At 50.3% G+C, this 130,294-nt stretch overlaps 8 protein-coding genes and 1 non-coding gene across 14 annotated transcripts; 5 read left to right on the plus strand and 4 right to left on the minus strand.

Annotated features, from left to right (window-relative positions):
- Nucleotides 1-569: 569 nt before the first annotated feature.
- On the minus strand, nt 570-26,198 carry Mau2 (MAU2 sister chromatid cohesion factor). Of its 3 annotated transcripts, none has more exons than XM_032919332.1 (19): nt 25,872-26,198; nt 15,827-15,844; nt 15,390-15,455; nt 13,896-13,991; nt 12,869-12,963; nt 11,465-11,492; nt 10,863-11,018; nt 9,878-10,024; nt 9,674-9,764; nt 8,892-8,995; nt 8,274-8,351; nt 7,932-7,997; nt 5,943-6,029; nt 4,913-4,962; nt 4,648-4,725; nt 4,427-4,538; nt 2,569-2,659; nt 2,061-2,188; nt 570-1,967 (listed from the first exon to the last, which is right to left on the minus strand). In XM_032919332.1, the coding sequence occupies exons 1-19, from the start codon at nt 26,163-26,165 to the stop codon at nt 1,734-1,736; spliced, it is 2,019 nt and encodes a 672-aa protein (XP_032775223.1). In that variant the 5' UTR covers nt 26,166-26,198; the 3' UTR covers nt 570-1,733. The 3 variants fall into 3 exon arrangements, with proteins under 3 accessions (XP_032775223.1, XP_032775222.1, XP_032775221.1); XM_032919331.1 differs by having other exon boundaries at nt 615-1,974; nt 5,946-6,029; nt 25,872-26,196; XM_032919330.1 differs by having other exon boundaries at nt 615-1,974; nt 25,872-26,196.
- A 57-nt stretch (nt 26,199-26,255) lies between these two features.
- Nucleotides 26,256-54,584, plus strand: Sugp1 (SURP and G-patch domain containing 1). 2 transcript variants are annotated; one of them, XM_032919327.1, is made up of 14 exons: nt 26,256-26,560; nt 31,671-31,842; nt 35,670-35,770; nt 38,930-39,151; nt 42,089-42,212; nt 42,568-42,668; nt 43,365-43,488; nt 47,929-48,290; nt 52,094-52,200; nt 52,677-52,854; nt 53,063-53,169; nt 53,836-53,981; nt 54,142-54,271; nt 54,426-54,584. In XM_032919327.1, the coding sequence occupies exons 1-14, from the start codon at nt 26,527-26,529 to the stop codon at nt 54,450-54,452; spliced, it is 1,935 nt and encodes a 644-aa protein (XP_032775218.1). In that variant the 5' UTR covers nt 26,256-26,526; the 3' UTR covers nt 54,453-54,584. The 2 variants fall into 2 exon arrangements, with proteins under 2 accessions (XP_032775218.1, XP_032775220.1); XM_032919329.1 differs by lacking the exon at nt 26,256-26,560 and adding an exon at nt 26,597-26,676.
- A 957-nt stretch (nt 54,585-55,541) lies between these two features.
- On the plus strand, nt 55,542-63,270 carry Tm6sf2 (transmembrane 6 superfamily member 2). The gene is made up of 10 exons (XM_032919303.1): nt 55,542-55,726; nt 56,928-57,031; nt 57,671-57,768; nt 57,839-57,942; nt 59,177-59,259; nt 60,481-60,605; nt 60,893-60,994; nt 61,446-61,538; nt 62,047-62,166; nt 62,818-63,270. Exons 1-10 carry the CDS (start codon nt 55,632-55,634, stop codon nt 63,028-63,030), a joined length of 1,137 nt encoding a protein of 378 aa, XP_032775194.1. The 5' UTR covers nt 55,542-55,631; the 3' UTR covers nt 63,031-63,270.
- A 3,048-nt stretch (nt 63,271-66,318) lies between these two features.
- On the plus strand, nt 66,319-71,904 carry Hapln4 (hyaluronan and proteoglycan link protein 4). The gene is made up of 5 exons (XM_032919151.1): nt 66,319-66,411; nt 67,256-67,376; nt 67,666-68,028; nt 70,032-70,355; nt 71,419-71,904. The coding sequence occupies exons 1-5, from the start codon at nt 66,409-66,411 to the stop codon at nt 71,808-71,810; spliced, it is 1,203 nt and encodes a 400-aa protein (XP_032775042.1). The 5' UTR covers nt 66,319-66,408; the 3' UTR covers nt 71,811-71,904.
- Nucleotides 71,905-80,061: 8,157 nt separating this feature from the next.
- On the minus strand, nt 80,062-104,421 carry Ncan (neurocan). Its single transcript, XM_032918625.1, is given in 16 exon segments — nt 80,062-80,481; nt 81,557-81,739; nt 82,153-82,297; nt 84,396-84,478; nt 85,572-85,730; nt 86,149-86,262; nt 87,745-87,861; nt 91,094-92,287; nt 93,420-93,864; nt 93,866-94,014; nt 95,431-95,724; nt 96,027-96,154; nt 96,251-96,425; nt 98,794-99,192; nt 100,114-100,193; nt 104,303-104,421. Coding segments are annotated over 15 exon segments (3,789 nt in total). The 5' UTR covers nt 100,187-100,193; nt 104,303-104,421; the 3' UTR covers nt 80,062-80,350.
- A 2,385-nt stretch (nt 104,422-106,806) lies between these two features.
- Nucleotides 106,807-106,940, minus strand: LOC116915145. The gene has a single exon (XR_004389815.1). It is a non-coding gene; the product is annotated as a small nucleolar RNA SNORA17 (small nucleolar RNA).
- A 7,123-nt stretch (nt 106,941-114,063) lies between these two features.
- Nucleotides 114,064-116,175, plus strand: Nr2c2ap (nuclear receptor 2C2 associated protein). 2 transcript variants are annotated; one of them, XM_032918744.1, is made up of 5 exons: nt 114,066-114,329; nt 114,747-114,837; nt 115,048-115,153; nt 115,226-115,293; nt 115,737-116,175. In XM_032918744.1, the coding sequence occupies exons 1-5, from the start codon at nt 114,292-114,294 to the stop codon at nt 115,854-115,856; spliced, it is 423 nt and encodes a 140-aa protein (XP_032774635.1). In that variant the 5' UTR covers nt 114,066-114,291; the 3' UTR covers nt 115,857-116,175. The 2 variants fall into 2 exon arrangements, with proteins under 2 accessions (XP_032774634.1, XP_032774635.1); XM_032918743.1 differs by lacking the exon at nt 115,737-116,175 and having other exon boundaries at nt 114,064-114,329; nt 115,226-115,492.
- Rfxank (regulatory factor X associated ankyrin containing protein) lies at nt 115,913-121,924 on the minus strand. Its single transcript, XM_032918742.1, has 8 exons — nt 121,732-121,924; nt 118,722-118,802; nt 118,082-118,147; nt 117,804-117,904; nt 117,550-117,675; nt 117,112-117,178; nt 116,728-116,808; nt 115,913-116,115 (listed from the first exon to the last, which is right to left on the minus strand). Exons 1-8 carry the CDS (start codon nt 121,916-121,918, stop codon nt 116,045-116,047), a joined length of 780 nt encoding a protein of 259 aa, XP_032774633.1. The 5' UTR covers nt 121,919-121,924; the 3' UTR covers nt 115,913-116,044.
- Nucleotides 121,925-123,402: 1,478 nt separating this feature from the next.
- Nucleotides 123,403-130,010, plus strand: Borcs8 (BLOC-1 related complex subunit 8). Of its 2 annotated transcripts, none has more exons than XM_032918745.1 (6): nt 123,403-123,578; nt 125,432-125,544; nt 126,025-126,089; nt 127,708-127,818; nt 128,520-128,599; nt 129,855-130,010. In XM_032918745.1, the coding sequence occupies exons 1-5, from the start codon at nt 123,542-123,544 to the stop codon at nt 128,554-128,556; spliced, it is 363 nt and encodes a 120-aa protein (XP_032774636.1). In that variant the 5' UTR covers nt 123,403-123,541; the 3' UTR covers nt 128,557-128,599; nt 129,855-130,010. The 2 variants fall into 2 exon arrangements, with proteins under 2 accessions (XP_032774636.1, XP_032774637.1); XM_032918746.1 differs by having other exon boundaries at nt 129,870-130,010.
- The last annotated feature ends 284 nt before the right edge of the window (nt 130,011-130,294 follow it).

Consider the following 130,294-nt stretch of genomic DNA (forward strand, 5'->3'; position numbering starts at 1 on the left):
CACAGGAGCAAGCCTGTCTGGGGGCTGGTGTGCTGAAACTGCAGGGCACAACACCCTTCACAGAGGGTCCAAACCAACTACTGTGTCAAGATAGGACCACAGGATAAAGCTATGGCTCAGTTGGCAGAATGCTAGCCTAGCAGCACCATGTAAAGCTGGCACAATGGCACATGCCAGTCATCCCAGTACTAGGGTAGTGGAGGCAGGAGAATAGAGTTGAAGGTCATCCATGAACAAGAGATACTGTCTCAAAAAACAAAAGCTCTAACTAAACACTACTCCCTCCAATCAAAACCCCAAAGCCAAACTTTAAGAGCCAGGCGCTTGGAGGCTGAGGTGCGGCACCGCTGCAGAACCTCAAGAGCCGCCAACCCAACAAAAGCGGTCAATATGCAGCCAGAACAAACAGAGCGAGGGCTGTGGACTACTTCCTACCAGGCGGGGTTGAAAAGGGGCTATACCCCTGCCTCTGGGCTGCAGTCCACAGTAGAGGAGCTGCTGGCAGGGCTGGAGAGTGGGAAATGGAAAGACTGGGGAGAGGTGGTCCCAAAGGAAGAGACCGACAGACTTCTCAGCTCACAGTTCCCAACTGAAAGGCTGCTAAAACCAGGCAAGCCACCATGTTTATAAAAACAAACAACATCTCACATATGACATGCCTTCTTTCACTCAGAGTGTCACCTGTGGCTTAAGGGGCAACAGCGTTGTATAGGCTAGTTAGCCTGGCTTGTGGATGGCTCTTAGTGACTCCTGGGTTATAATACCTTTGAGTGCCAGCCTCTCTGGGATTCCCCTCTCAATCTTTAACTACTGGGTTACTGGACACTGTGGTGACTGTCCTGAGGCCAGGGAGGTGGAACCTCAACACTGACTATGGAGTTTGTCATGACCTTGTCCTTAGCTTTCACATGCCTGAGATGTGGACACTAAAAGCACTCTAATATCAGCACAGATGGCAAGTCGAGAGGTCCTTGTTTGAATTGATCTATGTACAAAATGCCCTAAAAGCAAAAAAAAAAAAAGGCTTAAATAAATAGGCAGGGTTGTGGCTGTGATGCAAGTATTGAGGGTAGGTCCGTGGGACCCAAAGGGCTAGAGGAAGACAGAAGGGTTGAGAGCACCTGGCCATGGGCAGCAGCTGCCACATGGCTCAGTGAGAATGTCCACGAAGGCCTTGGAGCTTTGTCCCTTCAGTCATGGAGTCCAAAGCTCTGAGAATTGGCCTTCACACTGCCTGGTGACAGCGTCCGAGCACCTGCCTAGATACCACGAGCTGGCAGGAACCACTGTTTCCCCATCCCCATCATTGTCAACCTCAGGGCTGCTGTCAAGCCAAGAAGAGCCGAGCTGGTCCCATAACTGTCCTCCGTGGGGAAGCCAAATAGCTGCCAGGAAGGGAACCTCCTCTCCAGGTCCAACGGGGCTCATGCCGACTGTGAGCAAGGAGCTTCTGACAGGCACACCAACGCTCAGCCTCATCAACTGCACACGAACACCTCTTTCTTGCCAAGTTCCTCCCCTGCACTGGGTCACCTCAGAAGTCCCTAAGTGCAGGGACACTGGGAGAACAGCAGGCTGAGGAAACTGAGAGCCACCACTTTCCCTCAGCTTGCCCTGGGCTGAAGGCCCCTTTGTGCAGCTGCACTTAGGTTTGGTTGAGCACTCAGAAGATGCCCCCCCTACGCATACACACACTGTCACCCTGTTCTTTTCAGGTGACATCCAGACACAGATTAGGCCATCAGTCCCTTCAGCAGATGGCACTGAGCCCTGGAACAGGTGCAACTGGCTGTCGCCCTCAGAGGCAGATGACGGGACAATGGTGAGGGGCTGGTGGGCACCCTGGTGGTTTTGTTCCCAGAGAGATCCAGTGTTGGGTCCAAGTTGGGGACGCAGGCCTCACAGAAGGCTGGCCAAGCTGGTGTTGGGTCCATTCTGAGCTTGAAACTGCACAGGGGGTGGGCCATCTGTCCACTGTGAGGAGAACACATGAGTAAACCCCTCCACACATAAGGAGTCAGAGCCCCTCATCCCTATGTCTGCTTCCCCACCCTTTATACCGTAATGAGGTTGTGCTCTGGGAGGCTGCAGGCCTCGATGTGGTCCTGCAGCAGCTGCTGTGAGAAGTTCTGGTGCATCTGTGCGGCCTCATGGGCATCCATGGCATTCCCACATGCCTTGTTTAGGTCTGCAGATGGGGCAGGTGTCACTGTTTAGTTCATCCCCTGTGGCCAAACTCATACCAACCCAGGGGAGTCAGAAGTTACCCTCAGAGATCCAAACCCATTTTGAGACTCAGGAGGATCATCCACAAAGCCCTGTAGCAGGAACCCAGGTCCCACTTGTCACAATTCTTAAAAATCCCTGGAAAGTTAGGCATGGTGACTTGGCAGACAAAGGAATGTAAATTTGTGATTTCAAGATCAACTTTGTCTACCCAGAATTCCAGGCCAGCTAGACCCTGTTTCCAATAAATAAACAAACAAGAATAAAAATCCCCTGGAGACACACCCCTGCTCAGATGATGTCAGTCCTATGAGCATGCCTGGAAGCCTTGTTCACTCTCACCTCTCAGGAGGGCAGATGACCACAGCTGCACAGACATGTCTGGGATCTTGCTGGCCAGCTGCATGGCAGGTACCACCATGTTGTTACTCTCCTGCCAATCAAAAGCTAAGAATTAACAGTGAGGTCACGGAAGAGTATCTTTGACTCCATCTGCCCATTTTATGTTCTGTTGCTCCTGGACAAACACGAACTGCACCCTCAGAGCCTACCCAAAACGGCCCTCTAAGGTACTCTTGTTCACCTTGGAAAAAACAAACTGAGCATTCTTGCTCCCCTTTGCACATGAGGCAATGAATGGGCCATACATGTCTTGCCAGCTAGAGAAAAAGAGGGCTGTGGCCCCACAATTAGAAATGATTAATAAACTATACATTCATGCGGGTGTCCCAACCTAGGCTTCAGGAGAAGGAAGCTAAAGGACTGAGTGCAGAAGAGTTGCTCCTTTGGGCTGGCTTTTGTAGGCTACTGTGGGGATATGGGGTCTCTAGGCCTGTGACTCCCTCTGTGTGTGCAGAGCTGCTGATCTAGAAGCCCAGTGTTCTCATGACGAGGCTAGGGGAGACCTGGAGTGCAGTGTTCTGTTTCTGACCTCACACTGAGGAACCCTAGGTAGTTCTGAGTCCAAACCAGGCCCCGCTGAACTGTTCTACCTTCCCAGACTGCAGGCCCAGGTTGGGGTCCTTTCTGTGACAGAGGTGGAGAGCACTCGCTGCTCTTGCAGAGTACTCAGGTGCAGCTTTTAGTACCCACATGGCAGCTCACAATTGTCTAATTCCTGTACCAGAGAATCTGATCTGACCCCCGTCTCTGACCTCTGTGGACACCAGGCACACACATGGTGCTTATCAAACACACAAGCCAAACATTCACACACATAAAATAAGCAAATGGAGAAATGAACAAAAACAAAAATTTAAAAGCCTCAAACCAGATTCCAATTCTAGGCACAGGTTAATGAAAAAACAACCTGACCAAATGCAGCTTAGCTGGGTTACTCAGACCTTAACCTCCACCAGCTACAACCAAACCGAGTAGAGTCCCTCTCAGACTTCAGACACGGTGGGCAAGAAGAGCTGCCCCCTCCTCCAGACCCAAGGAGGGGCTAGAAGTATGGGCTGGCTCTATAGCTGCCTGGACAGGGTCTGATCCTCACGAGTCAGATCTCTGCTGGCCACCTGGCTCTGGCTGCTGCAATAATTGTCACCCACGAGGGCCTGGCTCAGCAAACTGTCCCTGCTGCTCAACCACCAGGCTCGCTTTGGCTGCCCTGACCTCACAGGTCCTGCTATCTCCCCAGCCAGGCTCATACAGGCAAAGGGAGTGTTTTACAGAAAGCCGTGGAGTGGGAAACACTGCTAGACAGACTTCTGGCCCACACGGCTACTCTAAGTGCTCTGAAGTACACCACACCAGAGGCCCCCAGGGTAAACAGGCTTGTCCAATGCCCAAGCAGATGCCCCAGCAGCAGGCCACAGCAGTGGGGACACTAAAGGTCACTCCCTGCTCTCCACAGCCAAGCTACCCTCAATACATTTGATAATAATTTGAAGTAAAGAAGTCTTGTGAAGCCACATGGTTGATGGTGCCACAGACACAGGAAGGTTTGACATTGTTAGTCTAAGGTTCTGAGACAGTCTCACGGGGCCATGGATTCCCAAGGGATGGTATGTTGAGAAGCCTACAGGAACATGGCAGCTGTCTCTTAGTTCTGAGGCTTGTGAGGCTGACATCTATGTCCAGGAGGGGAACCCCAGGACCCCATGCCTTTAACACCCTGGATTCCAGGACAGGAAATGCCACCTTCTGTGGTGGTGTTCCTTAGGTCTCCAGCCTGTGCACCGGCTAGGTAGGGACTCACCCTGTGATTTCCCAGCACATAGAAGATGTGACCCAGCAGCACAAGGGAGCAGGCAGTAAGGCGGTTCAGGTCCTCTGCATTCGACATCTTTAGAGTTTCTCGAAGAAACCTCCTGTAAGAGGAGACAGACGCTGATACCCGCAGACATATTAGTCCTAGAGAAGCAGAGGTAGACTTAGGAAAGAGAGGCCATCAAACATGGTGCCCTGATCAAAACTTACTTGGCTTCGTTGTAGCGGCCCTGGAAGAAGGAGAAGAGTCCTCGTACATAGAAGGCTGCTGCTCGGAGGCAGTGTGAGCTGCGAGGAAGCAGAGTCTCAGTTGGGTATGGGAGAACAGTTTCCCAAAGGCAGCCCCTGAAGACTGTCTAAAGGCTAGGATGCAAGCAGTGTTGAGTATGTGTGAGGTCTGGGGCCCACAGGCACATACACCACCCCAAGAGCAATGAGGGAGTAGAATGTGTGTGCTGAACACAGGCAGGCTCACCTGACCGGGAAGCTGTGGTCTGGGTTTATCCTCTCAAGCAAACTGTACAGCTGGTGGAGAAACATCAGTCAGGACTCTACCTAGAGGAGGCCAGGCCCTGAACATGCTACAGGGGACAGGGCTTCTTCCACTCCACGGGAAGACTGTCATAACGTGCAGCATGCCTGCCCTGAACAGCTTCAAGATGGAGTGTCTGAGGGAACTATGTAGGAGACAGGGGCAGAGTGGGGACACTGGGACACACACTATCCTTATGGACCAAGAATCCTGCCTCAGCTCCCTAACAGCCAGGTTGACAGAGGTTGGGCTTCCTGCTTCTCTCAGCCCAGATGTGGAAAGTTGGCCATGGTTTGTGCAGACAAGAGATGACATTGGCCATGGTTAGAATGAAGGCTGCAGAGGTCAGAGAATATGGGCCACTCTGGAGGGACTCAAGGGTGGGATATCCTAGGTCAGAGAAGAACCTAATTCTTGTGGCTTTGGCTAGAAAGTCCAGGTAGAAGCACTTGGCTTATGTGGTCAGCCCTGTGAGGATGACCAACCTACCCACACAAGACTTTCTTCTATCTGATTTGGAGCTGAGGTGTGGCTCTGTGGCAGACCGCTTGGCAGCAAGCAAGAGCCCCAGGTTGGATGCAAACTCCCCAATTTTTTTTGTCCTTTTGTTTTGTTTTTTTTTTGAGACAGAGTTTCTGTATAGCCCTCACCATTCTGGAACTTGCTCTGTGGACCAGGCTGGTCTTGAACCCAGAGATCCACCTGCCTCTGCCTCCTGAGTGCTTGGATTAAAGACATGCACATGACCACCCTACGACATTTTTTGTTTGTTTTAGGTACAATGTGGGGTCAATAAAGGTTGAGTGGCTTAGGATGGGACAAAAGCCACATGGCTGCAGGAGTGCTGTCCCAGTCCTAACCCTCATAGAACACTAAACATCTGGGCTTTTCTAAGGTCTGTGGGTGCCTAGGACACCCACAGCCCCCGCACAGGAGATGGAGGAGGATACCGAACATGAAGCATGTCACCTACTACCTCTTGGTGTCTATTTCCTTCCCGTATATACACACTCGCAAGGTTAGTCACGATGAAGGCCCACAACTCCTGATGGTTGGTGAGCTGGAATGAAAGATGGGGCATTTAGGAGTCCAGCCTGGCCACGGTTACACCGTCGAGGCCTGACTGGACCCAGAATTGCGCAAGGGCTCCTTTCAGACTCAGTCAGCTTGTTCCAAACCCAAGCACGAAGTGGAGTTAGCTCCTCCCCCTCCTCCACTGCAGTGGCAATGCCAGTGACCACCAGTGGACAATGAGCAGCCTTGGTCTACACAGTCCAGACTGGGTCTACACAGTCCAGACTGGGTCTACACAGTCCAGACTGGGTCTACACAGTCCAGACTGGGTCTACACAGTCCAGACTGGCTCCACTCTTCTGGCTCAGAGTCCTAGCAGCTGGGACGACAGGCCTGTAACCGCCCTGGCTTATTTTTGTTTGTAGTCCAACAGTGAGACCCTGAAGCACGCTGGGCATGGTCTCTCCACTGAACCATTGATTATGGAAAGTGAACTGGTCAAGAGAAGGAGTAAACCTCAGGTGTGGTAGTGGAGGCTGGTCATCCCAGCACTTGGGAAGGAAGCTGAGGCAAGATTAAAAAACCTTTTGAAATCTTTCAAGACAGTGTTTGTCTCTAAACTCCATATGTAGATCAGGCTAGCTTCAAACTTACAGAGATCCACATGCCTCTCCCTCCCAAGTGCTGGAATTTGTTATACCACCACACCTTGCCAGGCAAGATCAGAATTTAAGGCCTGCCTGTGCAACTGAGATATCCTGTCTTAAAAGCATAGGCAGGGGCTGCAGTTCAGCAATACAGTACTTGCCTGGCATGTGTGAAATGTTGGGTTCAATCTCCTTAGCTAAGCCCAGATGTTTGAGAGAGGAGAAGGAACGGATATAAGAGTCTAAGCAGCCTGGGCCCTCTGATTCCAATTCCCCACAGTAGTGGGCCTAGCACACAAAAGCCCAGAGCTCCCTTCCTTGACCTGAGCTGCAGGAGCATTGGGGTGTGGGCTGTGAACAACAGGAGGAGTCTATGTTTGAGGACAAGGTGTCTGTCTGTCTTAGCTTTTCCCCTTCCATGTATTGCCCCAGAAGGCTCCTTTCAGCACATGACTTAAGCATTGCTGCTGAAGCAAAGCCACATATGGACAACCACTAAGAACATGAGGTTCCTGGCACTGCAGCAGGGCTCTGGCACTGCAGCAGGAGGGCCTGGGGTCTAGGGAGCCAGGGGTGGATCCATGCCAGAGAAGTGGGCAGCCAGTTGACTCTTCACATAGCATTCACAGACATCTAGCAACCAAGGAGGGAGCCCCATCCTACAGAGGGATGCTCCAGCCTCAGAACATAACATACCATAAAAATCTCTACTGTGGGCTCCCTAGAGAATAGGTCAGTAGCCTCCCTTTCCTGCAAGGACAGCTATCCCTAGAAGTATCTGTGTCACTCTAGAAGAAATGGACCAGCTTCTTAGGGACTAGTAGGTCAGTTGTCTAAGACTGTGGGTACCTTGCTGGGGACCGCCTCCCTGAAGTAAAACTTGTCTTCTGTTCCTGAGCACCTATCAGAGAACTTAGGTAGGATAAGGGCACATCCCAGTCACTGTACGTCCACATAATGTGACTCTACCAAACTCCAGAACCCAGCATGACTTCAAGAGCACCACAAAGTGACCCAGTCTGAGAATTTCCTAGGTGTTAAAATGGCTACCCAGTGTACCTGTACTCCTGACACATATGTCCTTTCCTCATATCTTTCCAGGGTAGCCACGAACTGTTCATCCTAGCAACCTCCCACCCCAACAGGAACTGTGTTAAGGTTGTGGCCACTGCCAGGCTAACTGCAGTAAATGTGGGCTCAAAGTCTATATATAGCTCCTGCAGTAAACCTAAGCTGGTCTCCATCCTTTGTGCAGCAGCAAATCTTATACCATGTTCCATTACTCAGGAAGTCAGTCTTACCCGAAGGGCTGTGGTAAACTGGGCTTCAGCATTGTCCATGCAGTTCACGGAGACACAATACAGGCCCTGCAAGGACAAGGATGCATGTGCAGCTCAGGTTAGAACCAGGGCAGCTGACACGGTGACCATGGGCAAACATAATTTGTACTGGGCCTGGGATGGGCTTCAAGCTATTGTAAAGGACCCCTTCCCATAGCAGAACAGAGCTCATGTTTGGATGTGGGTTGGGTAGTGTCATGGGTTATTTACTGGGACACCCAGATCCTCAGGATGGGTCATATCCTTTGCTAGCTATGTGCTGGATTCTGGCAAGAGTGGGGCCCAATCCTGGGACATACTCACCAGCAGTGTGTGCAACTGGGCGGCATGGTTGGAGAAGAGCCTAGGGGACTGCTGGCACAGCTGACAGACCTGAGAGATCTGAGGAGAGAACCAAGGTAACTCTCTATCCTGGGACCTGGCACTGGGGTGCAGCCCCAAGGCTGGAAGACATGCTCCCATCTACTTGCCAAACTGGAGTCAAAGTCCTGGCAGGAGGAGCCACCACATGGAAGAAGATGACCCTGACCTCCTTTCTCCTGACTTCCATCCCAGCTTCAGGTTATAAAACACCTCCCCAGTGTTCTCAGGAAGCTGTGCATTTTGGTGATATGGATCCCAGTCATATCCCATTGTTCCCTGAGCCTACAAGTTTTAGGGAACCAGACTATTGGCTTTACATCGAATTCTATAGCCTAGACTAGAGCAGTGACAGTGAGGCCACTGTACCTCCCCTTTTTTTTTTTTTTTTTTTTTTTTTCTTCTTCTTTTTTTCGGAGCTGGGGACCGAACCCAGGGCCTTGCGCTTGCTAGGCAAGCACTCTACCACTGAGCTAAATCCCCAACCCCTGTACCCTCCCCTCTTGACACCTATGCCCACACCCAGACCAGCTCCCACATCCCACTCTCTGTGCTTCCTACCTCCTGTAGTGCAGTGGCCTTGTGGCCAGTGACAAGCCGGCACATGATGATGTGCTCCAGCAGGATCACTTGGAAGGATGACAGGATGGGGCTGCAGTCTAGCACTGGGGACAGGAGGCAGGGGTGAGCATGCAGACATGGACCACCAGGCCCTGCCCACATCATTCCTGCTGCAGCCTCTCCCCATCTAGATAAGGACATAAGCTCAAGCCAGGCCACTGTGAAGCGAGCATCCCAGAGCTGAGAAGTCTCTAGTGGATGGTGCTCAGGTAAAGCAGGAGCTTAGCAAGCACAGGTCAGGTGCTAGCTTGAATGCCATGCACCAAAGTCACAGGAAACTCCAGGCTGAGCACTGTGCAACACACAGGTCATCTCTACAGAGCCTGCCTGCCACCCCTGCTAAGAGTTCAGGAACCTGCTGGGTGGGTTCTCCAAGAAATCTTCAACTATGCATGCCTGAGTGAGACAGAGCCCAAGCCATGGCAGTTAGTTCCTGGCAGCCCTGCACAGATATCCTTGGGTGAGGAAAAAGTTGTTGCCCAACCCAGCTTGAGGAAAAGAAAAGCACAGTTCCACAAGATCAAAGAGATTTAGAGGAATGCTAAGGCCACATGAATCCTCAGGACGCATGAAACAGTCAAGTGTGGCTAGAACCCTAGAACCTGGAGGAGTCAGAGCAGGCAGGTGAGGGCTAAGATCTGGCCCTGGCCTCCCGGAACATGACGATGTCCTAATGTCAAGGGAACTTGGGATAGCTGGGGCCCTGCCCAGGCAGCACTTACTCTTAAGCTTTTCCAACTGCATGAGCGCCTTGTCTGTGTACTTCTGTGCCTTCTCCAGGTAACCAGCCTGCATGGAATGCATCACTGTGACCTGCAAGGAGAGCAGGTGGTGGTCACAAGGCCCTCTCCCAGCGCAGGCCCAGGCCCAGGCCCATTCCAGGCCCATTCCAGGCCCAGACCCAGGCGCAGGGTGGCAGGACTCACCAGGTAGACGAGCACACACATGTGCTCCTTGGGCAGCCAGTGGAAGAGGTCGGCGGGGTTGCTGGGCAGGATTTCATCATCGTGCAGCGTGGAGATGGTCTGGATGCACTGCTGCAGCTGCTTCAGGCATGGCTTGACGCTCTTCACCTGCGGCATGTATGCCTCAGCACCGCACCCCAGGAGGCCTGGCAACCTTGCCAAGCTCCTGTACGGGACTCTCTCCTACTGCAGGAGCTCTTCTCCTCAGGTCTTAGCCTCCTAGAAGCCAGGCTTCAAGGAGGCAAGAGGCCTGGTAGTTGCCTCCCACAAATAGAAACTGTTAGCACTGTAGCTTCTGTTAACCCTTATTTCTGTCTGCCATTCTAAGTCTCTCAGGGACAGCTATGGTTCTCAGCACTAAAAGCTGCTATGTTCTTATATGCTGGGCCCAGTGGGAACACAAGGAAGGCCCTTACTAACACTGAGCATTTCTTGGGTCCCCACAACACTGGCCCAGTACCTCACAGGGGTGCACATCCAGTGGGTCCACAGGAACAAGAAAGGGCAAAGGCAAGCAAGGTAGCTCCCATTCATTCCTCATAGGCTGAGGCCATCATGTGAACACAGTCTCCAGTCTTCAACATAGTCACATAGCCATACCTGGGTCCCTACTGAGCTTCACGAAGCTGCTGTGAGCTGGGAAAGGGGTCTGGAGCACATTACCCTGTTTTGCTTTCATGGCTTCCATGAACTTCCTCCAGAGGCCTCCAGCAATGTGTGCCCTCAATGGATGTGAGGCCACAAATTTTTACTCAAATGAGAATAGGCCCACAGGACAAAACTGCTTTGTGAGCACCCTCTACCCTCGGGGCTTTGTCATACAGTATGATGGGGCCGCCAACTGTGCTAGAGCAGGACACCTGCATGTATGTTTGTGTACTTACAAACATGCAACAAGATCATATCATGAGTAAACCCTCCCCACAGACCCCGAGTGACAACATACCTGCCCGGCATCCAGGTAGTGAGTCACCTGCAGCACCAGGAAGAAGACACGTAGTGACTCCTTCTGGATGGGGTTGCCCTGCCAGTTCTCCACAATCTGCCCACACAGTGTGAGCAGTGGGTGCACCTCTTGCAGTTTGCGTTCCATCAGCAGCAGCTAGAGGGGTGAGAGAGGTAGTGCACCACTGTTACCAGTCCAACGGCTGAGGACACCCCACTCCCACAGCCCTCAGAGAGCAGAGCTGGGTGCAATGAGGTCAGGTGTGGCAGGCAGCACTTGCCTTTAGTCCCACCACTTGGGAGGCCGAGACAGGCAGATCTCTGTGAGTTTGAGGCCAGCCTGGTCTACATAGAGAGTTCCAGAACAGCCAGGGAGACCTTACCTACATTGAGACCTTACCTCAAACAATCAAAGCTGGATACAACAAAGAAACTAAGGTACGGGCATCTCCGCAGCAGGCTCTCTCAATAGCACATCCACTACCTGAAACCTCAGAGCCCCAAGTGAAGCCCTCCTGCTCTTGAGAATACACTGTGTAGAAAAGCCCCTGCCGGTAGCCTCCTGGCCGGCAACAGGGCTGCACACACCCAGCCTTGACTTACCATCCCCTTGCTGAGCAGGAATAATGCCCTGGAAAAAACACAAGACATCAGGTTTTAAGGCATCAGGATCAATACGGCTGCTACTCAGGGAGATGTGCTTTATTTATAGGACATTTTAGAATGCTACATTTTGTTCTGATCTATCCATGTTTACATTTGGAGGTGGGCAGATGCTGGAATTGATCTTAGGATCTTATACAGGCTAGACAGCACTCTGGACTGCATTATACTCCCAACTTAACTTTGAACTTTAGCCTGGTCTATATTTGGAGTTCTAGGACAGCCGGGGCTACATAATAGAGAGCCCTAAAACAAACAAACAAACAAACAAAGACAAAAAACCTTTTGTTTATTTCTATATGCGTGTGTCTACATGCACAAGTGCACTACTACATCCAAGTGCCACCCAAGGAGACTACAGGGGGGGCATCAGACGTTGAGGAACTGGAGTTACAGGAAATTGTGAGACTCCTGAGGTAGGTGTTGAGAAATGAATCTGAGTTTGAATGTCTGAGAGAGGTAAGTACTCTTAACCACTGACCACCCTCTTAACCTTGAACTTGGGATCTTCCATCCTCTACCAGGTGTGCCCATGCACTCTGGCTTCGGTAGCTCCTATTTTACATGATGCAGACACACTTGTGAGCATCACAAAAGAGTAGAAGATAGTACCCTGAAGTCACCTTCATGTTCCAATGCAGCAGAGGTGGGTCTAGCAAAGGGTAGAGCGAACATGGACTGGCCTGGGCTATCTCCACCTCACCTGCGCACTCGGCTGTGCCCAGCTCATGTTCCCCTCAAGATAAAGGAGATGAACTTATAAATGGCAGTCAGTGCCTCCCTTCTCTGTCACCAGGGTTTCTGTGGCCTCTCTCAAATCCCACTCCATGGACTTTCTCAAGTAGATCTATGTACATGCTGAAACTGAGGACAGAACTCCCACAGCAGGGGAGGGTGGCCTCTACCAATGCTAGCCCACTGCATGCAGGTGAATGGACACTGAGTCACAGTTGTCGAGGAGGTACCGGTGCAATAAAGCCTGTGGCTGAACAATCCTACCAATGCTTTCTATTTCAAGAGATTTGGAAGTGTGTGGAAGAGCAAACCTGTCACTCCAGCTCTTAGGAGGCTGAGGCAAGAGGGTTAAAGCAAACAGCTGGGGTCATCCTGGCTACAGTGGTGACAGCCTGTCTAAAAATACCAGAGAGAGAACCTGCCAGTACCAGCTCTACCAATGAGACACTGCCTTTGCCTTCCCAGCCAGCATTCACATGGCAGGAACTGATGGTCACTTGCTAGGATTGACTCTGCATGGTTCACTACACCAGAGGCCACCGTCACACACTAAGGTTTAGGGTCAGTAGCAGGACAGCCAAGTTCTTTCCAAGCTAGAGAGCAGCCTACCTTGTATATTCAGATCCCACCACTCGGGCATACTCGGCCCCCACACCCAGGAGGTCACAGGCGGATACCAGATCCTTCTCCAGTGTGTGCAGTTGCTGAAGAGGAGAAAAAGCGATGACCTTGGCTACCAATGTCAGTCCTTAGAACTTGCCGCCTCAGTGTGCCTATGCCTCCTGTATCTGCATAATTACTGCAGTGCTGGCTTAGAGTTCAAGCACCAAGGCAGCCAACAGCACTAAATGCTCTGGGTATAAACTAAGCCATGCCTTGTACTCTGTCATTTCCCCTTACTGGTGTACAGAGCCAGCAGTCTGAGCTCTGGGGCAGACCCAGTGAACACCAGGTAGGCTACCAGAAAGGGCTCCCTCAGAGCAGTAGTCTAAGGATGCCTCAAACCTAGAAACCTGGAAACCTGAGAGACCACATCTGATTTGGTCCCTGGAAGGGAGGCTTCCATGCAGACACTTGGTCTAGGGCTCAGCTCCCTTGCACACAGAGTGCCATCAGCTCTGAAAGCTGGGAAGGGCAAGGAGTTGCAGAGTCCACTTCCTCAGCTGCACATGGGAGGCTGCAAGGAGACAGTGTGAGCACAAGAACACAAGGGATGGAGGCGCCTGGGGGAAAGACCCTAAAGTTCAGCACCTCATATGGCTATGTGAGTGCTAGGGCTGCCACTATGTGGAGACAGCGGACATGACAGATAGCCAGGTCAAGGACAAGTAAATGTCAGTCAAGGGTCATCCAGGCTCCCCCCAAAAAGAGGTACAAATAGGATGTAGGAAAGAAGAGGTGACTGACAGAGTGGAATGACCTGTCCCTCTTTTTTTTTTTTTTTTTTTTTTTTTTTTTTTTTTTTTGAGCTGGGGACTGAACCCAGGGCCTTTGCGCTTGCACTAGGCAAGTGCTCTACCACTGAGCCAAATCCCCAACCCCGAATGACCTGTCCCTCTATGGCAGCCCAGGGGTCCCCAAGCAGAGCCTGGTACTTGAGTTCATGTCCCAAGGCCTTGCTCACTCCTGTACTCACAGCGAGCTGGAAGAGCAAGCGGCAGTGCCAGTATGGCGTCTGCTGTGAGATCTGGATGGCTTTCCGCAGCAGTGGCTTCGCTGCGTCCACAGAGTTCTGAAAGGAAATGATTTCAAGTTCAAGGAGGAGGGGGAATGACAAGATGGAAATCAAACCTAAGCCCTGATGCAGTAGCCACGGAGCCAGCTCCCCTTTTTGTTTACTCTCTGGATAAGATGGGTAATGCTATTACAGTGTACTTCCTGCTCGGAGAGTTTGAATGGCTTCTGAAATTTCTTCTTGCTAGGTGTGGTGGCACACCTATCTTATCAATATTGGGGAGTCTGAGGCAGGACAGCCTGTGAGTTTAAGCTACAGGGTGGCATTGTTTCCAAAAAATTATTATTATTATTTAGCTTTTTAATGTAGAATAATAAAAACCAGATGTGGTGATGCATGCCCTTTTATTCAGCTATCAGGAGGCAGAGCAGATCTCTGAGTTTGAAGCCAGCCTGGTCTACAGAGTCCTAGGACAGTGAGGGCTACATAGAAAAAGCCTGTCTCACCAAAAAACAAAAACAAAAACAAACTACATAATAGCCTCTCATTCACATCTAGGCTAGCTAAGGCTACAGACTTACCTGTTTCAAAACAATAACCCCAAAGCTTCCCCAACAACAAAAACCCAGACATACATATACTTGGGGGACACTGAAGATGGCTCTGTGGTTAAGAGTACCTGCTGCTCTTAAGAGGGGGCCTGGTTTCAGTTCCTAGCACCCACATGGCAGCTCACAACCTCTGTCACTTCAGTCCCATGGAATCTCATGCCCTCTACTGAACTCTGTCGACAACTGTATACTTACATACACAAAATACTTATATCCATAGAATAAAAAGAAATAACAAATTTGAAGGGCTGAAGTGCGGTTTGATGCTGGAGAGTGTCTACTTAGCACACATAAGTACCTGGTACTACCCTAGGACCACAAAAAAGACACAAGGAAAAGTTACACCTTAAAGAATATTGAAAGGGGTTGGGGATTTGGCTCAGTGGTGAGCGCCTGCCTAGCAACCGCAAGGCCCTGGGTTGGTCCCCAGCTCAAAAAAAAAAAAAAAAAAAAAAAAAGAATATTGAGTTGGGGATTTAGCTCAGTGGTAGTGCGCTTGCCTAGCAAGCTCAAGGCCATGGGTTCGGTCCTCCGCTCCGATTAAAAAAAAAAAAAAAAAAAAAAAAGAATATTGGACAGTGGTGCTGCATCACTTCTATTATAGTAGGTAGTACACATCAGGAGGGGACAGGGACAGGGACAGGGACAGGGCAGAGCTCAGTGGCATTATCTGTGTAACCCAGGTGAGGTCCTGGCTTCTATCCCCAGTTCTGAATGAATAAATACAGAAACCAGGGCGTGTGAGTGAGCTATACAGAGCTCTGTAACACAGTGTTAACTCCTACCCAGCTGGGAACCAGGAAACAGGGAGCCCCTGCTTTCAGAACCAGCAGCATGTCCTCACCTCTTGACAATACAGCTCTGACAACAGGCTCGCTGCCTCAAATTTAACATCTTCAAACTGCGGGATCTGGAGAAGTTCAGTTAAGGAAGTACAATGCAAAGACATCTCTTTAAAAAGGGTCACAGCTCCGAGTAAATCCTCCCCCTCCATGCTGCAGGGCAAGCAGAGGAAGCAGAATTGGGGCAGAAAGGGCACAATGAGGACCTTGCTGCCCAGAGAGTGGTGGCTGGCTTCCAGGGCAGCTAGGGTACATGGTATGCCAGGGAAAGAAATGTTTCCAGCTTTTACCATGGGCTTTTCATTCAAGCAGAACATTACCTCAAGAATATAGGATATGATATGGCTCAGTGGCAGAACATTTGCTTAGCATGCCCCAGGTGCTGGGTTCCACCCCCAGTATGGGCACCCCTCAAAATGCATATACAAGAAAAGGATACTTGCTGTGATATCAACCACTGAAAGAGAAAAAAAAAAAGGATTAATTTTTCTCGGGGGAGGGTCAAGAAAGGGTTTCTCTGTGTAGTTCTGGCTGTCTTGAAACATACTCTATAGATCAGGATCACCTCAAACTCACAGAGTTCTACCTGCTTCTGCCTCCTGAGCACTGAGATTAAAGGCATGAGCCACCATGCCCAACTAGGATTAATTCTGAGGCAAATGCTTGGTGCTTGGTTCCACTGGGCTTATAGTAGTGTTGACACAGCATGCCCATCCCCAAGGGCAGTGTGGGAGAGACAGCATTGCTTCCCCTGCAAGCTGGTTCTGGGATGGAAGCTGCATGGCACTTGGGGGATGCCTAATAAAGAGGGGAACCTCTCTTCCTAACATCAGACAAGGAGCCAGACTATTCAAGGGAGGGAACCCCAGGGTGATCTTGGCCATACTCTACATTTCAGCAGGACTGATGATGGTCTGGCGGAAAGACTAGCCATTCAGCAAAGCTTTGCCTGAGGAGTGGGTCACCTTAGGGGCGTCTGAGGAAGTGGCATATCAAAGAGGCTTGAAGTGGGCAGAGCTAGCCTCAGAAGGGGAGTGATGTACACCAAGAGATTTATGAGACTCTGTTGCAAAACAAAACAAGAACACAAACCAGCTTCTCAATACCTTTAGCCTCCCAACACCTGCATTCAATTATACACACAAACGCAAGTACTCACATAATTAAAAATAACTAGCTGGGCATGGTGGTGCACACCTTTAATCCTAGCACTGAGGAGTCAGAGGCAGGTGAAATCTTTATGAGCTTGAGGCCAGACTGGTTTACATAGCTAGCCTAGACTAAAAAGTAAAACCCTGTCTCCAAATTAACAAGTAAATGAATGAATGATTCAGAGGGTCAGCTTTGACTTAGGGAACCACTGTGTCTCAAGTTACATGTTTCAAGAAAACTCCTTGGTAGTGTGCCATGCAGTGTTCAGTTATTTGGATCTTTAAGGACCTCCTAAGTACAACCCTAACACTGACCTGACAACCAAGGCTGCAACAAACAATTACCAAAGAACTGACCTCTGAGAGGAGCCCTGACAGGTGTGGAGAGGCAGACTGGGCCCACCTCGCTGTGTCAACTGCCCACACAGGATGGGGCACTTGATGCTGAGCTTTGAAGGCTAAAGCTGGGTGTAACTGCAGAAAAGGGAAAGTGGGAGGTGCTCAGAAGAGCACAGACACAGAAGAGCTAGCAAGAAAAGAACCAAGACCTGGGGATACCTGAGGCTACAAGGCTGGTGGCTTAGTGCCACTCATGGCAGTGGTGGCTGGGAGTCCACCCCTGAGTGGGGAAGAATCAAAGTTCCTGGTCAGATTGTTTTTGTAAAAAACAATTTTTTAACATTTATTTATTTGCATATTTATTTATATGATTTCTTTATATGCTGATGCACTCAATAGGCCATCGTGTAAGGGTAGAGGTCAGAGGGCACCTTGTGGGAGTCAGTTCTTTCTACCACATTGGTCCTGGGTACTGAAGCCAGCCTTCAATCAGTCATGTTTGACAGCTAGCACCTTTACCTGCTTAGCTATCTTGCCAGCCCTACAACATGGTTTTAGGATTGGCTTAGGACAAGTGTGGTGGTATGCATTTGTCATCCAGCACTTGAGGCGTGGAAGCAGGAAATCAGAAGTCCAAGGCCAATCTCAGGTACATAAAAGACTGGAGATGTGACTCAGTTGGTAGCATGGCTGCTTAGCATGTATAAGACCCTGGGTTTTATCCCCTGTACCTCACAAACTAGACATGCATGCCTGTAACCCCAGTACTCAGGGGGACCCAAAATTCAAGGTCATCCTCAGCTACACAGTGAGTTTAAGGAAACTAGCCCCAACTGCACAAGATTCTCTTAACAGAAAGCTGTCTCAGAGCAGAGACCAGCACAAAGGGAAAGAAGAGGCTCTCGTGTGACTAGAAACACCTAGGTTGCCTCTTGGACCAGCAAGACAGAGACACAAAGAGAAGTGGGGATCTGCTGGCCAGGAGGAAGCACTGTGGGCCAGTAAAAAGGCAGGGCAGGAGGAGCAGCAGCCTCCTCTGGTCAGCACTGGAGGCCTCCTCAGAGCATCGGTAGCTTCCCAGGACTACAGACTCACTGTGTTCTTTTAAATAGGCAGCTGAGGGATGAATCCAGAAATCACAGCCAGCTGACAGGGAATGGGGTCCCACTGTTCCAATTTCTTCCATGTCTGGACCATCTCCTTACAGAAAGGTCTCTTTGTCATTTCCACTTACGTTTCCTTGTGGCTGCCATCTGCCTATTTAGTCATACCTTTCTTTCTGAGCCAAAGGTATCTGCTGATGGGTAGACATCCTCTCCTGTGCCCTCCTCTCTGGATACTCACTGCCTTTCTAGAACTTTCAACCACCCTTTAGACCTCCACAGTCTTCTTAGGATCTCCCACTACCCTCTTGGAATTCCATCTTCCTCTCATCTCTCCTTCTATCACCTTCTGTGTGCAGTCTTCTTTAGGCATTGCTGGATTGACAGGGACACATTCTAAGAAATGTGTTGCTAGGTGATTTCACAGCAATGCAAACATGTACTTTTACAACTAAGCCGACCACATTGCTAGGTGACATAATCTCACAGGAAGTTTGCCATTGCCAAAATGTCTTTATATACCCATAACAGCATACACAATGGAGGATGTTAGGGAAGGTCCATGTAACCTCTGTCAAGGCTGTGTCTCCAGAGGCTGCTTCAGGGTAACACTCCACAGTGCTTGGGAAACATTTGTCTCATGAGCAACAATTGCACCCACTCATGTACATCTTTTTTTTTTCCCCCCAGAGCTGAGGATCGAACCCAGGGCCTTGAACTTGCTAGGCAAATGCTCTACCATTGAGCTAAATCCCCAACCCACCTAGGACTTCTTGAATGCTAGGCAGGCACTCTACTCAGTGAACTACATCTCCATCCCATTTTTTTCCTTAAATTTCTTGAAACAGGATCTCATGCAGTCTAGCTTGCCCTCAAACTATGGAGATGATGATGGCCTTGAGCTCCTAATTCTTCTGCAAGCCCACAGTACTATGTCCAGCTCCATTTAGTTATTTTTAATGTGCTAGTGTTTTGCATGCATGTATGTCTATGTACCAGGTAAATGTAGAGGTCAAAAGAGGGACTCAAATCCCCTGGAACTGGAGTTATAGATGGCACCATTGGATGCTGGGAATTGAACCTGGGTCCCCTGGAAGAGCACCAAGTGTTTGTAACCACTGAGCCACTTTTCCAGCCTTGTCCAGCTACATTTTAAATCCCAAGGTCATGAGAAGAGCGTGGGGAATTTTAAGTAGTTTACCATTTGGACTATGGCAATGAATTCATAAGAAAACCTATGTGAAACAAAACTTAGCAAAATGTATTCTATAAATGGTGATCACGGTATGACATTTACACTTCCATGAATCTATGTCCAAACTTTTGCGAGGCTAGCAAGATGACTCTCAGTAAAGGCACATGTTGTCAAGCCTAAACACCAGACTTTGATAACGGGAACCCACATGGTGAAAAGAGATAACCAACTCACATAAGTTGTTCTCTGTGTATCACCCTACTTCTGGGCTGGGGATACAGCTCAGATAGTAGAGTGCTTGTGTAGCACAGTTCTGCATTCCATCCTGGGCACCAACCTAAAACCCATGCATATACCTGTAGCCTCAGCACTGAGGGAAAGGCAGGAAGTTAAGAATTCCAAGGCCATAAGTCATTTCGAAGGCAGCCTAAGATGAATGAGACCCTGACTCAAAGAAACTAACAAAAGTGAAAAATACACAATGTATCCTAACTCAGCTGTAAGCTGTTGTACTTTATAAGACTCATGAATTGTATCTCTTCCACTTGATGTTAAAAGAAAAAAATAGCAGTCAAAATAAGAACTCTCTAGTTCACAGGGGACCTGATGGTTGTTAGCTTTCCAGAAGCCAGTGGGGTTGCCTTGAGTGTTTCCCTTCGGTTTTGTTATTTTATGAGGTGGAGTGCAGTGTCAGATGCTAATCTGTTGTTTATGTTTACTTGGGTTTTTGTTGTTGTCACTGTCTTTACTTTTTCCCTTTGAGATAGGGACTTACTATATAGCAATGGCTAGCCTAGAGCTGATTTTAGAACCAGGATTCCTCCAAGTCTCAGATCCACCTGTTTCTGTCCCTAGGATATTAAAAATGTGTCACTATCTAGCTTTTGCTTTTTTTTTTTTTTTTTTTTTTTTTTTTTTTTTTTAGAGCTGGGGACTTAACCCAGGGCCTTTGCGCTTTCTTGGCAAGCGCTCTACCACTGAGCTAAATCCCCAACCCATTTTTTTTTTTTTTTTTCTTTTTTTTTTGGAGCTGGGACCAACCTTTGGGGCCTTGCGCTTCCTAGGTAAAGCGCTCTACCACTGAGCTAAATCCCAGCCCTTTTTTTTTTTTTTTTAAAGATTTATTTACTGGGTTCGATCCCCAGCTCGAAAAAAAAAAAAAGAACCCAAAAATAAAAAAAAAAAAAAAAAAAAAAAAAAAAAAAGATTTATTTATTTTATTTATATGTTAGTACACTATAGTTCTCTTCAGACACTTCAGAAAAGAGCATTCCATTACAGATGGTTGTGAGCCACCATGTGGTTGCTGGGAATTGAACTCAGAACCTCTGGAAGAGCAGTCAGTGCTCTTAACCACTGAGCCATCTCTCCAGCCCTAGCGTTTGCTTTTTAAACAAATATCTATCTCGAGTTGTGTGAGCACGTGTGTGTACCTATGCGGAGGAATGTGAGTCAGAAGAGAATGTCAAGCATCATGCCCTACATCTTTCCCTATTCCCTTGAGAGGAGGCAAGCTGGCCATCAGCAAGGCCTAGTGTTCCACTTGTCCCTGCTCCTCAGCAGTCACCACACTGGGGTTCCCAGTGGGGTCATGTGTAGGCACATAGCCATGCCAGATCCTTCCCACGGAGACCAGGATTTGTACTCGGGCCCTCATTCTTCAACAACAGTTCTCACCCATTGAGTATTTGTCCAGCCTCATGCTTTTTTCATTTTTGAGGCAAGGCCATGCTGGCTGGCCTTGAACTAACAGTATTTTTTTTTTTGCCTCAGCCTTCAAAGTGCAGGGATTATAGGTTGAGTCAGCACATTCAGCTTTATAGTTTTCTTATTCATGAAAAACAAAGTAATTAGGAAAAACAAACAAACATACACCGCCTCCCCCCGCCCCACTCCAGGTCTTCTCATCTACCAACTTGAGTAGAGACAGCTACTGACTCCAACAATCCAGAATGGAAATAGAGGGAGTTTTCCTAACCTCCTGCTACAGGCAGCTAAGGCTCTAGAACATTTTCCAGCCAACAGAGAGTTGGCATCAGGAAGACAAGAGTGGGCAAAATGGCTTAATGGATAAAGGTGACTGCCACCAAGTCTGACACCTGAGAGAACACCCCAGGTTGTCTTTGGACTTGCACACATGCTCTTCCTATACACACGCACACAAATACACTTTCTGTACACTACACAAATGTTAAAGAAGGAAGCCAAGAGGTCTTTATTTCATCAGTTTGCCGAGGATGGTGCCTAACACAGGGCTGGCACATAAGCACCAAGAGCACAACAGTATTGCAGGCAGGATGAAGTTGAGGAGACAAACAGGATGAGTCAGAATCAAAGGCCATGCTAACTTTAGTTCCTGAAGTCAGATGATGGAGAGTGAGTGAGTGAGAGGAAAAGCACAGGTTATAGCTCACAGATCTGCTTTGCATGGTGGCCACGCCAGGGCATGGGTTTCCATTCCAGTTCTATCTAGCGTAGAGTGGGACCTGGTCAAAATCAAGGAGAAAAAGAGCTGCTGCAGCTGAGCTGAAGGCATTAGGCTTGGAGGGAGCCTCTCAGGAAAAGGGAAACAAGTAAAGCAGACTCCCAGGCTAACCCGAGAATGAGTGGTGCCAGACCAGTAGAGATGAAGCTGCTTTCTAGGTCAAGTGAACCAAGCCATCATCCCAGAGCAGCTAAGGCAGGCAGCCATCACCTGTAGTCCATTACAGAGGCCTAAGAAGATCACGCAAACCCTTGAGATCAACTGGCCAACTCTACCTTCGTGCCAAAACATGGGGACATGGTTCCTATCTTGCTCTAAACTTACCACATCTTGTGGAAGGGTTGTTGTACTGTATGCTGTGTTGCTAAGATGGTGTGAGTCACACAGGGACTGTGGCTAGATATCAGCACTGCAGTATTATATTAGAGACCTAAGATACCTGCTATTGGGACGTGCAACAGAGGGTTAACAGGTAGGGGTAAAGGAAGGAGGGAACAAAATGCATAATTTCAAACCTAAGCAGCAGCCAGGTGTGGTGTTGCACACCTCTTATCCTAGCATTTAAAAAAAAAAGATTTTATTTATATGAGTACACTAGAGTTGTCTTCAGACACACCAGAAGAGGGCATCAGATCCCATTACAGATGGTTGTGAGCCACCATGTGGTTGCTGGGAATTGCATTCAGGACCCCTGGAAAAGCAGTCAGTGCTCTTAACCACTGAGCCATCTCATCTCTCCAGCTTGTTTGTTTTTTGAGACAGGGTTTCTCTGGGTCAAAACTCATTGACCTCGAACTCACTTTGTAGACCAGGCTAGCCTTGAACTCACAGATCTGCCTGCCTCTGCCTCCCGAGTCCTAGGATCAAAGGCACACCTCACCACATTCTGGCTCACCCCAGAACTTTCTAAAAGAAACCAATTATACTTTCAGGTTTGTTTTGTTTGTTTTAAAGAAAAGAGCATCTTATTGTGTGGCTCAGGTAAGCCTAAAATCTGGAATTCCTGATGTCTCCGAATCCCAGAGCGTAAAAGCTCATAGCTGTGCTTTTGGGAAAAGTGCAATTAAGAACAAATGAAGGGGGGTGGGGGTGGGGGTGGGGGTAGGGCTGGAGAGATGGCTCAGTGGTTGAAGAGATGACTGTTCTTCCAAAGGTCTTGAGTTCAATTCCCAGCAACCACATGGTGGCTCACAACCATCTGTAATGAGATCTGATGCCCTCTTCTGGTGTGTCTGAAGAAAAGCGTACTTATACATAATAAAAAAAAATCTTCAAAAAGAAAAAAAAAGAACAAATGAAGGGGCTTATGATATAGCTTTGCACCAGATAGTGGCTTATGTACAAGGTCCTAGGGTCACTCCAAGGACAACAATGTCATTTTAAATAAAACTCAGGGGAATTGAATGGAAGAGCAGTGGTGATTAACGGTTTTACGGGCATTGAGCTGGGGTGACTTATGGAGGGCACAATGTGGTTCTGTGGGTGATCTTTCAGGAGTCAGCTTTCTGATACACCAAGGGAAAGCATTTCACAAGGGTAAGTAAGGGGTTTTAATTGCTGGTCTCAAAGCCAAGTGCTAAAAGAGAGCAATTGCAGGGGGCTGCATGGATTGCACAGGGCTGAAGGATGGATGAAAAATACATGGATACATTAACACCCAAGGAAACAAGGGAAAAAGGGAGGTGGTGGGATTAACTGCCCTGAACAAGAAAGAAAAGAACATTTCAGAACCAGCCAGATCCTGGCAGCCTCCGGCCTGCACATACACTGAAGTCTGGCACTTGGCAGGATCAAACTCACTCACTACTGTCCTGGATGCTTCAATATCCACTGCAGGCCCCAGGAACTCCTTGTTATTGACCTGAAACCTTGAATGGGATCACTAGCTCATACCATTCAAACGTCATTCATACAAATATGAGGTTCCCTCATCCCTATATCAACTCTACCCCTTCCTCTAGTCCAGTGTCAATAGCTCTTAGACTAATAGCCTTATTGACTGCTTGTCTCACTAAAGAAAAGGCTACCATGGGCAGGACTTTTCAGTCAGCTCATACCCAGTCTACAACAGGCTTGACACATGGTGGAAGGGGAACAAATAGCTTCTTGACGAATGAATAAGACAACAACAAAAGCACTAACACAATAATGACATCCTTTTCTAGTCTAGAAACCAGTGCTCGTTAGACTGAGGGGATTAGAGACATACCTTGGCAGTTAGGAACACACAATACTCTGCATAGGACCCAAGTTCAGTTCCCAGTAACTCCATTACGCAGCCCACATACAACTCTAACTCCAGCTCAGTGGACTCAAGAAATTTGACCTCAGTGGGCACAACATTTATGTGCATATATCCACATGTATAATTAAAAATCATTAAATCTTTTTTTAACCCACAAATTGGATGAGCCCAAGTTTTCTTTTTCTTTGTTTTGTTTTGTTTTTGACAGGGTTTCTCTATATAGTTCTGGCTATCTTGGATCTCTTTCTGTGGACCAGGATGGCTTTGAACTCAGAGAGCTCTGCCACTGACCAGCTTAGGTTTCACCTTTTTTTTTTTTTTTTTTTTTAAATGTGAGTATACTATACGCTGTCTTCAGACACACCAGAAAAGTGTGGTTGCTGGGAACTGAACTCAGGACCTCTGGAAGAATGGTCTAGGCTCTTAAGTGCTGAGCCATCTTTCTAGCCGATCATTGGTTCTGTTTGAGACAGGGTCTTCTATGTAGCCCTGGCTCTTTGGCAGCACTCACAGAGATCCATTGGCCTGTCTCCTGAGTGTCAGGATTAAAGGCATCTACCACCATATCTAGCTCCTTTTTAATCTTATTATTTGTGTGTGTGTGTGTGTGTGTGTGTGTGTGTGTGTGTGTGTGTGTGTGTGTGTGAGAGAGAGAGAGATGTGTGTGAGTGCAGGCCAATGTGGAGAGTAATTTTTGAGAGTGCTCACCTTCCATTCAAACTCAAGTTATTGGGCTTATACTGCAAAGCCTTTACCCACAGTCATCTAACCAGACCTACTTTCTTTTCTTTGAGATATTATTCCTACATAGCTGAGGTTAGCCCTTGAGCATGCATATCACAAGTATGTGCAACTATGCCTGCAATCCCAGTACTTGGGCCAGGAAGGATGATTGCTGAAATGGAGGCCAATTCTGTGCTACACTGTAAGACCTCGAAACCGCCTCCCCCCAAAAATAAAACAAAACAAAAACAAAAACAAAACAAAACAAAAAACCACCCAAAACCTCACACAGTGTGGTCTTTGCTAAATCACTTCACCTAGCTAAGCCTATAGGGTTTCACTCTTGAAATAAGGAAGTTAGTTGGTTCAGTGAGGATTAGAAGTTCAACTCTGCCAGTCTGGGAAAGAAGGATTTTGATCCCTTCCTGAAGGCAATTTAGTAAATTTAGACTGTCTGCAGGTCAGTACATTAAACGTCTGAGTTGTCTCAAGGAGCTTCTTCAATCAGAACAAAGATAGGAAAATGGCAAAAAGTGAGACAGAGGTGTGAAAGAGACACAACTGCCATGAGAAGAAACAAGTCTTACAGTCACTAAGTTTACTGAGAAGCCGAATGACAGCTAACTCTTCAAATTCTGTAAAGTGCCAAGACGTCACAAATCAAGTTGGAGGTGGAGTGGGGACTCCTTCAAAGATGGACCAGTTAGTTCATGGTGGGAGAAGAAGCCACCAATGGTAGGACCGACCTCCAGACCCCCGAGGTGCAACTGACTCTAGAAGCTAAAATCACTTCACGTCCTCACAGGGCAACAATGTTCAGCCAGAGGCTCAGGGCTTCACCTTCCCCAATATCCATGCCACAGGGACTCGAGAGACCTAAACACCTGATTGTCAGAACTTCTGGTCCAGGGACTAGAAATGGCATTTTTCAGATTTCCTTGCTTTTACATCTCAGGGAGCTTGGATCTCTTCAATACTATTATCGGCAGTCACATTAGGTAGGTGCTTCTAGGCTGACGCTCTGGGTAATGCTCCCACGGCCACCCGACTATGGGGGTCCCCGATGCGAGAACCAGTTTGTTGCTAAAGGACAACTTTCCCAGTTCCCGGGTGAGAGGGCGTGGCGGAGCCGCGTCTGTCACCACAGGTGAGGGCGAGGCCTTCGGAAGTCCCAAGCCCGATGAAGCGAAGAGGATCGAGTTCCCAGTACCCCGTGGTCCGCCCGCCTGGCCCGCACACTCACCGCCTTCTCTAAGTGACTGCGCGCCTGTTCGCTGTTCTTCGTGTGGTGGTAAAGCACCGAGCCGAGCTGCAGGTGCGTACGGGCCTCTATCCGCTGAGGCGGTTTGAAGGGGAACACGGCCTGCAGGCAATGAACGCACAAGCGGATCTTGGGCGGGCTAGATGTTCGGAAGTGCTCGGCGAAACCCAGGAGAGCCAGATACCACGACTCGGCTGCCTCGGCCTGTGCCGCCTGCGCTGCGGCCGCCTGCGCTGCCGCCGCCGCCTGCGCCGCCGCCGCCGCCTGTGCCGCCATCTTGGCCTGCACAACAACAAGCCGCCTCCACAGAGAGGCGGAAGCACCTTGAGGGGGCGGGGCCTGGCGACCCGCGATTCTCGCGAGAACAGCTACGCAAGGACTTCTGGGTCTTAGGGTGTGTGTTCGAAGTGGCTGCGACTGAGGAAGACTCTGAGGAGAGGATGATACCTCTGCATCGTCTCGACTGAGAGTAACATAGGTTCATGAACTGACGCCGGCGTTTCTGTGGGGAAGACGCCTGGTGTCCTAGAAGGGGCTGGACGTGTTCGACGGAGGAGGACTCCATTTCCCATCAGACCAAGCGGACTATAACAGAGCCTCCCTCTTCTCAGGTGGCGCCGGAGCATTGTGGGATTGGATGAGTCTCAAGATGGACAACCGGGATGTTGCAGGTAATATCCCCCGCCTTTCCTTCGGCGCCCACCTGTGTTCTCGCGACTGCACGTCTCCTGTTCACTCTCCTTTCTGTCACGGAACTGACACGCGGACTTCTCGCCTCAGCCCCTGGGTAACTCACAGTAACGTTGCGTGTGCACCTCTCTGGTCTGCTGAGACCCCAGACGCGCGTTGCTGGCCTCCCCGCCTCTGGCTGAGGAGCACTCCTCATCTTCCTCAAAGGCCTTGGCGCCGGGTGGGAACCGCGTGGGCTTTCCCAATGAACTGCTCTCAGGGCCGGTGGCATCCACAGCGACTAGCCTGGGACAGCCCTCCTGCCTCTCCGGATACCCTTAAGGTGGCAGCTCCCCTTTGGCTTGGGTCCTGCTTTGTAGGAGGAAAAAAAATCTACGTTTCAGAACTGCACTGGGTTAGCCGGGGTACAATTTCCCACTGACATAGGTTTAGCTGACCCTGTACCCCTAGGATGGGATGCATTTGTCCATTCACCATATGCTTCCACACTTCTCGTGTGCCAAGCGCGTCAGTGCACCTGGAAGCAAATTTTTCAAAGAACTAGTTCTGGTGACGTGAGGTCTGGGTTGGATGCTGCTAATATATTGAAGGTCATGGAAAGCTCAAAATTTTTAAAAGTTAATTTGTAATTATGTCTGTTTGTTTGTGTGAGTGCACTTGTGAGTGTGGGTGCCTACTGAGGCCAGAAGAGTGTTGGATCCCCTAGAGCTGGAGTTAGAGTAAGTCACCTGGATGCTTGCTGGCATCACAACTTGGATCCTCTGGAAGAATAGCAAACTCTTAACCTCTGAGCCATCTCTCCAGCTCTATGAAAGGTCTTTCTTGAGTACAGGGTATTTGATATGAGTAGATGCTGTCTATGGGAAGGCAGAGTTTTCACCACAGAGGCTGGATAGGCCTTGGAATGGACTGGGATTATGTCCTTGGGGATTGTCATGAATGAAGTGGAAATAATTAGGGATGTCGACTTTGGTAGTGCCTGAGGAGTCAGCTTTGCTTTCAACATTTAGAATTTAAGGGCTGAGGAGATGTGTCAATAGTTAAGGTGCCTGCTGCCTAAGAATGAGGACCAGATTTCCCTTCTTCAGCACTCATGTAAAAGTTAGCACTCATGTAAAAATGCCAGTTATAATGTTGTGTGCCTGAAACCACAGTCTGTGGGCTGGAGACAGGTAGATTCCTGGGGCTTATTGGCAGCCAGTCTAGCTGAAATGGGGCTTAAAGTTTTGTGAGCTGCATACCAAAAAAATGAGGCAGAGAGCCAGTAGTGAATGCCTTTAATCCTAACTCCTGAGAGGCAGGTGGACATGTGAATTTGAAGTCAGCCAGAGCTATACAAACTGAGACCCTGTCTTTAAAAAAAAAAAAAAAGCAGGTGAATGATGATGGCCTGTGTTTTTAGTCCCAGCACTTGGAAAGGCATTGGAAGATGCAGGTGGGTCTCTATGAATTTGAGACCAGCTTGGTTTACAAAGTGAGTTCCAGGACTACACAAAGAAAACCTTGTCTTGAAAAAACAAACAAAACAAGGGGTCTGGAGAGATGGCTCAGAGGTTCAGAGCACTGTTTGTCCAGAGGTCCTGAGTTGAATTTCCAGCAATCACAGGGTGATTAATAACCATCTATAATGAGATCTGGTGCCCTCTTTTGGCCTGCAGGCATACATACAGGAAGAATGCTGTATACATAGTAAATACATCTTTGAAAAAAGAGAAAAAAAAAACAAAGGGGGAAAAAGAAGGCACCTTATGTCAACCTTTGGCTTGCACAGGTGCCTATGCACATACGTACAAATTTAGTGTTTAAACATAGCATAGTGGCACATGTTTGTGATCTGAACTGGGAAGTTAGAGGCAGAAGGCTTGTTTCAAGTGGAAACCAGTCTGATTTACATAGGAAGAAAATGGTCCAGTGAAATGGCTGAGCGTTAAGAGTGCTTGCTGTTCTTTCAGTGGACCTGATGCCTAGCACCCACATGTCACCTCGTAAGCATTTATAACTTCCAGGCAGTCATATGGTACATATTCATATATACACATATTAAAAAAAACTTTTAAAAATGTATTTAGAAAAATATAGGGGCTGGAGAGATGGATCACCGGTAAAGAGCACTGACTACTCTTCCAGAGGTCCTGAGTTCAAATCCCTGCAACCACATGGTGACTCACAACCATCTGTAATGTGATCTGATGCTATCTTCTGGTGTGCCTGAAGACCACAACAGTTGTACTCATACATAAAATAAATAAATCTTTTTAAAAAATTAAAAAAAAGAAAAATAGATTTTTTTTCCTGAGAACTCTTAGGATACAACACTAGGTTTGTTTTGGGACAAGGTCTCATTACATATCTGTGGCTGGACTTGAACTCACAGAGATCTGTCCCACTGCCTCACCAACCCTAAGGTTAAAGACTGTGCCACCATGCCCAACTACAACCATGCTTTAATGAGGCAGAGTCTCATTAAGCCCATGTTTGTCTGGAAAACATGTTCCTCCTGCCATAGACTAGATGACTGCTGTGTGTTACACAGTACACACGTGGTACTGGCACTTTTGCTCAATGACAGTAATTTGTTTTGGGTCATCTTGCTGTGTACCGTCTCTATGTCAGAATGATCAACCTGTCCCTAAGGTCATATTAAAACTAAAAAAAAAATTTGTAGAGTTGGCTGACGTAACCCAAACTTAAAACCATGACACTTTGGAGCAGTGCTTTTCAACCTTCTTAGTGCTGTGACTTTCTAATACAGTCAGTCTCTCATGGTGACTTTCAATCACAAAATCATTTCATTACTACTTCATAACTGTAGTTTTGCTACTGTTAAAAATTGTAATGTGAATGAATATCTAGTATACAGGATGTGACCCCTTGAAGGGGTCATGACCTATAGATTAAGAAGCCCTGTTTTGGAGGCACAGACAGGAGTTCAACATCATTCTTGCCTATACAGCGAAAGACCTGTGGAGGGCTGAGGAGATGGGTCCCTGGGTAAAGTACTTGCTGTACAAACATGAGGAACTCAGCTTGATGCCAGAGCCCATGTAAAGCCTTATAAACTTCTATAATCCTGATGCTTCTATTGCCATGGGAGATAGGAGGCAAAGCCAGGATGCCCCTGCGGTCTTGCAGGGAGCCTAGCCTGGCATAGACAGCTATGAGCAATGTTTCAAGGCAAAAGATAAGAACTAATATATCACCTTTTCCTCTGACCATGTGTGATGCTGTGGACACATGTATCCATATTTACATGCGCTTGCGCACACACAAAAAGACTTAAACAAAAAAGACTAATTGGAGCTTGTTACTTGTTCACTAAATACTGCCTCATCTGTTCCTAAAGCCCTGGAAGTAAAATCCACAATCTGTGTCACACTCATTCTCTGCCCAGTCCTGGAATATTGTTCCTCTGGCTCACTGAACCTGTTGTTCTCAGACGACAGTGCATCTTCCCATCTCTGGCTTTGGCAGCTACTCTTCCTCCCTGATCCCCACTCACACGGCTCTTCCTGATCCTGGCTCCTGATAGCTCCCATACCAGTTTAGTCATTGTTCTGTTATCACTTTCTGTTTCTAGTTTTAAGTCTTACCATAAGCTGAAATTTCATTTTCTTTTAAAATTTTTTTAATTTATTGGGCTGGGGAAATGCCCCAGTCCCCTGCTGCTAACGATGATGACCTGAATTTGATTCCTGGACCCACACGGTGGAGGGAAAGAACTGGATCATGAAAAACGGGAATCTCAGCCCATAAACTAATTTCTAGACTTGAGCCAGTTTGGAGACCCAGAACCTCCTGAATAAAAGGGCAGCCAAATTCTCCTGAGGAAGGACTTTGCTAAAATACCTGAGAGTTTTATTGTTTGTCTTTTCCCCATCCTTGCTGGGGACCTACAGCCTTTTACAAGGATAACTGTACACAAGGAGGAAAGGAAACAGACTTTGGAGAGCCTATTGGATTATCTGGTATCGGCTGGTTCTGACACTGATCGGAGATTCTAGGAAACATTGTGGCCTTCAAGTTAAAGTAGGGGTTTATGGAAGTCAAGGGTTTTGGCTGAAATCCATCTCTTAGTAGACCCAGTGTTTATTTCCCCAGTCCCAGAATATATAGTTAGGATGGATATACTAAAGTTGGCAAAATTCCCACATTGCTTCCTGAAACTATTGTATGTTGTCCTATGTTCACCTTTCCATATCATCCCCAACATGCGTACTAATATATACATATATATGTGTGTGTATATTAATTTTTATATATATTATTATGTATATCATTGTGAGTGTAAGCGAGTGAACATCAGAGGACAACTTTTTTTTTTTTTTTTTTTTTTTTGAGACAAGGTCTCAAATTCACCAGCAGGCTGGTCTAAAGTTCATAAATCAGAGGATGATATTGAACTTCTACTTTTAATTATGTTTGTGTGATTATCTAGGTGGAGTATTATGTATGTACACTGTGTTGCTCGCAGTGCCCCGAGACTGACCGAGAGTGTCAGAGCCCATGGAATTGGTGTTACAGATGTTTGTGAACCTCCATATGGGTTCTGGAACAAAACCTGGGTCCTCTGGGGGAGCAGCCAGTGCTCTTAACTACTGAGCCATGTTTCTATCCCTGATCTCAAACTTCTGTTCTTCTTTCCTTAACCTCCTTAGTGCCAAGGTTATAGACATGCACCAGTACATTTGGTTTATACTCTGGTAGGAACAGAATCCAGGCAGGCGTTCATGCAAGGCAAGCACTCCATCACTAGCTATGATCCTAGCCTTGCAGCAGGCCTTACTGTGTAGAGGAGGTTGGTCTCTTCCTCAGCCTGCTGAGTGCTGAGACATGTGTCCCGCTACCCTTGCACTAGTCTTTCATGTTATGTTTTTGTGTTCTCTTGCCTTCTCAGTCAGAGGTGAGCCCCACCTGGCTGGAGCTCTCCTTAGCCCTCTGTAGAGTCTTGTGCAATGCTGTGTACATGACAAATAGTCTTTAAGCATTTACTGAAGAAATGAACAAATGACCATTTGAGTCCTGAGCATCGCTGCTGGGAACGCTGATGGAGCAAAGGTGTTTTCTGATCTCCTCATCTTTTCCTCCTACCAGGAAAGGCCAATCGGTGGTTCGGGATGGCACAACCCAAGTCTGGAAAGATGAATATGAACATCCTCCACCAGGAAGAGCTCATTGCTCAGAAGAAGCGGGAGATTGAGGCCAGAATGGAACAAAAGGCCAGACAGAGTCATGTGGCGAGTCCACAGCCCCCTCATCCTGGGGAGTAAGTGGCTTCCTAGGTTTAGAGTAGCCGAGACTCAATGTGACAGGAAATGGGACGCAGTGACAGGACAAGGGCTGGTGTAACAGTAGAAGTAGGATGGTGTGAAGAGGCTCAGGTGTGGCAACACGTATCTGTTAACCCAGAGCTTGGGAGGTAAAGTCAGGAATGTTCAGAATTGAAGGTCATGGCTATAAGTTAAGTTCAAGGCTAACTTGGTTTATATGAGTGAGAACTTGTTTCAAAAAACTAAAACCTCTCATGATCCTGCGTGCTTAGATTACAGGCTTCTATGCCTCCCGTGGCTATTGTCACTGTGGTCCAGTGGTGTTAAGGGTTCAGTGGTAGAGTGCTTGCATAGCACTCTTGAGGCCCTGGGTTGTTACATCTGTGGCATTGGAGGCAAAAATAGAGAGAGCATCATGTATGCACTGACCATGTATGTACTTGTTATACTTTACATTTTAGCTTGTATTTGCATATGCATGGGTACACACAATGAGTATACATAATGTTGAAGCCAGAGGACAACCTTGGGTATCTCTCCTTAGGAGTTATTTACATTTCTGTGTCGTTTTGTTTTGTTTTGTTTTGTTCTCTATGTAGCTTTGGCTGTCCTATAACTCACTCTGTAGATCAGGCTGGCCTCAAGACCACCTGTCCGTGCCTCCCCAGTGCTGAGATCAAGGGTGTACAACACCGCTACCTGGCTTTTTTTTGAGACTGGGTCTCACTGTGTAATCTAGGCTGTCTTGGAAGTTGCTGTGTAGACCAAATTGGCCTTGAATTCATAAAGATCCACTTGCCTCTGCCTTCTGGGTATTGGGATTAAAAGCATGCACCACCATGCCTGCCCACATTGTTTTTGGAGGCAGAGCCTCTCACTGTCCTATAACTCACCAATCAACAGCCAAACCCCAGGGATCCTCCTGTCTCTGCACCATTCTCTCTGGCTTTTTACATGGTTCTGGGGGTAGAACTTAAGTCTTTACTTTCTCTTGGCAAGCACTCACCTGACCTTTCCCAGGGTTTTGGACCAGATTTTCTTGCTCCACTCTCCTGAATGTTGGGATTACACAGTCCCAGCAGCTGGTTTATCATCTCAGCATTATTTGCTAAGCAGCAAAGACTGATATCTGATTGATTGCATAGCATCTTTGTACAGTAGTTGCTCTAAGCTGTCTAGAGATCATTAATAGTACATGGGGTGGGGGCGGGTGTCCCATGCAAATGCCACACAGTTCTACCTTAGGAGCTAGAGCAGAGTGAGGACAGTGCCAGGGCCTGAGGGTCCTCAGGGTCTCAGCTGCTAAACAGGAGGCTGCTTTCTCAACAGAGGCTTCTTTGCTGTGTCAAAAAACCTAGACTTTTGGTTTTTGTTTGGCTTTTACTGTTGGAACATTTTTGTTGTTAAACTTGGAAAGAACCTGTGGGCCAACAAGGTAGCTCTCTCTGTTGGTAAAGGTGTTTGCTTCCAAGCCTATGTGTGACCTGAGTTCAGACCCTGGGACCCACATAGTGGCAGGAGATTCTGCAAGTTGTCTGACTTCCACATGTGCCATGGTACACAGACCTGTATACACACACATAAAATAAATACATAAATGTGACATAATTTTTTCTTTTAAATATTTATTTCATTTTTGTTTTAATATGTTTGTGTACCATGTGCATGACTAGTGCCTGAGGAGTCAGAAGAGGGCATCAGCTCTCCTGGAACTGGAGTTACAGACAGATGTCAGCCACCATGTGGGAGCTGAGAATTGGACTAGGTCCTCTGCAAGAGCAGCAAATGTTCTTAATCACTGAACCAACTCTCCAATCCCTTAAAAATATTTCAAAGTAACTTATGTACATGTTAAGAAATCTGAGGGGTTGGGGATTTAGCTCAGTGGTAGAGCACTTGCCTAGCAAGCGCAAGGCCCTGGGTTCAGTTCCCAGCTCTGAAAAAAAGAAAAGGGAAAAAAAAAAAAAAAGAAATCTGAGAAAGAGAAGAAATAAAAAAAGCCAGTGTCACACAACCATGACAGTCAGTGATGAGTGCCATTTGAATTTTGGGGTGCTTTTCCAACAACTAATTGTTACTGTGTTTATGGCGCACATGCTGAGTGCCAGCTCTCTTCATCCCAAGATGATGGTTTATTTTTTTCTGGGCTCAGGCCATCCTGCTGCCCTAGACTTCCAAGAAGGCTATACCTGCCTAAGGAAAATACAGGGAAAGCTTCTTTTTTTTTTTGGCCAGGCATCATGGTTTGTGCCTGAAATCCCAGCACTCAGGAGACTGAGACAGGAAGACTACAGAGAACCTGTCTCAAAACAGGCCAGCTACCACAGCACAACCTGTAGCAGGTCCCTTTCGTTCTCACCAGCTGTTTGCTATAGGTATGAGCATGTTAGCGATTCTGCCAGAGCTGTGTGTGCATTGGGGATACATATTAAAGCTAGGCATGGCAGCAAGTGTACAAATCCCAGTACTTAGAAGCCAGATTGGGTTATGTAGTGAGTTCCAGGCCAGCTGGGAGATACAGTTGTTTGTTTGTTTGTTTGTTTGTTTGTTTGTTTGTTTGTTAAGATTTATTTTTAGGGCTGGAGAGATGGCTTAGTGGTTAAGAGCACTGACTGCTCTTCCAGAGGTTCTGAGTTCAAATCCCAGCAACCACATGGTGGCTCACAGCCATCTGTAATGAGATCTGATGCCCTCTTCTGGTGTGTCTGAAGACAGCTACAGTGTACTTATATATAAGAAATAAATCTTTTAAAAAAAAAAAAAAAAGATTTATTTTTATGGGCTGGAGAGATGGCTCAGCGGTTAAGAGCACCCGACTGCTCTTCCAGAGGTCATGAGTTCAATTCCCAGGAACCACATGGTGGCTCACAACCATCTGTAATGGGATCCGATGCCCTCTTCTAGTGTATCTGAGGACAGCTACAGTGTACTTATAATAAATAAATAAATCTTTAAAAAAAAAAAAAAGATTTATTTTTATGTATTTGAGTATAGTGTCTTCAGACACACCAGAAGAGGGCATCAGATCCCATTACAGATGGTTGTGAGCCACCATGTGGTTGCTGGGAATTGAACTCGGGACCTCTGGAAGAGCAGTCAGTGCTCTTAACCACTGAACTATCTCTCCAGCCTCTGTGACACAGTTTTAAAGAAAAAAGAGAACATACAGATTGAGTGGCATATGCAATGCAATCCTATAACTTGGAGGCACAGGCGGGAAGATTAGGAGCTGAATGCTAGCCTTGGCTACATGAAACCCTGTCTCAAAAGCAAACAAAATAAAATACCAGAGCTGAGTGTGGTGGCACACACCTTTGATTCAAGCACTCAGGAGGCAGAGGCAGGTAGATCTCTGTGAATTTGAAGCCAGCCTGGTCTACACAGTGAGTTCTACCACAATGAGGACTATATAGAGAAATCATGTCTCAAAATAAAGTCACAAAATGCATGCACATCCTACTTTAGAGAGAGCTGTGACACATGCTGAATAATAGCCAGTTCATTAATTGCCTGGAAGAACATGGACTGTGCAGGAAAAGAACATAAGTCATTGATGGGGACCACTGGGACCACTGGGACTCAAGCAGCAGTGGGCCAAGTATATGTATCATTTTTACCAAGGCAGAGTGCGCTTGGTTAGCCCACTTTTTACATGCTTGTACCCTGCTCTCAGCTATTGTCCCTAACATCTTTGGGGCTACAATCTGGGCCTCTCAGCAGGAGAACACAACTGGGTACAGGGCCGGGAATGTCAGTAGAGCAGCCCCAACATTGCCTCTCCACCTTTCTCTCCAGTTTACTCTGACCTGTGCTTTGGTTCTAGAGTTGCCGATGCACAAAACTCCTGCATCTCCAACAAGTTTGCCAACGACGGCAGCTTCTTGCAGCAGTTTCTGAAGTTACAGAAGGCACAGGCAAGCACAGGTGAGTGCAGCCAGCCTTCCACTCTGACCTCTGCCACCCAGGTTCCCTGAAACACTGTGACAGCAGTTCCCACCTCAGACCATTAAGTGCCCTCACTGTTCTATATATGACCAACAGGAGGGTCAGGACCTACATGTCCCATGATGGGCACAGAGGATCCCCAGTGGTACATGGGGGGGATTGTGCTCCTGGCATGAGATGTCCAAGTTGTGTCAGAAGATGACACAGTCTGGCCTGCTGTGGCTGGTGCAGGATCCTGGGGGTAACCAAATCATCCAATAACCCGGTGTTTACAGGAGTTTATTGAGTTCCATATCCAGCCAGTGTTTCCTCCCTTGGAACCACACAGGCAACTGCTCTGCCTTTTTCCTCATCCTCCTTCATTTAGCCTGTGGGCAGAGGATCATTGTCAACCCTGTGCTGCCACATGTCCCTTTAAACATTGACAAAGCATGTATCCTTTTTACCTGAGTCAACAGGCTTCATGTCGCAGCATTCGTTTTGTTTTGTTGTTGTTGTTGTTGTTGCTGCTGTTTTTTGTTTTTTGTTTTTTTTTTAAATAGCCTTGGCTATGCCCAAACTCAATTTGTAGACCAGGCTGCCCTCAAATTAAGATCCACTTGCTTCTGGTTCCCAAGTGCTGTGATTTAAGGCATATACCACCACTGCCCAGAATGCTTTTCATGTGGGTGCTGGGGCTGGGGATCCAGAGCCTTATGCTTGCTTAGCGTAGCAAGCCATCTCTTAGCCACCAGACCATCCTTTTCAGGTCACACAGCCTTTGATGAGACAGGGTATCACTCTGTAGCCCTGGCTGGCCTAGAGCTCACCATACACACCAGGTTTGCCAGGAATTCAGAGACTCACCTGCCTCTGCCTCCCCAGGACTAAGATCGAAAGGCCTGCACTGCACGCTGTGCCTCCCAGGTTTAAGTTTTGATTCAGAGTTTCATGGAGCTTACACCGAACTCAAACTTGTATAGCCAAGGAGATCTTGAATTCCTGATTCTCCTGCCTCCACCTCCCAAGTGCTGAGGTGACAGCTGTATGCCGCCATGCCTGCTTTATGTGGTGCTAACGATGGAACCCAGGACCTCACGCATGCTAGGCGAGCACCAGTCCAACAGAGCCCCAGCCTGGACGCACCTGTGTCTTTAACTGACCCTGGGGATGGATGGCTCAGCCTGACTTGTTATGGCCACCAGAGGCCAGGCTCCACCCCACAGATCCAGCAACAAGCAAAGAGGATGATATCCCTGTGCAGAGAGTAGAGAGCTTCATTGTGGTCCTGCCAGGCTTTGAGGGGGGCTGGGGGGAAGGCAGCGAGAGACAGGAGAGTTCGATCCAGCGCAGCTTCAGCCAGCCCACCCCTAGGTTTCATGGCTCCTAATGGCAGTGCCAACTGAAGCATGGGCTCAGCCTCTCATCTCTTATTTTTTTTAGACAAGTTCTCTCAGGGCTGCTAAAAGCACTTGTTGCCCTTAAAGAGAACAAGGTTCAGTTCCTAGCACTGCCATGGTGGTTCACAACCACACCAGTTCCAGGGGATCCAACACAGTCTTATCTTGGGAATACTAGGCACACACATGGAACATAGATACATATGCAGGCAAAACACTCATACCATAAAAATCTAAAATAAATAACAAGAGCTACAAGAAAAGCTAGATTCTCATTATGTAGTCCTGGCCTGGCTATCCTGGATCTCACTATGTAGAGGGTGGCCTCAAACTCTCAGAGGTCTCCCTGCCTTTGCGCCTCCCAAGTGCTGAAATAAAAGGTGTGCACTGCCTGGCATTTTTCATTAAGACTTTTAGATTTGATTTTTATTCCTATGCCTGTGCTCTGTATGAGTTCATGTGCATCTTGTGGTTGTAGGAGCCCTTGGGTGCCAGAGACCTGATAGGGTATTGGGAACTGGATCCAGGTTTTCTGCAAGAGCAGAAAGTGCTCTCAACTGCTGAGCCACCTCTCCAGCACTGCATCTTTTCAGTAATGAAAAACACATGGGATATTGTGGCATAGCTCCCACCCCCCACCTCTACCTCAGGAACCTACTGCTGGCAGGTTGTGTCTGAGAGTCCTCTGGTCATCCTGTCCTCAATAGTGTGTAACGTCGTTTGGGATAGATCAAAGCCTCTCTCATTGGATGCTTTTCTGTTTGATGAGAAGGGATTCTCTTTATACCCAGAGGGAACCTACGGATTGATGGCTGAGTTCAGTTTCCGAGGCATTGTGTAGCCAGGAATGTATTTTATACTTAGAAACTGAGACTTTGGAAGTTGAATCTGCAGTGTGGAGCCTCCTGTGCCGTAGCCCACCTGCCATCTGTAGCAGCACTGCTCTCCAGGGAGCTTGATTTCCCCGCCTTGTTCACACCCATGGGGTTGGGATTTTGGGAGTTGGGGTTTTGGATTGAACCCAGGTTCTCATGAATGTTCAACAAGTGATCTACCATAAAGGAACCCTCTTTTGCCTTTTCATTTTGAGATAAGACTTAGTTGCCTGGTTGGACTTTGAACTCATTCTGTCTCCCATGCTGGTCTTGAATTCAGTCCTTTTGCCACAGTTTTCTGAATAGCTGGAATTATAGGTCTTCAACCCCAGGCCCTGTCCACGTGTGGGGTCTTTGGAGAGGGGGCATATGTAGCCCAGCACATCCTCCAGCTTACCCCAGTGGGTAGGAATCCAGGCACAGGGAAGCCGCACAGCCTAGTTGGAGCTCATTGTTACTGAAAGACTTTAAAACTGACTTCAGCCTTTGTCAGAGGAGGACATGCTGTTTATGTCCTTTACCCTCAGTGTCTCAGGTTCAGTTTAGAAAGGCTGTGATCGGACTAGAGAGATGTTCAGTGGTTAAGAGCACTGGTTGCTCTTCCAAAGGTCCTGAGTTCAATTCCCAGCAACCACAGTGTGGTTCACATCCATCTGTGTTGGGATCTGGATGTTATGTGCAGTTATATTTGGCAAGAGCTGACACCTGCCAAGCCCTGGCTTATCTTCCAGCTAGGAACCCTAAAGTCATCTCTCTCCTGGCCTAGAAGTGTCATTCAATGATGCTTAAAGGTCTAGGATGTTTGTGGTGTCTATAATGGCAGTGTGCCCACAACAGTGCCCTCTGCAGATCTCCAGTGTGTGTTTTCTCTTTTCCAATCCCAGATTCAGCCCCCAGGGCCCCCCCCAGCGCGCCAGCACCCAGCTCCTTGAAGAGACCCCTCCTGCTCAGCAAGCGAACGGGCCTGGGGCTGGGTAGCCCAGTGGGCCCTGTGAAGAACTACTCACATGCCAAACAGCTACCTGTCGCACACCGCCCAAGTGTCTTCCAGTCCCCTGATGATGATGACGAGGAGGAGGACTATGAGCAGTGGCTGGAAATCAAAGGTAAGTTATAGGTCTGCCATGCCTCCTTCCACCTACCTTACGGCAGCCGTGTCCAGAGCTGGGTACAAAGTGCTGTGACTGGGTCAGCAGCTCACACTTGCCTAGATGAAACTGTGGCATTTGAGCAGAGTAAGCCACCACTGTGGCAAGCTTTGGAACAGCCTTCCAAGAACACTAGCCCTGTTCTGAGAACAGTAGCTGCTGTCCCAGTCCACTATAGAAGACTTTCTTGGACAAGGGTTTTTGTAAACTGAGGCAGGAGCTGCTTCAGCTGTCTCTATAATTTGGGCCAGAGGTTTGGAATGTGAAGATTGGAGGATGCACTCCAGCATGGGGCAGGTGGTCTCTGGTCTCGGACTGATAGTACCAGGGCTCATCTAGTAACCCATGCCACATCGTTAAGAACAAAGCCCTGTGACAGACAGCACAGGACCCTGTGGAGAACTGACTGTGCACCTTGACACAGAGGACAGACTAATCATTAGCTATGACATGTCAACCTAATCTGAATGAGGGTCCCCAGAGTAGGTTGGAGGGTACTTCTTAAGTGTTCTGTCCTTTCTCATGGTTCTGCTCATGCACTAAAAGGGGCCTGGCTCATCTCAAGGCCTTAGCACCTGTTTGGGCATTGATTGATATGGCCTTCAACATGCCTGCTTCTCTACACAGTGTTCAGGTAGTATTCTAACTGCAAATGGAAGATCAATCTGGAAGAAAATCCAGCACAAAATGCCCCAGGACTCCCTGGACCCTTCTTAGGTCATAGGTGCCTTTATCCTCTTTATCCCATTCCTGTGCTTCCTGGCAACCAAACAAGGAATATAAGGTTAGCTACAGGTTCAGCCTCTACCCTGATGGCCAGACACTAGCTGACAGTGAGCTATTTTCCTTGTGATACTCATAAAAGGATATGATCCATTACTGCGACTAACAGACTCAGCCTTAGGACTAGGCCAAAGAGAACTACAAAAGCAAGTTCCACCTGCTCCGTACAGGCAGCTAATCCTCCTGTAAAGAGATATCTTGGCTGGGGATACAGCTCATTTGGTACAGTGCTTGCCTAGAAGGTACAAAACCCTGGGTCCCATCCCCAGGACAGCATAAGCCCAGGCATGGTGGTACAAGTCTGTCATCCCGGCACTCAGAAGATTGAAGCAAGAGGATGGGGAATTTAGGCCAGCCTTAAACTAGTCAAAGGACCAAACATGTCTCAAAAAAAAAAAAAAAACAAAAACAAAAACAAACAAAAAGTTAACATTGTATCTTTGAGATAGTGATTGAGCTTGAGTGCTGGTGCCCAAAGGGCAGGCTGCCAGCACACTTTCCCAGCTCAAACACAGACCATTTGCTAAACAGCTGGCTTTGAGTGTATGGGAGTGCGAGAGATTACAGGAGGTTATCCTAGAGTGCTGTGTGACTGAATCAAGGGGGAGTCCAGCAGAAATATCTGGGATCATGTCCAGAGTGCTTGGGAGCCAGCTTCAAGATAGTGACTGACAAAATAGTGTTTAAAGTTAGTTTAGTATAAATGACATACTAAACTGTCCTCTACCTCACATGAAATAAATATCAAATACAAAACATCCAGAAAGATAGTGAACTGAGGTCCATCCAGTCTTCAGATCAGTGTGTAATTGTTTTCAAAGGAGACTTTGCTAGAGCTGGAAAGACAGATCAATCAGGAAAGTGCTTGGCCTTCTCATGGCTCCTAAGCATAGGGACCTACTGGGTTTGATTGGAAATCCCACATTGAAGAGCAAAAGAAAATACTGGATGTGGTGACACTGCTGTAGTCACAGTGCTGGTGCTGAGGAGACAGACAGGGCTCGTTAGCCCACCACCTTAGTATACTTGACAAATTCCAGAGGAAACCCTAAATCAGAAATTAAAATTTAAAAAAGAACATTAAAAAGTTGGGGAGATGGTTCAGCAGTTGAAAGTACTTGCTGCTCTTTCAGGGGACTGGCTCAGAGTTTGGTTCCTGGTACCCACATGATGGCTCACAGTCATTTGCAACCACCATGTACATGGCACACAGACACACATACTGACAAACACTCAAAAACAAAGTAAATCTTTTAAAACGACAAAATCAAATAATGAAGGTAGAAGAACTACATTGCGCTCATTTTCACATTCGAAACATGCATTTGCATATACATATAAAAGAAGTCACCTTCTTTTTAAGAGCATCCAGCATGGTGGCTTACGCCTTTAACTCCAGCACTCTGGAGGCAGGTAGAGCAAGGCCATCCATCTCCAAGTCTTTCCAGGACAGCCAGGCTACTCAGAGAGACAAAACAGAACCCCTGAGAGGATTGGGGAGACCAAAATTGAAAGGGATCTAATACATTATTCTGAAAACTAGTAAATTTAAAAAAAAATTGTAGGGCTATCGAGGTGGCTTAATGGTTAGAGCACCAGATGCTCGTACAAAGGATTCGGGTTCTGTTGAAGGACCTACATGGTATCTCACACCTTTAACTCCAGTTCTGGAGATCCAACACCCTTTGGCTTCTATTGTCACTGTATACAAGTAGTATACTTACTATATGCAGGTAAAATACTCATGCACAAAAGCTTAAAAATACTTTTTTTAAAGAACATTAACACCACACAGAGAGAGGGGAGTGTGTGTGTGTGGGGGGTGTGTGTGTGTGTGTGTGTGTGTGTGTGTGTGTGTGTGTGTGTGTTTAGTTCCCAGTGGCCCTTTTAGCTTGAAGATGGCTCACCCACCAGAGACCTAACACCCATCCCCTGCCAGATTGTCTGATGGTGGATACTAAGCACCTCTCTCCAGACCCATGTGTATGAGTTATGGGCAGCCTCCTGCATCTCCCAATCCTCTCCCCTCTGTCGTTGCGGTCTATAGAGAGAGTGTACCTAGTGACTGTTGGGTGTGTGAGTTGGAGCCCCGTACTGACAGCCTCCTTAAAGTTTCACCCCCAGAGGGAGCCGAGACTCGGAGAGTGATAGAGAAGCTAGCCCGTTTTGTGGCAGAAGGAGGCCCTGAGCTAGAGAAAGTAGCTATGGAGGACTACAAGGATAACCCAGCCTTCACGTGAGTACTGCTGGGCAGTGCCATGCTGCTCACATTCGTGGTCACACATATAAGTGTGGATGTTTGACACACAGCGTGGGCCAGGGACCTCCCTGTCTGGAGCTCCGGATAAAACTTAGGGGCTCTTGTGTGCTAAGCAAGGACTCTTCTGTTGAGCCACATCCCAGCCCCGGAGGAGGATATTATTATTATTTGGGAAGAAGTGCTTGGGATAGCCTCCAGGGTCTCCCTCTGCTGCTTGTGACCCAGCCTTAGGTACTCTGTGAATGCCCTGCTTATTATAAGGGCTCTGCAGTGAATCAGCAGAGTCACCCACCATTGAAACTCATTTCCAATATCCAAATCTTCTTTCCAGGTTTTTACATGATAAGAATAGCAGGGAATTCCTATACTACAGAAAGAAGGTAGCCGAGATCAGGAAAGAAGCCCAAAAGCCACAGGCAGCCACCCAGAAAGGTAAGTGGTCAGAGGAAGGCAGGGAACACTGTGGTATGTGGGCACCTAAAACCTAAGCCCTCATGGGCAGTGAGAATTTCCCTGTGGGTACACCAGTATACTTGCAGCTCCCCCAGAGCCCAGCTGTATTCTGAGCATCAGGCTTGGCTCTAAGGTGTAGGGTTGTGGCATGTCAGGGACCCCATGGGGATAGGGGTTCTGTGCAGATGCTCACTCAAACATGGGAATGGGCCAAGGGAGCATTTGCTGTTATTCTGACAAGATCTAGTTATCTCTAGCTCCATATGTGCCCAAGGCAGGTAGGTGTGGTCCCTGAAGCCAAGTTAGGTGGGCTATGGGTAAACAGCAGGAGGCGGATAGGGATGGGTCTCTGGGTCGGGGACTCTGATGGGCAGCAGGAGTCTGATATGTGAAACATGGTTGAATCACTTCACACTTCTGCTTTGTCCTCCCCAGGAAAAGAGAATGAGCCCCCAATGCCATATACTTTCGAGGTGGGGTGGTGTTGGGTGGGGTGGGAATTGTATAGTTGTGATATTTCTCTGGCTTTGGTCCCAATAGTAATCTGATTCCTGTTTGCCTGTCTCTCTTTGCACTGTTCCTAAGCCAAGCCCCGCTCACTTCCGAGGGGCTCTTAGCAGGAATTAGGCTGTTGGGTGTGGTGAGTTGAGCTCAGTACTGACAGCCTGCTTAAAGTTTCACCCCCAGAGGATGAAGAGGCCAAGAACCTTGCAGAAAAGTTGGCCAGGTTCATAGCAGACGGGGGTCCTGAAGTGGAGACCATCGCCCTCCAGAACAACCGTGAGAATCAGGCCTTCAGGTAGGACTCTGGGTGCAGTCGTGGACAGTAGGCTGGAGGGAGGAGAGGTTTACCTTGGCTCATGCTTTGGAGGTTGTCCTTCACTGTGACTGGGAAAGCAGAGTGGTTTGTGGTGTCTTCACTGGCCAGGCAGCAGAGGACACCTGGGTCAGGGCCAAACTATGGTCCTGAAGGCTCCTTCCAGAGTGTTACCTCTTAAAGGACCAGGTGTTCAAAACGTTGCCTGGGGGATATTCAAATTCAGCTCAGAAAGGCTCACCCTAGCATGGCTTTTGCAGGAGGTACAGGAGCTCTAACCTAGGAGGGTTGTTGTTGGCATCATCATCATTATTACTATTAAGAGACAGGGTCTCACTGTGTAGCCCTGGCTGTCCTGGAACTAAGCTCTATAGGCCAAGCTGGCCTGGAACTCAAGAGACCTGCCTGCCTCTGCCTCCCAAGTGCTACCACACTTGGCTAGCCTCGGAGTTTCTGACTTCAAAGCTCATGGATATGCTTCCTTAGTAGATCTGAGCAGGCACACTGGGTTTTTAGGTCTCTTTCTCCCATGCCTCTTACATAGCAATTACTTTGTTGCCTCTGACAAGTGGCAGTTGCTGGCTGGGGGTGGGCTGGGCTCATGGCTCACAAAAAAGTTTATATTGAGTGTATATTGGGATGTCTTTTATGATGAGGAAGCAGTAGGGATCAGGAGTCTTCAGGTGTGAGGAGAGGGAACCCATCCTGTGCTCTGATCCCAAAGAGGACTGGATCACTTCCGGACTCACCTATGAGCTAATACACCAATCCTGAAGTTGAGACATCTGCTCCGTGGTCTGGGGGCCAGTGTGCTGTGGGGCTGAAGGGGTTAACAGAGTCTTAACTGCAGCAAAAACTGCCTGTAACTCCTGCTTCTCCTATACCAGTTTGTTAAATCTGGAATGACAGGTGTGTGCCATCACACTCAGCCTAATAGACTCCATGAAGTTATTTAACTGAGCTCACTTAAAGAACTCATTAATTTTCCTGTTGAATTTGCTATGGAAATCTGTCTGGCACAGGACAACTGAGAAGTGTGATGGGATTGTACTATGATCTCCTGCCTCTCAGGAGGTCAAGGTCCAGCCCCATCCAGCCTTTTACTGCATGTATTGGCTCAGGTGGCCCTAAACCTCCTGCCTGGCCCTTTGTCTGCATGAAGGGTATGGGAGTAGATGCCTAACCTCAGAATAGCTGTCACTGACACTGAGCCAACCCAGGATGCAAGAAGACTGACTGAAAACTATTCCCACGCCCATCCCCATGACTCACCAGATTGGGGAAGGAATGGGGCATTTGTTTTCTGACCCCGACAAGGCATGTGAGTTTACATGAAATGGACAGTTCAGCCTTAGTTGCTGAGTTAATTTTATTTCCAGCTGCTGTGAAAAAGTTCCCTGACAAAAGCAATGTAGGGGGGTTGGGGATTTAGCTCAGTGGTAGAGCGCTTGCCTAGGAAGCGCAAGGCCCTGGGTTCGGTCCCCAGCTCCAAAAAAAAAAAAAAAAAAAAAAAAAAGAACAAAAAGCAATGTAGGGGAAAGGGGTTTCAGTTCCAGGTTACAGTCTTTGATTGAGGAGAAAGGCAGCAGTAACTTACAGTAGCTAGTCACAGCCAGTCAAGAACAGAACGAGTAAATGTGCTCATGTACTTTCTCCACTCTGTTATAGAGCGGAGGGCACTGTACAGGGAATGGTTCCTCCCACAGTGGGCAGCTCTAACAGCTCAACTAATGTAGTTAGAACGACTCTTCATAGACATGCCCACAGGCTACTCTGATCCAGACAATCCCCCACTGAGGGATTTCCCAAATGATTCTAGACTGTATCAAGTTGACATTGAAAACTAACCATCACACTTGGGATTACATATGAGGTAGCCACAAAACCCAGATTTGCCATATAGACATGTTGCTGGTAACACCTCCGTGTATTCCAGTCCACCTGCTACTTGGCATTCCTGTCCTAGAAGGTGTGCCCATTTACTCCTTGTCTCTTGGATACCCCAGTTATGAAATGCTTTGCGAGTTGGATGTGGTCTATGCAGATGGATTTGTGAATTTAAGGCCAGCCAGGGCTTCGTAGTGAAACCCTATCTCAAACACACAACAACAACAAAAACAAAAAATCCTTTGTGACCACATGTCAGTGATTCAGTTCCTGGCAAGTTCTTTTGTTTGTTGGTTTGGTTTGGTTTGGTTTGGTTTGGTTTGGTTTGGTTTGGTTTGGTTTGGTTTGTTTGGCTTGGCTTGGCTTGGCTTGACTTGACTTTTTTCTGAGACAGGGTTTTTCCGTGTAGAACTGGCTGGCCTGGAACTCAGAGATTAAAGGCATGAGCCAGCACAACTTGATTCAGGTTGTTTTTTTTTTTTTTTTTTTTGATTTATTATTTTATGTAAGTATATTGTAGCGGTCTTCAGACAAACCAGAAGAGGGCATCAGATCCCATTACAGATGGTTGTGAGCTGCCATGTGGTTGCTGGGAGTTGAACTCAGGACCTCTGGAAGAACAATCAGTACTCTTAACCCCTGAGCCATCTCGCCAGCCTTCAGATGCAAATTCTTAGGGGCAACAAGACTGAGGCAAGGAGGCTGGTTTGGGAAACATGCCCCAGATATTGAATTAGTTACTTCATTTTTGGATGCTATTAGTGTTCTGTAGGCTTGGTGGAAGTTTGATTGGCTTCTTACTCTGCAGTCTATGGTGTGACCGGAAGCCAAAGAAGAGGATGGGGGCTTACTTTTAGTTTACTTTGGTAGGTTTAATGGTTTAGTTTTATTTGAGGGGAGAGGAGTTCAAGACAGGGTTTTTTTATGTAGCCCTAGTTGGTTGGCGTAGAACTCAGAGGGATCCACTTGCTTCTGCCTCCAAGCAAGTTATAGGATGAAAGGCATGAGCCTAGGGTGGGTAGATGGGTATGTGTGTGTTTCATTCTGCAGTTCTGGCCTGTCTAGAAACACTGACCTTGGATTTTTTGCTTCCCAAATGCAAGGATTAAAGGCTAAAGCTTTGTCTCTTTTTTTTTTTCTTTTCTTTTTTTTTGGAGCTGGGGACCGAACCCAGGGCCTTGTGCTTGCTAGGCAAGCGCTCTACCACTGAGCTAAATCCCCAATCCACTTTGTCTCTTTAAAAAAAAAAAAAAATCTTTTAATTTATTAATTTTAAAACTCCCTGTATGGTGTCTGTGTGCACCACGTGATGGAAGCCAGAAGAGGAGGATGTCAGAGCCTATGTAGAACTAAACTGCTGTGAGCTGCCATGTGGGTATTGGGAACTAAACCCTAGTCTTACTTAAGAGCAGCCAGTGCTTGTAACCCCGAAGCCATCTTTCTGCCCCCTTGTCTCTGACACCACCATCACCCACTCTTCCTGTCCTGCCTTTCCAGATGGCAGATGTTAGGTTTCTTCCAGCTGTCTCCTAGGGGCTCATGCAAACACATGGGACTCTTAGTGGGTCCTTGCTCATTCAAAAAGAATCCACAGCATCTGACCCTATGCTACCATCTCCTGTGTGCTCTGGTGCCCCACCAAGCATTTTGTAAGCTACGTGGTGAAACTATTCAAAGGCAACCTGCTTCTGCCATGAGTGTGCAGTCTACAGTCATTATTCCCCGAACAGCACAGAGCAGCTCTGTTGCTGTTGCTTTAGGCATTCTGAGTCATTTGCAACTTATTTTTGCCCTCAGGAAGGTGTGTGGGCTCTGTTCAAACTACACCATTTTATAGGAGAGACAGCATCTGAGCACAGAGAGTTAGATAGTATCAGGCTTCATTCATCCAGGCAGCCCCTGGGGGACCGAGGCCACCGTTGTCTATTAGAGTACAGCTCTGCTGGGCCCAACCTCCAGGTTCATGGGTATAGGTCTGCTCCTTAATCCAGGATCTTTCTTGGTATTTGCCAAATGAAACTAGGAACACTAATCCAAGTTACTCCATTCTGCTCTGCCAAAGAAACGGAGTGGAGTCTTTGTTGCCTCAATCCTGCTGTATTCCCAGCTGCCTCAGGTCAAAGGTGATAAGCTTTCTGCCTACAGCTTCTAGGGGAAGAGTGCTTCTTCCCCAAGCCACTTACCCTAAGATGGGGATGGAGCCCCAACCTGTGTCCTTCACTGTCAGCCCATAGGGATTCACTGGAGATATGGTTGAATTTGAAGGAGTGGTACCTAAGGTCTGAGTACAATTACCAAGGATTTTCTGATGTAAGGTCACTGATACGGTGGGGGCTCTGAGGGTGCCTGTCATCCCCAGTAGGAGCCTCTATGACTGGCACCTGAAAGGTGGACAGGTTTGCAGTAGCCTCTGGGTGAGGCCTGACTAAACAGTGATGCTTACAACCCTGAGTGCATACAGCCTGATCTGCTCTGACCCCAGGAGCAGGGCCAAGTCTCACCCTAGCTATGGTGTCCCCCTACTTTATTTTGCAGTTTTCTCTATGATCCCAACAGCCAAGGGTACAGGTACTACAAGCAAAAGCTGGAGGAGTTCCGGAAAGCCAAGGCGGGCTCCACAGGCTCCCTTCCTGCTCCTGTTCCCAACCCCAGCCTGCGGCGAAAGTCTGCCCCAGAAGCCCTGTCAGGGGCTGTGCCCCCCATCACTGCCTGCCCTACTCCAGTGGCCCCAGCACCTGCTGTCAACCCCACTCCATCCATCCCCGGGAAGCCCACCGCCACAGCCACTGTGAAGAGGAAGCGGAAGAGCCGGTGGGGGCCTGAAGAGGACAAAGTGGAGCTGCCACCTGCAGAACTGGCACAGAAGGACATAGATGCCTCACCTTCACCTCTTTCAGGTTGGGGCCTTCCTTGGTGATCCTAGGGATCATTTGAGAGCATGGGCCACATTTTACTCCCTCCTGTGGCTGGGTACTCTGTGCTATTAGGGTACACCTATGCAACTGGAACTGGTCCTCAGGCTCCAGAGGGGATTGGGTCTAGGACCCACGCCAACACCAAAGCCTATGATTGTCCTTGGCCTTTTTATACAGTTACAGACTCAGAGCCAGGCTTGGTGGTGTAGCCCTTTATCCCAGAAAGCAACATCAGGGGAACTGAAAGTTCCAGGCCAGTCCTGTCTTAAAACTTATAGGTACACATGCACACATGTCCGTCCTGGTAGGTGTGAAACAGTCTCATTGTGGTTTTTGGTTTGGGCAATGTTTTGAGATAGTCTCAGAACCCCAATCCTCTACCTCCTTGATACTGGAATGTATCAATTGATACAAGAATGTATCAATACATTCTTGACAAAGTGTAGTAAGCAGTACTCCAGAGGGTGTGTATGGTGGGCAAGGAAATAAGATTAAGGGTTATAGAGTGCTGGACATGATGGCACACAGTTTAATCTCAGCATTCAGGAGGCAGGGGCAAGTTAATCTCTGAGTTTGGGGCAGCTCCATCTGTATAGTAAGATTCAGGCTAGCCAAGTCTGTATAGTGTAGACACCTCCCCAACAACAGATACGTTACAGAGGACAAATGATACATTGCTTTTGATGCAGAGTGCCAAACCTGGGCCTTGAGCATGCTGGGCTTCCTTGATAAAGCGCAGCTTCTGAGTTTTCAGGTGACAGGTGTGACCCACCATGACTAGCTTTATTTATTTTTATTTTATATGTTTGAGTGTTTTGTCTGCATGTATATCTGTGCACTACATATATGTGTTGCCCACAGAGGCCAGAAGACGGTATTCTGTCCCCTAGGACTGGAGTTATAGGTAGTTGTGAGCTTCCATGTGATTGCAGGGAATCAACTCAGGACCTCTGGAAGAGCAGCCAGTGCCTCAGCCCTTAGTGATTATGTTGTGTAGTTGCTGTACCCATTCTTAGAAATGCCATTTTCAGGCTTGGGGTGTGACCCAGCAGTGAAAGCTGGCCTGTCAGTCATTACATGTCCTGGGCTCCATCCCCAACTGCTGGTGTAAAAGTAGCGCATTGCACTCTCTAACCTGCAGGATGCTCTCTTTCCCCTTAAGGGCTGTCAGCTTTTCCTTAGTGTGTTTTAGAGGCTTTTAAAAATGTGTATGGGTTGATGTTCCCTCTTCTCAAGTAATTACATAAAACTAGGCAGTGCAGCTCCTCAGGAAAGGCTGCCTATGCACCACATGCATACTTGATGCATTCGGAGCCTAGAAGGTGACCTCAGAGCCCTGGAGCTGCAGTTGCAGGTGGTTGTAAGCCACCGTGTAGATGGTGCAAAATGGACCCCAGGTTCTCTGGAAGAGCACCCAGCACCCATTGCTGAGCCCCATCTCTCCAGCCCAGTAGATTGTGGTTGGTGATCTTTTCAGTCAGTGAATCTGGGTCTCACTGTACAGCTTGGAAGTCACCAGGTAGACTAGGCTGACCTTAAACTCAAAGATCAGTCTGCCTCTGCCTACCAAGTGCTGGGATTAAAGGTGTGTTCCACCATGTGTGTATTCCACCATGTGTGTATTCCACCATGTGTGTGTTCCACCATGTGTGTTCTAGAAGCATATCTGTTTCCACCCTGTCAGTGTGCTTCTGTCAGGTCACACAGATTGTCCTGTTGTTCTGTCCTAGGCTTTGAAGCACATGGCTTACATCTTCATCATAGAAAATTCATACAGGGGGTTGGGGGGTTCACACACACACACACAAAAAAAAATTTTTTAAATAAAAAAGAAAGCGCTTGCCTACGCACAAGGCCCTGGGTTGGTCCCCAGCTCCGAAAAAAAAAAAAAAAAAAATAAATAAATAAATAAAAAAAAAAGAAAGAAAATTCAGGAAATACGAGATAAGAAGCTACCATAGCTAGTGCAGTCACCTTTGACCTTTCTTCCTCACAGCAGTTTGAGGCACAGCCAGCATAACTTGTATTTTCTGCCATGAGCTCATATGAGTATGGGGGTTGGTCTTCTGTCTTCTAAGCTGAGAATCAATGACTGAGGAACTTTTCCTGCCATCTGGTCCTCCTACCCACCACCATCCCCCTTCCCAGTTGCTCACAGTTGCGAGAGGATGGACGGCCCCTGTCTTAGTTAAGGTTACTATTGCTTTGATGAAACACCATCAACAAAAGTAACTTGTGGAAGAAAGGATTTCTTTGGCCTATACTTCCACATCATTGTCCATCAGTGAATGAAATCAGGACAGGAACCTGGAGGCAGGAGCTGACACAGATGCCGTAGGGGTGCTGCTCACTGGCTTCTCTGTATGGCGTGCTTAGTTTACTTCCTTATAGGACCTTGGACCACCAACCCAAGGATGGCACCATCCATAGGCCTAGGCCCTCCCCATCAGTCACTAATTAAGAAAATACTCCATGGGTTTGTGAACAGCCAGATATGGTATAGAGGCATTTTCTCAGTCAACATTCCCTCTTGTCAACTGCATAAGACCAGTCAGTGCAACTCCACAGGAAAGGCTGCTCTCCTGGTTCCTGGGCTGGCCTGTGGGCGGGCAGGCGGGCGGGCATCCTAGCTAGCTCTGAGGGCCAGTCATCTCCAGCCCTGCCCTGGGGCCTTCAGTCAAGGAGTAAAGCTCCAGAGCTTGGTAGTGCCAGTTGAGGGTTAAGAGACAGCCTGCCTGCCACTTAAGGCTGGGTGCTTCTGCTGCTGGCCACAGAAAATCCAGAGCCCTGAAGACAAAGGCACCAAGGCTGTGCTCCAGATTAGCATCACAGCCTCCAAACCATAGGCCAAGGTTCACATCCCAGTGGTCTGTGTTGTCTCTGAGAGCACTCACTGCCTGTCACTGGTGGAGTGGCCAAAAAAGAAAGGTCCCTTCTTCTTAGCCTCATGGGTCTCCACACCCATGTGTGCTCCTCTCTTCAAGCAAAGATCAAGGGTGCACTGGGAGCCTAGGAAAACTCAGAGTTTCATGTATGCTGGCCAAAATATGTGTGTGAGTGTGCGTGTGTGCACATGTTCCTGGGGATGAAACCCAGGGCTTCATGTATATGGGCCCTGAACCTCCTCCGTTCCTAGTAGGAAGTTCTGAAGGGTGGTACACCAGCCCTGAGGACTCGATGGACTCAGCCCTTCCAGCCTTCCAGAGTACTCTGTGTAAGCATATAGAGATTGGGCTTCCCTTCCCAGTGGTGTCTGGTGGCTTCTGTCGATCAGACTGGCTATAATACCACTTTCCCCACAGTCAGCGCAGCTCCAGCCAAGTTATAACAATAATGCAAATTTTAAATGTCAGTAGCTTTGAGGGTAGCTGGTTATCTTCCCTGAGGGAGCCACTTGGTGGAGTCTAACTCAATGGAGACTCAACCCAATGGGCATTTACACCGGATAGCATGTGCATGGCTCATGGGCATGTATATAGCTCAGCTCCTTTCTGTTGTGTTGCCGGGCCTCTGCCCCGTCACCATTAGTGTAGTGTTGAGTTGAGGACTCAGGCCACGTTTCTATTCTGGGATATGGAACCCTCTCCTCTGATCCTTAGCCATATCTGTGGCTAAGGGATTTTGAAACCTCCCAGAGGCTTCTTTCTAAAGATGAGAACAACCAGAGCACCACCACAGTGGAGTTTCTCTAGGTCTGCTGTGGACCCTGCATGGGGTGCTGTGGGTAGAGTTGACAACAGGAGCACCACTTTCTTACTGTCCTGTTCCCTGTTTTCTGTTTCTAGTTCAAGATCTCAAGGGGCTTGGCTATGAGAAGGGGAAACCTGTGGGCCTGGTGGGTGTCACAGAGTTGTCGGATGCACAAAAGAAGCAGCTAAAAGAACAGCAGGAGGTAAGGTCACAAGCGGGCAACTCAGCTCTGCCCAAAACAAAGTGTCACATTAATGTCAGTGTCTAAGTGCTATCTGAGTAGTTCCTGACAGGCAAGTCCCCAGAGCCAGGTTAGGGCAGGGCCCAGGGCCTGTAGACTGTTGCTAAAGAGAGGTCTCCCATTTGCTCTTGCCTTCCCCAGCTTCCTGCAGTGACTGGGTATTCTCCTAAGCTCTGGAACCTTGATGATCTGAGACACTGATGTCTGACCTCACCATCGAGGGGTCAGCTGGGCAGATTAAAAGGGATCACAGCCCCAAGCTCCTAGCCCCACCTTCCCATAGGCCTGCAGCCTAATGTCAACTGTTGTCCTTGTTCTATGCCTGAGGGTCCCCATCCATGCTGGGACATGGATATGACAGGCTGAAGCTCTTCCCCTGCCCTGCCCTTCTGGGTGAGGGGGTTTTCTCAGTGAGTGCCTGCCTGTCCACTCCACAGATGCAGCAGATGTATGACATGATTATGCAGCACAAGCGTGCCATGCAAGACATGCAGCTTCTGTGGGAGAAGGCGCTGCAGCAACACCAGCATGGCTATGACAGTGACGAGGAGGTAGACAGTGAACTGGGCACCTGGGAGCACCAGCTGCGACGCATGGAGATGGACAAGACACGGGGTGTGTGGGCACAAAGGGAGAGTGGGAGAGTGTACCCCATTTACCTGCCTGCTGGCCGTCGCACATAGTCCAGAGGCTCCACCTCTGCCAGTGTTTCCTCAGTGAGGGGGGTGGACCTTCACAAGCAGTCATAAGTCCAGAAGGAGCACCATTGCTGCCGCCTACTGTCTCATCCCTCACCACTCACCTTCCTCTTCTCTCTGTGCAGAGTGGGCAGAGCAGCTGACACAGATGGGTCGGGGCAAGCACTTCATCGGAGACTTCCTGCCCCCTGATGAGCTAGAGAAGTTCATGGAGACCTTCAAGGCCCTGAAGGTAGAGATGCTGATGGGCAGGCACTGACATCGAGGGAATTAACAAATAGTGCCATGTCTTCCAGCCACAGGGAAATCACATCTCCAGAGCTGGAGCCCAGGGATAGCTTTATTTTACCCCTTAAGACAGGATCTTGCCATGCAGTCCTCACTGATCTGGAACTCATTGTATAGACCAGGCTAACCTTGTTTTTTTGACATGTACCTCTGTCACCCAATTGCAGAAAGGCACTGTCCCACATGCTGCTCCATTGTGGTGGGCTCAGGAACCAGTGGGCTGATGGGACATGAATTGGCTTCTCTTTGTATCCCATAGCCACGTTTGTTTAGCATTCTGTGCAACAGATTGTCCCCAAGCTGGGTATTTGAACAAATTGCTCTTAGAACACGAGCTACTCTTTCCCATTAAACTGTTAACTCCCCAAAGGGAGTCAGTGGTCACCTGGCCCCTTTGGACGAGTGCCTGGAAGCTCAGTCCCTTGGAGACAGCAGAAAGATAAAGAGTTTGATTTGTTGGTGGAGTCAGCCACTGATGGGTGGTGGGGCACATGGGTGTACCAGTCTCCCCTGAGGCTAAGATCAGGTGGGTCAGGCATTGGAGCCAGAACTGGGGTCTGGGGACAGCTGCAGTCCCCATGGCTGGCAACTTTTTCCTCTTCTGTTGCAGGAGGGCAGAGAGCCAGACTACTCAGAGTACAAGGAGTTTAAGCTGACAGTGGAAAACATTGGCTACCAGATGCTCATGAAGATGGGCTGGAAGGAGGGCGAGGGACTAGGCACTGAGGGCCAGGGCATCAAGAACCCAGTGAACAAGTAAGTGCTGCCACGGGGCTTGCAGGGAGCACGCAGATGGACAAGGCTTAAGGTTCCAGAATTGGTGACAACAGCCCTGCCACCAGTCCCCACTCCAATACCCTGCAGCCCTTCCTGTCTGTCTCATCCTGCCTACTCAGTGACTGCTGGCTTTCCACAGGGGTGCCACCACAATTGATGGAGCTGGCTTTGGCATTGACCGGCCAGCTGAGCTCTCCAAGGAGGATGATGAGTACGAGGCCTTCCGCAAGAGGATGATGCTGGCCTACCGCTTCCGGCCCAACCCTCTGGTGTGTGCCTCCCTTACTCCCTGCTGGTGGTGGGGAGATGTCAAGCCCCCTGCTCTGGCCTTCACAGGATGTCAGCTCTGCTGCCTAGAATGTTCTAGAGGGAGGATCTATAGTTTTCCACTAATACTCCTTTGATCTTTTTGGCCTTCCACAGAACAACCCCAGACGGCCCTACTACTGAATATTCTGGAAACACAAAGTCTACTTTCAGATTGGACATCCTTGGACTGTGGAATGTTCTGGCATCCATCTCTGCCCTGTTGTCACAAGTGTTGTGCTGTGTATTAAAATCCCAATGCTTACCTGCCCAGCATCCCAGTTCCTGCTGTTGTTCCTCCTCCAGCCCCAGTGAGGCTCATCATTGAGTTCATAGTAACTGGAGACCAGCCAGTTGATTCAGATTTTACCCCCGGCAGAGGAAAAAAGCCTCCAAACACTTCATGATATGTGTGTGCATGGGCTGCTGTGTACTGGGCACAGCTGGAGTGGGGATGGGGCCTGTCTGGAGACAGAGACATGGGAGAGCGGCTGTCTCATGTATTGCTCACTGCATAGCTGCAAGAGCCCAGCTGGAGGCCGTGATGGACAGGTGACCCTCCTGGTATCAGTCTTTGCGGGGGGAGGGGGCACATCCTATTTGTGCTGCCCTCCATCCTCCCCAGACCTCTCCAACTAGTCAAAATCTTCTAGAGAAAAAGGAGGAGAATGATAGATCTGAATACCGCAGTCTGGTTCCTCTGGTTTCCCATCTCTGCAATGTTTCCCTCCCACATCCAAAGAGGAAGATCTGGTGTGCACAAAAGGACCAAGAGTTGGCAAGAGCTGTGAAAGGCAAAGCTGAGGGTAGGGCTAAGTAGTAGGAATGTGGTCGGGGGCTGGGCTGTAGCTGTGTACAAGTGAGTGTAGGGCCTGGGTGGGAGGGGCCTATAGGGCGTGGCTTCACCCCTGAAGCTACTGTGAGTAGGTCTGGGAGAGTTGTGAATGGGACTTAGGGAAGGAACTATTGTGGACACTGAAAGGGCGCCGCTAAAGTCCAGTCACACTCCGGGGCAGGAGCTATAAGCTGGGTGCAGGTAAGGGGGCGTTACTGCAGCTGTGCGACCTCTGAAAACGGAAGGGACACGACTACAGCTGTACAATCAATAGGTGGACTGAGAAAGGGAACTTGTGGGCAGAGTCTCATAGCAGGGCGGGGCCTGGCATACTGGCCAAGAATCCCAGCACGGGAAAGGGTGACGACTGGCTCCTGGGCAGGGCGACCTTTGCGCAGGGCAGGTCCCTGGCAACCCAGAGCTCTGACACGCTGCGGTCACGGAGCCAAGTGTTCCGGAAGCTTCACCAGGGTCGGGGTGCCGCTGTCATGGACATCCCGCCGCTAGCCGGCAGGACTGTGGCGATGTCACTCGGTGCTCTGCCAGTGTCCTACGTACTCAACCAAGTTTCGGCGTTCTCACAGTATGTTTTCGTCCATGAGGACCATGGGGCTGGAGGGAAGATGAGAGGTAGCCCAGCCCCATAGCATGGGAGCTGGGCGGCGGGTTAGGGGGTGGGGATGCCCATGCAAACAGAAATCCCTTACTGGCCGCACTGAGTCAGGAGGATGCAGTCCTAAGTTTGTGGGAAAAGGTGATGTGGAGCCATAGTGGGTTGGGGCGTTTACGGATATTCTGGGGATGCATGCTGTGCCGGTTCCAAAGTCACCCAGGGTCAAAGTATTTTCCTAGATAAAGACCAACTCACCTAACTCCCCTGGCACGCATGCCCTGTTCCATGTCTCTTGTCTCAGACCTAGAATAAATTTCCCCTACAAGCAATGACTACTGGTGTGACTTCTATCTTTAGATAGATTCTGGAGGTCCAGCAAGTCCCTCATGCCAAAGTTCAACTAACCCAAACAATGGGATAGAGAGGGCCTTAGCCATAGGTCTGACTCCTGGTACCTGTCTCCTGGGAGTCTGAGTCAGCTGCCCTCTGGGAGCCTAGGTCCATTCACCTGTCTGGGTTTCACTATAGTCATAGGTGAGGATCACAAATTCTGTGCAGTGTCAAGATTTGTGTTATTGGCATGATGGTTAAGTAAAACCAGGCTGGAGTGCATGAAATGTGGGCCTGGGTAGTTTAGGAGAATTGAACAAAAACTTGCTGTGTTGCACTGGACAGGTGGATTCCCTTCTCTGGGTTTTGGTTTGTTTGTCTAGCTGTGTTAGGGAAGCCCAGAGACCTAGCTTCTGTTATCTCTGAAGCTAGCTGGACCCTTATCAGGAGTATAACTGAGCAAGGATAGGGAGGGGCAGTTGGAGACATTTGGACTTTAGCTGGGAAAAACTGGGAGCCTCGGAATACTAGCTCTCCTCCCCATCAGAGCCTGACCTCATGAAGGCTGACTCTCAATGCCTGACCAAGCAAATCCAAAGGACTGAGTACTGGCTAATGAGGAATTACTGGAACTAACAGAAATGGAAAGGGAAGTCAGAGAGGGCTTCCAGGGGGAGCAAGATGGATAAGCCTTGAAGGATGAGTGACGTTTGCCAAGTAGAAAACCTAAACAAGAAGCCACTGATGGAGAAGTGAAGTTCCATTATCCTTTGCTGGTACTTTCTGGGTAATTCCTCCAGGAGGTCTCACTCAAGCATGGCCTCACTTGGTTTCCCCCTAGGCCCCTGTGTGTGGTGCTGACAAGTGCTCTGGTACTGGGTCTGCTTTTCATGGTTGTCTACAGCCTATCTCATGGGGAGATCACCTATGACCCTCTCTATGCTGGTGAGTCGCTGGGAGATGGTGGGGAGAAAGGTGCTCTGGACAAAGGCCTCCCTTCATTCTAGCCTTGGGACAACCCGAGGACCTCTGTTAGTGGTTCCCATTAACTATAGCTCAGAGAGCTTGGACTACCATTAGACTGGAGAACCTCAAAGCTCTCCTCTTTTAGAGAGAAGTAATTATGTCTTTCTCCCCTATGTCCTCTCCAGGACTCTTGTAGCCCGAGCTGACCTCGAACTCATCTTCCTGCCTCTACTTGAGTTCTGAACAGTGGGATAACCATGATACTTTGTCCAGCTCCAGGCTTGGGACTTCCTTCATCACATATGTAGAATGGGGTGCTATTATGTGTGTCCTGGTCATCTTGCCTTGGACCTGATGTTTCAAGCCCAATTATAAGCTGAACTAAAAGCTAGGTGTGCTACTGAGAGCCTGCAATCCCAGCACCTGGGAACCCACAGCAGGAGGATTTTCATGTGTCCCCGGGCAGCCTGGGCTACAGAACCTGTGTCAAAAGAACAGAACCCGAGATTGCCCAGGCTCAAGCTGCCATTGTGCTGGCTCTAGCCACACCCATACATGACCCTGTCCTCGCCATATCAAGCCCACTCACCTGCTCAGTCCTCCCTTCTCTGTCTCCAGTCTTTGTGGTCTTCTCCTTCACCTCGGTGGTGGACCTGGTCATTGCACTCCAAGAAGATGGCTACTTGATGGGCCTTATGGATTTCTACACCAAGGAGGTAGTGTGGGATGGCTGGGTGTGGTCCTGGCCCCATCATGCATGCTCCTGAGCCCCACTCCTGTCCACAGGGCGAGCCCTACCTACGCACAGCGCATGGCATCTTCATCTGCTACTGGGATGGTACTGTGCACTACCTGCTCTATCTGGCAATGGCTGGTGCCATCCGCAAAAGGTGAGGGGGACAGAAGACTAGAGGGTCCCAGGCCTCGGAGGAGCCAGAAGTATTTGAGAAGGGGTATGTTCACCCAGGGATGGCTAGGGGACATTCCAGGTTGGTCGTCAGGAGACTGTTGCTGTCATTCCCAGTTTTTATTGTCCCTGTGTGAGGTGCCATCCAGGCACACATTGAGCATGCTCAAGATCCACATTCCACCTCTGGCTACCAAAAATAAATAAGGAACCCAAGAGGGACCCAGAGCTAAAGATCCGGTGTTGCCTCTGGGCCCTTGCAAGGGCTTGAGACGGAGGGTTAGTGGGCCACAGCTGTTGTTGTAAAAATATAAATACAAAAGGCATAGTGTCTCTTACCCCACTAGGTCCTGCACCTCGGTGCCCCAAGATATCTGCAGAAACACATCCCAACTCCGCGGCGGCCCACTGTATCTTGCTGTCACGCACTTTCCTACCTCAAACCAGCACAAAAAGAACACACAGGGGTTGAGATTTAGTTCAGTGGTAGGCGCTTGCCTAGGAAGTGCAAGGCCCTGGGTTCGGTCCCCAGCTCCGAAAAAAAGAAAAAAAAAAAAAAAAAAAAACACACACAACACAATAACCTTTGACCCAATTGGTAAGATGTAATTACCCACTTTTTTTTTTTTTTTTTTTTCCGGCTGGGGACCCCGAACTCAGGGCCTTAAGCTGAGCCATAGGCAAAACTCCTGAGCTAAATCCCAACCCTGTAATTGCCCACTTAAACATACAAAGCCCGGCACCGTCCATCCTTTGAGAACATTAATAACAACCTGTAAATACACAGAGCGAGACTTTTACGTCAGCCTCCATCGTCCTGCCCTGGCTTCTCCTCTCTCTCCCTCCTGTCTCTCCTGTTCTAGTCTCCTCCTCTTCCTTCAAACTCCTCTCCCTCCCGCCCATCCTTCCTTCTCCTCCAATGACAGGCCTCCTTCTATCCTGTACCTGCCCCTCACCTGTACTTTACAAATCCAATGGGGAGAAGGTTCTGGGGAAGTCACCTGATTCTTCTTTTTTTTTTTTTTTTTTTTTCCGGAGCTGGGGACCCGAACAGGGCCTTGCCTTCCCTAAACCAAGCACTCTACCACTGAGCTAAATCCCCAACCCCCAGAAGTCACCTGATTCTTGAGTTTGTGACTAGGCAGTGGAATTAGCATCAAAATACAGATAACTTCAGGGCAAACCACAACACACAACTATCCCCCTTCCCTTCCCAGGAAAAGGTACCGGAACCTTGGGCTCTACTGGCTGGGGTCCTTCGCTATGAGCCTCCTGGTGTTTCTCCCAGGAAACATCCTTGGTAAGGACACAGACTCTGAAACTGCAGCCCACACGGCTAAATAACCTTGCCAGCAGGCAGTACACCCTCTACTCCCTTCCCACATGGCAGTAAAGGGGAGATGGCATTAATCCTGATTTCCTCTCAGGGTTTCCCAGAATGTTCTTCACAGAGGAAGGGAGTTTAGTGAAGGCTTGCTAAGTAGGTCTCTGAAGAAAGGGCAGAGAATCCCAGTGTTGAAATGGTTCAGAAAATGCTGATTGAGGGAGACTGTCAGACACTTCACCGCAGGGTATAGCCTCTTAGGGAGGTAGAACAGAGGAGTTTGACTGTGTTTACCCCATACTGCTGCAGGGTGGGGGTACCGGGCTGAAGGGAAGCTCTGGGACACTACTCCAGGTGTGGGAAAGAGCAGTCAGAGCTGGCTTGGGGTCCTCAGACCTGCAATGAGGCCAGGGCCATGGGGTTCTCACTCTTGGACATCCAGGTACTGCTGTGAGTCTGGGAAGTACAGAGAGTGGAGTTGGGAGCCCACAGTGAGGTCAGTGCCTAGCCCAGGGCCTGGGGAGAGGGGGAGCTCAAGAGGGGGAGCTCAGGCTTGTCCCAGTGGGGTGAGATTGTCCTTACCTTGGTGGAGACAGGCTTGGTGGCAGTTGTGGCTGGGAATGCAGAGAGGTCTTCTACAGAGAATTAGGCTGTGCTCTGTGGACAAAGGCCTTCCCCAGGTTCCTCACAGCAAATCTTGATGAAAGAGACAGTCCGTGGTTCTAAACTGTTCAATATCCTGGCAGAAAATGGGTATATAAAACCATACCCCACTTCTCAGGGTGGACCTGAGATCAAATGCCTTTTTCAGGGAGGAATGTCTGGGAAGGGAAGCTTATTGGCTAAGCCCTCTCATTAGCATGGAGAACACTGTTTTGGGCCTATGTGACCACAGGTCACATCTCTTTATCTGAGACGCATGGCATGTGTTCAAGAATCCGGCGGGGAGCTGGGAGTCACCAAATCCTCAGGTGTGTGCCCCCGAGTCTCTGGGTCCCAGCCTGCTCTACCTTCCTGGCATGGTTTTCTGTTCCACAGGGGACATCAAGGTGGGAAGCAAAGATACCCGCACAAGTGTCAGGTCAGGCAGGCCTGGGTAAGGAGGGTAAAAGAGCTTCATCAAGGACAGTACGACTCAAGGTGTCACTTGCCATTAGGAGTTCCTTCCTGAGTCCCATCCTCTCCTCACCCTGGCAGGTAAATACAGTTCAGAGATCAGACCTACCTTCTTCCTTGCCATCCTGTACATGCTGGTTCCATGCTGGGCTGGTATGAGGATCTTCAACCAGTCCCCTGCACCAAGCTCCTATACCTGTGACATGGTGAGTGCCCCGCCTAAGCTGTGAATGGTAGCCTGTGCCCATCTTCTCAGTACTGGGGTTCAAGGCCAGCATGGGCTTTACGGTAAGATTCTCTGGAAACTTCAGGGACTCAGGGTTAGAACACTCACCTAGAGTATAGGAGAGTTGGGTTTGACACTCAGCTCATGTCTAATGAGGCATACTTGGGAAAGCCTCCTTGGTGCTCAGGAAGATAGAAAGGAGCGTTTCCTGAGCGTCTACTGGGTCCCCGACCTCTCTGATAGCCCTGACTTTCTCCTGTGGGACAGGTACAGGAAGAACAGAAGAAAAGTCTCCTACAGCGCCCGGCTGACCTGACACTCATAGTTTACCTCATCCTTGCTGCATTTTTCACTGTCTTCCGGGGCCTGGTGAGTCTGTCGTAGCTGCCTCACTCTTTCACCTCCAGTCTACCTCTTTAGCCTGCTTCTCCCAAATTTATCTCCTTATTCATTGCCAAAAGTACAATGTTCTTCCATCTGATCACCCAAGGAAGTGCTTCACCAAGTCTGACCTGAATGTTTCAGACAAGTGCCTATTCCCTGTAGCCTCTTTAATACAATCTTATGGTGAACCCCAAGGCAAGGGGAGAGAAACAGGGAGGGCTGAGAGGGACCAGAGTGATTATTGTGGGCTCAGCTTGAGAGCTGGAGTAGGGAGGGGCCTTGCAAGATGTTTGACATGGGGGTTGGGGATTTAGCTCAGCGGTAGAGCGCTTGCCTAGCAAGCACAAGGCCCTGGGTTCGGTCCCCAGCTCTGGAAAAAAAAAAAAATAAAAAAGAAAGATGTTTGACATGGATGGTGTTTTTCTGTGTATCTTAGGTAGTACTTGACTGCCCCGCAGATGCCTGCTTCATCTATATTTACCAATATGAGCCATACCTTCGGGACCCTGTGGCCTACCCAAAGTTGCAGGTGAGAGGTCAGATGAGAGGAGTGGGCTGCGGTCCTACCCAGGCTTCTCTGAAGCAGTTGCCTGAAGCCCCTGCCAGTCAGGCAGACGCACATGTGGACATCGGGTATGGTGGCATCCAGGTGCTTGAGGACCCATCCCAGCAGCTCTCCAGGGTTTCATCCAGCCCCTTGGTCACCTAAGATTTAAGAACACATCTTGGGGTTGGGGATTTAGCTCAGTGGTAGAGCGCTTGCCTAGCAAGCACAAGGCCCTGGGTTTGGTCCCCAGCTCCGAAAAAAAAAAAGAAAAAAAAAAAAACACATCTCATTCAGGCTCTGATTAACCCAGCCTGAATCACATGTCCCTGTCAATCATGTTAGCCTTGGAAATAGGGCGTTCCCATTTGCTAGGCCGGCGTCCTGCAGCAGTGTCCAGCCTGAGTGTGGTAATGGGAAGGACCCATAGAGAAAGAGAGGGGCCTTGTGTAGATGCCCCACCTGTGTCCTCACGGGCTGTGGTCTCCCCTAGATGCTGATGTATTTGTTCTATGCTCTACCATTCTACTGCCTGGCTGCCTATGCCCTCACCTTCCCTGGCTGCTCCTGGCTGCCGGATTGGGCCTTGGTATTTGCTGGAGCCATTGGCCAGGTAAGGGGTGGGGTAGTGATGATAGACAGGCCCACAATTCCCTAGCCTGGGGGAGATGGCCACAGGTAGCCCCAGGCACCCTAGTCAGGGCTGGAGAGAACCATAATGGCATATATGGATTGATGCTACAATGCTTGCCTAGCGTGTGCAAGCACATACCTTCCATTCCCCAGCACTGAAGAAACAAACAAACCTAACTAACAAACAGAAACCCGGAGGGAAGGAGGAACAGGGTCTGAGAGGGACTGCAGGGTGGAAAGATTGTGACCTATGAAGATAAATACAGGGAAGGGCCTCCATGAATGGGAACAGTATAGAAAGGCAGTAAAGAAGACACCAGTGGAGAGAGACAAGAGACAATTTTGAATTCTGGCTCTGTGTGAGGAGAGGTAGGGAGCCATGGACTGTTGGAGCAGTGGAGGGACCAGAGCTCTTTCTGGGTTTCTGGTAGGGAGAAAAAAAAGCCTAGGCCCCATCAAGGCAGGGGCACCCAGGAAGGAATCTGTTGGGCAGTAACAGTTGTAATGAAGAAGAGTAGCATCAGAGGCAAGAATGTTTAGAGCTCAACAGTTGCTTGAGGGAGGGAAGACATGAGAGTGGGCAGTGCCTGGGGTTTCAGCCTGACCTACGCTGCTCCTGCATTCCTGGCAGGCGCAGTTCTCACACATGGGTGCCTCCATGCACCTGCGCACACCCTTCACCTACCGCGTGCCAGAGGACACCTGGGCCACCTTTCTTCTGAGCAACCTGCTGTTTGCACTGGGTCCCCACCTGCTGGCTCTCCGCTGCCTGTGGCGGCCGGCCTTCTTCTTGCGTGCAGCACCGCCATCTTCGCCCCAGGACCAAGGCAAGAAGCAGCAGTGAGCATGCGCACCTCTCTGCTAAGACTTCTACCTATGCAGCAGTCGTTGCCCTCTGGGTGTGGGTTGGCCATGGAATGATGGACATGCGGAGAAATTGCGATCCAGGCCAGAAAGGAGCATCGGTGTTCTTACTACGTTACTGTGCCTCAAAGGTCACAAGGACTTTAGTGCCCTCTCCTGGAATCTAGCCATCGCCTCCCCCATCCTTTTAATAAAAACCGTTCTCTTATCTAGAACACCACCTAAGGGTTTCAGGGAGTTGGAACAAGGGGCCATCTTCTTGTACCCCACAAGGGGAAAGTGGGGGTGCTCATAGCCACGGTGGCTATCTGGAATCAGAGTGACCAGGACATTCGAAATCAGCTTTTCAATGGCATACACAAGTCCATATTCCAGATGTGAAAACTGAGGCTTAGAAGGGGAGGAGGAAGAAGTCACAGCACACCGGGAGCTGCGGGTGTAGTTCCATTGGCAGAGTGCTTGCCCAACAGTCATCAGTGCTCTGGGCCCATTCCCAGCACCATGTGAACTGGGTGTGCTGCTGTATACCTGTTGTCCTTGCACTGGCAAGGCAGAGGCAGGAGGATCAGGAGCACAAGGTCACTTTTGGCCACATGGCAAATTGGAGACCATCCTGGACTGCATTCTCACCCCTCCACACATAAAAGAGTCAGGGGCAATATGGCAGTTGGTAAAGTACATAAGGAACTGAGTTCAAGTCCCCAACACCCACATGAAAGCCAGTAGCAATGGGACATACCTGTAACCCGGCACTGGGACATGGGAGGAAGACAGGATCCCCAGAGCTCACTGCCAGACAGCACCAAGTTCAGTGAGATACCCTGCTCCCAAATCAAATAGAAGCCAGGAATGGTGAAGCACATCTTTAACCTCATCCCTTAGGAAGCAGAGGCTGGCAGATCTCTACAGGTTCTGGGTCAGCCTGGTCTACATAGTGAGTTCCAGGCCAGTCAACGTTCTCTCAGACAGAGGCTGAGAGCCAGTGAGGAAGACAGCTAATGCTCTCCTCTGAGCTACTACATACACCTGTACTCTCTCAGGCACCACACACACACACACAGGATCTTAGGGTTTTATTACTCTGAAAAGACATTATGACCAAAGGCAACTCTTAGAAGGACACCATTTAATTGGGGCCGGCTCACAGGTTCAGAGGTTCAGTCCATTATCATCAAGGCAGGATCATGGCAGCAACCAGGCAGGCATGGTGCAGGAGGAGCTGAGAGCTCTGCATTTTGATCCAAAGCCAGCCAGAAGAGGACTGATTCTGTCAAGACTTGAGCATATAGATGAGACCCCCCAAAGCCTACCCCTTAAGTGACACACTCCCTCCAAGGCCACACCTGCTCCAACAAGGACACACCTAATAGTGTCACCTCTTGTGGACCAAGCATACAAACACATAAGTCTATGAGGCCAAACCTATTCAAACCACCACAAACGGAGCAGAGCATGACTAACCATACAGTGGAGTTAGTCATCTAGAGAAGATTCTAGCCCAAGGTCACACCTGGGCACAGCTAAGTTAGGAACTGACCTCCAGCCTAACATTCTAGGGCAACTGAGGTTGGCTAGGAAAGGGCTGGAAAACGGGTCTCCATTTCCTGTTTTTTTGTTTGTTTTTTTTTTAAATGTTTTTTTTTTTTTTTTTTTTTTTTTTTTTTTTCGGAGCTGGGGACCGAACCCAGGGCCTTGCGCTTCCTAGGCAAGTGCTCTACCACTGAGCTAAATCCCCAACCCCCATTTCCTGTTTTTAATCTGGAAACTGGGTGAAGAGTGGAGTTTGCAGATGACTGGGGCCCTGCTCCTGGGCAGAACCAACTTCACCAGGTTTCTAGTGGAAACCCAGTCACAACAGACCTTGCCCAGAGACCTGTGCAGGCTGAGAGGTCTGCCTCAGGCAGCAAGAGGAAAAGTGGAACTTAGACCTGTCCCCCTAAGTCCCAGGTTTCCTGGGTGATTGCCCAGGGAAGAGATGGGCAAAGCAAGAGTGGCAGCCCAAGCCTCTTAGCCAAGCCATTGTGCTGCTGCCTCTGCAGAGAAGACTTATCCATTCTATCCTTCTAGAAAAGCAAGAGTGTCTGGCTATGGAGCCTAGGCTAGCCTCGGACTTGCTATCTTTCTGCTTTAGCCTCCTGTGTGCTAGGAAAACAGCCTATACCTCCATGCCTGACTTTTGCTCTCCTCCTCCTCCTCTTCCTCCTCCTCCTCCTCCTTCTCCTCCTCTTCTTCCTCCTCTTTCTCCACCTCTTTAACAAGGTCTTTGTGTAAAACCCTAGCTGTCCTGGAACTCACTCTGTAGAAGGCAAAGTTGTATGTAGCCCAGGCCGGCCTTAAATTCCCACTGTAGCCCAAGGTAGCTTTACCTTCCTCAATTAGTTTTTTGAGATAGGTTCTCTCTATTATGTAGCTCTGGCTGTCCTGGAACTTGCTACATAGAGCAGGCTGGCCTTAAACTTACAGAGATCTGCCTGCTTCTGCCTCCCAAGTGCTGAGATTAAAGGGTGTGGCACCACAGAAGCACCAAATGTGTAGGCCAGGCTTCGAACTCATGACCCTCCTACTCTGCCTTTTGTCTCTTAGCATGTTTTCCCAGCATACACTACCACAACTGGCCCAAGGTGACTTTGAATTCCTAACCCCGCCTCAGCCTCTCCGGTATTGAGATGACAGATGAGGTATATACACATGGCCTGGCTATAGGCCAGACTAGCCTCAAGCTTGCTGTCTACCTGCCTCAGCTTCTTAAGGCTGAGATTATAGACTATGGCTACAAACCTGTTCCCTTTTTTTCCTTCTCCTCCCAGGCTGACCTTAAACTTGCAGAAGATGACTTTAAAATGCTGATTCTCTCCTTCCTCTCCAGAGAACTTGAGTAGCAGTTGTGTGTCACTACCATAAAATGAAGTGTATCGGGGTGGCAGGGAGGTTAGCGAACCTGAGTCTTTCCTGTGTTGGCAGGAGCTGGAAAACTTGATTAAGGAGCTTGGCTAACCAGCCTAGTTTACCCATCTGCTCACTCGGTGGTTATATGGGACTCCTAAGCGGCAGCACGTCTGTCACCCTAGGCATGGTGTACCAGCTCAGTCCGGTGAGACTGGTCAATGCAGTCCTCCTAGGTAAGAGGTTGCGATGGGTCATTATCACAGTGCTCTCAACTCCTTGTGCCTGGGGTCTGCCCCACCCCCATCCCGCGTGGTGCGCACGCGTGCGCGCGGCACCTTTAATGCCCCACACGCCCTCCTCTCCTTGCAGGCAGACGCCGGGATTGCGCGGCCCGCGGGACCAGCTGGCCGGACCGCTGTGCGCGTGCGCAGTCGGGAAGCGCACTGGCCGCTCAGCGGGGGCCACGACCAGGATGGTGAGTGCCACGCTGCACTGGGTTCTCGAATCTCACATTTGTTTCTGTCTCTCCCTTCTCTGCCTCTCTCCGCCCTTTCTTCTCTTCCTCTTGCCTCTTTTTCTTTGGCACTTTCCTTTTCTCTGCCTCTTCAATGTCTCCCCCATGTTTGGGGGTGGGGGATGGAGAAGAGTGCTCACTTACTCTTTTTCTGTGTCTCTCCCTACTAGTCTCTCCTTCCTCTACCTCTGAGTCTTTCTCTGCATCTTTGATTCTACACCTCCATTTCTGCGTCTCTGGGCCACTGTCTCTGAGTCTCTGTCTCTGAGTCTCTGTGTCTCTGGGTCACTGTCTCTGCGTCTCTGTTTGTGAGTCTCTGTCTCAGAGTCTCTGCGTCTCTATCTCTGGGTCTCTGCGTCTCTGTCTCTGAGTCTTTGTGCCTCCAGTACTGTCTCTGGGTCTCTATCTCTGCATCTCTTCCTCTGAGTCTCTGTTCCTGTGTCTCTGTCTCTGCGTCTCGACTCTGGGTCTTCGTATCTTGTTCCTTCTGTTTCTCCTGGACTGGCTCAGTAGCCCAGCCCGTTACCCCCGACCTCCCTAATCCTCTATCCCCAACCCCCGCTCGCGCTGCCAGGCTTGCTGCAGTCTCCTGGCGCGCGGATAACCTTGCGGCCCCGGTCCGCGCTGCTGCTCCCCCTTCCGTGCGCTCCGGTAACGGGGGTGGGGACTTAGGGAAAGGCGAAAGGAATCACCTGACCCTCTGGCTGCTCCACGGTAGTTGCGTGGCTGAAACCCCTTTGGGGAGGGTTGGCAGAACTAGGGACGGTCGGGGCAGTACAGCTGGAGGCAGCTCCTGTACCCGCAGGCGTGTGCTCCAGGAGCCCTCGGTCACCGCGCACTCTGGGCCGTGGCCTGGGGACTCCTGCTGCTGGTCCCCGTGCTCGCAGGGGCGCAGCGTGGCAGGAAGAAAGTCGTGCACGTGCTGGGTGAGTTTTGTACGAAGCTGTGGTCATCCCCTCCAACCCCCCCCCAGTACACACACTCACACACACACACACACAGACACACACACGGGCGCGCGCGCGCATGCACGCACGCACACACAGCACACACACATCGGAGGCCTAGAGTGAACGACGGGAGTGGGATGGGGTGGAGGATTGCTGTGGTCCCGACACTCAGTCTCCTCTGAGCTCCTTTCCCACTATAGACCTACATCCCCCTCCCTGGGCCCCTTCCTACCGCACCTTTGACCCCTGATTGGTCGCCCCACAGAGGGCGAGTCCGGTTCCGTGGTGGTGCAGACGGCGCCGGGGCAGGTGGTGAGCCACCGCGGTGGCACCATTGTCTTACCCTGCCGTTACCACTACGAGGCGGCCGCCCACGGTCACGACGGCGTCCGCCTCAAGTGGACGAAGGTAGTAGACCCTTTGGCTTTCGCCGATGTCTTCGTGGCTCTGGGTCCCCAGCATCGAGCCTTCGGTCCCTACCGAGGGCGGGCCGAGCTACAGAACGATGGACCCGGGGACGCCTCCCTGGTCCTCCGAAATGTCACCCTGCAGGACTACGGGCGCTACGAGTGCGAGGTCACCAATGAGTTGGAGGATGACGCCGGCATGGTAAAGCTGGATCTAGAAGGTGACCACCGCAGCACGGGCAGAGAGAAAGGGGGACAGTGCGGGACAAACTGAATCAAGTTGGCACAGTAGAGATTTTGTTGGGCAGGGAGAACAGCTCATTTTAAAAGTATAGCTCTTATTTATATATGTGTATGTTAATGTATGCATGTGGTTAAGGCCAGAGAGGCCTCCGACCCCCTGGAGTTGGAATTACAGGTGTCAGTGTGGGGAACAGAACTCTTTTTGGCTGGAGGAGAAACAAGAAAGAGGTCGCCCCTCCCCTTTTTTTCTTCCCTTCTCCCCCCCCCCCGCCCCCCCGGAGCTGGGGACCGAACCCAGGGCCTTGCGCTTGCTAGGCAAGCGCTCTACCACTGAGCTAAATCCCCAACCCCTTTCTTCCCTTCTAAGACAAGGTCTCACCCTGTCGCCCTGGCTATCCTGGAACCCACTATTTAGACCAAGGTAGCCTTTGTCGGGATAACCTTTTGCACCCGGTGTGAATGAAGGCGTGTCCTTCCTCCATTGCCCAAGGCACCTTCTGATTAATAAAATCTCACCACACCTCGAATTTGCAGCCTGCCTCTCAGGTGAAGGGATCAATGCTAACCACTGGGACATCTTTCCAGCCCTAGCTCTATGATTAAGACAAGGTTTAATGGACCCCAGGTTGACTTTCACTTCATGAACTTTATTTTTATTTTTTTTAGTATAGAATAGAGTTTATTCAGGGCATGGGGAGTTAAGAGGGTAGTAGGGGTAGAGAAATAGAAGAGTAGAGGCCGGCCATGAGCACACGGAGAGAAGGGGGAAGGGGAACGAGGAGAGAAGGGACAAAGCGGGAAGAGGATAAGAGCAAGAGAACAAGAGAGCAAGAGAGCAAAGAGTGAATTCATGAACTTTAAAGAAAGAAGACATTGAATTTTCGTTGTGCATGCACACACTTGTGTGTGCTTATGAGTGAGCACCTGCCATGGTGCTTGTGTGGAGATCACAAACAAACTGCAGAATGGATTCTGTCCTGGAATAGAACTCAGTGTGTCGGGCTGGGGGGTGGCAAATGCCCTCACCCTCCGAGCCATTTTGTTGACCTCTCTGAACATTTTTACGATGGCCAACTGTAGCTGTCTTCACTAGACGCTTTCTGTTTGCCAGCCATTTAGCTAAGGGCTCTCTGGAGCTTCTCCTTTAATTTCCTGAAATCCCCAAGGCAGACAGCTATTAACCTAGAGATGAGCTCTGCCTCAAGAAGGCCCTGAGGGGCTGGGGATTTAGCTCAGGGGTAGAGCGCTTACCTAGGAAGCCAAAGGCCCTGGGTTCGGTCCCCAGCTCCAAAAAAAAAAAACCAAAAAAAAAAAAAAAAAAAGAAGGCCCTGGGCATCTGTAGGTGAGGGGCGTGGCCGAGATTCGACATCCTGTCCATCAAAGTTCTAGGGCTTCACCGTAGCTGATGTGTGCATCCTGCTCTGGAACAGGGGAGAGCATGAAATTTCAGCCTAAGCCCTGTCCTTAAGCACAGAAACACTCCAGAGTTGGGTTGACTGAGTTTAGGGAGAAATAAGTTTAGAGTTACAGACAGAAGCTGGAAGGGAAACGTTTTAAATAACCCTGGCAAATCAAAGGGCTCAACACCCTGCACGACTTTTTCAGGGCCCTAGGAACAGGCATTTCCAGCTCAGTGGTCACTTTGGGAAGGATTCAGTTCTGACGGGTTGTCAAGACATTGGGACAGAAGACATTAAGAGTTGAGTTTTGATGGATGAATTAAGCAACTGGAGAAGGATAGAAAGAGCAGGAACGAAGGTCTGTGGCCATAGAAGAGCAGATGGGATGTGGAGAAGGAGAAGGAACTCCTCCCAGGCTTGAATCTAAGGACCAGATGGGCCAGTGGTGCGGCCAGGTCTGAGGGCTAGAGAAAAGAATGAACTGAAGGTTCTGTTTCATGTAAGGTGTGGTAGAATCCGGGGGTGGGGGGAAAAAGGGAGGGAGACCCTGACAGACTCCCATTCATCTTCGTCCATCCAGGGGTGGTCTTCCCCTATCACCCGCGCGGAGGCCGCTACAAGATGACTTTCGCGGAAGCCCAGCGCGCTTGTGCGGAGCAGGATGGCATTCTGGCATCTGCGGAGCAGCTGCACACGGCCTGGCGCGATGGCCTGGACTGGTGCAATGCAGGGTGGCTGCGGGATGGCTCCGTGCAGTACCCGGTGAGCCAGGCCCGAGAGGCCTGTGGCGGATCTGGGAGCCCTGGGGCTGGTGGCGGCACCAACGGGGGCGTGCGCAACTACGGATATCGTCACAACGCCGAGGAACGCTACGATGCCTTCTGCTTCACGTCCAACCTCCCGGGTGAGTTAAGCGTTTTCTAAAGAAGCCGGTCTCGGGGGTTGGGGATTTAGCTCAGTGGTAGAGCACTTGCCTAGCAAGCGCAAGGCCTTGGGTTCGGTCCCCAGCTCCAAAAAAAAAAAAAAAAGAAGCGGGTCTCCAGCGCTTATTTCCTGCTTTCTTGAAGGAGACCCGCCCCCAAGGGCCTAGGCCCCACCCCTAAATACATAGGCTTCTCCCTGAAGGGGACCCTTCCCTCCCTCCTTCCTCTTTAACCTTATGCCTTCTCCCTGGGGAGGAGACTCAGGGAGCCTGGCCCCACTCCAGATGCATATGGTCCCAGTCCCCCAGAATGAGGTCCATCCCAGGCGCATATGTCCCGCCCTTTAGGGAGAAACTCACCCCACGTGCCTAGACTCCAACCTTTTGAGGAAGACTGGTCCTAACCGCCTAACCCTAGGGCCTGGCAAGTGGAGGGAAGTCTGTCTCAGAAACGTAGACGAGAGCATAGTCCCCATCCCTCCGGTTCTTCTCTCTTGAGGGAAGACCTCCCCCACGGACTACGCCCCAAGGAGTTAGGCACATTTTAAGCCCAAAGCCCCCCATCCCCGCCTCCCCGAGGAAGAACTGTCCGAAATACAAAGAGCCTACCCTGTGGTCGAAGGTCCGTTTCAAGAGTGTGGACCCAGCCCACAAGAACACAGATCCTAAGGACGTCTAAGGACGTAGACACGACGCTAAGGCATAAGGACACTGGCGAAAACCTTCCCCAAACATAGGTCCCGCCCCAAATAGGAAGCCTGCCCAATGGACAGGGATCTCCCTGAATTGCATAGACCCTTCCTCCAAACCGAAGTGTGCAGGCCCCGCCTCTCCGCCTTGCCCTCCGCTGCTAAGAAGACTGTTTTCCAGGGCTGCCACATGGGGGCAGTGAAATGCCACATGGTACCCGCATCGCACTGGCGGAAAAAGCGGAGGTCCCAGGTTGCAGGGAATGGGATGGACTAGGAGCAGGAAGCCCCAGGATGCTGGAGCACGCGGCGGGCCCATCCCTGACCCGACTCTGACACACTCTCGGGTCCCGCAGGCCGCGTGTTTTTCTTGAAGCCGCTGCGACCTGTGGCCTTGGCCGGGGCCGTGCGTGCGTGCGCGGCACGGGGTGCCACAGTGGCCAAGGTCGGGCAGCTCTTCGCTGCGTGGAAGCTGCAGCTCTTGGACCGCTGCACTGCAGGCTGGCTGGCGGATGGCAGCGCGCGCTACCCCATCGTGAATCCGCGAACTCGCTGCGGAGGTCCTCGGCCCGGCGTGCGCAGCCTCGGTTTCCCTGACGCCTCCCGTCGCCTCTTCGGTGTCTACTGCTACCGCGCTCCGGGTGCCCCAGACCCAGCTCCAGGCGGCTGGGGTTGGGGCTGGGCCGGCGGAGGAGGTTGGGCCGGAGGGTCGAGGGATCCGGCTGCCTGGACCCCACTGCGTGTCTAGATCTCGGAGGATACGCGTTTGGGGGTGTTGATGGCTGATCCAGGGGCCTCATGCACCCCCTGGATACCGAGCACGTTTCAGTCTCAGAGTTCCCTTGGACATATGACAGACCCATGTGGTGCACTGCAGGCTGATTTGGCTACCTGTGGTCTTTGGACATTGACCACACCTAAGGTTTCCTGGCTACGTGACATAACTTTTGCCTGTGGTGAGCTGCAGGCTGACCCACCTGTTGTGGTCCTTGGTCGCTGACTATGATGCCCTCTGAGGATCCCTGGTAGTGGCCAAGCCCACTTCTCTGGATAGTGGGTGACTCATCTTTCATACTTTGTCTAGAAGAGTCATGCTCTCTCCCAACCCCCAGGATCCCAGTAGACCAACAGGACTCTACGGTTTCCTAAAGATGAGCCCCGCCCCCCTTTTATGGGCTCCTGAAGAACAGGTGGATGCTTCCTCTCTGTCACCTGGAGGCTGGACCCCCAGGATTAACTGGAGACCTGCCCCCCAACCCCTCTGCATTACCGGGGAGCTGGAAAACTGGCCTTGGAGAGTCAAGCTGTCCGCCGACTTCTCCCCATCACCCGGTGAAGAAATAGAAAACTGTGGTTCACTCACGAGGTGATCATGGCCTGTGTGGGCAGGTGACCAGAGGCTGGGTGTTCCCACTCTTCTAGAGAGTCTCTTTATGTTTCCGAGGTAACATGCCTTGTCCCTGGGTCACTATGGAGGACAGACCCAACACCTCTGGCTTCACAGGAGAATGTCCCCAGATGGCTTCCAGGAACAGTGGCCACGCCTATCCCTCAGGTATTCCCTCTGGCCAGAGAGTAGACTCGCCTGAATGTCCCGTCCCCGGGCTCCTTGGGGAATATCACCAAAGAGATTGTTCCCTCAGACCAGAGACCCCTAAGAATCTGACTTGTAGAGACAAGCTGCTCGGCTCCTTAAGGTCACACAGGCCACCAGTGCAGCCTTACCCGTCTCACCCGCTACACCCACAGAAATGGCACTGTCTGCCTTTCTCTGTAACCATGGTTACCACTTTTCCTTCCTCACTGGCCTAAAGCCCAGACACCTATCACTTCATTTTTGGCTGTCCCTGCCCTGGTGGACCACCGTGGAGACAATCTTCCCCAATGAGTGTCCTCAGGGGAACCCAGCATTCAGTTCTCCAGGACTCTCCCATGGATCAGCCGCCCCTTTCCCAAAGTGCACCTTGTTTCTCTCAGCAGCCCAAGCCCCACCCCTAGACAGTTTGAACCTCTGGACCGTTGTCATGGAGATCAAACTCTGGTGTCCAAGGAAACAGAACACCTGTCCCTTCAAGGCTTTCCCTCCAGGGTCCCATACTGTCCAGCTGTTGCCATAGAGACCGTCAGTGTCTCCATGACAACTGACCTGCAGCACTCAGGAACTTCTTGCTATGGGCAGAGTACCTCTATCTGGAGCTGCCTAATGTGTTCCTCAGGCGCCTGACAAATGTCCCTTCTTCAGACGGGCCTATGCAGGCCTCCGCTTGCGGGCCAGCTGCCTGCCACCACCCGTTGTTTGCATGCTAACTCTACTCTCCACGCAGCAGCCAAGCAGGAACCACCACTGCAGCCCCCTCCAGCATTTTAAATGTTCACCCTGCAGATGAGAGAACTGAGGCTGTGGTGCTGTACAAGCCGACTTTTCCTCCTTGAAGATCAAGGAGGGCAGACTCTCCCTGAAACCACCAATTTCAACCCATTTCTGAGGGCCCATGTGTGCTCAAGGGTCAAGACCAGCCCAAATGCAGCCCAAATGCAGGAGCCTCCAGTTCTCAGGTGCTGCTGGGACCAGCAAGTACCCTTGCCCACACACCTTCCTGCCTGACCCATCTATCTCGTTTAACTCCACCCCTGAGTCTGGAAGCTAAGGGGCTGTGGGCTCCAGTCATACCTTTTGTTCTAAAGTATGCAGCCAAAAACTCACCCAGGCTCTTCTCTGGACTAGGATTGTTCTGAGGTCCCCGAAGCCCAGGTTCAATAAACCTTTGTTCCTTCTGATGAATGCGAAACGAGGCTGCCGGTCCCTCTGTCAGTGCGGTGGAGTTCTCAGGCCGGGTTCAGAAGCGGCTCCTCTCCCCTTTCAGTGCTCCCAACCTGAGCATAGAAAAGCAGAACAGTTTACCAGGTGTCAAGACCAGGACCCTTTGAGGTCCTGTCTGACTCCTCAGGTGCTCTGTGGCAGGTGTGCATACACATAACTCATCATAACATGATTTAAAACATGTTAAATAGGTTCTGGCTGTAAATTGAGGTAGTCATCTGGAATTTTATTTATCGGTTTTTTTTGAGACAGGTTTTCACTGTTTAGCCCTTGCTGTCATGGAACTTGCTACACAGACCAGGCTTGACCCTGAACTCAGTGATCTGCCTGCCCCAAGTGCTGAGATTAATGGCGTAAGCCACCACCGCCTGGCCAGTTTTTATTTATTTTTAAGTTTTTTTGTCTGCACTTCGTATGTACCGGTGCCCCTGGAGGCCTGAAGAGGGAGCTGGGCCCCTGGAGCTAGAGTTAGAGATGGTTGCGCTGTTGTCTTTGAATCCGGGTCCTTCGGAAGAGCAGGAAGTCAACTAAGCCATCTCTCTAGCCCCGAATTTTTCTTTGTGAACTTTATTTATTGACTTATTTCTAGTGTGTGGGAGTGTAAGTGTGTACAAGTGGTCAGAAGACGGGAGCCAAATCTCAGTGGTTGGCATTCATATAGTCCTGGACCAATCAAGGTTACTCTGGGAAACGAACCACTATTGGCTGAGCTGGAAGGGGCGACTCCATCCCCTTTACTCTCCCCCAGTGAAAATATAAAACTTTACATGCAAGAGAAAACCCAGAGGCTGTGCCCCACTTCAGGGATCGAAATATTTATCTAGAAATGCTTTGCCAATGTCCCAATCCCCCCTCCCCAAATAAACCGGGGGTCCACACCTTTAATTCCAGCACTCTGAGAGGCAGGTGGCTCTCTGACCAGGGCCAGCCTGGTCTACAGCAGTGGGTCTTGAACCCTTTGGGAGTCACATCAAATCTCCTGCATATCAGAACTTTATTTTATAATTCATAACAGTAGAAAAATTATAGTTATGAAGTAGCAATGAAATAATTTTATGGTTGGGGTCACCACAGCATGAGGAACTGCATTAAAGGTCTTAGCATTATGAAGGTTGAGGATCACAGCTCTGTGGAATGATTTTCAGGCCAGTTAAGGTTATGTAGTGAGACTCTGTTTCAAAAAATAAAACACCCCTCCTCCTCCCAAGAAAACCCCTTTGTGATCTCCCACTCTGGCATGTGTCCCTCATCACTAACGTAAACTGGAGCACAGACCTCTATCCTCTGTGTGTGACTGTCCCAAGAGGGTTTTACATAGTTGGCAGTAGTCATTGCTGTCTTGATAGATGATCACCCCAGAGCCTGGCAAGATGGCTCGTGTCCCTGAGCCTGGTGACCTGAATTTGATCTGTGGGACTTCCATGCAGAAGGAAAGAGCTGACTGTTTGGTGGTGTGTGGTTTTTCAAGACAAGATCTCTCTGTGTAGCCTTGGCTGTCCAGGAACTCGCTCTGTAGACCAGGTTAGCTTCAAACTCAGAGCTCCACCTGGCTCTGCCCGCAGAGTGCTGGGATTAAAGTCATGTGCTCCCACCACCCAGCTAGATTTATATATGTGAATACCACCAGAAGAGGGCATCAGATCCCATTACAGATGGTTGTGAGCCACCATGTGGTTGCTGGGGTTTGAACTCAGGACCTCTGGAAGAGCAGTCAGTGCTCTTAACTGAGCCATCTCTCCAGCCCTGGTTCTCACATCTTATCCTACCATTTAGTAGGCTGAGGTAGAGAGATTGGCTGAGGTGGCCAGCTTGGGCTACAGAGTAAGGCCATCAGTCAATAGCGTGCTAGCTGTCTAACTCGGCACCTCTGACAGCTCCCATCTGCCCTTCTCCAGCGCTATGTGTTTGTCTTCCTGTCCTGATTTTGTTCGTTTGTTACCTCCACCTTTGCAGCACTGGGAGGAACCGTGCAGGATACTGCTCTGTTTCTTAACAGGAGGTGTGTGTACCTTGCTTACTTTTCTCTCTGTGACTGGTTGCCCAACAGAGCAAATTGGGGAGGAGGGTTATTAGACTCTCAGTTGGAGGATACAGTCTGTTACAGTGGGAACGTCATGATGCCAGGGGCACTGAGGTCACATGGTGCCCACAGGAAGGAAGCAGAGGCTGTCAGCCCCTTGTTTCTTCTCTCTCTCTCTCTCTCTCTCTCTCTTTTTTTTTTTTTTTGTTCTTTTTTTCGGAGCTGGGGACCGAACCCAGGGCCTTGCGCTTCCTAGGCAAGCGCTCTACCACTGAGCTAAATCCCCAACCCCTCATGATCCCCTTATAGTTATGTACTTCTACCACATGGATCCAGGGAACTGAACTAAAACCATCGGTTTAGCCACAAGCACCTTCACTTACAGAGCCATCTTGCCAGCCCCTCAACGCTAATTTCAGATAAATCATGGGTTGTTTTTTTTTTTTTGTTTTTTTGTTTTTTCCAGGATGACTTTTCTCTTCTTTGTCCAAAACTGTGGCCATCTCTTCCCTCCCAGTCCCACTCCAGTTGTGCAGATGTACTCCTGGGATCTGGTGGCATCCCTGAGGCTGCTGCAGGAAGATCTTGAGTTCAAAGCCAGCCTGGGAGACACAGTGAGACTCGGGGCAGGGGAGAGAAAAAGAAAGAAAAAAGAAGGAAAAGATTCCTTCTATTTCTTCTGCGGTGCCCTACTTCCCTCTGACCCTGCACAGTGTGTGGCCCCTAATAAGGGCTCAGGGCCTGTGTCCATGGCTCATTTAGTGAAGTGTTTGTATCCCTGTTCTCAAAGCGCTCGCCTAGCATTCATAAAGTTCCCAGCACCCCCTAAAACAAACATGGCAGCTCACTCCTTTAATCCCAGCAGTGGATAGGCAGAGGGAGGCATATAAATCACCAAGTTTTAGGCCATCCTGCTCTACAGCTTGTCTCAAAAACAAAACAAAATGAAAAACTAGTCAGGAGTTCAAGATCATCTTCAGATACATAGGGAATTCTGGTCCAGCCTAGGTTACATGAGTCACCACTTCAAAGGAACACAGGTTCTCAGTGAATAGCCAGGCAAGTGAATAGGTGAGGGGCCACAGGCAAGTTGAACTGTTAAAAAATTTTTATTAAAATGTCCAAGAAGTACATTAACATCCACAGTGCCAGATACCACAGATTCACAGAACATCAAAGCTCTCAGAAGAAAAAAAAAAAACCCATAAAACCAAAAAAAAAACCAAGAAAAACTGAGCAGAACCTGTAGCCATTCACATACACACACTCACACTCCTCCCACATACGTGGCCCAAGCAGACACACACCAGGGAGGGGAAGAGGTGAAGATGAGTCTCCAGTTCAGAAAAGCCTAAAGCACCGGCTTCTTGGAGCAGGCAGTGCTGGGGCTGGGAACAACCACTGAGCTCCAGCAGGCCACGCCCCAAAGGGCCAGGCTACCGTAGGCCACGCCCCAGTCCCTGGAGCAGGGGATTGGTGTGGTTCTTTCTGAACTAGGGAATGTTAATGTTACCAAGAAGCTGTGTCCCCAGTCACAGGGACCTTTAGGGGGATCAGGGTCCAATTTGCTTTTCTCAGCTATTTCCCAAGCCTGCTCGTGTGTGTGTGTGTGTGTGTGTGTGTGTGTGTGTGTGTGTGTGTGTGTGTGTGCGCGCGCGTGCACGCAGGTAAGAAGGTTCACTCTCTTCCCTTAAATAGAGCAGAGTTTGGAGCACAAATCAAGACCAGAGTTTGGGAATTGAGCTAAGTTGGAAGTGCTTGGAGCTCAGTTGGTAGAGTGCTTGGAGCTCAGTAGACAGAGTGCTTGGAGCTCAGTAGACAGAGTGCTTGGAGCTCAGGTTTAGAACATTTGCTCAGTATGCACAAAATTCTGGGTTCAGCCCTAGCATTGTGTACACCATAGTGCACACCCAAGACTAGCCTGAGGCCCTGTCTTAAACAAAACAAAACAAAACAAAACCCAAAAACACCTTTATAGTAATTATAATGCACAGAAGGAAAGAAATTCTTCCTCTAGCTCCTCCGACTAGTCTGTAATTTTGCCCTTCTCTTACCATCATGTGTAAAATGGGAGACCAAGGGTCACGTGGGCTGCTGAGAGGATTCAAGGGCATCTCAAAAGGCTTTACATGGCTTCTATTCAGTAACTGCCCCAGGCTTTCATTACCTCCCGTGAGAGATGCAGGCTCAGTAAACACTTAGGAAGAGCAGGGCATGGACCCCAGAACCTGTGCAGCTCTGTCTAAGCACTCATCCCTGCCCCACCTCAGCCCACCAGCTCCTAGAGTTTCTGAAATTTTTACTTATTTATTTTGTGCTTGTGCAGTGTGCGTGTGGTGGGGTTGTGCGTGTGGTAGGGGATTCGCCCACCCTGCGGTGTGCAGTGGAGGTCAAATGCTAACCTTTAGGAATTGGCTGTGCTCCTCCCTTGTTTCTGCCGTGGCTCATCCCCCAGGCTAGCTGGCTCACAAGCTTCCTGTAGTCTCTCTCAACAGGAATGCTGGGACCAGGATTCACACGGCCCTACTTGGCTTCGATAGGCAAGCGCTCTACTGCTGAGCTAAATCCCCAACCCGGCTTCTCAGTTTTGAAACATGGGTTTCAGGTATTAAACTGACTTCTTCAGGCTTATGCAGCTAGCATCTTTACCCACGGGGCTGAGCTCAGACTTAGTGGTTTTACCTCGCATGAGAGATGCAGGCTCAGTAAACACTTACTTAGGAAGAGCAGGGCATGGACCCCAGAACCATGTGGTTTTAACATAAACTCACAGGTTCCACCCAGACTACATGAGCTCTGTAGACAAATCCCTCTGAGTGAGGAACTCTGTCCCTGGCTTGGGAAGTCTTTCTGGGGTGCATTTGGGGAGAGGGAATGCCAAGTGTATTCTGTCACATTGTAAAAATGTAAAACCAGGAGAGAAGGGGTGTGTGTGCGTGTGTGTGTGTGTGTGTGTGTGTGTGTGTGTGTGTGTACACGCATGCGCACGTGCGTGTGCGTGTGTTGATTCTAAGAGCATTCTCTCTACCATAGGACCACGAACACTGTAAGCATTAAGTCAGTTAGGCAGGATGTGGAAACAGAAGTGGGGTGGGGTGGGGTAGGGATGGGATCTGAGGCAGGAGATTTACTGAGGTCTGCTGAGAGGGTTTTAGTAAAGACAGGCTCTGGGTTAGAAAACATGGCAGCATCTTGGTCCGGGCAGAAGGTTGTCTGTCTCCCTGAGATGGAGGAGAGGGGTACAGCAGCATCCAGTACACTCTACTCTGCTGTCTCACGTCTGGTCACATGGGTGTGGGAGATTTGCCATCACGAACCCACAAAAGTGCCACACGTGATGGTGTGCCTGTCACCTCAGCTCTTAGGTGGTTGAGAAAGGATCTGATCGCTGTGGGCTGAAACCCAGCCTAGGCTATAGAGATCCTAGGTCAGTAAAACAAAAGAAGGCTGGGCATAGTAACTTGAGAGGCAGAGGCAGACAGATCGCTGAGTTCCAGGCTAGCCTGGTCTACATAGCAAGTTCCAGGCCAGCTAGAGCTGCACAGTGAGGCCCTGTCTCAAAACAAAAACAACCCAAAACAGAACCACCGGATCTCAGCGCTGCACTAGACGTGGGGAGTCAGCAATACAGTAACCCTCCCCACCCCCATTGCTCTGAGGAACCTCCCCTAGGAAGCCACGGAGGCCAGGCTAAGAGACATCACTAAAATTCAATATACAAGAGTTCCACACTAGATTTAGTGGTCTGCACCAAGACCAAAGACCAGAGCTGGTTAGTAGAGAGAGCACTTGCCCAGCGCTGGGTTCCATGTCCAGCACCAAATAAACCAGGTAGGCATGGTGGCACAGGGGCAGGAGGATTGAGACTTCGAGGACATCCTTCTACAATAGTGAGTTCAAGGCCAGCCTAGGTTGAGGCCTGGCAGTGTTGGAATTGAGAGGGAGGAAGAAGAAAGGGAAAAAAGAAAGACGGAGGGATGGAAACCCGCCCTTGGGGGATCCCAGGGGACCACAGAGCATCCTGTTTGCTCTGCTGGTCCTCCACTCAAATACAGTGACTTTAACCAAAGGTTTGCCATGGATTCAGTATAGTCTGCTGTTTACGAAGCCTGAATCTCTGGTGTGAAAGCCACTCCCCAGCGCCCGCAGACACACAGACATACTGTTGCCCCTCATGGATGCAGACTTTGCGACTCCCTTTGACAGCTGGGAAGTAATCCTAGGGGCTCAGCCAGACCAGAGTGGCCTCTCAGGCCCCCGCCACCCCTGCCAGGAGGACCTCAGTAAGGAAGGAGAGGGTGATCTGAGCTTTGTACAGAGGACCAACTGCAGGGATGTGGGGCTCCGGGGTGTCCCCACCCTCTCTCTGGTGGCTGTCTGGGTTCTGGGTCCCCAGGGGAATGCTCTGGAGGAGGTGTGGGAGCTTGTGCTTGATTAGTCTGGATCGTTAGCAGAAATCCCCTTCATCTTTCTCCCAGTCTTCCGCTGGGTGTCTCTTGTGTTTTCTGTGCTCCTTGCGTGGCTTGTGATGCCGGTGTGGATGGTGGTGGTGTCGACGCATCCGATGTGACCGCCTGGCTGCAGGGATGGAAGAGATGAGAAGGATGAAGATGACTGACTGGATGTCACTGGTCTCCTCACAGGAATGGAAAGAGAAAAACACTGGGAAGCGGAGGCAGGGAGGACAAGGCCAGCAAGAGCTGCACAGTGAGACCCTTTTTCAATAACCCCAGGGAAACAAAACACATCAAAACAAAAGCCATCTTGGTGGGGTTGGAGAGATGGCTCAGTGGTTAAGAGCACTGACTGCTTTTCCAGAGGTCCTGAGTTCAATTCCCAGCAACCACATGGTGGTTCACAACCATCTGTAATGGGATCTGATGCCCTCTTCTGGTGTGTCTGAAGACAGTGACAATATATTCATATATAATAAATAAACAAATATTTTTTAAAAACCATCTTGGCAGGGACGACAAATTTGACTTAGTTTACCAAGAGAGCCACATCCCTGAATGCTGTGTGTCTTACTTTGTAACCCAGGCTGGCCTGGGGTCTACGGCCTCTTCCCACCAGCCTCAGAGCGGCTGAGAACAGGGTGCGAGGACTTGGGTGTACTTGTCACTCCAGCACTGGGAGTCTGGTAAACATGGCTTGGTTACACGTCCCAACTTTGAGGTCAGCCAGGGTTATGTGAGATTCTGTCTCTAAACAATTGAGCGTACCAACAGCAGCTCTAAGAAGGCTGGTAATATTTCACTTATCTGTAAGGTTTTATCACCAGGAAGACTTTTTTTTTTTTTTTTTGAAACAGGACCTCATGTAGGCCAGGCTGGCCTCAAATTTACTATGTAGCAGAGGATGACCTTGAACTTTTGATCCTCCTGCCTCCACTTCCTGGGTGCTGGAATGACAGGTGTTGCCACCAGTCCTAGCTTATGCTGGAAATGGACACCCTGGCTCTACCCACTGAGTCACATCCTCAGCCTAGCTTCTTTTCTCCCGTGGGTCTTCCACCTAGGCTGACCTCGAACTTGTAATCTTCCTGCCTCAGCCTCCAGCTTGCTGGGGTTACAGATGCTGCATCATGGTTGGACAGACATTATAATCAAGAGCTATAAACAACTGGGGACAGGGTATCAGGCATGGCGCTTACGCTTGGTGCACACAATCTGAGGCCGGTCCCACTTCCCATTGTTTCGGCATCGGATGGTAGCCACATGGTGCTGGGAGAATCCTTCATCACACTGGTATCGCACAGTGGCATGGACATTGTACTTGACCTTGCGCGCACCAACAAGAGAGGCATTCTCCACTGCTGGAGGGGGCCCACACAGCACTGGGGACAGAGGAGTCTCTGGTTAAGGAAGTCGGTGAAGGTGAGAATAAACCAGTGATACATCTTTTAGGATGAGAATCCTCCACATGTGATCAGGTCCCTCCCTCTGCATGGCTCTCAGCTCACAGAACTACAAATGACTGTGGCTGTCTCTTGCCTTTTACCTAAACCAGCAGCCCCTTAAGGTAGGGACAGAATCTTCGGGACACACCCTACTCCCTAGGGCATAAGGCACAAGAAAAACTGAAGCACAGAAGAAAAGAAAAATGGACAGAATGCCTACAAATTATTCCTTCGGATGCAAAGAGTTCTTAGAAATCAATAACCTCAAGGCACTAATTGGGAAAAGGTCAGGTCACAGGAAAACAACTACAAGTGTCTGGAAGGACAACAGGGAAAGAAGTGTGCAGTACCTGTACCCTTCTTGCAGACGTAGGGGAGGTTGTAGTTACAGGGGACATCATTCCAGCGTCCATTCTCATGCGCCACCATCACCACACAATCCTCCCCACCTGCGAAGAAATTATCCGGCTGCTTCTCTCTCCAGTTCTCATATTGCTTTGGGGAGAGAGAGAGAGAGAGAGAGAGAGAGAGAGAGAGAGAGAGAGAGAGAGTTAGTTGGGATCACTCGCTTGGCTGTCAACACCTCCAAGATGAGAATCAGTGCCCCCTTCTTTTACTACCCCTTCCCGCTCCCCAGGTTCCCATGCACATCAGCATTAGGTAAGTAGTTGAAGAAATGCTCAACGTGGAAGTAAAGGAGGGCTTCCCTGAGGAGGCAACAGGAGGCACTAAAGCAGAGGGGGACCCAGGTGCAGAACGAGCATAGGGAACAACACTTGCAAAGGCCCAGGGGCAGGGAAGGAGTCAGTGCCAGATGGTGGGGATGCTTGTTGGCAGAGTGGGCAGGGCCAGAATTCACCGGAAGCAAGAGGGGATGGATATCTTACAAATTGTGTTGGTCTTGCCTTTAAATGTATTATTTCATTTTTAAAATTTGGGCAGGAGAGACGGCTCAGCAGTTGAGCACTGGCTGCTCTTTCAGAAGACCTAAGTTCAAATCTCAGCACTCACATAGTGGCTCACAACCTTTGGTAACTCCAGTTTCAGAAGGTTCAATGCCCTCTTCTGACCTCAGAGGGCACTGCATGTACATGGTGCACAGACAATCCAACAAAAACACCCCCACACATTAAATAAGTAAATAAATTTCACAAACATATTTATTCACTTGAGCCATGCATGGTGGCACACACTTTAAATTCCATTACTTGGAAGACAGAGGCAGGCAAATCTCTAAGTTTAAAACTAGCCTGGTCGGGGTTGGGGATTTAGCTCAGTGGTAGAGCGCTTGCCTAGGAAGCGCAAGGCCCTGGGTTCGATCCCCAGCTCCGAAAAAAAGAACCAAAAAAAAAAAAAAAAAAAAACTAGCCTGGTCTACAGAGGGGGTTCCAGGACAGCCAGGGCTACACAGAGAGACCCCGACTCAAAATCGATTTCAGAAGAGGGACATACATGCACACGCACACCTTTGGAAGTCAGAGACGCCCTTGGAAGTCTGTTCTTTCCTTGTACCATGTGAGTCCCCGGGGATCAAACTCAGGCTATCAGGCTGGGCAGCCGGCCTGCACCTGCTGTGCCGTCTCATCCGATCCCATGTAAGGAATTTTAAAGCCATGGTTCATGGCGTCACTCCCATTCTTAGTGTTGTATAACCATTACCACTGTATCTATTTCTAGAAAATTTTCATCACGACAAGCCAAAATTCTACACCAATCCAGGAAAAAATAATTCCTTATTCTGCCTGCCCAGCACCCAGCACCCAGCACATGCCGCCTACTTCCCAAGCCCCACCCGTAGCTCCACCCAACCCACGGCACGGCTCCACCCCCACATGGCTACATCTCCCAAGGCCTCCTAATGGCCCCACCCCCGCTCCACAGCGCCTCAGCAGGTTTCCTCTCATGGAGTCTGACCCTGTGCTGACTTTAACCTGTTGCTCAGCTTACTGATGCTTTTTGAGACAGGGTCTTCCTGTGTAACAGTGACTGGTCTACAACTCACTTCGTAACCAAGGCTAAAGCTCAGACTGCTGGTGGTCGTCCTGCCTAGGCTCCCCAGGTACTAAGAAGTCTGGCGCGTACTACAGTAACCACAGTGGTATGTATATCTTTATATTTTACAGTGTTTGGACAGAACCCAGGATTAGCCATGCTAATCCTCACTGGGGGATTCTAGGTAGAGGCTCCACCCCTGAGTTACATCCCCAGCCCCTCACAGAGGGATTCTAGGAGGGTTTCCTCTTCCAAGCCACGCCTCAGAGCTTCTGAGGACTCTTTTAAAATATTTATTTATTTATTTATTTATTTATTTATTTATTTATTTATTTAATGTAAGCACGCTGTCATTGTCTTCAGACACCAGAAGAGGACATCAGATCCCATTACAGAGGGTTGTGAGCCACCATGTGGTTGCTGGGATTTGAACTCAGGACCTCTGGAAGAGCAGTCAGTGCTCTTAACCACGGAGCCATCTCTCCAGTCTGCTTCTGAGGACTTATGATGCCCACCGGTGATTGCTTCACAGGGAGGTAAACTGAGGCCACTGGGCAGGGCCACAGGCTCAGCAGTCTGAGATCAAGGAGCTGCCACTCACCAGTCCCGTGTTGTCTGTCCACTGGAAGTCCCTCTCTACTGTCCTGTCATTCAGGCCAATCCATGAATTCTCGTGTCCAAAACCTGTTGGGAGAGGGGCTGTGACAGTGTGCACCTGCCCCGGGGTGAAGGGGGACAGACTTTCTTCTCCTTCCCAGCCTAAAGGGGGCTGGAGGAGTCTCAGGCTGGCGAGAATCACAAAGGGCGGAGCGGGCAGGGAAAATGAATGAGGTGGATGACCAAGACAGGGATAGGCAGTAAGCATGGGCTTATGAGTCTGAGACCTGAGTGCGAGGTGGCAGAGAAAGGACCAGAAGTTGGGGGTTGAGTGGGAAGGATGTGAAAGGGCAGAGTTAGGGTGACCAAGAGTTAGTTGGATGGGTGGGAAGGAGGAGGATGGCGGACAGACAGCCCCACCTCAGCCACAGTTTGCACAGGTTCAGTGTGTTACAGAGTGCTGTAGTGAATGGGGGCTTGCAGAGCTGAGAGAGGCCCAGAGCCCTGTCCAGCCCTGGCTACAGATGTAAGGGAAGGGGAACCTGGCAGTCAGCAAGGACCAATGCAGCAGGGGCGAGAACAGGCACAGTCCTGGCCGGCTCTCTCCGAAAGGCAGGAGTGGGGGACAGAGGCCACCCTGGGCAGGGCTGGCTGAGGCAGGAGGGCTAGAGCATCAGGGAACCAAAGGCCAGTTCAGACGATGGGCAGTGAGCTGGGTGGACGAACAAGAGGACGTCCACAGGGTCAGGGCCACGTGAGGAAACCCACAATGACTAAAGTACATCACTGCAGAGGCCCAGGGCGCCCCAGCTTCCACCCGGACTCTATTCTATTTGTCAATTCCTAGAGTGTTCAAAATAATATGGAATGATACAATGGAATAAAAATAATGGAGGCATTATCCACTTCGACGTGCTTGATGGTCAGGCTCCTTGGCCCCCGTGAGTGTCACCTCCTGATGACACACCTTACCTGTCAGTCACAGGCTGACGAGGAGCTGGGAAGATAACATGCGTGCAAAGAACACTTAGGGAGCATCCGTGTACTAACACAGGCTTCCCCAGACATGTGTGCCATCAGGGAGGCGGCAGGGAGTTGGTAAGGTGCTGTCTCCAGGACTCCTGGGTGGTGCATTGGTCAAAGGACAAGTCCCGACCCCAGCCCACTACCCTGTCCTTACTGTTAATGAACTTGTGCTCTTCTGGGGAGTGGACACTTGTCAGGTGGCCGGCTCGGCGCCTGCAGTCTCTCTCTGCGTCCTCCCAGGCCCGCCGATGAGCAAAGTAGCGGTAGCAGTGGCCCTGGAATTTGTGCCAGCCACGGTCGCATCCTTCTGTGTCTGGGGGGCGGCAGGAGAGCATGGGGGCGGTGGGAGAGCATGAGGGGGGCTGCTTACCACGGCACCCGTGATACCCGGACAGACGTGTGGCCACAAAACCCATACACATAAAATGAATTCATTGATTAAAAAATCTTAAATGAAATAGACACCTCAGTAGGTAAGGGTGATCGCCACCAAGCCTGAGGAGCTGACTAGACAGGGAGAGAGCTGAGGCCTGAACATCTTTCCCAATCTCCACACACTGCCACGCATACCCATGCTCCCCACCCCCACCCACTATGCGCCCATGCACGAAATACCGAAGCTTTTAAAATGTAAGAACACAAAAATAAATAATAAAATAAAGCTAATTTACACCCCGTGGGACTCAGCCAGACCCAGACAAGACTTAAATGTGTGCCAAGCGGGGACTCACCCTTCTCGCACAGGTTGCCCCCATAGCTGGGGAGACAGAGGCAGATGAAACCATTCACCTCGTCAATGCAGGTACCCCCATTCTCACAAGGGCTGCACAAGCAGTCATCAATGTCTGGGAAGCGGGCAATGGGCAGAGGTCAGAGGTCAGTCTCTACTCAGATCCCAACCCACAGGTAGAAGATGGGTCAAGGTCCTTCTAACCATCCCGTCCCCTGGACGCCCGCCCATAGGGATTGCCCTTCGGCTATGATACTGGTGAACATGAATGACAGCAGGTACCATGGGGGGGTAGAAGAATGGGACTCAGGCACTCGGGGTACCACAGCCCAAAAGTCATTACTTGCAAGGGCCCCACTGGCAGTATTTGTAAACAAACCCAGATGCTTTGTCCCCCAAAACAATTTCCAACCCCCTGTGTGTGTGAGTGTGTAAGTGTGCGTGTATGATTGTGCGTGAGTATATGTGTGAGCATGTGTATGAGTGTGTTATGTGTGAGTGTGTGTATGAGTGTGTATGAGAGTGTGTGTGCATGAGTGTGTGAATGTGTGTGAGTGTATGTGTAAGCATGTGTATGAGAGTGTGTGTGCATGAATGTGTGTGAGAGTATGTATGAATGAATGTGTGCATGAATGTGTATGAGAGTATGTGTGCATGTATATGTGTGCATGTATGTGTGAGTGTGTGTGCCTGTGCGTGTGTACGTGTGTGTGCATGTGTGTGTGCATGTGAGTGTGTGTACATGTGTATGCATGTGTGTGTGCATGTGTGTGTGAGTGTGTATGTGTGTGCACATGGTGCATCTGTTACTTATAACTCATTTGGATTTTTAAAATATTTAAAAAAGACATTTATTTATTTTGTGTGAGTTTGCTTTGTTTTGGAGAAAGGATCTCTTTATCTGTAGCCCTGGCTGTCCTGGAACATGCTATGTAGACCAGGCTGGCCTTAAACTCATAGAGATCCACAAGCCTCTGCTTCCTGAGTACTGGGGTTTGGGGCTGTGCCCCCATGCCTCACCCTCATTTTTATTGTCAGTTATGACTCTGTAACTCCTAGTGAGGTTGTGAAGTCAAGCAACGGATGCACAGTGATCAAGAAATTACACCACAAGGGCTGGAGAAATGGCTCAGAGGTTAAGGTCCAGAGAATCCAGATTCAATTCCTAGCACAGACATAGTTGGCTATGTTTTGCTTGCATATGTGTCCATGGTACCGTTTGTGTGCACTGCCTACAGAGGCCAGAAGAAGGTGTTGGATCTCATGCAACTGGAATTAGCTGGATCCAAATTAGATGTATTTATTTCTATTTTACACCATTTATATTTAATGTAATCTCATCTTTAGCAATGTGAGTGGTACCCACACTGCTGTGTACCTGGATGAGGGTAGTCTCCCACAGACCTTTGCTTGATGGGGAGCATCTGACCCTTTTCTTGTCCCCTCCTAACCCCTAATCCTCATAGTGGGGAGTAGCTGTCCTGAGCTAATCCTCCAGGACAGAGCAGCTCAGCTATCTAGTTTAAACCCAGATAATTTCAGGTGTTTCACCTGGACTCACAAGGGACAGAGCAGCACTCTGGGTTGGGACACTTACCAATTTCACAATTCTCCCCAGCATAGCCCTGATCACAACTACAGCCGTACATGGTGCCATTCGTGCGGCAGGTGCCCCCGTGCAGACAAGGGTTGTTCTCGCAGGGATCCGTGGGGTCTGTGGGGTAGACAGGCAGTGTGAGGATGGACCAGACACTATGTCATCTTTCATAGAATCCAGAACTCGTTCCTTGTCTGCGGAGTCCCCTCTGTTGCCTCCCCAATGAGTGGGTTGGATGCTTTGCTAAAAGACCTTACCACTCTGTCTGTGGGACACCCTGCTCAGGGCAAAGTCCTCTCCCAGGCCATATTAGATTGGTTCACCCAGAGACCGGAAGCCACATTGTAAGAGTTAATTCTCTCTGTCACCATGTGGGTCGCGTGGCTTGAACTCACGCCCGCAGGCTTAGCAGCAAGCTCCTTTACCCACTGAGTCCTCTCACCAGCCCTGCCAGGTTCCTTTTTGTACTTCTTGCTTTTGTCTCCATCTTGCCCAAGAGCAGTGACATTCCATATGGCGGCCACTCCCCTCATTCATGCTTGAATTAATTAAAATGAGGTGATGCATACAGTCCTGCGAGCCCCGTGTCAGCTCGACCACTCAGAGGTTGCTGTAGATTATCTGCTTTCAAGACACCAATCATTACTAACTGAACGGTTGGAGGTGGCTGGCTGTCCTGCAGTGACTGATATCTGTCCCTGGGGCAGTGACACTGGGAGACAGCAGGCTCTGGTCTGTGTGATGTGCTTGCTGAAGCCCCAGCCCTGTGCTAGTGTGTCTGGAACAGAGGATAATAAGCAACACTTGACAGCCACCAGGTGTCCCCGCCACGACACCTGCCCACGGCTGGCGCTGACTCAGCCGACTTGGTGTATTTTTGTCGTTATTAGCATTTGTGCTGTGGGCGTCTCACTACCCTTCCACCACCACAGCCACCTTCTGCCTGCAGGGTCATCCCCTCCCCCCGAGGTATGACTGCAGATCCTTCATTTAACTTTTAGGGACAGAAGCTCCTCTTCCTTCCTTCCCTCATCCTTTCCTCCTCTTTTCATTTCTTCCTTCCTGCTCCCCTCTTTCCTGACTCCCTCCTTTCTACAGTTTCATGTAGTAATCCACGCTGTCCTTGAACTCACTCCTCGGCTGAGACAACTTTGAACTCTGACCCTCTGCCTTTACCTCCCCAGTGCTGGGCTGACAGGCATGCGCCAAGCCCAACTCACAAGCTCTATTTTTTGTTTGTTTTTCTGTTCCATGTCCAGTTCCAGCCACAACTGCATGAATGTATTGGGTGCTCAGATCTCCCCTTCCCTTGGTTTCCCCACGAACAATTGAGAACCAAATGAGAACTTGTCCCATGAGACGTTGTAAAGTTAAGTCAAGCTGGCTGGACATGGGGACACATGTCCATGATCCCCACACTCAGGAGACTGAGGCAGAAGGGTTAGCAAGATCTCTAGGCCAGCCTGGGCTACAGATTGAGAAACCCTGTCTCCGAAAAGGAGGAAAAGCTGCAGAGACAGTTCAAACCTCAGTTCAAGCCCTTGCACCCTCTTCAAAATAGTTGGTTGGCTACAGCCGGGTCTGATGGTCTGATGGTGCGTGGTTTTTAATCCAGGCGCTCTGGAGGCACGGGCAGATGGGTTTCTGTGTGAATTAGAAGCTGGCTTGTTTGAGCTACGTAGCAAGCTCCAGGCCAGCCAGGACTCCATAGTGAGATCCTGTCTCACAGGTGAGGTGGGGGTGAGAACGGAAAGTTCAGCAGTTAAGAACAGTTTAGAGGTTTGATTCCCAGCATCCACTTGGGGGTTATGAGCACTGGTTCATCCATAGCTCTGGCTCTAAGAAATCTCCATGGGCACTAGGCAAACATGCAGTGCACACATCTGCAGGCAAACCCCCTTCAGTATGCGCCTCTGGTCCTAGCTCTGGGGAGATGGAGATCGAAGGTTCCGGAGGCTCACCGACTAGCCAACAGACAGAAGACAAAGAGCTTTGGAGAGCCGGCAGGGTGGGTCAGCAGATGACAATGCCCAGCCTGATGACCCAAGCTTGATTCCTGGAACCCACATGGTGGGAGGAGGAAGCCCTCTCTCAAATGTTATCCCCCAGTCTTCACAAAAGTGTTACAGCAGGTACACATGCATGTGCATGCACACACACACAGTACCTGAAGAGAGGCCCCCATGGACCGTGCATGCATGTGTTCATATGTACACCAACATAAACGCACACACACACCTGCACATAAAGAAATGAATGACTTTATAAAACAAGCCAGGTGTGGTGGTCTGAATGAGAATAGCCCCACCCACAGGTTCATATCTTTGAATGTTCGGTCACCAGGGCTCTGGAACCCTTTGAACAAATGGAAAGATCGTGAGGGTGGCCTTGCTAGGGGAAGTGTGTCCCTGGAGGTAGGCTTGGGGGATTTAAAAAGCCTGTGCCAGGCCCAGCTCTCTTCTGTCTGCATGTGTACCAGGATGTAGCTCTCAATCCTGGGACCATGTGTGCTGCCATGACGATAGCTAAACCTTTGAAACTGTAAGGCAGTCCAGTCACATGCGTTATGAGTTGCCTTGGTCACGGTGTCTCTTCACAGAAATAGAACAATGACTAAGACACTGGGTATGATGGCAAACACCTGTTATTTCACCATTCCGAAGGCTGAGGCAGGAGGATTGCCACCACCATAAGGCCAACCTGGGTTCCACAATGGCCACTGGTCACTGAGCCGGCTCTTGCCTACTGCCCTGTCCTTGGCTCCAGTTCCTGCCATCTCCAGACTGGGTCAGTCCAGCTGTGGTTCCTGTCGTCTATCCTAGATACTGCTTGAACCATATCCTGCTCTTACTTCCCCGCCTGGGATACAACCAGATCCAGCTGGCTTCTCAAGACATGAAAATCATTCAAGGCCAACCCTCTGTATCACGCTGCCCTTTCAAAGTGATCTGGACATTTGAACACAGAACTTTCCAAATCCAATCCTCTGACACCTCTTGGGGCCCATGCTTTAACCAGTGACCACACGCTTTCAATGTTAAAAGTCCCAATGTTAGCTGGGCAAAGTGGTGTATGCCACAGGCGGATCTCTGTGAGTTCAAGGCCAGCGTGGTCTACAAAGTGAGTTTCAGGACAGCCTGGGCAACACAGAGAACCCTATCTGAACAATAATAGCACAACACAACACAGAAAGGTTCGATGAAACCTGCCTCCTGACCTCTGACCTCAGGCATCATCCTTTGTTAGAAAATTCCAGTCCCACCAGAGAATTTCCTCTGCTCAGGGAACCCCCAGCCTCCAGTCCCCAGGTCCTGGCCACACTAGGACAGATGGAGAATCCAGAACTTACCTTCCTGCCCACTGGCCACCTCTTCCCAGAAGCCCTCCAAGCCTGGACTCTCAGCCACAACCTTCAGGTCTGATTCATCCAAGCCCAAGGACACAGGTATCAGAGTGCTGGGGATGTCCCACAGCCCTGTGGGTTCTCCTGAGGAAACCGAGGCCACTTCGTCCATGCTGGAGGCCAGAGATGACCAGGGATGAGAAGGCAGACTGCTGAGAGTTCCCAGTGACTCCTGGGCCACCATCTGGCCTTCAGAGCTTGTAGGGGTCAGTGTGGGTGTGCCCTGGGCCCCAGCCGCAGTCACAACCACATGGGTGCTAGAAATGGAACTTTTGGGTTCAGACCCTGAAGTGGCATCAACAGTGCTGGGGACCACATCCATGGTGGCCTCCATTGGGTCTTTGGTGGCACCTCCTTCCAAAGCCACTGTAGGTTCCACACTCATGGTTACTCCATGGGCTTCCATGGGTGTGGACTGGGAGCCAGTGTCCAGTCTGTGGTCAGGCAGTGGTAGCCAGGTGGCCAGCACCTTGTCCACAGTGGCCTGTCCGTCTGATGTGGGACTCCCTGGTAAGTCCAAGACCCCAGACTCAGTCCCTAGGATGCCAGCATCAGAAGGGACAGGATTCACTGTCACATTACTGGAGTCCAAAGAAGCCCATGGGCCAGAGATGGGGTGCTTTGTAGCCTGCATGGAGCTGATCCCCTCGATTTCTATGGAGTCTGCCTCAGGGGATCCGTGGCTGGCTTCAACTGGGGCAGCCATGGTGGTCTGAAATGGGGTCTCGGGGTCTTCTGGTCCAAAGCTGACAGGTCTGACAGCCTGTTCTTCTGGGACCGAGGAGGGGAGTGGAGAAGCTGGGGAGAGTGGGATTGGGGACACATTCGGGACGAGTGTAGAGTGTGGCAGAAGCCACAGTTTGGGGGCTCGAAGCATGGCTACAATGGGGAAGTCTGGAGAGCCATCACCAGGGGATGCCTCTAGGGAGACAGCACTTAGGGCCTCCGAGGGAATGGAGGGTGGAACAGCGGGTTCTGAGGGCAACCAGGGTGGGTGGTGGATGGCTGACTTCACACCGGGGGCCTCATCTGCCCCTGGCTTCAGGCCAGGAGTACTGTCAGTGCTTGGGACAGTACTGGGTGAAATCAGCGACGGGGACCACTTCCGGGACTCTGGGAGACTCCTGCTGCCAAGAGAGCCTGTGACATCAAAATGAGCTACAGTTAGTTAGCAGGCCTGGTGGCACACACCTGTGTCAGCCCCTGGGAGGCTGAGAGAGGAGGATGACCATTTAAGGCCACTCTGCACTACACAGAGACACAGGCTCCAAAAACATGGCTGAATGAGACTCTTAAACACACAGGAGGAGCCAGGAAAATCTGGAGTCAGCCTTAGATACAAAGAATTTAGAGGCCAGCCTGGGCTACATAAGGAGTTGTCTTTTTTTTTTTTTTTTCTGGAGCTGAGGACCGAACCCAGGGCCTTGCTCTTGCTAGACAAGCACTCTACCACTGAGCTAAATCCCCAACCCCAGAAGTTGTCTTAATACCCTCCTCCAGCAAATAATAGAAGCCAAGTATGTCAGCACACACCTGTTAATTTAGCACTTAGGAGACCGAAGCAGGAGGATTGCTATGAGTGCCAGGCCAGCCTCAGGTAGAATGAGACTCTGTCTCAAAACATAAAACTTGGGCTGGAGACGTGACTCAGTGGTTAAGAGCACTGACTGCTCTTCCAGAGGTCCTGAGTTCAATTCCCAGCAACCACATGGTGGCTCACAACCATCTGTAATAGGGATCTGATGCCCTCTTCTGATGTGTGTGTGATGACAATGACAGTGTACTTATAGATAATAAATAAATAAATCTTTTAAAAAATCATAAAACTCAGGGGCTGGGATGATGGGTCAGAGGGTAAAGTGTTTGCTGTAAAAACAAGAAGATCTGAGTTGGATCTCCAGCACCCACATAAGAGCTGGGCACAGGGCTTTAATTCCAGTGAAAAGGGAAATGGATACAGGAGGCTTCCCAGTGTAGCCGGAGTGAGTGCCAGTTTTAGTGAGAGACCCTGTCTCAAAATCCAAGATGAAGGGTCATAAAGGAAGAGACACTTGAAGTCCACCTCTGGTCTCTGAGAGCTTGTGTGCGTGCACACATGAATATTCAACCCCACACATGCACACACACAGTAAAACTCAGCCACATGTGTACACACACACACACACACACACACTAAAATAGGGACTTGGAGGCAGGACTATGGGCGAGCTCAGGGAGCTGCTAGAATGGTATGTGGCTGTGCTCACCCTTCCTTTCTCCTCAGGTCACTCACCTGCCCCTGGCACATCCACTTCATTGGTCAGAATGGCCCAAGGACTGTGGCTCTGGTCACTTTCCAAGGCCTCTGTGGTTGCAGAAGGCCCCATGTGGTCAGCAGTAACTTCCAGGGTGGGAGGCTGGGCACTGGCCTCTGCTGCCTCCAGAAGCTGGTCTTCTGAGCCCTGTTGCTGGAAGTGTCGACCATTCAACCCTTTAAAGCGGCCCCTCCTCATTGTGGGGGTGGGGGCTACCTGTGTGCCTGAGGGTGTTGTCTCTTCCATGTCTACTCCCAGGCTGCTGGGGCTGGGGACACCCGTGGAGCTTGTGACATCTGTAAGCAGCCACTTTTCCCGAGAGGGCCATGAAGCCAGTGTGGGACCCCCTGGGGTAGAGCCGAGGGTCTCCTGAGATGCTTGTGTCCTTGTCAAATCTAGGGGTTCATCTTCTCCACTGGATACTGAGAGGTTCCTGGAAGTCAGGTGTTATCACCTCCTGCTCCCCCAATCTGGGCTTTAGTTCTGGGGCTGGCGGCCCTCTGCTGACATAATCTCCCCTCATCTCCAGATGAGGGGATCTCGAGTCTCCACGTTGTGGTGTATGGTGATGAGCTATAGAAAAAGCAGAAGAGGGGTTGGGGATTTAGCTCAGTGGTAGAGCGCTTGCCTAGCAAGCACAAGGCCCTTGGGTTGGTCCCCAGCTCCAAAAAAAAAAAAAAAAAAAAAAAGAAAAAAAAAAAGAAAAAAAAAAAAAAAGAAAAAGCAGAAGAGGTGTGGGCCCAAGCATGATGGGAAATTCCTACACGAGATTGTCTATGTACGTCCTAGCCTGCTGCATCTGGGCATCTGTCTTTCTGGGTGGTCTCTGACCAGAATGTGCAGGTCAAGATCAGGTCAGCTAGTCATGTGAGCATCAGAGGCAGCTGGGTTCACTGGTGGAACTCTGAGATGGAAAAGTGAGGAGTTCCTGCTACATCTCCACTAGGCTGGGCCTGTGGTGTGGGGACAGGTAGGCAGATAAGACCCACCCAGGGCGGAGCCCATAGAGGAAGAGGCAGAGCTCCACCCATTAGTGCTCTGTCTTCTGTCTGTCTGTTACCCAAGCTCACCTGGAATTCAACATGTAGCCCAGGCTTGCTTCAAACCCTCAGAGATTCTCCCACCTCAGCCTTTCAAATGCTGGGTACAAGAGTGACCTTAATACTTCTGATTCTTTTGCCTCCTTCTCCCAGACGCTCAGCCCCACACCTGGCTTTATTTGGTGATTGATATGGGATTCAGGCCTTTGTCTTGCTAGGTATGTGATCTACCAAGTGAACTGCAGCCATAGCTGGAGAACAAATAGAAAGTTTCTGGGCATGCAGCATTTGGGAGGCAGAGGCAGGTGCATCCCCATGAGTTCCAGGGCAGCCAGGGCTGCATAGTGAGATCCTGTCTCAAGCAAAACATAAATAAATAAATGCTGGTAGGAATGTGGCCTTCGCTTGCCTGCGTTTAGAAGCATGACCACAGTAGACACACCCACAGAACATGCTCATCATCAACGGTCCTCATAGGGGTTATGGGATTAAAGCATGAGATGTGGTCTCCAACAAGGATCCTGTCGAGGGACATGATTTGGAGAGGACTTACTCGCAGGGCATGTGGTCTTCAGAAACTCCTGATTCAAGGGAACACAATAGTGGGATGTGGTTTGTGCTGCCCAATGCAGATTATGGGGTGTGGTCTGGAAGGAGAAACTCCAATGGAGGCGTGGCTTTCAGGATGCACCTTCAGGGGCCTTGTGACATGAAGCACAGTCCTAACTAAGCTTTCCTGATGGGGCTGCGATCGCAAGGGAACACACCCACAGGTACAACCGGTAGTTGCAGAGGTTGGACCGTCTGTGGTCAGGCAGGGACCACTCTGAGGGGCATGGCTTAATCAGACACCCTCAACTGTTAGCCTGTTTGGATGACATACACCCAGGAAGAGTGGCCCAAGACGATGGCTCTAGGGCATGACCAGCAGGGGCACGTCCTAACGCACCTCGGAAGCAGTAGGCGTCGAAGCGGGCTCCTGGCGCAGGAAAGCCGGTGCGGTTGGCGAAGCGGTACACTGTGCGCACACCTGGAGCGGAGCCCCCGCAACGCCGCCGCGGAGTCTGGATCGGGTAGCGCACGCTGCCGTCTGCCAGCCAGCCCGGGTCGCACTGGTCCAGGCCCTCGTGCCAGGCCAGGTGCAACTGTCCCACGGAGGCCAGCGCTGCACCCTGACGCTGACACAGTGCCCGCGCCCCCGCCAGGGTCAGTCGGCGGGCGGGGCCCACGTAAAAGACTTCACCTGGGAGAGGGAGAGAGCAGTCAGAAGGGTGGGGGGAGGAGGGACGCGTGGACCTTTGGATAGGGAGCTCGGGAGATGGGTGGCCCAAGTCGTGGCTCCAACTTTGGAGAGATTCGAGGGGATTTAACAGGACTGGGGGCTGGAAGAACACCTGACACTCAGGGAGAGGTGACCAGGTCCCACGTGCAGCTTTGGAGGACACTGAGCATTCGGAGAGATTCGTGTGGACTTAAGGAAATACGGGGCGTGGGATAGCACTCAAGGATAGGTGGCGACAGGCTCCCAGCCGCGCCTTGCCTTACCCCCTAGCTCGCGGGCAAAGCAGTAGACATCGTAGAGTTCCTGCGGGTCGCGTCTCCCGTAGCTCCGGACACCTGGCAGGCTGCTGCGATCACCATAGCAACCGGGGCGCGACTGAGTGATCGGGTACCTGACCGTGCGAGGGGAGTGGCTATCGCCCTGTGTTCCTGGAGCCTCTTTGTCCAGGAGCGAACCCCAGTCCCATGCCTCCCGCTCACCCCCTCACCGGACCGTGCGGTCTGAGAGCCAGCCCGCATCGCAGTTGTCAAAGCCATCTTCGAACGCAGCCTGCAGGTGCCTTGGAGCCGCAATGGTAGCGGAGCTCAGGTGACAAGCCTCCTGGGCCTCAGCGAAGGTCAACGCATAGCGGTCCCGGGCGGCCCGATAATGGAACACGACGCCTGTGGGGTAACAGCCACGAGGCCCGAGAGGGAAATCTTAGGGAAAGGACCTCCCTTGGGCACATTTTCTAAAGTCAGAGTCTCTTACTGTTAATCCTAGCACTCGGGAGGCAGCGGCAGGTGGATCTCTGAGTTCGAGGCCAGCCTGGTCTACAGAGTGAGTTTCTGGCCAGCCAGGGCTACAACAGAACGAAGATGTTTCAAAACAAAACCAACAATGAAACACACACAGAGAGAAAGAAAGAAAAAAAATTGCCTCATGTAGCCTAGGCTGGCCTCCAACTTCAACTCTCCTCAGCCCTGATTTACTGCATTTTAAATTTTGTGTACCTGTGTGCATGTACATGTGTGCATGAGTAGTGAAGAATGACTTGGAACTCATTCCGTCCGCCTTCTCATCCCTTAACTCATTTCTGCTTTTGGTTGGTTGGTTGGTCTTTCCAGAAGGCTTTCTCTAGCTGTCCTAGAACTTGCTCTGTAGACCTGAGGACTCTGACACATAGAGATCCGCCTCCCTCTGGGATTAAAGGTATGTGCCACCACTGCTAGGCTTCAGTTCTGTTTTGGGGACAGGGTCTTAATATGTAGCCCAGGCTAGGCCTTGACTCACATAGCTCCATCTGCTGCTGCTTACTGAGTTCACCCCCACAGCCCCTCCCCCGCCCCCTCAGCTTGGTTTTTTTTTTTTTTCCTCCTGCTGGGAAAACAGAAACTACAGTGGAATTTAGCAGATAATCTGGGTAGAAATGCTCTTGACAGGATTTCTCTGTTTATTCCTGGCTGTCACGGAACTCTCTGTAGACCAGACTGACCTTGAACTCACAGAGATCCTTCTGCCTCTGCCCCCCAAGTGCTGGGATTAAAGGCTTGCACCATTACCACCTGGCTGTCTACTTCCTTGATTGTAAATGAGTACCAGAATGTCTGCTGCTGTCCAGTGCACAGAGTTCTCTACAATGGAATTATGCGGTTGTGAGCTGCCATGAGGGGACTGAACTCAAGCCCTCTGAAAAGCAGCAAGTGCTCTTAACCCCTGAGCCATCTCTCTCTAGCCCTGAGCCACTGCAGTTTTCATTTTGTGCACCCGTGTGCTGTGCATGTGTGTTCGAGTGTACGTGTGCCTGTGTATGTGTCTGTATGCATGTGTTTGTGTATGAGTCTATATGTGTGTGATACATGATGAGGGAAGAGTTAGCAGAGTCCCTGGAACCACCCGACATGTGTTCTGGGAACCAAACTCATATCTGGAGGAGAAATAAGGACTTCTAACCACCAAAACCTTAGCGGCCTGGCATCACTGTGTTTCAAGACAGGGTCTCATAGTCCAGGCTGGCCTTGATATTTGATGACTCTCCTTCGTCAGACTCTAAAATGTAGAGGGTGGGTGCACTACTACATGGACATATTCGTATTCTGATGGAAAGCTAATAATTTTGTCTTAGGTAAATCAAGGGTAAAGGGTCTTAAAAGGGGTTACAGTCCAGCTTAGGTGAAGGTCCTGCAGCGCTGCTGGTCCCTCTCCCCTATAAAGAAGACTAAGAAAGGGCTGAGCCTGGGTCCAGAATATCAGAAAACCTGGAGGGGCCCTATACCGAGCGACTTCTAAAGTGAACCCCATTGGCCTCAGGCTTACTCCATCCCGTCCTGATTTAGCCCCTCCCCTTCCATCTCGGTCCCTCCTTTCCCATTCTAAGTCTTTCCTGTCCATCCTCAGCCTCTCTCCTTCCATCCCAATATCTTCTCTTCAGTCCTACAACGCCCACATAATCACCAGGCTCTCCCCTTTCATAGTTTGGCTGCTCCCTTTTTCTCCTAGCCTCTCCTCTACCCTTTTATTCCCTTCCCCATTCTGTGTTAGCCACTCCCCTACCATTGTAGCCCCTCCCCCTCTGTCTTAGCCACTCCCCTACTATTGTAGCCCTTCCCCTTCTGTCTCCCCCCCCCCTTCGGAGCTGGGGACCGAACCCAGGGCCTTGCGCTTGCTAGGCAAGCGCTCTACCACTGAGCTAAATCCCCAACCCCTTCCCTTCTGTCTTAATATTTCCCCTACTACCTTAGCCCTACCCCTTTTTCTTCGCCTCTCCTCTTTCATCCTTGACCCCTTCTCTCCTCCACACTTGCCCCTCCCCTCCCATCCACCCTCAGTTCTTCTTCCTTTAACTCTGGCCTCTCCTCCTTTATCCTTGGTTCCTCTCCTTCAGTCCTAGGCACTTTTTCTTATCCTCAGATCCTCTTTTTCCAGCTTTCTTCCTTCCTTTGAATTTTCCCCTGATTCTTAGGCCCCTCCTCTCAGTCTTAACCCTTCCTCCTTCGTTCTAGGTCCCTCCCCTTTCACATCTGACCACGCCCATTACCTGCCCCAACTCACCCGTCACTTCCAGGGTTACCAGGTCCTGCTCATCCTCGATACCCTTCACCACTTGGCAGCGATACAGCCCAGAGTCACTGGCTCGCAGTGGCCCCAACAGAAGTGTAGCATTGGCTCTGTGCCGGGGATAGGCAGGCAATGACACCCGCCCCTGCCAGCCCTTGGCCACACGCACCACGTTGTCTTTGGCCACCAAGATTGGCAAATCCTGTCGCTGGCCTGATGCAGTCTGAACTTTCGTCCACTTGATCCGAGGAATGTCTCCCAGGGGGCTTTGCCGTGGTTGAAGGGTAAAGAAGCAGGGCAGGGCCACTAACTCTGCCAAAGCAGCCTGGATGGGTCCTGACCCCGACTTCAGCATGTGAAGCCCCTTTTCCGTGGTGGTGGTGTCCCGTGTGTCTGGGGTGGAGAGAGAGGACCTGAGTCAAAGGTGGGGGGTGGGAGAGCAGCCTGAAGACACTACATTTCTTGCTTTAGTGAGTGTTTTATTCTTTTTCTCTCCCTAATACTTTGGTTCCCTTTTTGAGATAGTGTCTTACTATGTGGTCCTGTCTATCCTGGAGCTCATATAAACCAGGCCAGCCTCCGACTTACAGAGATCCTCCTGCCTCTGCCTCCCCAGTGCTGGGATGCTTGGCGTGGGCTACTACACTCAGCTTTATTAACACCTCTTTACAGAGAGACCAAGGTCAGAGAGGCAAGACTGCCCACGCAATGTCACTGTGCAAAAGGGACTCCTGGAACCAAGTCATTCATGGTTCTGCCTCACATGATTGCTGGGATTTGAACTCAGGACCTCTGGAAGAGCAGTCAGTGTCTGTAACCACTGAACCATCTCTCCAGTCCATGTCTTGTCTTCTTTTAGGACACTGGGGAAACTGAAGCTCAGAGAAATAAATATTCTTGCCCATAGCCAACAAAGAAACAAAGTAAGGGATTCATAAAATCTGACTCCTGACCACCCTTAGGGAGACTCCAGGAAAGATACAAAGATCTTCCTTCCCTTGGCCCACCCATGGCAGACATCAGCAATCAACCCCCGTGTTATCGTCTCTGTCCCCCACCTTTCTTTTTCAGATCAGTTCAGCATAAGACAGTGAGAGGCGGGAACCTCCAGCCTCTGCTGGTTACAACTAAAAATAACCTCTCAGGTATCTTGTTCTCTCTCCACTGTTCAAAGGCTGGCCTCAGCTATTCTTGTTGTATATTGTAGGAGCAGTAGAAAAACGTTCTAGAATAAAAAGCCTCATCCCATCCCGCTGACCCATGGCTATGGCTGTAGACTGAAAAGACTCCCCACTCCCTGTAAATCCCACTCACCCTGATCCCCAGACACTAGGAGAAGCAGCCACAGCACCAGGAGGCCCGAGGCCCAGACAGATTCGGCCCCCATACTGGAGCTAGGAGCAAAGGAGAGGGAGGGAAGGTGAGTCATGGCACCCACACGCCCAAACATTCAACATGGAGGAACCACACAGCCCTAAGAAGAATTAGAACCAGCATGTTGCTGAAGGCTGCTGAGTAAGGGAAGCAGGGGCCAAGCAGGATTCATACCCAGAGCATCTCACTTCAGAATCAAGCAGAGAGGCCAGGGTGTGGCTTGTGGTGGCACACCTGCTGAGCTCACAAGAGGCCCTGGGTTCTGGCCCCGGGTACCTCCCAGGCTTCCATAGCCTTGGATTCTGTTCCTAGCCCTTGCCACGCTCCCATGGGTCCTCCAGCTCTAGCCTCAGACCCCAGAGCCCACTGAGCACCTGGGAGGGCCAGACTGCAGTCCTGCACAGCCCTCCATGCTAAGGTTGGCGGCTCACACTTATGGTCCCACGTCTCAGCCCTGGAGGAGTGGAGGCAGCTTCAGTCCAACCTGATGAGCACAGCAAGTTCTGTGCTGTGCCTCTTCCTTGCTTTGTGACTTTAGGCAAGCAGCTTAGCTTCTCTCTGCCTCTCTTTCCTCATGGGTCAGATGAGGACAACAGCTGACTGGAAGGGATGAATGAGTCAACTTACACACAATGCTTTGAGCAACTTGGCTTGAAGGAGAACATTTTAGCCGTGGCTAATATTGCCATTAAACCCTGCACTGCCAAGGCTGAAGTTCTGTCTTTCAAGTCAGCTTCTGCCATCAGATTGGGAGCGCCCAAGGGAAGCAGTGGGTCCTCATCCTTTTGGGGAGGCCCAGGCTCTCCCCCAAGCTCAATCCTCCCAACTAACGGCATACAGTCCACAGATGTGGCTTCCTCTGCTCTGGGGCTATCCCCTCCATAAGGGCCATGCCCCACTTGGCATAAAGTAGGCAGGTTATTGAGCACTTACTATGAGCAAGGTCTACTTCGGGTGCCTGAAATTCATTTATTCCAAGGATTCTTCAACAAAACTTTGCCCCTCTCTCAACTCAGGCCTCTCGCAGGGGCTCAAAGAGGTCAGGGGAGAGAGAGTCTGAGGACTTCCTGCAAACCTGCCCTTTAGCCTTTCAAAGTAGAGCAAGCCCTGTGGGCGGGGTCTCTAGAGGTCTTGATGCCCTCAGCTCCCTTCAGCCCTCCCTGTTTCTACCGACGCAAAAGAGCACGCAGGTCGAGGACCTGTCCTTGGTGCTGAACTCTGAGGCGTACCGCGGGGGCTCTCTGCCCAACCTGCTTCTGAATCCAGAAAGGGCTCGCTGTTTGCTTTGGGTTGCAGAGCAGAGCACAGGCTACCAACTTGTAAATGTCCACAGACTCTAACGCCAATCCAGGCCGTCCCGATTTCTTCATCTAGGAACCCTAAGCCAGTGTGGGGTACCCTAGTGCCTACGACCACCCCATCTTAGGAGGGATAAAAGCCAGAAAATGTGTTCTTTCATTCTTTCTTTCTTTCTTTCTTTCTTCCCAACCCTCTCCACATAATTGAGTTCAGCTGGCTGTGGTGGCCAAAGTCTGTCATCTTATCTTAGCACTTGGAGGTGGAGGTAGGAGGATCAAGGGTTTGAAGCTACCTTGAACTTCATTTTAAGCTTGAAGTCAGTCTGTACTACATGAGACTGAAAGGAAAAGGAAAGGAAAAAGAAAAGGAAAAAGGAAAAAAATCTCTAGCTGGTTGTGATGGTGCACTCTTTTAATCCAAGCACCGGGGAAGCAGAGACAGGTGGTCCTCTGAGTTGCAGACCAACCTGTTTACAGAATTTCTATAGGACAGCAGGAGCTACTCACAGAGAAATGCTGTCTCAGAAACACCCCTCCCCAAAGGGGGAAAAAAAAAGAATCCATGTCACACTCTATTTACCCACCATGCAACTCTTCCCCAGAGGCCTTGTTGCCCCATGCCTCAGTTTCCCCACCTGTAAAATGAGCCTCATTTAGCACAAACCCTCTGAAGTCATCCGGAAGGAATGTGCTAAGACTTGTGATATATCACCTTTAAAAACAGCTTTTTGTACACAAAGCCTTGGGAACACCCTAAAAATACCCAAAGGTAGCCCAACACAGTGACAGACACTGTTAGTTTCCTGGTTCTCCCTCCCCAAACACCCCCCCTCATCCTTCTCCTCACATCCTCACACCACACACCCTTTTCTTAAAATGCTTCCTCCCCTGGGCCACCAGAGGCGAGTGGCAGCTTTTAGGCTGAGGTTTGGGCCCACCCCCTCATGAATGATGCATTAGCCTCATGTATATGCAAGCAGGGGCCTGCAGGGGAGAGGGGAGGCACATTCACAGGCTCCCGTGTGTTTGTACCCCTGTTCCATTCCCACCCCCACCCTGTCTCTCGTCTATCCACTGAGATGGAGTTGGACACTTGTCATCTAGTGTCACTGCATGTGTGACAATGTGCCTATGTCGGCACCCTGTGATGTGGGCACATCAGCCCCAGAAGGATTTCTGGTCCCAGGGGGAAAAGCCACATACATTCATGCACACGCACTTGCACACACTGAGGGTTCCCGGCCCAAGACTCACCCTGGATTTGTGTGCACAGGCGTGAGCATAGAACACTGGAGAAGAAAGGGAGTCAAGGGAGGGTCTCCACCCCAGCCATGCCCCTCCCACTGTGACTCCTCAGCCTTGCACCCCCATGCTCTGAGTCCCCTTCTCCTATTCACAAGACACACCCCAGGAGAGAGACACACACACACACAGACTTCCAGGGACATTAACAAAGAGAACCATGCCGATGTCGCCTGGCTAGGTTGTACGACGGCCTCTACACAAAGGCGCCCATGGTCTGGAGCCCTCTGCTGAAGCCCCTAACGAATCAACCACCAGGTCTGGCTCCTCCCACAGGCTGCCACACCAGCCCTGGGATGTACGGAAAAGGATGCATGTGGCCTTGGTGACCGATGAAGGGCCACTGGTAATGTGGCCCCCAGCATAGTTTTGTAACAAAAGACACTGTTGTCAGTTATGTCAGTCACAGAAGACCCCAAATGTGCTTCTCCTCGTGGCTCATTGACACACAAAGACCCTCGCTTCCTGGGGAGAAAACCTCCCCTGTCACCCTGTAGGGATGTCCAGGGGCCACCGAGACTGCCAGAGTCTGGGATGTCACAATGTATGAATTCATACCTTCCTAACTGGTCCCCACATGCCTGGCTTGAGCCATCACCCACCCTGGACTGCCTCAGCCTGGCCTCGTCCCAAACACACTTAGAATGAACAAAGCCACACTGTGGTGTACGCACGGGGGTCACTCCTATACCCAAGTGCTGGGTCCCCTCCCTTCTAGCACCTGGTCACCCAAAGAGAGTTTTTAAAATGCCTCATACAGGCAGACTTGGGGTAAAGCACGGGGGTGGAGGGCTGAGGTGATGTGGAGATTGCGGCATATGGGGGAATCCTGTCCCCTCACAGGGTCCATCCAGGTTCTGGACATCCATCTTGGGGCACACTAGAACCCACATCCAGCATTAGCCAGAACAGCAAACATGCTTACTGGGTAAAGAGACTGCACCCCAACTCATCTATTAGAAAAACAGGGCACCCCTTAGGATGCCTGTATGAGCCTCCTCCTTAGCTCAGGATGCAGTAAGAGGACAGAGACCTGTCTGGCTTCCCTTCCCAGGGAGGAGACTCAGCTACACACACTCTTAAATCGGGGACCCCCTCCTCACCATAGCCTTCCACTCATGTGTAAATTGGAGGTCTCCATTTCAAATTCCTGGCGTGTCACAGCTAAAATACTGGGGTACCCAGTCTAAAGATTCCCTGGGTCATGAACAGGATGCCCTTGTCTTTTCTCCAAACTCGGGGTGCCCCTCCCCTAGCCCTAGCTCCCAGATCCTCCTGCTCGATCCAGAGAACTAGATGCAGCCAGGGATCCTCCCTACCAGGGATAGGGTTGTCTTTTCATTCAAGACTCCCTTCCATTCCCAACACCCCTAAGGCCGCCCCTCATGCTCTCGGGACCCCCAAACTTGGTTCCCCTCCCCCATCATTCCCTGTCCATCCCCATTGAGGAGGGGGGCTTCCCCTTCATTCTGGTCAGTCCTCCCCAAGTCCAATTTCCTTTTGCCCCCCTCTCTGCCGGGCCCCCACACCTGGCTCCTTAGCGCGGACACATCCCCACGGTTCCGGGCACAAAGGACGCGACGCCTGGCTCCGGTGTTTCTTCAGCCCTAGAGTCCAGGCGCTCGCAAGCCAGGCGCAGCCTGCTCACTTATAAAGGACCACAGGGATGCTCTGCGCATGCGCAGCTCCTGGCCTCCATCTGCGTTGGGAGGGGGGCTGCCCTGCCTGAGATTCCTTTCACGTTTGTCCGGACACAGTCCAGGGGCTGGCTACACCTAACTCCGCCCCCACTCTCTTTGCGCTCTTAGGAACCCCATTAAATGGCTCCAGTATGCCTCGTGAGGCTGCCTGCTCCAATTTACAGGTGGGGAAACTGAGCCTCATGGATGTAAAAGTGTTTGCCAAGGTCACGCAGAAGGAAGGGCAGAGTAGGGTTCAAGTCTGACTCTCCAAGGTTCCAAAGACAGTTTAACCATTCCTAGAACAGAAATGGCTCGGAGGAGCCACTGGGTCACACAGCTGCCGAGTCACCAGAGAGCCTGTGAGACAACGGTATAGTCTTTGCTCAGCAGTAAATACGATTGCTGCCAAGCTCCAGGCCCCGAGTTCAATCCCTGTGACCTACAAGGTAGAAGAAGAGAAGTGACTCCTGGGATTTGTCCTCTGACCCCCACAACCCCACATCAAATAAATAACTGTGATAAACAACGTTAAATCATCAGGGATCGAGCCTGATGTGTTAACTGCTCCAGCAGCTCAGTCTTGTTCATGTCACTCACTCATTCATTCATTCATTCATTCATTCACTCATCCACCTTGCCCTATCATTGTTTAATGGTGCACACCAGGGTCACGTGTTCACAACGCTCCTGCTTTGGGCAGGAGTGTATGCGTTCTTTAAAAGCCAAGATCTTAGGGGCTGGGATGTGGTAGGTAGGGGTGCTTGCTTGGCATGCCAGAAACCTTGCATTTGATCCCCAGCACCTCATAAACCAGGCATGTAGTGCAGGCCCAGCGCTCAGGAGGGTGAAGCAGAGGATCAGGAGTTTAAGGTTCATCCCCAGGTACATACTATATTGGAGACCAGCCTGGGCTACATGCGACCCTCGAAAGCAGTCCTGTGGGGAGGAGACCTCAAGAGATGGCTCAGTGGATGAAGTGCTTGCCTCTCTAACATGAGGACCTGAGTCCCCCAACACCCACAGAATTGGTGTATAGTGACATTCCTATAACTTCAGTGGGGACAGAGACAGGTGAAGGAAGCACTGTGTCTTTTTAAAAAGCTTTTTATTGGTTCTTTGGGAATTTCACACTATGCACCCCAATCCCACCCATCTCCCTGTCTCCCCATATTTGCTCCCTCCTTCCTTCCCCCAACAGAGAAAACATCTCGTAATGGAAGCCACAGTTTGCCACAGTGTGTCCCATAGCACACCTTTTGTCCACACTTCTTTGCTTGCTAATGTTCACTGCAGTGACTCATTGCTCTGGTTTGAAGCCTCTGGCTGCTGCTTCCTCTTCTTCTTCTTCTTGTTCTTGTTCTTCTTGTTCTTGTTCTTTTTGTTCTTCTTCCTCCTCCTCTTCCTCTTCCTCCTCCTCCTCCTCCTCCTCTTCCTCCTCCTCCTCTTCTTCTTCTTCTTCTTCTTCTTCTTCTTCTTCTTCTTCTTCTTCTTCTTCTTCTTCAGATTTATTTATTGTATGTATTTGTATGTATACGAATACACTGTAGCAGTCCTCAAAAACCCCAGAAGAAGGCATCAGATCCCATTACAGATGGTTGTGAGCCACCATGTGGTTGGTGGGATTCGAACTCAGGACCTCTGGAAGGGCATTCAGTGCTCTTACCTACTGAGCCATCTCTCCAGCTGGCCTCTGGTTTCTTACTCCATTAATACTGCATCCTTGCCAGGACTCCTCTTGGACTCCCTGTTGTTGCTCTGTGACATGGAGATCCTGTAGTTTTGGATCTGTAGGCTCAGCCCCTTCACGCACTCCAGCAGGCCATTGATGGGGTGGGTGTTGGTGTGGGCCCATTCAAAGCCTTGGATCTGGACCCGAGAGGCATCTAAACTGGTCAACCCATCAGTTCTCCAGCTCTTATACCCTCAGGGCCTGCCCTGCTCCCCAACCAAGGCCAGCTCTCCCATGATGCCCAAGTGAGGAGCGGGGCTACTTCTGCACACCCTTCAGACATTAGCATGCCCGGGCAGTGACCCTGACCAGGGACATCTACCTCGACTTTGGTAGTAACAGATCCATGGACCCAGACATGTCCCTACATCAGGCTATTCCCCACCACCCTCCATCTCCAGTTCTGCCTCTCTTTTGTGCCCATATCCTTCTGTTTTTCTTTCTCTCCCATTTCTCTACCACTTACTGGACATAGTGGTGCCCAGGGTCTGGGGTCTCAGTAGTAGTCTTAGGAGTGTTATGCCCTGCTTGAGCATTATGGTGCTGATCAGGGGTCATCTTGGGCTTGATCTGCACCTCCAGGCCCACACAGTGCTGGGATTGTAGTCATCTCAGGCTCGCTCTTTTCAGGGACTTTTTTCAGATGTTCACAAGTCAGAACAGAATACTGAGCTAGTCTCTCTCTGTTCTCTGACACATACTAACAACACATATGTGGCACAGCAGCCACACCTGCACACCTCTGCGGGGCCCAGAGGTCCAGAGCTCTGTGTCTTGCTAGCCAACATGACGAACATGTCTCAAATGGTAGGAGAAACAAATCGGTTGGAGAGAAGCACTCCATGTTGTCTCTGACCTCCCCAGCCACATATACACACAAGAATATGTGCTCTTTTCCACAGATTTTACCCTGAAAAGAGCACATGCAGGTGGAATCAGCATTCTGTAGGCTGAGGCAGGGGGTCATGAGTTCAGGTTCAGCCTGAACTACAAAACCATCTCTCCAAAGGAACCAGAACAAGTCTAGAGCTCTGTGATGGAATATTATTTAGCCATGAAAAATCCTATACACACCACAACAGGGATAAACCTGGAAACTGTGATGTTGAGTTGTCAGGGACAGACAGGCACAAATGGCTGTATCATGTGTGGTCCCAATACAGAAATGTCCAGAACTGTCCAACCCACAAAGACAAGAAACAAAACTGGTCTGTGAGTGACTGCTGAGGGAAGCGGCTTTCTCTCAAGGAGTAAAATTGCATTAGAAGGAGAAGAGATGGTGATCTTAAAATAATAGACCCATCCTTAAGCCCCCTCACTGCAGGATCACTAAGCTACTGACCGCTGAGCTTTGTCTGTTGGTTGCTTGTCTGTAGTTTGAGACAAGGGCTTGATATATAACCCTGGCTAGTATGGACTGGCTAGGATGTGGCCTAGGCTGGAGTTAAACTTCAGATAACCTTCCTGTCTCTGCTTCTGAGGTGCTCCACACATCCAGACTTGTTATTGCTTTATTGGTTTTGCGGATGTTCATAAGATTTGCTTCTCTTTGGGTGTAGGACTGTGTGTCTCTGCCAGTGAATGCCCACAGAGGTCAGAAGCAGTCAGATCTCCAGAGCTGACATAACAGGCAGTTTGAACAGCTGTACAAGGGTGCTGGGAAGCAGACTTGAGTCTTCCACAAGAGCGGCAAGTACTCGAACCTGTCTAGCTGGGTCTCAGCACCCAGGAAAAGAAGAAAAGGAGGGGAAGGAAGGGAAGGGGAAGGGGGAGGAGGTGGAGAGGGAAAGAGGAGGAGGAGGGGAAGGAAGGGGAGGGGGAAGAAGGAGGGGAAGGGGGAGGAGAGGGAGAAGAGAGAAAGAGAATGACAGACAGGAGCAGGGAGAGGAGGAGGAGGAAGAGGAGGAGGAGGAAGAGGAGAAAGAAGAGGAGGAGAAGGAGAAGGAGGAGGGGGTCTCAAAAATCCCAGCCTGGTCTGGAACTTGCCATGTATCCCTGGCTGGCCTCTAATTTCCTATGTATCCAAGGATGACTTTGAACTCCTGATCCTCTAGCTCTTCTTTCCCAAATGCTGGGATTGCAGATCACCATGCCTGTTATATGTGGGGCTGGGATAGAACCTGGGGCTTTAAGCATGCTAGGCCCGCACTCTACCCACAAAGCACTGGTTCCAGCCCTTTAGCCTTGGTTTGGTTTGCTCTTGAGACAGGATTGGGTATGTAGAGCAAATCTACACACACACACACACACACACACACACACACACACACACACACACACACACGCACGCACGCACAAGTTCTTTAAAAATAATGAAATGAAATAAAATAAAGCAAAGCACAGGGGTAAATTTTAGACTGAGAAGACGCTCTGAAAGGTAAAGGCATTGAACCTGAGTTGAATTGAGACCCTAATGGTGGAAAGAGAGAACCGACTTCTGCAGGTATCTTCTGATCTCCACATCCACACCATGGCATCTGTGCACCCCTCTTATAAATAGCAATATTACCCATCAAAGAACACGTCCCTGGGGTGAAGCACTTGCTTTGCATGCACAGTGGTCCACAGACTCAGAACCAGAACTGAATAATGATTGCTGAGCTCAGCACTCATCTGCCTTCCACATGGCAGTATGGAAGTATGCATCATGGGAGTGTGCATGATGGGAGTGTGCATCATGGGAGAGCGCACCATGGAAGTGTGCATCATGGGTGTGTGCATCATGGGAGAGTGCATCATGGGAGAGTGCAGTATGGGAGTGTGTAGTGTGGGGTGTGTGCAGCATGGGGATACACATCCCACACTGCACTCACTACTTCTCTGGTAGCTGGGACAAATGCCTGACAAAGCCGAAGTGGGGAAAGAAGGGTTCAATGTGGCTCACAAGTTCTAGGATGCAGTCTGTCATGGCGGGAGGCATGCGCAGGCGCATGGCGCATCTGCACGGTGGAAGGCAGATGAGTGCTGGGCTCAGTAACCTTTATTCAGCCCTAGTTCTGAGTCCATGGAAGGCACAGCTCACATTCAGGGTGGGTCTTCCCACCTAATTAACAAATCTAGATATTCCCACATGTCCAAAGTGTTTTCTTAGAGAAACATTTTCTCGGTGAGTCTAGAGCCTGTCAAGCTGACAATCGAATCAAGATGAGCCAATCCCTCTTTCCTCACTTCCCCTCTCAATGTGCTGACCCCCAGGAGAGCAAATTATATATCCTCTGAATGTTATCACCATACAAGGGCGGGCATGACAGCTCACACTATAACCCTAGTGTTGGAGAGGCTGGCAGAGGAGAACTGTCATGATTTTAGGACAGCCTGGATGCACAGTAATTTCTGACTAGATTCAGATAAAGTCCAGACAAACAGCAGCAAGGAGGAAAAAGTAGTTGGGCATCAAGCCTTTAACCCCAGCTCTCCGAAATAGTGGGGAGATCTCTGAGTGTAGGTTAGCCTGGTCTACAAATCGAGTTCCAGGATAGCTGGGGCTACACAGAAGAACCCTGTCTTGAAAATAAAGAATGAAGACAAAGATAAAGGGTTGGGAGCTTGGATCAGTAAGGAGCTGGGGTGCGGCTCAGGGCCAGAGTGCCTGCTTGATGTGGGAAAGGCCTATGTTCCATCCTCAGCACTGGATAGAATAAGGTGTAAGACCTGCCTTCCTGGGCTGTGGTTAAGAGCAGCAGCCCTTGCAGAAGGTCTAGGCTTGTTTCCCAGTACTCACAGTGGTTCACAACCATCTACAACTCCATGGGATCCAGTGCCTTCCTCTGGCCTCCAAGAGCACCAGCCCCACATATGTTGCATATAATACACATGCAGGAAAAACAGTTTTACACATGAAACAAAATAAATAAATTTTAAAAACAATTAAAAAAAAAAGATGGGGATTGGGGATTTAGCTCAGTGGTAGAGCGCTTGCCTAGCAAGCACAAGGCCCTGGGTTTGGTCCCCAGCTCCGAAAAAAAGAAAAAGAAAGAAAGAAAGAAAGAAAGAAAGAAAGAAAGGAAGGAAGAAAGAAAGGAAGAAAGAAAAGATGAGCTGGCCAGCATGGTGGTACTTGGCTTTAGTCCCAACACTTGGGAGTCAGAGGCAGATGGATCTCTGAGTTGGAGGATAGCCTGGTCTACAAGGTGAGTTCCAGGACAGCCTGGCCTACCTAGGGAAACCCTGTCTCAACAAACAAACAAACAAACAAACAAACAAACACAAAAGACATACTGAATAATGATTGTGCAGAACAAAGAACTCCTGTCTTTACCACTCATGATGGTGTGACTCTGGCCCAGCCACCTTGTTCTCCTGTCTCAGTTTACCCATCTCAGTTAAGAGTATGAACGGTTTCCATGGATTTTTAGAAGAATAAAACAAGAAGGGTATGTGGAGTGGAAACTTAGCTGTATTGGCTGGTGTTGTGCTGGGGCAAACATGGGAAGGAGTGTTTTGCTGAAGCAGACACAGGTGAAAGGATCTTGCTAAAACAAACACATGAAAGGACACATGGTGTTAAGAAGAACCCAACAGGGGTTGGGGATTTAGCTCAGTGGTAGAGCGCTTGCCTAGCAAGCGCAAGGCCCTGGGTTTGGTCCCCAGCTCTGAAAAAAAAAGAAAAAAAAAGTAGTTAAGGATGAGTGTGATCTCACGATTCTACCCTCCTGAGTGCCCAGACATAGCATACTTCACCACACACAGCAGGGTTACATCTTCTTGTTGCTCCCTTTGGAGTTTGCTCAGGGAAACTGAGGCTCAGGGAGATGGGATGCTGTTCTTGGAGTCTCACAGGCCTGCTCTGTGGTCCCTGCAGGGCCAAGCTGACCCTCGGGCTCCTCACCAACCCTACTCCTGGGCTGGTGCCAAGCTGAAAAGAGAGACTGGCCCAGGGCCCAAACCTGCTGTTGCTGGGGCCTGGAGTGAAGGAGCCTTGCCTGGGAATCTGCAAGGCTCAAAGAGCTATTTAGAGGCCCACTCTGGGATCCAGAAGGTCCTCACTCTCTGTCACCGGCACCTGAGGTTACCATCAGGAGATGAGGTGAGGAAGAGCTGAGAGACTCAGAGGTCACATGGTAGCTGGAAGCTCCTGGACAGCCAGGACTCAGGGATAGTAATGTCCCTCTAATTCTATAGAGATATAACCAAGGCCATATGTGGATAGTCACATGGATGCCACCAGCCACCAGAGGAGGATGCCACCAGCCACCAGAGGAGGATGCCACCAGCCACCTGAGGAGGATGCCACCAGCCACCTGAGGAGGATGCCACCAGCCACCTGAGGAGAACTGACAGGCAGGACTATTTTCTTGACTGCATAGTAAATTTGAGGCCGTCCTGGGCAACAGAAAACCTGGTCTCATTAAATAAACAAATATATAAATAAATAGAAAAGCAAGCATAGTGGTGCATGACTTTAATCCCAGCACTTGGGAGGCAGACGCAGGTGGATCTCTGTGAGTTCGAGACCAACCTGGTCTACAGAGTGATCTCCAGGACAGCCAGGGCTACAGAGAGACCTTGTCTTGAAAAAACAAAAACAAAACAAAACAAAACAAAAAAAGAACCAAAAAACAAAACAAAAACAAAAAAAAAAAAACTGGAAAAGACAAAGGGTCAGGGGTCAGGATTGGGGATGGGATAGACAGATCCAGTTCCTATGGCACCTCCCCGCCTCAGGGCTTGGAGAGGGGTGGGAAGGAGGCAGCTCTCAGGCTCCCTGACTCAGGGGGATGAATGCACCATGTTGGCTGCCTCACTGGGAACTCAGAGCTACTAATTCCCTGGTGAAACAGGAGGCTCTTTCATGCCCAGGCGCCAGTGGGGTGAGGAGGCGGGAAGAGGGTAGGGAGCTGGCTGTGTCCCAGGGGCCAGGCAGGCTCATGCCAGGGCCAGGAGCAATACAGGAAGGATGGCGGCTGGGACTCCATCCAGCCTCTTCAGGCACCACGGCCACCTTTTTTGTGTTGAGTGCCATAGAGGTGACACAGCCAGCCATTGGCAGGGTAATGATGAGACCGTGCCTAGAGACAGACTTGTCTATGAGCCCCAGTGTCTTAAGTGTCATTGTTACTGGGCGTCAACTCAAAGGGCCTACTTTTCACAGACAGGAAGCTGAGCTCAGAGGTCAAAGGTTTGTCTGGGAACACACAGCCAAACGTTTAATGACACATGCTCTTGGAAAACAGCTAAGCTGGATCTGGATGGCCCGAACCCTTAACGACGTCCTGGCAAGGCCGCCCTTGCATTTACCCGGCTAGCAGGGCAGCCCTCCCTCCCGATGTGACCCAGTTACCCGGCCAGTCCTGCTTCCAGGGGTGGGTTTGGGAGTCCCGAGTAGGATGCTTCGGAACCCTTCTGGCACTCACAGAAAGAGAAGATCAGAGGCTCTTCACAGGGACCCTTCACAGGGACCCTTCACAGAGGCCCTTCACAGGGGCCCTTCAACCCAGAGGCTGCTCTGTCTTGGGAGCCTTCATTCAGAGAGGAGGCTGGGATTCCACCCTCTCCCCAAAGCTGATGCAGACCAGTGGGAAGTGGATCCCTGGCTCTCATTCAAATCTGTAGTGGGTCAACTGATGCTGTCTATGCTTTGCTAATCCCTGGAACTCTTTCCCACCCGTCATGTTCCCTCCCAGAAAGCCCTTCCTTCAGAAAGACTCCCGCTTCCTCAGTCTGTTTGTCCCTGAACCCGTGAGTTTGGGTGTCTGTGTCTGGTATTGTTTGCTCCCACTGGGACACATTCCTCTCATCCTATGCAGTCCCCCTCATACAGGCTAGGACAGCCTTTATTGAGAGACCGATTTATCCTTCATCCGATGCTCGATGCTTGATGCTGGTGATGGGGCGCAGTGCCTTGCACTTTCTGGACATCCTGCTGTCATTATGCTCCTTAGCTGAGCAGGTGACCCCGTTGGTAAAGTAGAAGTCTGACTACTCAAATGCAATCCCCAGGATCCACGTGGGCTAAGGAGAAAACCAAGTCCTACTTCTGACTTCCACATATAAATAAAAGTAATAAAAACAATTACCGTCTGGTGAGTTTTTTTGAGAGCACTTGCTGTTCTTGCAGAAGGCCGACAGCCAGTTCCCAGCAGCCTCACTGGCGGTGGTACAGGGGACCCATGTCCTCTTCTGGATGGACAAGTACCAGGCATGCATGGTATACACGCAGACAAAACGCTCATTGCACACTAAATAAGTTGGTTTTAAGTTAAAAAATAAATTTTAATCCCAACACGGGGCATGAAGGTACCTGCCTTTAATCCCAGGGCTCGGGAGGCAGAGGCAGAGGCAGGAGGAGCTCTGGGAGTCTAGGCTGTCATTACCTGCGCTGCAAGTTCTGGGCAGGCAAGTCTATATGAGACCCTGTCTCAAAAAACATATTAGGCAGATCTGCTAAATTGTTCATGTTAGCATGAATCGTGCAATCTCCCAAGGGACGACAGGTGTCCATTAAGCCCTGTGAGAGAGAAGCTGGATTTGGGGGTCCAAGCAGGATGCACGGGCTGGGGGTGACTGATGCTCCCAGTAGCACGGCCCCTTCAACCTTTATTCTGGCTTAAGAGGGCAATGGGATGCAGGGCTCCCAAGCTGCATCCACGGCGAGCGGCCTTCTGCAGGTAGACATGATCACAGGAGGGCCGTGAGAACATTTTGTGTGTTTTTTTTTTTTTTTTTTCCCGGAGCTGGGGACCGAACCCAGGGCCTTGCGTTTGCTAGGCAAGCGCTCTACCACTGAGCTAAATCCCCAACCCCGTGAGAACATTTTGTAACCGTGAGGTGTGTGGGTCGGCATTTTCCCTCAAGCTCCAGCCAGAAACCATCGGGTGCGAGCCCTTTAAGAGGTGAACGGGCGGTGCCATAAACCCCGCCCCGGCGAACAGGCATTATCTGTACTGCACTGCGCGTGCGCTGCCTGCACGCGGTTCCGGGTTCGCAGGTCTGCTGAGGAGCTGAGACTCGACTGGTTTAGGAAGTTGCTTTTGCTCCCTCCGGTTCCCAGATCGCCCGCCTTGTCACTTAGAGGTGACCGGGAGGCTGGTGGCTGGGTCAAGTTGGGAGTGGCAGCTCCGGGCTTCGAACTCGCGCTCCGCGCTGGGAGAGGCAACGTCGAACCCAGATGACCCAGTCTTTGGTTTGTCCCGAGACCGTGAGCAGGTGAGAGTCAGGAAGTGTAGATCTGGGATGGGGGGCAGAGGAACTGGGATCTGAGTTGTGGAGGCGAGACCCAGATGGCAGCTAGCTGGGGTCAGGAGGAGGAGCCTGCAGCAGGCTGGGGCGGAGCCAGGTGGAGCCTGGTTTAGGGCACTTGGTCACGTCCCCAGGCTGGAGTCTGGTGGTCGTGTCCCCTAGCTGGGGTGCTTGCTGCCTAGTGCTCCTATCCCCTGGCTGGAAGCGCGGTCTGGTGTTTGTGTTCCTGGCTGGGGGTGCCGTTAGGTGATCATGTTCCTGGCTGTTGATGGCGGAGTTCTTGGGGGTGGGACTGGCCGGCCTGGTGGGTGGGTGGCTCACAGCAAGAATGCTCCTGTGAAAGTCGGTAGCATTGAGGCTCCTACCCCTGCTTCTGTCCTGCAGGGTCAGTTCTGTGCTTAATCGCAACAGCCGGCAATTTGGAAAGAAACATCTTTTTGACCAGGATGAAGAGACGTGCTGGAACTCTGACCAGGTGAGGCGTTTCTACACCCCTCCATCCCAAGTGTGAAGCCGATGCAGGACTGCAGGGCGCCTTGAGAACTTTGGGGAGACCTAGAAAGCACAGCGTGCTCATATCCTTTCTGTGCTGGCTGTAGCAGTAACTCTTGAAAGATGAGCGGAACACCATAGGACCCTAATCTTGTAGTTACCAAGTGCCTCTGTTTTATTCGTCTGCTTCTAGGGCCCCTGCCAGTGGGTGTCACTCGAGTTTCCCCAGCGTGTTCAGATCACACAGCTGCAGGTGCAGTTCCAGGGTGGCTTCTCTAGTCGACACAGCCGCTTGGAAGGTACCAGAAGGCTGTGAGAGGTGGGGTGTCACTGGGGCTCTCTGGATTCTTAGTCCCCTTTCTCCACTGCAGGTTCACGTGATGGGGAAGCCCTCAGCAAGATTGTAGATTTCTACCCTGAGGATACCAATGCCCTTCAAATATCCTGCTTGTCCTGTGGTGGGAGGGACCTGGTTTTCTACAAGCTTTGGGTCTTTGGGTGTGGTGGTACAGGCACTGGGAAGGCTGGGGCAGAAGGATTTAGAATGCCTGGCCAGCCTGGTCACATGACCAGACCCTGTCTCAAAAAAGTAAAAGCTTTGGCCTCCTACACTTGAGTAGGAACTGCTTTGGTGCCCTGGAGGTGGGAGCAGGAAGATCAGGAGTTCAAGGTCGTCCTTGACTCCACAGTTGGAGGGAAATCTGGGCTAAGACCCCGTATTTTTTTAAAAAAAAGAAAAAGAAGGTGCTGTTGCTTTCTTGCTGGGTGTGAGAGGCATCGGGAGTCTGCAGTCACTGGCCCACTGGGTGGTCTCTGGACTGGGAAGGTGGGGACTGATGGGTCAGAGACAAAACCACCACTTCCTTGACTAAAAGAGGTCACACCTTCTCCATCCCCACCATGGAGGTGGACCGGCTGAAGTTGACTTTCGAGGACACCACCGACTTTTTTGGCCGTGTAGTCATCTACCACCTGCGGGTGCTGGGTGAGAAGGCAGGGTGAGAAGTATCGGCGGTTACTTCCTCCAGGAAGCCCCCCTGGGAGGCACCCAGAAGCCCTTCAAGTTCTGCACAGATTTATTGGTTCCTGTTGGGGAGGGCTCTTCCCACCACTGTCCAGGAGCTGCCTTCCAAGCCAGTCGTGGGCTGACTGGTTTGTCCCTGAGTGCCTGGGTTCCCATCAGGCTGTCTTCACTCGGGGTCCGCAGGCCCCAGGGTACTCTGGAACAGTTTGAGGATGTGGCTCTCCATCACCTGTTGCACTGTGGGAGGAGGTGGGAGGAGGTGTGAGCTGGGCACAGGGGCTGAAGAAGGTGCTCAGACTCAGGTAAAAAGGAGGATGTGAGCAGGAAGCTGTTCAGCCAGGAGCCTCTGCTCTTGCTGGGCCGGGCTTGCAACCTTGAGAATAGGTTGCTATAAGGCAAGGTTTGCTGGTCTCCCTTCCACTTGCTGCTTCCCACTCACCCTCCAAATCGTAGCTCTCTCTGCCTCCAGAACCATGAGTCCAAGTAAAACATTAAAAACATCACACGTCTGTGATATTCTGTTATAGTGACAGAAACAGAAGCCTGGGATACCCACCCTACCACCATGAGGAAAGATGTGTAGGTGTGGAGGGGATGACTAAGACCCATACCCACACCAGGGCCGGGGCTATTTCTGTCTGAGAGTCTGTTCCCCTAGGGTAGCTTCCACTCTTGTCTTGTCCTGGTGTCCCCGCTGCAGTCTAAGTGCAGCATGTGAGGTGCCTGAGCCTGCCTGGGTGCTAAGGACCATGTTTATTGTCAGGATCTGGCAGCCTTGGGAGCATCCTGTGTACCCTCTGCAGCCTCCCCATCCGCAGGCCCTCAGCCCGCTAGAGTACACAAGCCCACCTTTGCGGTATCCTAGGGCCACGGCGAGGTCCATTGGGGTGTAGCCAGAGTCGGCCTCTGTGGTGAGGTCAGCACCTCGGGCTGGGAAGAGGAGCAGGCACTCAGAGTCCCGAGTCCGGGGCAGGGCTTGGGGACTGAAGGTTGGAGGGACTCCACCCCCACCATCCCCGCCACCCCACCTCCCCGGTACAACTACAGGTCTGCCCTTTGTCTATGTGACTGGGGCCAGTGGCCAGACTCCAGGTCCCCCATACCCAAAGGACAGGGTTTATATCTCTGGGGCACGGAGGGCAGGAGGCTCATGGCTGACAGGCTCCAACATAGACACCCTCACACTACCCTGCCTCCTCTGTGATTCCTGCAGGACTCACGGGCTCTACTCACCGAGTAAGGCCTCCACACACTTCACATGGTTCCCACGCACAGCGTAGAGCAGTGGTGTCCCCCCATTCTGTGGGATAAAATTATGTAAAAATTAAGGTAAGTCTCAGTGCCCTTTCCCTGCCCTCCGGCTGCCAATTCAACTTCCTGCCTACCACTTGGGCTGTCTTTCTGTTCTCTGTCTGTGAGATGCTCATTCTTCCAGGAAGCCCTCCCTGACTTTCCTGTGCTGCCTGGGGCCGGCCATTATAGCTCTACTCTTTCTCTTTATGTGTATCTTGTTTGCTCAACACTGGGAACTCTTTATCAGGTGTGAGGACAGTTGTCTTGTGTTCCCAGAACCAACCAGGGTAGGCTTGGCACCTTTCAGGGACCCCATCCATGTTTGAGCAGGAATGGGAGCCAGGAGGCTACGGCACATCAAGGTTGGCAGTGGCTCACCCAGTCATAGATGTTGATGTCCACATCACGGTCAAGCAGCAACCTCACGATGTCCGTGTAACCACCCATACTGGCAAGCGACAGAGCGCTTTCCCGCTCCTTGGCCAGGATGTGGGGGTCAGCACCCTGGAAGAGAGAAAGGATAGTGATGGGATCCCTGAAACCCAAGGGTCCCCAAGTAGGGCAGCACATCTCCAAGGCAGCATTCAGAAGCTGAGAGCCCAGCCTGTCCATGCGTCCCCGGATGAACGCACCCAGTCTAGCAGGAAGCGTACTGTCTCAATTTCTCCAAAGGCTGAGGCCCAGATGAGGGGGGTGAAGCCACGTTCATCCGGCTTGTTGACCAGGTTGTCACCTGACAAATGGAGGAATATGGGACGGGGATGGCAAGATTGCTATCGTGAGCAAGCTGGGCCAGGTTCAGGGGTCACATGAAGGGGAACAGTACACACACGCACCCATGCACGCACGCACGTCACTCTCACAAGTTCCTCTACCAGACAGGCATGTGCTCACATCACAGGCCACGCACCCTTTCGCAGGTGATCCTTCAGTTGACTCAGCTCCCCCTGGGCTGCAAGCTGGTGGATGGACAGGGCTGCGGGGCAGAGACAGGCAGTGGTCACCCACTCCATCCTTCTCCAGGCCTCAGTTTACCCTGCTCAAAATTCACCCTCTTTTTGCTTTTGTTTGTTTTGAGGTAGGATCTCCTGTAGCCCAGGCTGGTCTGCAACTGCTGGTCCTCGTGGGTGCTGGGATGACAGGTGTGTGCTACTATTCTCAGTTTATGAGGAGACTGCGATAGAACTCAGGACTTTGTGCCTGCTAGGTGAACATTCTAACAACTGGGCTACAAGCATCCTATCAGCAAAGCCACAAGCAGTCTACCTACTGAGCCACGAGCACTGTGACAACTGAGCTACAAGCACTAACAACTGAGCTACAAGCACTCTATCCACTGAGCTACATTCCCCAATCCCTTGTGGTCTTTCATTCTTTTTTCTTTTTTTTTGTAATAGGGTCTCATATAATCTAGGCTAACCTCCAATTCAGTAAGTAGCTAGGGATGACCTTGAACTTCTGACCTCCTGCCTCAAGTGCAGGACCATGGAGCACCATGCCAGGCTTATAAGGAATCGTCTAGCCCCCACCATCACTTGAGTTCTACTTACAGTCCAGGGTGGCTGGCAGAGCTGAGACCTCATTCCCACGTTGCCGGTTTGTGAGGGTTGTGGAGTGCTTCAAGAAACTTCCTGCAAGGAGAGGAAGGGCTTGTTCCCCTGGTGTCTGGGCTTGTGCCAAGGGTGTCCAGACAGATGCTGCAGGCTCTGAGCGTAAGAAGACCACCCCTCTGATCCCCACGTGCACACCCACATTCACACACAGTTATTAACATTAAATTAAATAATCTTAAATGAAGGGGAAGATGAAGGGGCCTGGTGACACAGGCCACATTCCCAACGCAGTATGGCAAAGAAACAAACAGGAGGAAGAGGTGGGGGTGGAAGGGGCTGTAGGTACAGTGTGGTGACCCAGCACTTGCCTAACACATGTGAGGCACTGATTGAATTCCAGCACAAACCAAAACAAACCGAGAAAAGGGAGCTGGAGATCATCCACTGGTCAAGTGCTTGCTGCTCTTCCAAAGGATCTGCATTTGGTTCTCAGCACCTGTGTTGGGTGGCTCACAACTGCCTGTAACCCCAGCCCAGGGTACCTGATGCCTCTGGCCTCTGTGGACACCTACACTACCCACAGACAGTTGCTGGAGACATGCCTCAGTGGTTAAGGGCATTGCCGTTCTTCCAGTGAACCTGGATCATGGTACCCACAGGTTGCCTCACAATCTAGGGTAACTGCAGTTCCAGGGATCTAATGCCCTCTTCTGGCCTTTGTGGGTACTGGGCATGCAAGCGTTGCCCACATGCAGGCAAAACACAATACATAACTTTTTTTTAAAGATAAAAATGAATCTTTTTAAACAATATAAGTAAGTAAAAATGAGGCTGGGTAGTGGTGGTGCGGGCCTTTAATCCCGACACTCAGAAGGCAGAGGCAGCCTGGTCTACAAAGCAAGTTCCAGGAGAGAAGTAACAAGGCTAGAGAACAAATAGGGTTGAGGGACACAAGTGATAGCCCAATCCTTAGGAAGTAGAGGCACAAGAGGAATCATAAATTTGGGGCTATCCTGGGCTACACAGTGAGACCCTGACCCAAAAAAAGACAGAAAGAGAGAAAGCCGGTTGAGGGTGCTAGAAAGCCTGGACGGTTATACCGGGGACTGGAGTTCCCTACTGCAGTAATGGAGACATTCTGGAACTCCACATGCACATGGCAAGGGTGCCCTCGTTCGCTTGGCTGCACCGCAATCATGTCCAAATAGTAAAAGCTGTTTGTATTTGCCACAGTGAACAAACGGTAAACGGCCAGGTGTGGTGGCCCATGCCTTTGATCCCAGCACTTGGGCAGGTGGACCACTCTGCATTTCAGGCTAGCCTGGTCTACATAGCAAGCTTCAGGACAGCCAGAACTCCAAATAGAGAGACCTTATCTAAAAAAAGTGTGTGTGTGTGTGTGTGTGAGAGAGAGAGAGAGAGAGAGAGAGAGAAGAGAAATGAGCGGGGGGGGGGAGAGCAAGAGAGAGAGAGATATGGTAAATCTGCCCAATCTAGGCGTACAGCTTATAAATATTGTAACTGAGTTGTGTGCTTTTGCACAGGGTAATTGGGGTTGGAGATTTACTACAACAAATGGGGGCCCACCACACGTGTGTGTGTGTGTGTGTGTGTGTGTGTGTGTGTGTGTGTGTGTGTGTGTGTCTATGTCTATGCATACATATTCAAAAATGTCTATTCACACATACACATAGTATACACAAAAAATTGTTTTGAGACATTCACTGCATAATTCTGGCTGGCCTAGAACTCACTCTGTAGACCAGGTTGGCCTCAAACTCACAGAGATCCGCCACGGCTGCTTGCCCGTGTAAGCTCAGCACTGGAAGGCAGAGACAGGCAGAGCCCAGAGCCCACTGACCAGGTCAGGCTGAGGCAGATTCAGGTCCAGATAAAGACCATGCCTTGGACATAAGGTGGAAGCAGGAACAGCTCAGCTGGTAAAGGCTCCGGCTGTTGCCTTGATGTAGTCCTAGCTTGGACCCACAAGGCGGGTCCTGAAAGTTGTCTTCTGCCCTCTCCATGTGTGCTGGCATGTTCATACACATAATACACACATTAAATAAGTAATGCAATGCAATGTAAGAAATCAGGGGCTGCCGGGATGGCTCTCAGAGGTTAAGAGAGCCTCAGATTTGAACTGTGAAATGTCCAACCCCATTGCCAGGGATTCAGACGCCGCCCTGGTCTGGTTCACTCAGGCACTGTACATCCATAGTGTGCGTGCATGCAGGCAAAAGACTCGAACACATAAAACGTTTAAAAGCCCTTTACAATTTTTTTGTTTAGATTGACTTTCTTTCTTCCATATGTGTTTTGCTTGCATGTGCGTTTGTATACCATGTGTATCCGGTGTCCTCAGAGGCCAGAGGGAGTCACTGGATCTCTGACGGGTTGTGGATTGAAACTGGAGTTAGGATGGTTATAAGCCACTCTGTGGGTGTTGGGAATTGAACCCATGTCCTCTGAAAGAACGAGTTCTCTAAACAACTCAAGTCGTCTCTCTGCCCACCCCTACCACACATTTGAAGACAGGGTCTCTCTAAGAGGCCTTGGTGGGAACTCCCTGTACAAACCAGGCTGGCCCTGAATTCCCAGATAGCTGCCTGCCTTTGTCCCCTGAGTATTGAGATGAAAGGTGTGTACCAACCATACCTGGAAAATCTTTAAAAAATATACATATTATATGTACTTTATATATACTTTATACATACTTATAGATATGTGTACCATATATATGTATGTATGTATGTATATACACACATACACATACAGAAAATATAAATGACAGAGGAGCCATTAAATATGTCAATGTCTGGTCTCCATGCATGCACACATATATGCACATGCAGTGGTGTGAACACATGCACACACCCTCAGGAACATACACATCTATCACCTTAACACCCACAACAATAAAAATAACCTAGGAGGGTGGAGGGAAAGAGTCACGAGGCAGAAATGTGGTCTGGGACCTGTCAGTCTCCCTCGCCCAGAGTGTTCTCACCCTGTAGTGAGGATGCACTGGCATCTGCCTCAGGATTCCCAGCATCTGGGGTGCAGGGGAACAGACTGAGGACGACAGTGTCTGAGCTATCCGGGGATTCATCTCTGCGGTCCTCAGGATCCTCTAGGTCAGGAGCAGGGGACTGCTGGTTTGGGATAAGGTTCTCTGCAACCTGAGTGGACTCCATATCGAGGAAGCTAGAGTGAAGAAATGACAGTAATTAGCAAGATGACTTAGTTGGAAAAGGCACTTGTCACCAAGCCAGATGACTGGAGTTTTATTCCAGGAACCCACATGGTAGAGTGAAAGAACTGACTCTAGTAAGTTGTCCTTTGACCTCCACAAAAACGCTATAGCACATCCTGCCCACAAAATAAATGAATAAATGAGTTCTTATCAGGGGCTGGAGCTTGGTTAGATGGGACCTTTAGTCCCAGTACTTGGGAGGCAGAGGCAGGCAGATCCCTTTGAGTTCAAAACTAGTCTAGTCTAAATAGTGAATTCCAGGACAGCCATGGCTATGTTAGAACCTATGTCTGTCTGTCTGTCTGTCTGTCTGTCTGTCTCTCTCTCTCTCTCTCTCTCTCTCTCTCTCTCTCACACACACACACACACACACACACAGAGCATGGTCTGCATATTCAACCTTGCATGATGAGGCTGGGAAAACCGCGGCTTTATATAATTACCATTGTTAGTAAATTAACACAAAAATCCAAGGCAATAAAATCAGGGTTCTGGCAGCGGTCTGGTTTCCAATCCTCTCACTTACAAGCTATGAAAACCTGGTCTATAACTAACCTGAGCCTCAGTTTCCTCCTTAATAAGGTGAAGATGTGAGGCCTCAGAGAGGTCATATCAGAAAACATCATAGAAAGATACTAATGCCAAACATATCAAGTCCCGCTGTCGTTATTTGGGTCTGCGTCCCCGCAAATGACTTAAGACTCAACAAAAGATGCGACTTGGAAGATCCACTCACCTCCCTCCAGCTTCCTCGGTTCCCCTACGCTGCCAGCCTGGCTCTCCCAAAACTCGGGAAGCTCTGTTCACAAACTTTTCTAGTCCAGTAGATCTCGTGAGGAGCAAGTTGGTGACCGGACGCCCAGTCCTCTAGCTTCTTCTGCTGGGACATAGAGCAGCAACTTAATACGCCAGGACTATTCCTACAGGAGAACTCCTCCACTGCGCCTGCGCACCCCTGTCCTGCAAAAGTACCAAAAAATAAAAAATAAAAACCCGAATCGGCTTCTAGCCCTTTAAGAATAGAGGGAGGAGCGTGGCTTCCGCTGAGGACGCTGAGTACAGAGGCGCATGCGCGCTATCCTTCGTAAAGGGCTGAAGGAGCCTTAGACCCTCTGAGGATTTCACTGCGCGTGTGCTCCCCCCGCCCACCCCCGTCCATGCACCGCCCCCACCTGTGTTTCCCAATCGGATCCACGTATGATGGGAGGGCGGAGCATTCTGAGATGGAGGCGGAGACGCGTGGGCGAGACTTGTCAAATTTAAAGAGACCGAGTATTATTGTCACCTCGTCCTTAACAATTTCCCTGCCCTGGTCCCTGACAATTATCTGTATGTGTAGCAGGGAATCCTTGATTAGGTATCCTGGAGCATCAAGAAATCTCTATCTTCCTCACACGCTCGCTTAGGACTGCCTCCTTCCCCTCTATCTCGTGCTTGAATAGAAGTTGCCTCGTAAGAAGAGCCAGCCCCCCGGACCCCAGAACCCAACCCGGAACGTTTTGTTAGACGTACCAGCCTTCCGACTTCCGGTTCCGGTTTCTTGGCTCTACTGGCTACCTTCGCTATGGAAGAACCTGAGATGCAACTGAAAGGAAAGAAAGGTGTTGCGGGACCCCGGAGGGGCTAGAGGGGCCTAGAGAGGGCAACGCGGGAAGGTTCATGGCAAAGAGAACCGCTTTAGAACCCCAACCGCCCGGGTTCGGCGGAAAAGGGAGGCTCGTGTGTCCCGGCGGGAGGTGATGTGATGTAATAATGATCTGGGCCGAAAATGCTTTCTATTTCTGAGATAAGGTCCCGGGATGTAACCCTGGCTGTATTGGAACTCTTTATGTAGATCGAGTGGTCTCAAACTCCTCTGCCTTCTGAGAGCTGAAATTAAAAGCAGAATCCATCCAAGTTCCTGCTCAGTGTAATATGTTTTACGCATTCGTAAACGAATTGTGGGCTTAGCAGTATACGCTAATCCCCTCAAGAAGCAAGAAGCGGGATAACAGGTTGAAGGCCAGTTTGTTCTGTACATTGAGATTCAGTCTCGAGAGAAGAGTTGGGGCTTTAGCTTAGTCATAGGCACTTTGCCCAGCGCATTCCAAGCTCTGAGTTTGATCTCTGACACTGCAAAATAAATAAAGATCGGATAAGTATGTTATTTTCTTTGGCCGATGGGAGCCCTGGGTGGTAAGAGGAGTCGGTGCTATCTGCCACCTGTAGCTGGTCAGATGGTCTGGTTCAGGAAGGTGGTGGGGGTGTGGGGGTGTGGGGTGGGGACTGCAGTTAGAAGCAACAGGATCCTTGATGGATGGGGCAGGAAGGATGGAGAATTCCTGTCTGGGAAAACTTTTGGTTAAAGTCTACCCTGGGATGATGGTTTTTGTGCAGTTGACTTGTGGTAGGAAAATGAGTTCTGGAGAAAAGGAAACAGGTAGGGTTAACAGGAACTTGGATGGATTCTGCAAAGGGCAGCCTCAGCAGGCCTGCTTCTATGACAGGGCTAGTGATGAGATATACCTCAGCTGTTCCAGCAACAGCAAGGGACTTGGCCTTCCACATCATTCCTGTCTCAGAGTAGTCGCCACATAAGGTTGTAGACTTGAGGCAGCTTTGGGTTCTGTGGTCATCTTCTGGTCAGCTGGGTATGGTTGTACATGCTTCTCTTACCAGCACTTGGGGAGCAGAGGCAGGAGGATTGCTGTGAGTTAAGGACAGCTTAGTCTACACAATGAGTTACAGGGAATCCAGAGCTACTAGATTCTAGTATGATGTTCCATACTGGTCTCCGGTATGCTCCAGTTATGAAGGAGGTGGAGGAGGGGTGTCAGTGGCTTTAGTGCTGTCCACCAGTGTCCTCTGAAAGTGGGTTTGGGGAGGAAAGGTTGTAAGTTCCTGTGTGTGCTGATGCCCCTTTGAGTTAGGCCTTACTGTCTCTAGCTGCCCCTGGGCCTGTTAGCAGTTACAGTGGTGCAGCTCCTCTCCTCTGATTGGGCTCAAAGATTGAACAATCAGGAGTCTAATGTGGGTGGGGCTCAGCTGGCAGAGTGTTTTCCTGGCATGCATGAAACTCTGGGTTACATGCTCAGCACCAGGTATGCAGTCCCAGCACTCAAGAGGTGGAGGCAGGAGGATTGGGAGTTCAAAGTCATCCTTGCTTACAGAAAACTAAAGTCTAGCCTGGGCTAGAGACCCTAACCTTTTTTTTTTATTTATTTTTTTAAGATGCTAGAGAGATGTCTCACTTAAGAGTGCTTAGTGATCTTACAGATAACTGGAGATTGAGTCCTACCATTCTCATTGAGCAGGTCTCAACTACCTATAACAACAGCTCTTCTGGCCCTCAACCGACACTCACCCTTGCATATTCACTCACATAGATATACATACACATTCATAATTCAAAATAAAATAAGTACATGGGTCTAATACTTGTCCCTTATTCCCACCTCCACCATGTTAAACACAGTCACAGACAAGTTCACCGAGAGTGTCTATGTCCTTGCCAATGAGCCATCAGTGGCCCTGTACCGGCTACAGGAACACGTGCGACGCTCACTGCCAGAGCTGGCCCAGCACAAGGTGAGTTCTACCAGCCCTGCTGAAGATCTCCCCCAGGTCCACTCACACCTGAGCAGGCGTGGGGTGCTATAGAGAGGCTGAAGTCAGAATGGAGACCCTGGTAACTGTAGCAGCTGAATCAGGGCGGACAATGTGGGGACAGCCCTTGATGGCTTTTGAAAGAGACAGTATGGTCTATGTTATTGGCCAGCAAGGTGAGGGAAGAGGCCAGGGAAGGGTGTTCCAGGCAGAAGGAATAGCCATTGCAAACGTCTTGAGGCCTTCCAGTCACACAGAGCCCCAGAGGAGAAAGAACTGCAAAGGAAAAGGCTCTGTGGTCTAAGAAGGAGTAGGAAGGCCCTTAGCAAGATATCTATGGAATTCAGGAAGGCTTGGTGGGAGTGAGGGATTCAGGTGGGGCTGAGGGGAGGATGGGGGTACTTTTCACATAGCACTGGCTTCCATAGAGCCTTCTCTCCTAACAACACCCAACCCCTGCAGGCTGATATGCAGCGGTGGGAGGAGCAGAGCCAGGGCGCCATATACACCGTGGAATATGCCTGCAGGTGAGATACCTTCCACATCTGTCACGGCATGGGGCAGAGTGACACGGATTCCCAGTCCCCAGCCCCCAGCCCCCATTGCAGTACAGTCGTGACACCTCTGGGTCCTTTGTAGTTGTTCTTGGGGAGTTTGGGGACCTGACTGTTTGCCTCTGGCTTGGGGTGGGTGGCGGATGGCTCCCTAGATAAAGTGCTCAGTGCACAAATTCCATCTGAAGCACCCATGTTGGCAGTTGATTTGCACCTGTAATTCAGAACGCCTAGACCAGCTCCCCTGGAGAGCTAGGTCTGTTGGTGAGTTCCTAGTTCATTGAGAGACTCTTGCCTCAAATTATAGCCTAGGGCTCAGTTGATAGAATGCTTATATGAAAAGTGAGGGAGGTGGAGAATAGTTGAGGAACATGCCAGCGTCAGCCTCTGGCCTCCACACACAGGAATGCACACTCCGGAACCACCTACCCACAAACACATTCACTCACATAAGCCACGCAGACACAAAAAATCAGCTCACTCCCAGCTGAGCACAGAGCCTTAGGCTGGACCACAGTTGAGCAAGAGTCGGGTTGCCTGCTGCCCAGTGGTGTGTCCTCCAGTGCAGAGCCCAGGCAGCAGGTGCTGAGCGTGCCTACCACTTCTGCCTGTCTTGTTGTGTCTGAGCTGGGTCTTGTGTACCCCAGGTTGACCTTCAGTACCCAGGCTTAAGCAGTTCTGCTTTGGTCTCCCAAGGAGCTGAGACCATTGTGCACATGACTTTTACTCACATGTAGATTTTATTCAACATGTAGTGTGTGTGTGTGTGTGTAGAGTGTACACTAGTGCCATGGTACACCACATAAGGATGTCAGGACAACTCACAGGAATCTATTCTCTCCTTCCACTATGTGTGCCCCAGGCATCGAGCTCAGGTTGTCAGTCTTGGTGGCAAGGGCCTTTACCCAGTGATCATATCTCTGCCCCTCTCCTGTTTGGCTTTGTGAGTGTGGTCTTTTTTTTTTTTTTTTTTTTTTGGTTCTTTTTTTTTTTTTCGGAGCTGGGGACCGAACCCAGGGCCTTGCGCCTTCCTAGGTAAGCGCTCTACCACTGAGCTAAGTCCCCAGCCCCGTGAGTGTGGTCTTGAGTCTGTGCTGTGTCCACTGAACTATGTCCAAAAGCCTGAGTGTTTAGAATAGACAGGACTCCATCTTCTTCGCTGCACAGTTTTGTTTTGTTTGTTTTGTTTGTTTTGTTTTGCTTTGCTTTATTTGAAACAGGGTCTCTCTGTGTAGCCCAGACTGTCCTGGAATTCACTTTGTAAACCAGGCTGGCCTCAAACTCAGAGAGATCCTCCTGCCTCTGTCTCCGAATCCTGGGAAAGCATGCAAGTACAACCTTGCCTGGTCTGTACGCTGTAAGTCATAAAGCAGTGTCCCCAGCAGCTACCTTGTAAGCAGCAGTTTCCTCCCTGGGTGTCTTTCCCTGAGCAGGGTGGAGGTGTCTCAGAGAATGGGCGTTCTCTTTTTAGGTAGTAGTTACAGTGTTGGAAGGTTGAGCCCCTTACTGAGGGATCCTAGGCTGCTGCTGTTGCCAGGATGGGAACATGGCTGGCAGCCTTGAGGCTGATGCTCACTCCCTTCTGTTTCAGTGCTGTGAAGAGCTTGGTGGACAGCAGCGTGTACTTCCGAAGTGTGGAAGGCCTGCTCAAACAGGCCATCAGTATCCGGGACCACATGAGCACCAGCGCCCAGGGCCACAGGTAGCCCTGGCCACCTGCCCTACCCCACCCTAAACAGTGAGCTGTCCTGGTGGTCTTTGGCATCTGTGGCACCCATATCCTGTAACCCAGCTAGCGTGAGGAACGCAGTGGTGCTGGGCTCACAGGGACAGTGACAGAGACACAGACCAGAGGGAGTGTGGTGAAGAGAAGCCCCCTGGCATCCCCAGCATCATGACCAGAGCAAGGGCCCTGAGACTGGCACTCTAGGCCCTTAGAAGGAGCAAGAGGAGTTGGTTGGGAGGTGAGGTTGGTGGGAGCTGGGCCTCTCCATCCTGCACCCCTGTGGTTTCTCCAGCTGAGAGACTTTCAGCTGAGGTCGGATGCACTGGAAAGCACCTGCTGTCCTCCGCCTCTTTCGTGTTGGCGGTAACTTAATAAACACATAGCTGGCCTGCACCAGCCTCAGCCAGCCTTTGACCCGTCTGTCACTGGAATGAGAAAAGCAGCAGCATAAAGTGCTACAGACTCCTCCTCACCCTGCTGAGTCAGTCACACCCAATCTGCCCAGACAGCCTGGCCTGGCCTCTGCAGTGAGCCTTGACCCCAACCTTACAGCAGACCCAAGAGCTCAGGCCATGGGTCTTAGGTGGCCAGGGTGTGACTCCAACCCCTAGCCAGCTCAGCTGAGCAGCCTCCTGGCCTGTGGCATCAGTCTCACACATTCGCATATTTTGTTCTAGCCAGGAGAAACCATCCCCTCCTCCTTCCGTGGCTTGACCCTGACCCTGGAAGACTTAGGGCTGCCAGCTTCCACACCCAGGTCAGTGTAGAGGCCACCACTCTGCTGAACTAACCCATCTCTTTGTGTCCCAGCAGGGACCTGCTGACTAATTGTTCGGTTTCCTAGCTGTTCTCTACGATGGTTTCTTGGGATTGGCTTTGAGGGTCCCGCTCTGAATTGCTGTTGTTCAAGCCTCTGTTGCCTCATCTTCTTCCCTTTGGGTGAGGCCTGCTTTTAGTACCCAACCTCTCAGCTGTTGTGTGACCTTGAGGCTACAACCTCACTTTTCTGGTCTTTAGCTTTTTCCTCACATAAACATGGCTCATCCACCTGCTGAGCCCACATGCTCAGTCATGGGTGTACTTTGTGACAGCTGTTTACACGTGAGAGAAACATTCAAAATCCTGCCACTTTCCAGGACTGTAAACCAGCCAGGCCCTAGTACTGCCTCAGGCTGCACATAGTTGGGTACGTCCTCTGGCATTGCCTGTTGCTTGGTGGGGGTGGGGGTGGGCGAGGGCAGGGCCTCTGCACCACTCAAGCAGAGGTGCTCATCCATGGGTCCCACTGGTGCAGAGCATCCTCTGTGGCAGAGGCCCAGGGGCTGGGTGGAGACTGGCTTAAGGCCCCAGAGCCCAGAGGCAGCAGGGTGCACTTCCTGGACAGTAGAGAGGTTGACTGGGTGACAGGATCATTGGGCATTAATTAGGCACCTCACTTACACAGTAAGCATTCCTTAAGCTCCCTGGGTATCAGGCACTTACTGGGCACCTCAGCGGGCATTTTCTGAGGGTCTCAGCTTGCTAGGTTTCTGAGCACTCATTGGCTATCACCCCCAACACACGAGATGAGCAGTTCTTCACTTGGGAGTCCCATGGGGCATCTGGGAAGACCCTAAGCTAGAAGGGCTCCCAGCTGTGTGCACTGTGATCCTTTCAACTTTGGGTGCACTCTGTACTCTTAGCCCAGCCCATGCCCAGACATGCCCAGGGGCAACCCTGCATGAGTCTGTCTCCTGCACTATACGTCCAGTGGTATCCTGGGCCTCCCCATCCCAGACTCCTCTCTACAGACTTCCTGACCTCCCTAGGAGCACCTCTCCGGCCTCCAAAACTACTCTCAAGGTCACTACTGACCTTTGTGTGGTCAGATCCTCTGACTGTGTCGTCCCAAGACCCCCAACACAGTCACATAAATTTACTTAGCAGAAACTGGCTTGGTGGTGAGGCAGCCAGCCCTAGGTACTGCTCCTGCCTGCAGGCACTGGAGTCTCATTCTGGCCTTCTGCCCCTAGCCTCCTGTCTTGCAGACCTGGCAGAATCGGTTCCTTGAACACCATATTGACGACTCAGCAAGAACTGAAGACCTGGCAAGGTGGCCGGTGCCTGCTGCCCACTGCTTCAGCCATAATTGTCCCCCTTGGTCATAAATTAGAGTCACTGTTCCAGTACCACTCACGTGACAATCTTTGTGCCTGTACACTGTCCAAAAGTCATCTTCTTTGCATGACCTACATCACGTCACATAGCTGAAGACCTGCACCGCCATGCTAGGTGCTAGGTGCTGCCCTTCTCTAAGGTTGAGGTGAACACAGAGGAGCCACTGGAAAAACATCACCCACTTCCATTCAGGGCAAAGCCTAAGACACTGGCTGGGCCACTAGCTTCCATCGTGTAGACCATGGTGGGGCAGGGTGTTGGCCTGGTTTGTATCCCCAGAATAACACACACATCA

This window comes from Rattus rattus, chromosome 13 (genome assembly GCF_011064425.1).
Source record: "Rattus rattus isolate New Zealand chromosome 13, Rrattus_CSIRO_v1, whole genome shotgun sequence".
NCBI classification, from domain to species: Eukaryota; Metazoa; Chordata; class Mammalia; order Rodentia; family Muridae; genus Rattus; species Rattus rattus.

Excerpts from the sequence above, each read along its gene's own strand:
- Mau2 (XM_032919332.1), bottom strand. The coding sequence starts at position 26,165 with ATGGCGGCACAGGCGGCGGCGGCGGCGCAGGCGGCGGCGGCAGCGCAG. Across the intron at positions 10,025-10,862 it reads ACTACCTGGATGCCGGGCAG|GTGAAGAGCGTCAAGCCATG; the intron begins GTATGTTGTCAC and ends TACATGCCGCAG. Across the intron at positions 6,030-7,931 it reads AGTTTACCACAGCCCTTCGG|CTCACCAACCATCAGGAGTT; the intron begins GTAAGACTGACT and ends CTTTCATTCCAG.
- Sugp1 (XM_032919327.1), top strand. The coding sequence starts at position 26,527 with ATGAGTCTCAAGATGGACAACCGGGATGTTGCAG. Across the intron at positions 39,152-42,088 it reads GCAGTGGCTGGAAATCAAAG|TTTCACCCCCAGAGGGAGCC; the intron begins GTAAGTTATAGG and ends GCCTCCTTAAAG. Across the intron at positions 48,291-52,093 it reads CTCACCTTCACCTCTTTCAG|TTCAAGATCTCAAGGGGCTT; the intron begins GTTGGGGCCTTC and ends TTCTGTTTCTAG.
- Tm6sf2 (XM_032919303.1), top strand. The coding sequence starts at position 55,632 with ATGGACATCCCGCCGCTAGCCGGCAGGACTGTGGCGATGTCACTCGGT. Across the intron at positions 57,943-59,176 it reads GCTGGTGCCATCCGCAAAAG|GAAAAGGTACCGGAACCTTG; the intron begins GTGAGGGGGACA and ends TTCCCTTCCCAG. Across the intron at positions 59,260-60,480 it reads TCTCCCAGGAAACATCCTTG|GTAAATACAGTTCAGAGATC; the intron begins GTAAGGACACAG and ends TCACCCTGGCAG.
- Hapln4 (XM_032919151.1), top strand. Across the intron at positions 67,377-67,665 it reads GAAAGTCGTGCACGTGCTGG|AGGGCGAGTCCGGTTCCGTG; the intron begins GTGAGTTTTGTA and ends GTCGCCCCACAG. Across the intron at positions 70,356-71,418 it reads CTTCACGTCCAACCTCCCGG|GCCGCGTGTTTTTCTTGAAG; the intron begins GTGAGTTAAGCG and ends CGGGTCCCGCAG.
- Nr2c2ap (XM_032918743.1), top strand. The coding sequence starts at position 114,292 with ATGACCCAGTCTTTGGTTTGTCCCGAGACCGTGAGCAG. Across the intron at positions 114,330-114,746 it reads TGTCCCGAGACCGTGAGCAG|GGTCAGTTCTGTGCTTAATC; the intron begins GTGAGAGTCAGG and ends TCTGTCCTGCAG. Across the intron at positions 114,838-115,047 it reads CGTGCTGGAACTCTGACCAG|GGCCCCTGCCAGTGGGTGTC; the intron begins GTGAGGCGTTTC and ends GTCTGCTTCTAG.
- Rfxank (XM_032918742.1), bottom strand. The coding sequence starts at position 121,918 with ATGGAGTCCACTCAGGTTGCAGAGAACCTTATCCCAAACCAGCAGTCC. Across the intron at positions 117,905-118,081 it reads GAAGGATCACCTGCGAAAGG|GTGACAACCTGGTCAACAAG; the intron begins GTGCGTGGCCTG and ends TCCATTTGTCAG. Across the intron at positions 117,676-117,803 it reads TACGCTTCCTGCTAGACTGG|GGTGCTGACCCCCACATCCT; the intron begins GTGCGTTCATCC and ends TCTCTCTTCCAG.
- Borcs8 (XM_032918745.1), top strand. The coding sequence starts at position 123,542 with ATGGAAGAACCTGAGATGCAACTGAAAGGAAAGAAAG. Across the intron at positions 125,545-126,024 it reads CAGAGCTGGCCCAGCACAAG|GCTGATATGCAGCGGTGGGA; the intron begins GTGAGTTCTACC and ends CAACCCCTGCAG. Across the intron at positions 127,819-128,519 it reads ACCAGCGCCCAGGGCCACAG|CCAGGAGAAACCATCCCCTC; the intron begins GTAGCCCTGGCC and ends ATTTTGTTCTAG.